General features: G+C 42.4%; 2 protein-coding genes across 6 annotated transcripts in view; one reads left to right on the plus strand and one right to left on the minus strand.

The window, feature by feature from the left end:
* The first annotated feature begins 27,079 nt into the window (after nt 1-27,079).
* Nucleotides 27,080-108,874, plus strand: PIK3R3 (phosphoinositide-3-kinase regulatory subunit 3). Its single transcript, XM_023761890.1, has 10 exons — nt 27,080-27,878; nt 72,711-72,819; nt 74,701-74,799; nt 77,650-77,830; nt 78,476-78,601; nt 86,476-86,618; nt 89,843-90,019; nt 97,532-97,606; nt 98,043-98,213; nt 105,218-108,874. The coding sequence occupies exons 1-10, from the start codon at nt 27,773-27,775 to the stop codon at nt 105,414-105,416; spliced, it is 1,386 nt and encodes a 461-aa protein (XP_023617658.1). The 5' UTR covers nt 27,080-27,772; the 3' UTR covers nt 105,417-108,874.
* Nucleotides 108,875-113,265: 4,391 nt separating this feature from the next.
* Nucleotides 113,266-144,179, minus strand: part of MAST2 (microtubule associated serine/threonine kinase 2) — a 133,386-nt gene continuing 102,472 nt past the window's right edge. For all 5 annotated transcript variants that reach the window (XM_023761883.1, XM_023761882.1, XM_023761880.1 and 2 more), the window contains 23 exons: nt 143,456-143,534; nt 140,299-140,453; nt 138,154-138,229; nt 135,859-136,068; nt 128,841-128,942; nt 126,408-126,540; nt 125,592-125,653; nt 125,258-125,343; nt 124,637-124,845; nt 123,511-123,649; nt 120,967-121,099; nt 119,457-119,622; nt 118,849-118,950; nt 118,461-118,583; nt 118,171-118,280; nt 117,672-117,826; nt 117,184-117,467; nt 116,881-117,075; nt 116,212-116,438; nt 115,939-116,061; nt 115,387-115,523; nt 115,088-115,281; nt 113,266-114,788 (listed from right to left, as the gene is read on the minus strand). In XM_023761883.1, coding sequence (XP_023617651.1) covers nt 113,323-114,788; nt 115,088-115,281; nt 115,387-115,523; nt 115,939-116,061; nt 116,212-116,438; nt 116,881-117,075; nt 117,184-117,467; nt 117,672-117,826; nt 118,171-118,280; nt 118,461-118,583; nt 118,849-118,950; nt 119,457-119,622; nt 120,967-121,099; nt 123,511-123,649; nt 124,637-124,845; nt 125,258-125,343; nt 125,592-125,653; nt 126,408-126,540; nt 128,841-128,942; nt 135,859-136,068; nt 138,154-138,229; nt 140,299-140,453; nt 143,456-143,534 — 4,666 coding nt within the window. In that variant the 3' untranslated portion in view covers nt 113,266-113,322. The remainder of the gene's footprint in view (nt 114,789-115,087; nt 115,282-115,386; nt 115,524-115,938; nt 116,062-116,211; nt 116,439-116,880; nt 117,076-117,183; nt 117,468-117,671; nt 117,827-118,170; nt 118,281-118,460; nt 118,584-118,848; nt 118,951-119,456; nt 119,623-120,966; nt 121,100-123,510; nt 123,650-124,636; nt 124,846-125,257; nt 125,344-125,591; nt 125,654-126,407; nt 126,541-128,840; nt 128,943-135,858; nt 136,069-138,153; nt 138,230-140,298; nt 140,454-143,455; nt 143,535-144,179) is intronic.

A 144,179-nucleotide genomic window follows, 5' to 3' on the forward strand; every position in this document is an offset into this window, starting at 1 on the left:
ATCATGTTATAGGAGCTTGAGGATTGGGTTGTCAGATTGTTCCCAAAGAGAGTCCCAGGAGCCGGGCAGTGCTCTGTGCTGCTGAGATTACTGTCTCCATTGGACAGCTGAGGAAACAGGCTTAGAAATTGAGAGGCAGAGCCATGACGTGAACAAAGGTCTATGTCACAGTACTAACTGCCCCATCATCAAGGCTGACGTTTACTTCAAGAGGGACAGGGAAAGCACCAGGGCCGTGGCTCCTTGGGGGAGATGTGCAATCTGGAGGGGTAGTGGGTTCAGGGAAAGCTTCCTGGAGGTGGTGCCATTTGTGTTGTCATAGAAGCATCATCTTGTTTTCTGTCTCCTCAGCCAACAATCGTTGGCAATTGGCCATTGCCTGCAGCAAGGGTGACCTTGTCATCTGGGGGAGCTCGAGGCAGAATGTGTCCACAGAACCCAGAATGTGGCAGGCTGGAATTCTTTCAGGCATTTCGGTCCTGAAACGAGGGCACTGCTACTTCAGTCTTTGGAATCCATCAGCCTGAGTATCCCTTTGGCATTGGCTCTTCACTGGCAGCTGGAGGCCCAGTGCCTATTCATTTTCATATCAGGGTTCAGCACAAGTTTATGTTCTGTTCCCAGGTTTTGTTTTACTTTTTAAAAAGGAGGTATCGTGTGATAAACTGATGAATTCTTTCTAAGGGAGGACTGGCAATTACAAGAAAAACTGATCTTCCTGTGGATGATTGGGGAAAAGTTATACTACCACAAAATGTAGCAAACCTTTATCGATCACCCACCAGGTGTTTCCCCTCCCAGGTGTTCAAGTGGCTGAGGCAGACTTACATGGTAAAGCAAATTCTTGGGAGCTCAGAAGGGGTAACTTAAAAAAAAAAGTTTGCACCCTAGCTGGTTTGGCTCAGTGGATAGAGCATCAGCCTGCAAACTGAAGGGTCCCGGGTTCGATTCAGGTCAAGGGCACATGCCTGGGTTGTGGGCTCGGTCCCCAGTAGGGGGCAAACAAGAGACGGCCGATCAATGATTCTCTCTCATCATTGATGTTTCTATCTCTCTCCCTCTCCCTTCCTCTCTGAAATAAAAAAAACCCCCAAAAATAGTTTAATTTGCTTACTGTGAAAAATACAAACAAATAAAAATATATATAATACATCTATATATCATATATATAAAGCATCTAAGATAAACACTAACATTTTATATATTTTCTTTTTTTAATATATTTCTTTATTGATTTCAGAGAGGAAGGGAGGAGAGAGAGATAGAAACATCAATGATGAGAGAGAATCATTGATTGGCTGCCTCCTGCACGCCCCCCACTGGGGATCAAGCCTGCAATCCAGGCATGTGCCCTTGGCCGGAATCGAACCTGGGACCCTTCAATCCGCAGGCTGGCGCTCTATTCACTGAGCCAAGCCGGACAGGGCACATTTTATATATTTTCTTTCTTTCTTTTTTTTTTTTAAAGATACCCTCTTGAAGAGCAAGTGCCTTTTATTTATTTATTATTTTTTTAAAATATTTTTTTATTGATGTCAGAGAGGAAGGGAGAGGAGAGAGAGATAGAAACATCAATGACAAGAGAGAATCATTGATTGGCTGTCTCCTGCACACCCCTCACTCAGGATCGAGCCCGCAACCCGGGCATGTGCCCTTGACCGGAATTGAATCTGGGACCTTTCCACTGAGCCAAACTGGCTAGGGCTATATTTTCTTTCTTTCTTTTTAATTTCTGGGCATACATGGTTTTCCTTTACAAGGTTAATATACTGCATAGACAGCTTTGTATATTGCTTTGTAATTCAACAAAATTATAAGAACTAGCCAATATCATTTAAAAGTCTTTAAAATTTTCTTGCCCTGGCGGGGTGGCTCAGTTGATTATAGCGTCATACCAATATACCAAGGCTGTGGGCTCAATCCCCGGTCACGGCACATACAAGATGCAAGCAATAAATGCATAAATAAGTGGAACAACAAATTAATGTTTCTTTTTCTCTGTCTCTGACTCTTTCTCTCTTTTTCCCTTCCCCTCTCTAACAAGCAATCAATAAATAAAATTTTAATGGTTGCATAATTTTCTACTACATGGAGTTACCATATTTTATTTTACCAAATGTTTATCCTTAGACATATAGATTCATTCATTCTTTTCTCTTTTTTTTCTATTTTGAAAATCTTTGTGCATATATATTTTGGATTATTTTCTTACCAATTTTTCTGGAAGTGGAATTACTGGGTCAGAGGATCAAGATATTTTGAAGGATCTTGATATGTATTGCCAAAATGCTTTCCAGAAAGATTGTGCCAATTACATTCCATCACCCTGATAGAAATGTACCTGTCTAATAGCATAGCACTGAGTATTAACATTTAAAAAAATTCTTGCTGCCCTAACCGGTTTGGCTCAGTGGATAGAACGTCAGCCTATGGACTCAAGGGTCCCGGGTTCGATTCCGGCCAAGGGCATGTACCTTGGTTGCGGGCACATACCCGGTCGGGACTGTGCAGGAGGCAGCTGATCGATGTTTCTCTCTCATCGATGTTTCTAACTCTCTATCCCTCCCCCCTTCTCTCTGTAAAAAATCAATAAAATATATTTAAAAAAATTCTTGCTACTTGTATGCATATATGCTTAACCCATGGACACAGACAATAGGTTGGTGAAGGCCTGGGGCAGGGGACAGGAGTGGACTAGAAGGGAGTCAATGCAGGGGGAAGGGGACATATGTAATACTTTCAACAATGAATATTTAACTTAATTCTTACTAATTCAATAAGCAAAAAGTGGAATCTCATTTTTCTGAGGCTGAGAAGTTTTTTGGAGGCCAGAGTGGCATGGGTCTACTAGGTCAATGATTTGGTCTAATCTGACCAAAATCCTCTACTGATCAGATTGTCTCCTTCACTAAATTGGTAGGGTTTGGCCATCATTGTAAACATCTATAGTTTTTACTGCCTAGAATTTTCTCATTTTCTTTGTTACAGTCTCCCAATTATTTGGGGGGGAATATCCCTCCTCCATTTTGGTCCATGTAGTTCCAGTGGGCCTGCCTCATCCCCGAATTCCTGAGATAGGCTTTGGGACACTGGCCTGGTCAATCATCACAGTGATTTAGTGATGGCATTTCACCCAAGTTGGGCAATGGAAGCCTTTTTCTAGAACAACGGGGACAGAGTCCTCTCTCTTATTAGGGGGTTGGGGATAGGAAGAGTAGGCTGTTTTTGCAACTCAGGAAAAGCTCACTGAAAGGGCGAGGGCTAGGCCCTCCACCTTGCCCCAGGGTAAGGGCTAGGCCCTCCACCTTGCCCCAGGGTAAGTGCTCCATCTTACCTTGGCCACGTGCTTGGCAAGGAGCTTCTTCCCGGAAGTCTAAGCCTCTGCTAGCCACACCCAGGAACAAGACACAGACTTGTGCCTGGCCAATCGGCAGAGCACAGTCCTTTCTCCTCCCCTTCCTCCAACTCCCCCTATATAACCTGTCTCCACACAGAGTTATCTCTCTCTCTGCTTCCTGTCGCTGCGTCGGCAAGGTGGGGGAGCCGAGCTAGCTCGAATAAAGACTCTTATGCTTTTGCATCGGACTGGCTGGCTCCCTGATGTGGTTTCTTGGGGATCCTGAAATCTGGGCATAACACTCACCTGTGACAGAATTCAACATTAGTTAAGTAGTGCCAAGAAATGGAAAAGATATATACCTGGAAACTTTGTTTGTGATCCTGGATTCATATGTCTGGCTTTTCATTTACATGTGGTGACAAATTCCCCCTTTAAAAAAAGAAAGAAAGAAAGAAAGAAAGAAAGAAAGAAAGAAAGAAAGAAAGAAAGAAAGAAAGAGCCAGTTTGAAAAAGTCCCATGGTTTCGCATGGTGTTCAGAACAGGCAAATGTGCCTGAATTGTTACAGAATCATAGATCCTGAAGGTTGAAGGATATTCACCACCATCTTCATTCATATTTTATACACAAATCTTCATCTTTTTTATTTAGATATCAGTCTAGCTTCTGCTTGCATAATTCCAAGGGTGAAGCACTCACTGCCTTTAGAGGTAATCTGGCCCATTTTTGAAGAGCCAGCACCTTTCTTTCTCATGAGCTGGAAGAAGACAAAAGAAGGGAAGAATCTAATCTGATGACTCAAATATTTGGCTATATAAAAGGGAGAGGTTAAAGAAGTTGAGTTTAGCATATATGCATAACCCATGGACTCAGAAAACAGTGTGGTGATGGCCAGAGGGAAGGGAGAGCAGGGACTGGGTGGAGGTGTGCAAAGGAAGTGGGGGAATGGGGACATCTGCAATAGTGTCAACAATAAAAAGAGTTATAAGAAAAAAAGAAGTGGAGTTTATAGGGGCAAGATAAAGCTAAATGGTTTGAAGAAGATAAAGGGTTTTTTGTTTGTTTTGCTTGAAGAATTTGGGAGCCAGGAAGAGAGGGCTGTAGAGAAAGAGGAGAAGAGAAAGGAAACTGAAATAATATGGCATAGTAGCAGAAAGGCTTTTAAGAACAAGAATGTCTAAATTTGGGGTGTTTTCTGTGGTTATGCTAAGTCCCTTCTGTGCCATGAATCTTCAGTGAAGTTTGGTAACAAAGCCTTCTGATAAGTGCTAATTTTTGGCATGCATATGGTAGTTATAGAAAAGGTTGAAGACCGGGTACAGGTCAGGGATAACACATGTGAGATGTGAGGCAATCCATAAGCTAAATTCAGATAGTGGAAGCACAGATTCAGGGACAGAGGTGATTAGGACAATGTGATTGTCCTGATTTTTTCAAAAATCTTTGGGAATATTTGGGGGGATCTTTGAAATGAGGGTTTGACCAATCTTATCTGGTTCCTAAGAGACAACGAGAACCCTAGCTAATAACTGGATTGTACTATATTAAGATTAAATCAGCCTCCCTAAAGCTTTCATATGATCCAAAGGTATTTGCCCTTGGGGGACCAAGCCTATTCAGTTTGTCCCACATGGCAATAACATTGTCATCTGGCTTTGGAGTCAAAATCTGGGTTTGAATTTGGAATTTCCCCTGACCAGCTGTATGACCATTTCATAATCTAGTGGGAAGAGACTGAAAATATGCAAATAAAATAAGGAATGTGACAGGTAAGTGCTATGGAGATAAAGTAAGAGGGAGCTGGAGAGCCACGGGGGTCATTTGCCATTTTATATAAGGTAGACAGAAGAGACCTCATTGGTTAGGTGATTTTGAACAGAGACCTACAAGAAGGGAGGAAGCAAGCTCTGCCTATACTTAGGGGAGAAATGTTTCAGGCAGAGGGGAGAACAAGTATAAAGGCTCTGAGGTGGGAGTGTGTGGGATGTGTTCAAAGGCTAACAAGGAGGCCAGCGGCTGTTTGTCATCTAAAAAATGTTGGTGATAATAGTGCTTATGTCATAAAGTGGATGTGATGAGTAAATGTGATAATGTTTAGTGCAATGTCCAGGCCTTGTGAGCTATTGTTAAGATAACAGCTGAGTCTTCGACCTTGTTGACAGTTCTTTTGGATAATGATTTGTGGTTCTCCCTCCATTCCAGCTCTTCCTCTGATTTATGCTCTTGTTAGCCTATAATCTGCAGTTTGTTCATCAGTCACTAATGGTTACCAGCACCTACTATATCTTACACACTAGGTTACAGGGCTTTCGTAAGATGCCTACTGTCCCCTGGGGGAGAATGCAAACAGCCACCATACAAAGCAAAGCACAACCAAGAGACTAATTAGCAAAGTGTTCTGGGAGTTCAGAGGTGAGTTCACCAAAGGCTTCCTGGAGAAGGTGACATTTGGGCTGACCTTTGAGGAGAGGCTTTTCATGTTTGGAGATGAGGTGGAGAAGGCATTCCAGGAGGAAGAAAAAGCTGTGAGCATGGGCACAGAGGCTGGCATGCCCAAGTCACAGGTGAGGAAGGGGAAACGGCCTGGTATGCTACAAACATAGTGCATTAGAGGGTAAGAAATGGGGGGAAGATTTTGAAGGGACTTGATTGTCAAGTTATAGAGTTTGGACTTACTCTGTAAGTAACAGAGCTGTCAAACATTTTAGGCAGGGAGTGATAGGGTCACAATTGTGTTTTCAAATGATCTGTCTGGCTGCAGAGGAGGATAGTTTAGAGTCAGCAGGAACATGAAGGTGGAGTGGAGGGGAGACCCAGCAAGGAGGCTGTAACAACTGTCTTAGTGAGTACTGATGAGGTCTTAGGAATGGAGATGGAAAGAAAAGATGATAGAGATGCAGGGAGAAACAGGATGCTCTAACTCTTCTCTAAGGATCATCAGGGAACATATAGGAATTGCCCAAGTACAGTTACAATGAATTGTGCTGTTAACTCTTCTGAAATTGGGCTATTGAGGTCAGCTATTTTCAGTTCCACTTCACTGAAATACCTTTCAGAAAGAGGAGATGGACAGGAGTTATGAGTCTGCCCTGGGCACCTTCCTGTTTTGGCATTTGATAACTGCATGAAACTTTAGCATCTTGGGGCACCCTAACCATCACTCTGTCTTTTAGAGATCAGCTTTCTGAGCAGGGATTTCTCATGACTCCCAAAGCAGCTTGAATTGAGAGGTGGAGAATTGAGTTTTGGCCCTAGGAATGTCAGGTTTAAAGCTCTGTAAACTTGGAGCAAATAATGCTAGGATTCCCACATCATCTTTTCAAAAGGCCTTTTTTTTTTACTTTCTAAATGGTCTAGCTAGCCAAAGAAAGAAATCAAAGATCATCTAAAATTTGATAATTTGGGAGAATCCTAGATCTGCCATGTTGCCAATTCCTTTAAAAAAGGAAAGTTAGGCCCAGCCGCGATGAACCAGGAGGTTACGGTTTGATTCCCGGTCAGGGCACATGCTTGGGTTTCGCAGGCTCAGTTCCCAGTGTGGGGTGTGTAGGAGGCAACCAATCAATGACTCTCTCTCATCATTGATGTTTCTATCTCTCTCTCTCCCTTACTCTCTGAAATCAATAATATATATATATATATATATATATATATATATATATATATATTTTTTTTTTTTTTTTAAAAGGAAAGTCAATCCAGATTCTGGGCTTCTTGGTTTATGATACTAGTTGGCTGAATCCATAGTATCACTTTCAGGAGGCTGAGGAAGGGGTTTGTCTGACCTTGAATATGGGTGACTACTCAGTCACCTCCTGTGGAGCTTCCCCAGTGACAGACAGCAAAGTGGTGGACTGACTTTGGGGTAGAGGGGGGGGGGGGGGGCGGCAGCTGAGCATTTTTCAACTTCAAGCATTTTTGCCCACGTTAGTTAATTAGCTGACAGTTTGTCCAAGTGGAGCTGAGGGATGGTAGGACTCAGGGAGCTCATGCCAGATCACGTTTCCAGGGTCTGAAAGGGACTGATAATGTGACTGCAGTCCTAGGGCCAGAGTGTTGGAGTGTTTGGAAAGGGGCTAATGGACAGGAGCTAATGGACAGGCTCTAGTGCCAAGTGCATGATGGTCAGCTGGTTTGTCCGAGACAGTGTGATAAATGCCCCATGCAGTCCAGGAGCAGTCATGGTCAGAGAGACCCAGGCAGACCCCGTTACTGATCTGATGACAAGTGCATGGGGTATTAGCTGCTGTACCACAGATGTTGTCTCTGGAGGACTGTCTCTGTATCCAGGAGACTGAATGAGATTCTTCACGGCCAGAGATGTCACACATGATTTGTTTTAAACAGGAAATTTCAAATCAGAACTCAGCCAATGATGAAGTCCTATTCTTCACTATGTGTTTATCTTTAAGAAAAAGCAGAAAGAACATGCCCATTTTCAGAAAATGAGTGTGTTAGCACAGCTCATAGTAGCTCGGTGTAGGCATCCCTAATTTCACCTTTTAAAATTCGCTTTTAAAATTTTACATAAGTAAATGTATTATTTTTGTGTGAACATTTCTATGGGTTTAGACCATAGGTTAGCAAACTAAACTGCAAAGAGCTAGATAGTAAATAGTTTAGGCTTTGTGGATATACAGTCTGTCATAGATACTCAACTTTGTGTTTGGAGCACCAGAACATCCACATATAATACATACATAAATGAATAAGCATGACTTTATTTATGGACACTGAAATTCAAATTTATAATATTTTCACAAAATATCCTTTTGATTTTTCTCTCCAATCATTTAAAAATATAAAAACCATTCTTAGCTTGTAGAAACACAGGTGATGGGCTGAATTTGACTCTTGAGCTGTAGTTTTCTGACCCCTGGTTTAGACCAGGTTTTCTCAGCCTTGGCACTATTGGCATTTAGGGCCAGATAATTCTTTGCTGTGAGGGGTGTCCTGTTGCACTAAATGTTTAGTAGCATCCCTGGCCTCTACCCAACAGCTTCCATTAGCATCACCTCTCCTTTTGAATTGTGACAAATAAAAAAGACTCTAGACATTGCCAAATGTCCCCTAAGGAGCAGAATTACTCCCAGTTGAGAACCACTGGTTTGGACAATCACATATAATCATTTAATCACCACCACAATCAAGATACAGAACAGCTCTATTATTTTTTTTTTAAAAGTCCTTTATATACCTTTGTAGTCAACACCTCCTTCCATCCCAATCCCTGGCAGTCACTGTTTTCTGTTTCTACAATTTTTTCTTTTCTTTAATAACATAAATGGAATCATACAGAATGTAGCCTTTTAAGTTTGACTTCTTTCATTTAGCATAATGCATTTGAAATTCATTCATGTTGCTGAGTGAATCAGTAATCTATTCCTTTTTATTGCTGATTAGTATTTGAATTTATGGCTATATATCACAGTTTATCCATTCACCAGCTAAAAGATATTTGTGTTGCTTATAGTTTTTTGTGATTATGAATGAAGCTGCTTTAAACATTTGTGAGCAGGTTTTTGTGTGAACGTAAGTCTTTATTTTTCTTATATAGTCAATACCTAGGAGTGGAATTTGTGGATCATATGGTAATTATATGTTTAATTTTATAATGAAAGCCAAATTGTTTTTCAAAAGTGGCTGTACCATTTTAAATTTCCACCAGCCATGTATGAGAATTCCATTTGCTTAACTTTTATCTGTTTGTTTGTTTTTGTACCATTCTAATAGGCATGAAGTAGTGTCTCATTGTGGTTTTAATTTGCATTTTCCTAATGATTAATGGTGTTGAGCATCTTTTTATGTGCTATCTCTATATCTTCTTTGGCAAAGTTTTTGCCAATTTTTAATGAGGTGGTTTGTTTTCTTATTACTACATTCTTTATATATTCTGTATACAAGTCCTTTGCTGGATATGTGATTACAAACATTTTCTGGCAGTCCATAGCTTTTCTTTATTCTCTTAAGAGTATCTTTCACAAGCAGAAGTTTTTAATTTTGAGGAAGCCCACTTTACCATTTTTTTTCTTTTATGGATTGTGCTTTTACATCATAGCTAAGAATTCTTTGCCTAACCCAAGGTTACAAAGATTTTCTCTTATGTTTTCTTCTAGAAGTTTTAGATTTTATATTTAGGTCTATGATCCATTTTGACTTAATTTTTGTTTAAGGTGTATGTGTTTTTTGTTTTGTTTTGTTTTGTTTTCAGCACATGGACTTCTACTTTTTTCAGCACCATCTATTGAAAAGACTATTCTTTCTCCATTGAATTGCTTCTGCACTTTTGTCAAAACTCAATTGAGAATGTATGTGTGGGACTGACTATCTCTGGGTTCTGCATTCTGTTCCATTGATCTATTTGTCTACCTTTTGCTAATATTGCACTGGGGCTACCTGGCCAGGGCAATAAAATTCTTAAAGCTGAATTCTTTTGAAACAATTGTGAGTTTTTTAAAAAATATATTTTTATTGATTTCAGAGAGGGAGAGAAATAGAAACATCAATGATGTGAGAGAATTAATGATTGGCTGCCTCCTGCACACTCCCTACTGGAGACAGAGCCCACAACCAGAATTGAACCTGGGACTCTTGGGTCTGCAGGCTGACACTCTATCCACTGAGCCAAACCAGCTGGGCAACAATTACGTACTTAATCAGTGTTCTGGCATGCTTAACACATTTAAGATTGTGAAATATTTAAAATCCAAAACTTAAGTTTTGGTGAAATACTTGGATCAATTGGAGGGTAGCAGAGTTGATGACTCATAGTATAAGGGTGCTGAAAAAACACTGAAACACTTGGGGCTTGGGGCAAATCACATAGCTTTCTAAGTCACAATTAAGAAGAACAAAGGAATTCAACAGTGCATTCAATAAACATTTGTGGAGCAGTGTTTCAGGTATTGGTTTATAAATATAAATCACATATCTGAGTTTATAGAATTTACTTTCCAGTTGGGGATATAGTCAATCAACAACAACAAAAAAGTAAGTAAAATTATTTCAGATTGTGATAAGTGCTAGTAATAAACTAAAATAAGGTACTGGAATAAAGGTTGAGTGGAGGGGGCTACTTTGGCTAGCATTGTCATGGAAGTCCACTTGGAGGAAGTAACAGTTGAGCTGAGACCTGAATGAAGAGAAGGAAGTAGTTATAGTGAAGATTTGTGATAAAGAGCATTATAGATAGAGGGATAGCAGGCAAAAAGGCCCCGAGGCCTATCTGATTCTGACAGATACAAGGCCAAAGCTGATGTGAATGAATGTTGGTGTATGTGGGGATGGGGGCGGTGAGAGGATGAACTGAGAGATAAGGGACCTTTACAATCAACCCTCCACTGTGCTTCTTCCTCATCTGCCACTCTGCTCTGCTCCTCACATGCTACTTTCTAGGCATTCTGAACTTCTCTGTTCTCTAAACAAGCTGTTCTTATTTGTCTTGTGGAGTCTATTCCCTCAAGCTGTAAGCATTCTCTCTTTTCTTTGAGAAAGATAATTTCCCTAAGTTTTAACAGGGCATCTAGATGAAGTCACTTACCCCACCCAGACTACCTGCCTATCTCTGGACTGTTACATGACAGAATAAACTCCTCTCCTTTTTGATATACTAGAGATTGTGTTAGAGAGATTTAGCCTCTACTCTAACTTTTTCTCACCTGCCTGATGAACTCCAACTAACCTATTCTGCAAGACAAAGCATTAAGTACTACTTTTTCCATCCTGTCCAGGGAAAGTTCACTGTTTCTTCCTCAATGGCTTCAGAGTACTTTGCATGTACAGCTATTATTATACCATTCCACTCAGTCAATGAACATTGACTAGGAGCCTAATATAAGTCATGTACTGTGGTAAATAAGGACCATAAGGTCTAGGAATAAAAATAAACACGTGAAGAAATACTTGTGAAGTATTTCACTTGAGAAGTAAGTTGGAGGGGAGCACAGATATCCCTCATTCTTCCTTCCTCCTCAACTTCCACATTCAATTCTAGCAAGCTGTCAAGGAATGAATAAGGCTGTATAATCCAGATCTTAGGAAACTAACAATGGGAAGAAGGGAAGGAGGAAGGCAGGTAGCATCAGAACAGCAATTGTAAGTCACACCAGCCTCAAGGGGCAGATTTCAGCCCCACCAGCAGAGGGAACAGCCAGAACAGAATGCATTGCCCCTCCTGGAGGCCAGAATGGGTGGCTGCCTGTGGTCACTTATTGGAGATGCGGTAAGCTCCTGGGAGTCATCTGTCACAGAAGCTGAAAAGGCATGGTGGCAAGATGACAAGCCTTTGAAGAACTTATTCAAGAGGCCCTAGACTCTAGAGCAGTGGTTCTCAACCTTCCTAATGCCGCGACCCTTTAATACAGTTCCTCATGTTGTGGTGACCCCCAACCATAAAATTATTTTTGTTGCTACTTCATAACTGTAATTTTGCTACTGTTATGAATTGTCATGTAAATATCTGATATGCAGGATGTATTTTCATTGTTACAAATTGAACATAATTAAAGCATAGTGATTAATCACAAAAACAATATGTAATTATATATGTGTTTTCCGCTGGTCTTAGGCGACCCCTGTGAAAGGGTCGTTTGACCCCCAAAGGGGTCGCGACCCACAGGTTGAGAACCGCTGCTATAGAGACTCTCAGACATGGCTGACAGACAATGAGGTAAGGTTAATTCCTATAAGTAGGGAAATGGGTGTTTATGATAGAATGACTTGGGTATAAAAAAAGTTATAAAATAATATAATCTCTTTTGGTACAGGCAAATGAGGATATGTGGGTTTATTTGGGGGGTTCCACCTGTGAATTTTAGGAATCTTACTAAAGTTTATTTCTATACCATGCATTCATCACTATCACTAGAAATAGAGCCAATCAAAATGTTTAGGACAATGATCAATATAACATTAGAAAATGTGCACATGGAAGTAGATGAGACTTCTAGAAGCCTTTTGAATTGCATGATTCGAAAGATAACCTGAAATTGAAAAAGCTATGTAAACTTCTATTAGATCACTGAGCATATATAAAGAGAACCCATCCAAGTCTTCAGGAGGGGAGAGAACACAGCCTTACTTAAGTTTTTTAAAGATGTTAACTAGACTGTAGCCCTAGGGAGATGCCAGCGAATGGAGTTACAGTGTTGGATATGGTTAGAAGTGCTCCTGTATAAAAATAGCCCCAACTTCCACCAGGAACATTGGCCTAGTTACTGGGTATAGATGAAAGAAAAAACCATTCAGTTAGAGACTTATGAGAATCCCAAAGTTGAGGGTATTTGGGGGGAAGGGTATACCTAGCATGAGAAAGTATGTTTTTGGTTGGGCACTCTAATGAGATGCTCTGAGTGGTGGGTACCAGATGTGGAAAAGTGATAGCAGAATCTCTGAGTCTGACAAAGAGTTTTCAAGGCTTCCAAGACCTCAGTGTCACTTGGCTGAGTGTTGAATGCTCTGACCAAGTTGGTAGGAGGGTTTATAATCAAAGGGCTGTTCAGATTTTTCCTCTGCTATATTCGAGGCCACAAGAAAAGGTGCCTACTGTTGAACTGGGGCTCTGTTTCTTATAGAAGGCAGAAGAAACAGAGCCAAAGATTCATACAGTGTGAATCAGGTCACCCATGTAATAGGCAAGGACTAGGGCTGTCCTAGGGTAAGATTTTGGGGAAAGTTCCATTTGTCAGACCAAGAATAGTCTTTTAGACTCTTTCAATTGTTAAAACTAACATGGAAAAAGGAGAGGAGTCAGTTCAAGTCATGAAGTGAAGGAAACTCAACTTGGGTGATTGTGGATACCCAGACTGCAATGACTACTATACTTGAGTACTTTATGGGACAGAGGCAAGCCAACCAACTAAGCCACCAGCCAGAGCAAACAGGATGGATTTTATCTGTCTTGTATAAGCCTATCAATATGAAGAGGTGGGGGTTTCAGGAACCCTTGTTACTTACTGTTCAGAGGTTACTGGAGAAAGTAACTGGTCATTTAAATTTACTTGGAAATATTTACTTATTCATTTATATATAAATACATATAAATTCTCCCAAACCTTGGAAAAGCATAAACAGTGGCTCTTCAAAACAAAACAAAACAAAACAAAACAAAACCACCCACAAAACAAAACAAAACAACAAAAAACAGTGGCTCTTCAAGAGTAGTGAACATATTTTTTATCTGCCCAGATTTTCTTTGAGAAACTGCCCCTTCCCAGTTCTCAATCTATGTAGTTTGGCCACAGCTGACCCCATATTCTGTTTCTAAGGGTGCCACATGACCCTAAGCCTGTCCAATTAGAACGTTTTATTCAACTAGACTCAGTGATTGGTTCAGAAGTGAGCTTGTGGCCCAAGCGAGGCCTATGAGACTCAACCCCTAGAATTTTTCTGCAACTATATGGAGAAACTTGTACTCTGCTAGATGGAGTTGCTAAGCAAGTGGAATGTCGGCCTACAGTTCTTGGAAGCTATCCTGGGGAAATATTGTCACCACCTGGGGAAATATCAGATGGAAGGAGAACTGAGAATTAATCTGGTTCCTGTCAACATTGAGGACCTCTCTACTTAGCAGTGTGTCAAGTGAGGCTGCCCCTTTATTTGGATTAAGCTAGTTTTCTGTTAGTTACAATTATAAAAGCATGCTAATACAATAGTGGTACTAAACCATATGGGAGACATTACAACTTGAGTAATTTTGCTTGACCTCAGTGAAAGGTGATGACATGTAATATCACACAGAGGTAAGTACAGACTGCAGGAAGGGTCTCCATTATTAACAACTAGTCCTACCCCATCAATTATAGAAAATTAGAAACTTTCATAATGTTTATGTTTATGCAAAATTATTCCATGATTTCAAAGGTCTTTTGTGTTCTCAACTTGGCATTATCAGGACAGATCTAGAGCACCAAATTCAGAAGTCAGCTAAACTCCAGGAAGAAGTCAATTCCCTCACACCTTGACCTCTTTTGGGAGTTCAAGGCCTTGGTAACCTTGGTGAGCTACTTAGTTCAGGCTTGTCCTGGAAATTACTGACCTTCACTGATAGCAATTTTGAGGGCATCAGAGTAGGCACTATATTAGAAAAATGAAGAAGAGAGGAAGTCTATCATTTTTGTTATCTCAAGTCTATCTGATAGTGAGGTGCAACACTAACAAAAAAGCAGAATTCCTGGATCAAAAGTGGGAAATCACAGGTAACTTCGGAGAAAGAGCAGATGTGTCAGGTGCTATACACCTCCCTTGCCCATGTGTTTTCCAGCGCTAGGCTGGTTGTGTCTGGTAACTGGCTACTTTAGGTCTGTGAGCATGCTGATGGTTTTTCTTTACTAGCTACACTCACAGGCCACTGAGAATTAGGCTCTGAGACAGGTCTATCAGGAAGCCTTGGACTCCATGTTGTGAAGGTTGAGTTGGAGAGAGGAGTGATGGGCAGGACCCAAGCAAAGTGTATGTGTGTGTGGTTTGTCCTCAAAGAAAACTCTCAAAGCCTCCCAAGGAAGAGGACTAGAGCATATGTCAAGGGAGATAGCTTCAAGACCTGATTAATGGGGTTATACAGAACATTTGACATTTCTGGCTGCCTAGCATCTGAACACCCTTCCCATTTTGGAGGACTCCCAAATCAGATGGGAGGCAGGGCCCGTAAACTCTAATATATTGTTGAGTATGGTGCCAGGAGATGCAAGAATGAACTAAAATGCTATTTTTAGGATTTGGGGCTGTCCATTGAGCTCAAAATAGATAATTAGAGGTAAGATATACATATAACCTGAGAATGGGAAAGGAAAAGTCACAATGATTGACCAAAATAATTTACCACTGAAGAGGAACCCATAAAAAAAGCTGCCTCTCTGCTTCTAGCCCACTTGGTAGGCATTAGGGTTCATGGGGAAGTCCTTTGCTAGGCACTACTGCAGGCAGGCCTTTTGGGGAACAGAGAGAAAATTGGAAAGTGGTTCAGAGAGTAAAAGCAGAGGCCTCAGTTAGGATTCTTGGGTTGCAAGTAACAGAATTTAGTAGGAGCCTGTTTAAATGAACAGGAAATTCATATAAGCACTTCTATTAGACTGGGAAAGAGTGGCCCAGGACACTTTTAGGATGAGAAATAAGTAAAGCTAAGGGAATTTATCCACCCAGATCCCTTGCTTCCCTCTTCTAACCCATGCTCTTGGAATTCTTTGCCCAAATGGCCCCAAACTTGTTTCCAGGACCTACATTAGGTCTTTTCCCTGGATCTGTTTTCCTAATGACCAATAAATTTGTCAATCTTAGTACCTTTAGCCCAAAGGGGTGGTTGAGGGTCAGGTGTTTGTAGGGGGATGGATAGAAGAGGCTTGGACATGTGCACAAGGACTGCCCTCACAATGCAGGGTGAAGCCAGGAGTGGGAAGAGATGGGGGTCAGCTCTCCCCTTACCACCCTGGTCTGTCAGAACTCAGGATCCATGAATTCTAAATTTGAACCTCATCTTCCAAGGTTTGCATGAAGGTTTATTTGGTGAGATAGAAGGATTAAATGGTCAAGGATACATACCTCTGTTGTGGGCTTGATCCCGGGCCCCGGTTGGAGTATGTGTGGGAGGCAACCAATCCATGTGTCTCTCTCTCACATCAATGTTTCTCTATGTCTTTCTCCCTCCCTTCTACTCTCTCTAAAAATCAGTGGAAAATATCCTCTAGTGAGGATTAACAAAAGCAAACAAACAAAAAAGATAGAAGGATTAAATAGATTTTATTTAATGATTTGTTATTTTGATTTATAATTTTTAAATATTTTGACATATGGTAAGTGAGCTTCCATTTTTATTCTTACTCTGGGCCCTGCAAATGTTAGGGGTGGACCTAACCTTAGAACAGGGACAAAGGAAGGTGTTAGGAGGCTGTAGAGTCAAGAAATTGACTACCGCTCGTGTCCTTTCCATTTCCTACTCCTTCTCCTTTCAGAGCATTTCCTTCATCTTTCTTCAGCTTTCTGAACACTGGCTTCATTTGAAGCTCAGCTCTCAAGGTGGACAGTGGCTACAGCCAGCTCTAGAAATTCCATGCTACAGGTCTAAACCCCGGGAGAGACCAGTTCTTGTTTGAGGTAGTATTTTCAAATATTTGTGAAAGAAATTTTGTCTCAGCCTGTGTCTCATCAACTATGGTCAGGGAGAAGGTCATGAACAAATTAAGAAGAGAACTGTCATGGTGAACTGGGTGGAGGTATTAAAAGGTGTCTACTCCCATGGGATAATTGACCAACCAGCCTGAGTTGTCAAGCCACTCACACTCTCAGGCCTTAACCCATAAGCAGTGCTCTTGGGACTGGTTGATCCACCCAGTGAGGTCCTGGAAGTGAGTGAATCATCTGGAGAAAAAATGAATCTTAGAGAATGACAAGTACTAAAGATTTTCAACCAGAAAGGCTGTAACCTCATTTTGCAGTAAGCCATTAATAGGTAGGGATGTTGAGTACCTAATCAGTCATCAAGTGCGGCCTTATCTACCTCCAAAACATCTCTTAAATCTACACAAGGCTCTCCATCTTTTGCCTACATTGTTTCAACAATTTTTTTTGGTTTGTTAATTCTCAACTGAGGATATTTTTCCATTGATCTTTTAGACAGTGGAAGAGAGAAAAACATCAATGTGAGAGAAACACATCGATTGGTTGTCTCCTGCACAAGCCCTGACCAGGGCCTGGGCCCAGGAGGAGCCAGCAACCAAGGTACATGTCCTTGACCAGAATTGAACCCGGGACCCTTTGGTCCACAGGCTGACACTTTACCCACTGAGTCAAACCGGCTAGGGCTCAACAATTTTAAAAAATATGTATATTTTTTATTGATTTCAGAAAGGAAAGGAGAGGGAGAGAGAGAGAGAAACATCAATGATGAAAGAGAACCATTGATCAGCTGCCTCCTGCATGCCCCTCACTGGGGATGGAGCCCACCACCAGGGCATGTGCCCTGACCAGGAATTGAACTGTGATCTCTTGGTTCATAGGTCGTGCTCAACCACTGAGCCACGTTGGCCAGGCTCAACAATGTTTTCTTTGTCTTCAAATGTCTTCAGAGTTTGCCCCTTCCATTCACTCTTGCGATCTGTGATGATTCTCAAATACAAATCTGATCATGCCACTCCTTTGCTGAAAACTCTTGAATCCATCCCCCCATTGCTTTTAGTATAAAGTACACATTTCTTATCTTGGCTTACAAGATGCTTTATGCTTACTCTGTAGCTTATTCTCTCACTGTCCTCTACTTCCTTCAATATTAGAACAGCCTGCACAATTTTCAATGCCTCTAAGAAACACATGCTTTCCTCTGGGCCTTTGCACGTGTTATTCTCCTTGTCAGCCTATATTTCCACCTGGCCTGTCATCTAGAAAAGGAACTAACTTAGATGTGTTGTTTTTGAGGTCTTCCAGGAGGCATGTAGATAGATAGGAGATGGGTTAGGATTGGTGCTTTAGGAGGTTGAAGAGGGAGGCATCCTGAGGTCAAAATGGGTGATTAGCTTTCTACTGGAAGAAAGACATGATTCCTCAGAGAGGAAGGCAAGGAAGCAAGGATGGGTACAAGTTTATAGGCTCTGGAGGGGTTATAAGGAGAGGGGGCATTATGTCTGTTGGTCTCTGTGAATTAAAAGCGTAGGTCATATTTACTCATCTGAGGATGGAAGGTAGTCTGAGATGAGTGGTGAAATTTGGAATGTCACAGGAAACAGATTCAGGATAAGCAAAAGGAATACTGATTATGACCAGAGACCAGCCCAGAGAGAAGTTGGCAAATGTTTTTACTAGTATTTACCTAAGCCCAACTGTCTGAGTATAAGAGCAGAAGGAGGACTCTGGTATTGGTCTGGGGTTTGGCTTTGGCAGGGTGACTTTTTTGGAAGGATAGGAGAGAGACACAGTTGAAGGTATTGGGAGAAAATGATTTAAAAGATTCACTTTGGGGTTAGGCCTGTGGTTCCTAATACTAGAGCTGGTCTATGACAGAGTTTTGTCAGTTTGAGCACCATGCTTAGTTTAAAGTGACTTAGAGTCACTTCTTGGGAAAGGTGGTCCTTTATTTTGAAATTATATTCTCTCTACATCTTGATACTAAAATGTCTTTTAAAAATTAAATTATGGTTTGTATATGAGTTTCCTAGGGCTGTCATAACAAATGATCATAAACTGTATGGCTTAAAACAACAGAAATTTATTCTCTCCCAGCTTTGGAGTCTGAAATCAAGATGTTGGTAGGATTGTTTCTTTCTGGTGGCTTTCGGGGAGAATCTGTTCCATGATTCTCTCCCAGCTTTTGGTGGTTGTAGGCAGTTCTTGGTGTTTCTTGACTTGTAGGTGTATCATTCTAATCTCTGCCTCTGTTTCAAATTGCTTTCCCCTCTGTGTCTGTGTCTCAAATCTCCTGCCTTCCTCTATAAAGACACCTGTCATTGGATCTAGGGCCACCCTAAATGCCCTTTTTAAAAAAAAAAATTTTTTTATTGGTTTCAGAGAGGAAGGGAAAGAGAGAGATAGAAACATCAATGATGAGAATCATTGATTGGCTGCCTCCTGTACACCCCCTACTAGGGATTGAGCCCACAACCGAGGCATGTGCTCTGACAGGGAATTGAACTGGTGACCTCTTGATTCATGGGTTGATGCTCAACCACTGAGCACCCTGGCTGGGCCCTTTTTCCAAATAATGTCACATTCAGAGCTTTTGAGGGGTTTAGACTTGGACATATCTTTTTTGGGGGGCCACTATTCAAATCACTTGGCCAAAAATAAAAAAAGTGGGGGAAGGTCAGAGAGTGTCATCTATTAAAGTTGAGATTCCAGAGAGGGAGCAATTCCTGGGAATTTATTGTCTGGTTCTTGTTTGCAGGGTACTGGGAGAACTTAGAAAAAACACACCAACCAACAAGGTCCTATGTCAGGATAGGGTACTGGGCTAATTTCCTTCATTATCCTGAAAAAGAAGACAAGGGACAAATTAGAGTTGTGGTTAGGAAATGCAGCCAGAAATCAATGCTGCAAGAACAGAATCTGGAGGAGTATGAAGTTAAGAGTCAGCAGTCAAGGTTAGGAAAAGGTTAAGAAACAGAATAAAGCTATTGGAGGAAAGATGGGTAAATAAAGGGTGCTATATTGCCCTTATCTTATGGCCTCAAGGAGAGTTTAAAAGCCCAGAGGGCAGCTAAACTGTTATTGTTTGTTCACATGAGTCTCTCCTACTAGATGGTTGGCTCATCAAAGACAGAAATAGTGTTTTAATGAACATTCAGCATAAGATCTAGCCTGTGGAAGGGGTTCATTGAATTGAACTGAAAGAGCCTTTTTCATTTTGGACTTCTCTCCCCCTCTACCTTTAACATTTAATATATCTACTTTAAACACAACTATTATATTTCATATTTTATGTATATGATGACCAATTTTCATTTTTGTTTATTATATGAAAACTAGAGGCCCGATGCATGAAATTTGTGCAAGGGGCTCAGCCCTCACAGCCCTGGCTTCGTCTGGAAGGTTGTCTGGAAGGTTGTTCTGCTGTTTGGTCTAATTAGCACATTAGCTCTTTATTATATAGGATATGCTGCTTTTGAACATATATCCCCAGTACCTTGTATGCCTTTACTTAGCCCTAATATTACATAACTTAGAAATTCATTCATTGGTACTAAAAGGGAAGAAATAAAAGTATGGGGAATAATAGTAATCTTCACTGAGCACGTCCTTTGCAAGAAATATAAGATGAGCAGAACACAGGTAGTCTCTACTCTTGAATTAAAAGAATGTTACTGTGGCTATATATCATTTTTCAGTCAAATTCTCAGAGTTAAAGACATAAGTGACCAGGCCTTTACATTCCATGCTTATACCTTTCTTATTCAAATGGTGATCTTTGAGCCCTAAAGGTTTCAACATTTTCCCAGATTTCAAGGATGATGACCCTGCAGAAAGGTATCTGGGGAGGCCTTTGGTTTAATACATAGGTTTTATAAAATATTTATAGAAGATGCTTATAATTATATTGTTCATAGAAGTGAAGAATAATGCTATTGATTTTATTTTTATTTTTAAACCAAATTTTTCCAATATGGGAACTGGACTGATTTTGCCCTCTAGCAATGAAACATGTTAGGCAGTATTTAGATTTGGTATCTGTGGAATTACAGGATGATTACTGTACATTCCAGAAAGGAGGCATGAACTACAAATTGTTCCAAACTGTTGAAATAATGACTACAGGAAGCGAGCATACTTCAAAGCCCTATATGGTGTTACATTTCAGAAATGAGCTGGGCTGGAAAATGAAACCAGCTTCTCTTCTTGCTGGTGAGTTTTCCTGAATTTCCTACAAGCTGCTTGGAATTTTGCAAACAATTCACAGCTGATAAAATAAAAGGGCAGCGGAACTGTCTGTGGTAAAGACCCTAGAGGCAGCCAGTAGGAAAGAAGGGTCACTGTCTGCCCTTCACAGTTCTGTAACTAAAAACTGTATAGTTTTAAAATTTTCTTTTTGTGCTTTTAAATAAATGGGAGTCAGCTGAGGAACTACAGAAGCTATTATCAAGGTAACCTGAACTTTGACTGCCCTAGATCAGTGATGGCGAACCTATGACACGCGTGTCAGAGGTGACACACGAACTCATTTTTCTGGTTGATTTTTCTTTGTTAAATGGCATTTAAGTATGTAAAATAAATATCAAAAATATAAATCTTTGTTTTACTATGGTTGCAAATATCAAAAAATTTCTATATGTGACACGGCACCAGAGTTAAGTTAGGGTTTTTCAAAATGTTGACACACCGAGCTCAAAAGGTTCGCCATCACTGCCCTAGACCGTGGTCGGCAAACCGTGGCTCGAGAGCCACATGCGGCTCTTTGGCCCCTTCAATGTGGCCCTTCCACAAAATACCACGTGTGGGTGCGCACGTACAGTGCGATTGAAACTTCATGGCCCATGCGCAGAAGTTGGTATTTTGTGGAAGAGCCGGTATTTTGTGGAAGAGCCACACTGAAGGGGCCAAAGAGCCGCTTGTGGCTCGCGAGCCGGGCTTTGCCGAGCCACAGTTTGCCGACCACTGCCCTAGAACCTTCTTGGAGAGCTTAGTTTCTTCTTACAACTTTAGTTTATTCACTCAAAGAACACGCACACCCCCACTGTGTGTCAGACCTGGCGCTGGGCACTGGTGATTTGGGTACACAGCTCTCCATCCACGAGGAACTCCAAGAGTGGTGGGGGAGAGACAGACCCAGAAACAGACACTTTGAACATTGTGTGTCAAGGGTTGTGCAGAGGCCAACACAGGGGGCTGCATGAGCACAATCCGGGAGATCAGCTGCACACAAATGCGAGTTTGCCACTTTATTGTGGAGTGTGTTGTATGGAGGAGAGATTTTCTGTTCTGGGAATTGTAGTACTTCAGTATAGGTAGTCTTAGGAGTGACAAAAAGAACTGTGTAAGAAGAGACTGGCGAGATAGGCAGGGGCTAGATCCTCAAAGCCTTGACTGCCAGGCTAGGAGACTTAAACTTATCCTAAAGGCAAAAGGAATTACTGCAGGGTTTGTGCAAGGGAGTGCCATGTTAAGATTTTTAATTTAGAGCAGGGGTGGGCAAACTTTTTGACTCGAGGGCCACAATGGGTTCTTAAACTGGACCGGAGGGCCGGAACAAAAGCATGGATGGAGTGTTTGTGTGAACTAATATAAATTCAAAGTAAACATCATTACATAAAAGGGTACTGTCTTTTTTTTTTTTTTTTAGTTTTATTCATTTCAAACGGGCCATAGTTTGCCCACGGCTGATTTAGAGCCATCGCTCTGTGTAGAGTATGGACTGGAGGAGGGAAGGCACGGAGATGATGAGGAAGAGGTTGTAGTCTGATTAAAGGTGATGAGGAACTCTTTGGAAACCCGATCTTTGGGTCAGCTTTCAATAACAGCTTTTCAGGCTTGGAGCTAATCATATGGATTGGAGAAGAGACCACATATTTAAAGCAGGTGCATACAAGTTTGGGGCAGCCCAAATGTCACCTCCTCTGGGGAGCCTTACTCACCTGCATGTGGGCAGAGAGTATCACTGGTTTGGGGGTTCACACAGCACTTTGTCAGTTTCATTATTATAGCGTTTATCACATGCCTGGGATTATTTATTTCTTTGTTGGCCTCCTCTGAGGGCTCTGAACTCAATGTTAGGCACTCTGTCTTATTCATTTTAGCATCCCCAGTGTTTGGAAGCATTAATAAACATTTGCTAAGTGAATGAAGAGGAGAGGCAAGCTGTGTGATGTAGTGGGAAAGGCACTGAACTGGCTGACTGGAACTGGGACTCTAATCCTGGCTCTGCTACTAAGTGCCTGCGTGACTTTGAACAAGTCTCCTCACTGCTCTGGGTCTCAATGTCCTCATCTGTAAAATGAGAATAAAAATACAACCCCCCTCCTCAGGGTGATGGAGATTAAATGAGGTAACAGAGCTCACCAGCTGCCTGCCCTGTTTGTGCTCTGCCCTTGTGAAACAGCCTGGACTATTGTTCCTGTCATTTGGATCTCATTTGCTTTCTCTCTCCTGGTGAGAGCCAAGCTGAAAGCTGTTGCCTCAATGGAGGGAGAGTTTGCAGCAGTGGCATAGATACCATCCAGGTGACCCCTGTGTTGCTGGAAGGGCAAACACCAAAAATGGGGGGGGGGGCATGTTAGGCTAGAGCAGTGGTTCTCAACCTTCCTAATGCCGCGACCCTTTAATACAGTTCCTCATGTTCTGGTGACCCCCAACCATAAAATTATTTCCGTTGCTACTTCATAACTGTAATTTTGCTACTGTTATGAATCGTCATGTAAATATCTGATATGCAGGATGTATTTTCATTGTTACAAATTGAACATAATTAAAGCATAGTGATTAATCACAAAAACAATATGTAATTATATATGTGTTTTCCGATGGTCTTAGGCGACCCCTGTGAAAGGGTCGTTCGACCCCCAGGTTGAGAACGGCTGGGCTAGAGGGAGAGACTTGCTTTTTTTGTGACCCTTTAAACTTTTAAAGCTAAAGGAGAACCCGAAGAGGAGAGAGCAAGGCAGAGCAGATCTACATCATTTGCTGATGGGTCTGAGGAAGCCCTCAAACAGTGTCCATAAGCCCAGGAATTTAGCAGCATCTGGAGGAATGACACTTCTATGAAGACCACTCATTTATCTCATGTCATAATTTTCCAGTGCCTTGGGCTGATCTGATGAATCTTATTATGGTTTTGCAAGTTCCAAGAAATAAGTAGAGGTGATGTAAAAAAAAAAATATTGCAAATGCCAAGTAAAAGGTATTACCATTCTGGAAAAATGGGAAAATCATGATTTTAGACACTGCTATCTCAAGAGATAACAATCAATTCTCAGGTGAGAGGTCTTTCTTGAAGATCTACCAGCATTGCTCTTTTTACATTCTAAAGGCAAACTTTTCCATCAAAACTTGATATAGCTCTACTTTACAAGACTGGGAAGGTTCTGAAATCTGCAACTGATAATGTGTAGAGTTTTCTTGGAATGTCATTTATTGAGTTTATTTAGCTGCATGGACTTAGTCTTAACACAAGACAAGTGGTCAAGGAAAGAGGATAAGAGGGGGATTGAGGCCAGTGATCTTTCCCCAAAGGTTAAGTCAGTCCTGGGGTTAAAGCTAGTGACCTTAAAAAATAATAAAAGTATGTTTCCATTTTGCAAGGCTTTTAAAAAATATTGTGTGCTCAGATGACACCTTTAATCACGAAGAACTTTTGGCTGAGCTCCAGGCTGATTCTGTTGGCGCAGAGAGCTCTGAGATCATACCCTATATTCAGTTCACAGAAGAAATATTTCATCCATCTCTGAAATAAAGAGGGAGCAATGGATCTTATTGGAACAGTTTCATAGCAAGACCATACCAGGGTGAAAAGTGAAGGACAACCCTATCCATTTGGAGGTATAGAAAGAAACTATTAATTCTAAGTACTTAAGTGGCATTTTCATTCCCTGAGTGTTTCATAATAAACTAAGAAGCTTGCATAAATCTGAAAGCAATATCCTATTTCACCGATATATAAATAAAGACAGACAGATTTAGTGATTTACCAAAGACTACTTTTATTGAAAAAAGAAAGGAGAGAGGCAAAAGGGAAAAAGAAAACAACTCCAAAGTAGCAGGTTGTGATCCAGGAGTTTGAGCTCTTAGAGCTGAATTTAATCCACACCCAGGCCAAATATAATTCTCCAGGATGGAAATGGTCCAGGACACCAGAGCTAATACCTTTGCCAAAGAGCCTGAGGCGATTTGGTGACAAACAGTCAGAACCTCACTTCTATTTCTCAACTGAAAGAAAGGCCAGCATCATGTGACAGGCACTTCCCACCACGGCAGGCAGGGGTTCAAGCCCATTGGAAGGAAGCGAGTGTGCTTCCCCTTGATTCATCATCGCCTCTTGCATCAATGTTATTCTTTGGAGGTTTTTTATTCAAAGGTTTATTTGTTGGACAGTTGGGTCAATACAATTTTAGGTGGCAAGGTCGGATCACAGTTTTATTCCATGTGCCAGTCTTGAGCACCAGGTTATATACTGTGCTGCTTCTTTATTACATCTCCCAAAGCCTTAGCTGTGGGAAAGGCCTGGGTGGTTGCTCTGTGTGTTAGAAATGGAAACCCCGCCACTAAATGATGCTCTAGAAATCTGAAAGCCATTATTTTTTCCACACTTCCTCTCTTCACCTTCATTTTGTTTGGGAATGCACAGGGACACCGGTGAACAAAAATAAACCGACTTGCCCTTGACTGATTGTTCTGCCTTTTGAGTTATCAACTGTGAGTACTTCTGGCTCCCAGATATAGAAGTAAAGAGACTGCTGGGAAGCCAGACCACAAATTAGAGTTGACTTTCCAGCATCTTCTACCTAGAAGAAGGGCTCAGAACATTCACATTAATAACGTGCCCTGTCACAAAGTTGATCTGGCTTCTGAACTACATTTGGATTTTAGAAATGCAAGAAAGCAAGCATATAAGAATCCTAATGTGTTTTTTTTCCAGCTCAACCCCTTCCATTCATTCTAGTGGCTCTTTTTAATCCGTGACTCTATACCCAGGCCACACACATTTTGAGCATCTGCTCCCAGGAACTGTCTCAACTCAGAGCACCTTTTCAGGAAGACAGGACCACTTTAGGAGGTAGAGGTGGAATGTGGCAACTCTTCCACAGGCTTGACTCACGGTAGGAGGTTTTGCTAGGGCTTGAGTCAGGTTGTCAACCCAAACACAATAGGCTTTGTTGCTCCCTCGTAAAGAGGAAATGGAGCAGTTTTTGGCCTCCCAAGACTCTATTGTAGGGTCTGCAGAACGGCAATTCCAGGCACAACCTTCACACAGATACAAATCTGCTCTATTCATTGTTCCCCAGCAAGTGAATCAGATGTTTCTGAAATGCATATACACGTTCAGCATTTTCATACTGAAGTCTAACACAGTTTTAGGCTTGGGGTGGGGTGGAGGAGAGACTGGGTGGATGCGGGAGAGGCTCTGTCCAGAGCCCTTTTGGCTAGGGATACCAACCCCTGTGATTTATCTCAGAAATCACACACACATTTTTTTTTTCTCTTTTCTGGCTTGAGCACTCCTGCGGAGGGGGCCCGCTGTGGCGTCCCACTACTTCAGGTGTGGGAGTTACCTTTGGGTTCAAAAGTCCTTAGGTGGGAAGCGCAGAGAAACTAAGAAATGCCTCCGGAAGAAATGCTCAACTGCCCGGGGAGAAGCCGGGACTGGGCTCAGGTAGCTGCGGGGGAGGTGGCCGGGGGCCACGGCACATCCTCTTACTGAGCGGTAACGGTCCTGCAAGGGGGTTTGGGGGCCTTTGCTGTATTCGACAACTTGGCCCAGGGGGTGAGGTCTGCGAGGAGGGGCTCTGCCCGGGACCTCCTACGGACAGGAAGCGCGCGCGTCCCACCAAGTGACAGCAAGCGCCCCATCGGCCCGCTCCCCTCCCCCGCGGCCAGTCCCGGTCCTCCCCCCCCCCTCTCCACTCGCCCGGGTGGACCGAGCCTCAGCGGGAGCCTCGCCTGTCTCCGGGCAGCCTGAGCCCCGAGCGCTCGCCTAGCCTGTCAGTAACCGCCGTTTGCGCTTTCTTTTTCTTTTTTTCCCCCATCCTCGCCTTTTCTTCCCCCCTTCTGCCTTTGTCCCGCTTAGTAACTGAGCTCGGACCAATCGCTGCCTCACCGGCCGGCACCGGCTGGCCCCTGATTGGTCCGCTCGGGGCGCGCAGCCGTCTCCCGCTCCTCCGCTGGAGCAAGGCAGACAAAAGACGCAGGCTCTGGGCTCGAGCAACCGCGACCAGCCAATCCCGGGCCGCTCCAGCCGCTCTTCCCCCCTCGCTCCTCCCCCCGCCCGCTCGCGTGCTCGGGGCACCGGCTCCTGGCGTGCGGCCAGCGCCCGGGCCGTACCATTCTGACCGAGGCCGGGGGGAGCGTGGGTGGGTGACGAAGGAGCGGAGGCCCCGAGAGCACGGGGGAGAGTTGAAAGCGGAGATGGAGGATAGTTTCAGAGGGTTCACTCAGGCGCCTCACAGAATGCCCCGTCTATCCAGGCTGGGTGGAGTGGGAGGGGCAGTGGCAGTGCTGGCCGTCCCCTGCCTGGAGCGGTTGGGTGGCGCCTCAGCGGGGGAGCTTGGAGGCGGGGAAGGGTGTCCCCCTCCGCGCCGTTAAAATGAAACTAGTGACTGGAGTCCAGAGCAGAGCGTGAGGGCAGCGGGCGCTGGCTGGCCTCCTGGCAGCCGGCGGGAGCCCCGGGCCGGACCGAGCTAACTGAACTCTCCAACCAACGGGCCCCACGCCCGAGGCTGCAGCAGCTTGGGTCGGAGCCCGAACCAGCGGAGCCCGAGTCCGGCCCCTGAGGGGATCGCGCTCTGCAGACCAGTGGGGACCCCGAAACTTGAATGCACTCCCCAGCCCCCTTTTTATGCCTTCCTTTGTCACTTCTCCACCTTGCTCCCAGCGCGTCCTTTTTTTTTTTCCCTTCTTTTCTTTCGTCTTCATTTACCGAAGGACACAAAAGTGGCTTCTTCCGCGGGAAGATTTGGAGGCGGTGGGAGCTCTCCTCTTGGAAGAGCGACTGTGTAGAAGGGATTTTTGGGGGAGCCGCTTGTGAACACCTTTGCCTTCCGGCCCCCCTCCGCCCAGCCTCTTTGCACCTCCCGGGGAGCAGAGCCCGTCGATTGAAAGTTCGGGGGCATTTTGCTGGGTTCGGCAGAGGAGAGAGGTGGAGGACCTCGTCCTCGTACCGGTAGTTGCCTGGACTTAATACCGGCCATTGGAAACCCTGAAGTACATTTCCGGGTGGGACTTTTACAAATATATATATATTTTGAAGTATCAGATTATAAAAAAAATATGCTTTCTATATATTTCTTGACGACCTGCTCCTGACAGCGCGATGTACAATACGGTGTGGAGTATGGACCGCGATGACGCAGACTGGAGGGAGGTGATGATGCCCTATTCGACAGAACTGATATTTTATATTGAAATGGATCCTCCAGGTACTTGGGAGAAACAAAGAATTTTGTGATGGGTCTGATGTGTGTTTCACAAGATCTCGGTGGTGTGTGCAGGGCAGGATGATTGCTGGGTGCGCTAGCTTTGGGATGCGGGGCAGGTTTTGCAGTTTGAGCTGCAGTAAAACTGCTGCTGGTTTACACGGTCAAAGTTTGCAGTTAGGACCCTGATCCTATTGTCCTGCGAGGGTGGGGGTGGGGGTCGGAGTGGGGGTGGGAGGGGAGACCGGCCTTTTTTGTTTTTTTTTTTAATTTTTCTTTTTTTTACTTTTTTTGCCTTTGCGTGTCGTTCTGGTTTTTGTCCCCCCCGCCCCCACCCCGACCCTGCTCCCCCCGCCTCTTTCTTTTTCAATTAAAGATTCTTCTACTTGCAAAGGATGCATTATATCCCAGTCTTGAAGCCAGTCCTTTTGGGGGGATTCTTTAAAGCTTGTCATTTCTTACGTTTGTCTCATTTGGTTCGTTGTTTTACCTTCGTTAACTTCTGAAACTGGCTTGCCAGTGTGTGATTATTCATTTTAAGACCCCTCCCCCCTTTTCTCTTAAAGAAACCAGTGATTTTCTCTTAGTGATTTTCAGGGATTGGGCGTTTTTTTATTCAGTCATGGCCTTAGTCTGAGGTTTTTCTTCTTCGGATATAGTCGCTCAGAGAGATCTACGTGCAATATCTTATTACTCTTTAATTTGTGGTGATTTAACTTAATTTATGGGATAGGGTTTGATGTAACCTCAATTCTTACATTAAAAAAGGAAGAACCTTTCTTGTGTGAATATATGTGATGTGTACATATATGTGATAGGTTCGGAGACATATAAAGTATACATATACTGTATTTCTTTCTACTTTAGAGCTTTGTCTGAGACCCTTACAGACATCTTGTGTATCAGGTAGGAAAGGAAAAGGAAGGGAAAATGGAAAAGTTGGGTAATTTTTTTCCTTTAAAATCTACCCCATTTTATAATTATTAGCTGTCAGATTTTCAAACCGGGTGTGCAATTATGGACAGTGCTTTATGTAATGATTTTGAATAAGTAGAGGGCCTTTGTGACTCCCAGTTTTTGTTGAGCATGAATTCGTTATGTCTTTTAGAAATGTGTTATAGTTATACCTACAGAATAATTTGTGTCATTGGGGAACCTCAATTATTATAAGCCTATGTATTTTTGGAAACGTTTGAAAGGATTTCCGACCATGCAAGTGTAATGAAGTATAACTGCCTTATAGAATGTATGCAGAAATTATTTCCTGTGTCCTTGTGAACAGTGAATTATCCTCTTTGTTTTTCCTCCCAATTAGTCACAGAGTGTTAAATTATGCTATATTAAAAATTTACTAATATTGAATCAACCTTTTTCACTCTTAATGATCGCTTGGAATTTTTTCCTTTTCCCTTCAATTTGGAGCCTTCATTATTTGCTTTTATAATTGTGACTGCAATCCAGATGCAGCCTTTCAGTGTTTCATAAAGTTTGTAAAATTTGCCACCCATCTATTGTGTGTATTTCCCCCTTTGTTCCCCCCTAATGATAACGCATCATTTCTATTAGTTGCATTTGTCATTCATCTGAATGGAAATTAAGTACATCATTGGTTCCTCTCTTGTAAAAAGTAAGATTACTAATTTTAGATTTCTGTTGTTATAAGAATTATATATTCAAACTGCCTTAGAATCATACTGTGTCTTGTCTTACAGACATACAAAGGGATTTTGTTGGGTGGAGAAGTGAGTGGGGAGGAGGGGAGAAAATGAAGAAGGCACTAATGTTTGAAAAATATGGGCCTAGTAGAAGAATATTGGCCAAGTTTAGTTGAGTTGTCAAAAAAATGATTTTAAGAATAGTTGGACTATTATAATTATGTAGTGATGTGGGTCTTATGGGGTTATATAGAAAATTCTGATCCAAACTTTGTGTATTCCATGGCAGTAAACTTTGGAGTTATATGCATATGTTGTTCTTTATTACTTTTTTTGTTCTGATCAAGACAAATTTCTTAATGTAGAATATTGTTAGTTATTTCTAACAGCTTTTTAAAAAGGAAGCACACTTGAATATGCTGAATTGCCTATGAAGTGAATGGTTTTTACTGGAAGTAATGTGAACATCAACCTTGTTTTGTGTAATAAATTAAATTTTGAAACGTTTAAACTAAGTAAATTATTAGTGAAGAGGTTGTAGCATGTCCTGTATCTGACTTTTTCCTAGCTCCTCCCCCAGATCAAGCTCTTACTATTTCCTGCCTGGATTGGTGTGATAGTGTACTAATTGTTGTGCCCTGTTTCTATTCTGTCCAGTCCACAGTATCATTAAAGTATCATCTGATAATTTACCTTCCAATGGTAAATCTTCCAATGACTTTAAAGAGTTACCAAAGGGCTTCCTTTTGCCGACTGACTAAAGCTTGAGATTGCTTATCCTGTCATAGAAGTCCCTCTATTTTTGCTTCCAACCTAATTTTCCTGTCTATTCTCCTACTGGAGTCCATCATAAGTTCCATGGAAGCTATTTTGTATTTGCTGTTCTTGAATGTATGTTTTTTTTCCTTTTTCTGGGATGCCTTTCATTCCCAATGGTTACTGGTTGAAATTTTATAAATGCTTGGGGCCCAGGTTAGATGCCTTCTTTACCAGGATGTATGTTCCCTGACCCCTTCTGTTCGAAGACATCACTCTCTCTTCTACCCTTTTCATGTCCAAAGCTTGTAGATAGTGGTCTATTAGCTAGTACTTTAGTTTTGACATTGTTACTGTTTTTATTTTGGGAAGATGTAATCAATGATTTCTTTTTTAAATTAGTGGATACAATTTTTTTTAAGGTTGTCTGTGGACCTATTTTTGTTCTGATCAAGACAAATTTCTGAAATTATCTTTAGGGAAGCAACATCTCTTCAGTAGTAATTAGAAAATTAAATGCTTTAATTGTTTGGCAAAGCATAAATATAGAAAGGGCTATAAAGTGGTTCTCAATTTTTTTGGTCTCAGTACTTAAAAATTTTTTTTAATTGATTTCAGAGAGGAAGGGAGAGGGAGAGAGAGATAGAAACATCAATGATGAGAGAGAATCATTGATCGGATGCCTCCTGCACACCCCTCACTGGGGATCGAGCCTGCAACCCAGGCATGTGCCCTTGACTAGAATCGAACCCGGGACCCTTCAGTCCACAGGCTGATACTCTACTGAGCCAAACCGGCTACTTGTTTTATACTCTTAAAAATTATTGAGAGCAATAAAAATATATTAAAAAAATTATTGAGGATCCCAAAGACCTTCTATTTGAGTTATATCTATTGAAATTTACTGAATTAGAATAAAAATGAGGAATTAAAAATATTTAATTCATTCATAAATAGTAAAGTATTACATGTTAACATGTAACATAACTTTTTCAATAAAAAACTATATTTTCTTTTAAAAAATATTTTTATTGATTTTAGAGAGAAAGGGAGAGGGAGAGAGAGAGGAACATCAATGATGAGAGAGAATCATTGATCGGTTGCCTCCTGCATGTCCCCTGCTGGGGATCCAGGTCCCAACCCAGGCATGTGCCCTGACCAGGAATCTAACTGTGATCTCCTGGTTCATAGGTCGATGCTTAACTGTTGAGCCACGCTGGCCAGGCAAAAACTATATTTTTGAAAAAAGTGATGAGTGGCATTGTTTTATTTTTTTTTTACAAGTAACTTTAATGTCTGGCATAATAGAGGACATCAAAATTTCCATGTCTGCTCCTGTATTCAGTCTGTTAAGATATCACAGTTCATAGCCTCTGGAAAGCTCCACTGTACAGTTGTGAAAGAATAAGAGTGCAAAAGACAAATCATGACTTAGTAATACTATGAAAGTATTTTTGACCTCTTGGACCCTCAGAAAGGGTTTAGAACTACTAGTCCAGAAGTTACCTGACTACACAATTTGATGGCCAACCTAGTAAAGTGTCTTCTGACTTTTTTGAAATCAGATGAAAAGATTGTTTCAGGAAATTAACTTACTCTAGCATACTTGGTATTTTCATCCTAGTAAAATTTAGATTAACATTCTGATGGAGAAACTGGTACACTGTTCCTGTGGTTGGGGAAAAGATCTGCGGAGAAACACATTGAAGAAATAGGTCACCTGCCACCCTATGGTCCTTATTGTTAACAGGTTGGGCATTCTATTTCTGTGGTTGAATTATTCTTTATAACTCTGAACATTGGATGGGTTTCATCTTATATAAATGCTTCTCCTATGTGTGGTAAGATATTTCTTTTATAAGCTAGGTGTCAGTTTTATTTTATTTTTTTTTCTCAATCCTCACCCGAGGATATTTTTTTCTATTGATTTCTAGAGAGAGTGGAAGGGAGTAAGGAGGGGGTGAGAAAGAGAAAGATTGATTGGTTGCCTCCCTCATGCGCCCCTACGGGGTGGGGAACCTGCAACCCTTGACTGGGAATCAAACCTGATACGCTTTGGTCTGAGGGCAGACACTCTAACCACTAAGCAAACCAGCCAGGGCAGGTGTCAGTTTTGTTTTTTTAAAAATATATATTTTATTGATTTTTTACAGAGAGGAAGGGAGAAGGATAGAGAGTTAGAAACATCAATGAGAGAGAAACATCAATGAGCTGCCTACTGCACACCCCCTACTGGGGATGTGCTCGCAACCAAGGTACATGCCCTCGACCGGAATCAAACCCGGGACCTTTCAGTCCGCAGGCTGACGCTCAATCCACTGAGCCAAACCGGTTAGAGCAGGTGTCAGTTTTTAATGATATTGTAGTATGGACAAATCTAGTGTCCCCTTGGGAGTTCGACCAGGAGAACAGGAGTTCGATCTCTTGCCATGACGTGCGCTGATCACCAGGAGGCGGTGCACAACATGGTGGGTGTCCAACGGCAGCTGCGAGGTGCTGAGGGAGCGAGGGAAGGAGGAGGCGGGGAAGCCAGGGGAACCAGGTGGTGGTGGTGTGTGGGTGGCGAGGGGAAAAGGGAGTGGAGGTGGAGGGGAGGCAGAACCATGCCGTGGTGGAACCGTGTGGTGGGCTGTGGGCGGTGAGGGAAGGAGGAGGTGGGGAGGTGGGGAACCTGATCAGCCCTGATCGCTGGCCAGGCCTAGGGACCCTACTCATGCACGAATTTCGTGCACCGGGCCTCTAGTGTTAATATAATCAAATGATGTAAAAGCGATGCCATTTTGCATTTTACTGAGAAAGATTAGTGCTTTTATTGAATATATTACAGTTTATAGTATAACCAACTATGTTTCATGAAGGTATGGTGATTCTCCATTGCATAATGCTTTTAAAATTTATTTTCATTATTGTTTTTATGCTGAATGCCTTTATATTTTTCTTATAATGTAGAAGAGATTGGACATGTTATGGTCACCATATTTAATGAGGTAGGTAGAAAAATAATTACAAATATGTCTGTGATATCATAATTTTTATTGATATTAAAGGGGGATTCAGATTGAGTGTTAATAGAAAGAACACAAGCTTTGGAAACAGGTGATATGGATTTCAAATCTGGCTTTGCTTCTTACCCTGCCCAAGGTTATATGGCTAGTACTTAGCCTCTCTGAGCATCTATTTTCTCTTTTGTAAAATTGAGCTAATACCTACCTTTCAGAATTGTTCTGGGGATTAGATGTACTATATCTAGCATGGTGTTTGGTACATGGTATGTACGCAATTCATTGTAGCTTATGTTTTTTTTAAAAAAATATATTTCTTTAGAGAAAGGGAGAGGGGGAGAGAGAGAAAAAAAACATAATAAGAATCATTGATCGGCTTCCTCCAGCAGGTCCCCTACTGGGGATCGAGCCCGCAACCCAGGCATTTGCCCTTGGCCGGAATTGAACCTGGGACCCTTCTGTCCGCAGGCCAACGCTCTATCCACTGAGCCAAACCAGCTAGGGCGTAGCTTGTGTTTTAAAAGCATATTGATATCATGTAATTATTCCACATCTGTCTCTTTGGATACTTTTGTAGACAAATCTTTTGAGCTATCTAGTCTCATTCTTTTCTTTATCCCTGACATTTAAACTGCGACCATTTTGCTTTTAGAAGAGTTTTTTGGGGCCTTTTCTAGTTAAAACATCTCACGAATCTATGGAAATGTCATTCCAAGTCATCCTTTCTTTTTAGTTTCTGATGCCCTTGCCCAGTTCCGCAGCACCAGATCCATAGCACCTCACATTTGAAATAATTTGTAATGATGGTAATAGCTGCTAACACTTGTTGAATATTTTTATAGACCAAGCAGTATAGTAAATGCTTTTATATGTACTATTTCTTTTAGCCACATAACAACCTTATGAAGTAGGCATTATTATTATCCTACTTTACAGACAGGAAACAGACTTAGATATGTTTAGTAACTTATTCAATGCTTCACAGCTAGCAAGTAGCAGAGCAGGTCTTTCTGACTGCTAATGCCCAGGTTCTTAACCAGTACCTCCTAACTGGTTGCTCTGTTTCTAATTTCTTTTTCCCCTCCCCCGTAAGTTTATCCTGAATTCTTCAGTCAGATTAATTATACTGAAATGTTATTTTCATTGTCTTACCACTCACTTAGAAATAATCAGCAGCTCTCTATTTTTTATACATCTTTTAAGAGATTGTCTTCTTTTTAAAAAAAATATATTTTCTTGATTTTTTACAGACAGGAAGGGAGAGGGACAGAGAGTTAGAAAAATCAATGAGAGAGAAACATCAATCAGCTGCCTCCTGCACACCCCCTACTGGGGATGTGCCTGCAACCAAGGTACATGCCCTTGACCAGAATCGAACCTGGGACCCTTCAGTCCGCAGGCCGATGCTTTATCCACTGAGCCAAACTGGTCAGGGCAAGAGATCATATTCTTAAACTTGGCATATGTGACCTTTAGTAATATGGCACCAACTTACATTTCCAACTTAATTACTTATCCTCTCTTCTCATTTCTCTTGTAGCCCAACTCCTTGCTATCCTCTGAATATACCTTGCTTAGTCACAACTCCAACCTTTTGCTTATGCTGCTGCTTATATTTAGACCAGTGGCCCGGTGCACGAATTTGTGCACATCGAAAGGAAATTAATTAGAAGAAATATTTTAATATAGCTATTCACCCTTTCTCTATAATAGAAGTGTCAACCAAATTCATGATTGACAATGACAGATAGAAACACACACGTGCGATTGGTGTCAGTGAGAGCTTTATATGTATTGCGCATGCACGAGTCAACTTAGCCTTTTATACATATAGAATGAACTTGCTTAATTAGACCTGCTTTCTGATTTAGCTAAACTTTTTCCAGCCTAGTGAAGCATCCCAACTTCTCTTTCAGGTAATGTTAGCAACACAGCAGTAAATATCAACACGAAGCAGATTATTATTGTAGATCACGCAGGGAGAACAAAGGGTAAAATATCTAACTGCAGCAGTGTTTTACTATATTCTGCAGTGAGAAAACCTGAAGTCATTTTCAAGGTCCACCATTTTTTACTTCTTTTCAGTCGGGTCAAGTCTCTAAGCTTTCTAAATCTCTATTTTCCGGCTAATGAAAAGAAAAGAGGATTCCACCAAGTCTTCTATCTACCTACTCCAGGACTTCTGTGAGGATCAAATGAGATGAGGCAGGTGAAAACGCTTCACAGACATTTGGTTAAAGTGTAAAATGTTTCCGCCTGTGTTCCTGGGCTGAAGAAACTGCAGGGAGGCTAGTCGCTAGGGAGAGGAAGCTGGGCGTTGCTACGTGATGTCATTACCTGGAGCCCACGGCAACCATTTCCAGGCTAGGCTGGAGGCCGCATTTTGTGTCATGGGGTCTTGGCAGCAGTGGCTGTGATTTGGTGGGATGTCGCTCAGGGGTGGTGGTGGGGCCTGTATCCCACTTGGGAGAAGCCGAGTGTTAGTTTGTCAGCGCCAGGTCCATGGTGCTGGCCAGTGTGTGTCATGGCAGCTCCTGCATTGAACGTCTGCCCCCTGGTGGTCAGTGCGCGTCATAGCGACCGGTTGGACGGTAGGAGGGACACTTAGCATATTAGCCTTTATATATATAGATACTATACTGTACTATAATTTACTTTCAAAAGTAACTTTGAAAAAGAAATTATCTTAAAGTTCTTAGTTTCCATGGTGGGCTATGAAGGGGAGAAGAAATTAAAGCGAAGGAAGCCATGGCATGCATACATGTTTCATTTTACTTTATGTGTTATAGTTGTTAGTATTTTATTTTTTAATTTTTTAAATGTATAAACGTTTTTTTTTGTGGGTTTTTAAAAATATTTTTATTGATTTCAGAGAGGGAGAGGGAGATAGAGATAGAAACATCAATGATGAGAATCATTGATCAGCTGCCTCCTGCGTGCCCTCTGCTGGGGATCGAGTCTGCAACCCTGGGCAAGTGCCTTTGACCAGAATCGAACCCGGGACCCTTTAGTCCACAGGCCGACACTCTTATCTACTGAGCCAAACCAGCTAGGGCAAAGTTGTTGGTATTTTAGAGTAATTAAATTATGATTATGTGTTTTTGCTTAATAGTGTAATGCTTAAGTGCTTGAGGATAGACAATACTATAAAATAGGGAAGTGTTGCTCACTGTTAGACTCAGGTTACTTGGATTTAGCCCTGTATACTTCTAGCTTTGACCTTGGACAGTTTCCTTATCTGTGTAGCAGGGGGAAGAATATTAATCCCATCGTAGGGTTATTGTGAAAATTATGAGTTAGTACGTGTAAGATACTTAGAGCAGGTATCTGTTGTTACTATTATTTTCATTACTATTAAGCTAGGATGCTTTGTGACATATCTCTAGTCTTCCATTCAGAGTAAGAACCAGCCTAAAATTTAAATTAAATTGAAAAGCAATTTAAATCTTTATTCCAGCCTTCAAAAATGCTAAAGGGTATTAACATTCATCCCATATTGCAATACTACTTAAAATCTGATTTCTCCATTTTTTTGTTTTGTTAATCCTCACCTGAGGATATTTTTCCATTGATTTTTATTTATTTATTTTTAAAAAATATATTTTATTGATTTTTCAGAGAGGAAGGGAGAGGGACAGAGAGTTAGAAACATCGATGAGAGAGAAACATCGATGAGCCGCCTCCTGCACACCCCCCACTGGAGATGTGCCCACAACTAAGGTACATGCCCCTGACCGGAATCAAACCCAGGACCCTTCAGTCCGAAGCTGACACTCTATCCACTGAGCCAAACCGGTCAGGGCTCCATTGATTTTTAGAGAGAGTGGAAGGGTGGGGGAGAAAGACAGAGAGAGAGAAACATCGATGTGAGAGAGACACATCAATTGGTTGCCTCCCACACTAGCCCCAACCAGGACCCGGCATTGAGCCTGCAACTGAGGTATATGCCCTTGACCAGACTTGAACCCGACACCCTTCAGTCAACAGGCTGACACTCTATCCACTGAGCCAAACAGGCTAGGGCTGATTTCTCCATTTTTGATCAGTATCTTTGCATGGTTAAATTCAAAATTATATCTCTCACAAACTCTCTCACAATAACCTATACAGTTTCATTCTTTGTTTCTTTCCTTTCTTTTCAAACTTACTAGTTTCTCTTCCAGGAGTACCCGTTTCCCTTTCAGTGGTTCTCAACCTTCCTAATGCTGCGACCCTTTAATACAGTTCCTCATGTTGTGGTGACCCCCAACCATAAAATTATTTTCGTTGCTACTTCCTAACTGTAATTTTGCTACTGTTATGAATCGTAATGTAAATATCTGATATGCAGGATGTATTTTCAGGGGTCGCGACTCACAGGTTGAGAACCGCTGCTTTAGATGCTCTCCTTTGCTGGTTTAATTACTCTGATCTGTATGATAAGGACCAGGAAAAAAGGAGTAAAGAAAATAAGCTGAGAATACTCATATAGCAGCATTTTTTATTTTGTCATACTTAGCTGCCATAGAGGGTATAACATGTTTTGACTTTTAGAAATAAGTCTGCTTAGTTTTAAAAGGGCAGTCAGGTGGTTCAGACCCTGTTTGCAGGACATTCGTTCAGCACTTTGGGTTTAATCTTTCTCCTAGTAGTCATGAACTATAAGAGCAGCTATCATATCTATGTGACTGAGACTACCTGGGCCTCTCCTTTGATTCCTAGGGATCAACCATGAGCATTTAGAGTAGAGTTGCTAGATAGAATACATGTAATATGTCGCATACAACATTTGGGACATATTTATACTAAAAAATTATTTGTTTATCTGATATTCAAATTTAACTGAATATGCCAACCCTAATTTAGAGAGATGCTAGGCAGTTGACTAAACAGTATTTTTTAGTATTCCCTATGGTGACAGCCTGGGTAAATGCAGAATTGTTGAAGTACCTTAGTATATTTTGGGAACTGTAAGTAATTCAGTTTTGTTGAAACAATGTGTGTGATAGGAAGTGGTGGTACATGAGTCTGGAGAGATAGGTGAGGGCCAAATCATGAAAGGCCCTGAATGCTACACCTACAGGCTGGATTTTATCCTGTGGATAGTTGGGAAGCCACTGACTGATTGGTTTCAAGTAGGTAAAGATTTGTTGGTTCCAAAGTGAAAAATAGATTGGAGGAGAAGAAGATTAAAGAAGGGAAACTGCTGGTTAGGAGGCTATTTCAGTAGAGATGAAAAATGTTATAAAAGCCTAAGGTTAAAAAAAAATATGGGTGGGCGGACCCCATGCACAAAATTCAGGTGGACTCATGGAGATTTCCACTGTAATTTTAATTTTGTTTTAGCAACAGAGACAATGTATTAGCCAATCTTAACTACTGATCCATAGTTCGGCATTCATATGTACTTAATATTTATAACCAGAGGTTTTATTTTTGCTTAATCTTCTAATCATTTTTAAAAAAGTAAATGGAAATATAAAACCTCTTCCCCCTCCCTAAAAAAGCCCAAATTAAGGTAGTAGCAGTGAGAATGAATAGGAGAATTGTTTAAAAAGTAGAATTGATGGAACTTAGAGATGATCCTGAAAAAAATGAAGGAGAAAGAATCTAGAATAAGTTTTAGTTCTGGCTTGGGAGATGGTGGTATTATAAGCCAAGAGATGAAATTTAAGGAGGAAGGACAGATTTGGATCATATAGTCTGTAAAATCAAAATGAGGCAGAGGTGAAATGGCTCAGGCTTTCTCCTTTTGGAGGGGTTCTTTTTCTCTTAGGCTTTACTAGGAGAGGAAAAGTGACTGGCTTTTACTGCTTCCAGTTTTGAAATCTACAGCAGATGGTAGTAAATCAGGTACTGAGTTCCTCAAGGTGTGGGAGAGATTGCAGTGGGACCCTGACTGTTCCCAAGGTATTAGTTACTAAGGTCATATTAAGTTTCTAGATGTGTAAGCTGCCTCATCCCTTTTGCAAGCCAGTGGACATAAATTATAAAAAAATTAACTCTTAAGATTCATGAGTTATGCCCGGCTGGTGTGGCTCAGTTGTTGAGTGTCGACCCAGGAACAAAGAGGTCTCTGGTTCTATTCCAGGTCAGGGCTGATTGATGATGTTCCTCTCTCAACGATGTTTCTATCACTCTATCCCTCTCCCTTGCTCTCTCTCTCAAAAAAAAAAATCAATAAAAACATTTAAAAAAAATAGATTCATCAGTTAGGTTTTGAATAGTGGAAATGTGAATTGCTACAGCCATTTCGGAAAGTTTTGCAATACTATATAGTAAAGGTCCTCCTCTGGAAATCTGTTCTGTAGAAATAAAAGTATCAACATGTAAAAACATATATATGCAATATTGTTTTGTTTATTTTTTAATCCTCACACGAGGATATGTTCTTACTGATTTGAGAGAGAGAAAGATAAACATCGATGTGAGAGAGAAACATCAACCGGTTGCCTCCCATGTGCACCCTGACCCGGTATGTGCTCTGAACGGGATCACATGTGCAACCTTTCAGTACAGAATGATGCTCCAACCAACTGGCCAGGGCTACCTTGTTTTTCTTTAGTTGTATTCCTAAATGATATATTTTAGTTTTGCCTGGTTTTGGATTTCATATATATGGAATTATAACATATATATTCTTTTATTATGGTTTTATTCAGCATTATGTTGAGTCATCTATACTGTTTTCACATAGTTGTAGGTTCTTTTTTTTGTTAGTATATGGTATTTCATTGTATATCACAGTTAATTTCTACTATTTTTTAAATTTAAATTCTTTATTGTTGAAAAATTGCACGTGTCTCCCTTTTCCCCTGTTGATCTCTCTCCACCCGCTCCCACCCCCCAGCATAATTTCTACTATTGATAGATATTTGAGTAGTTTCTGTTTTGGCTATTACGGACAGTGCTGCTATGAACATTTATCACATGTCCCCTGTTTTCACATCAATGCTTTTCTGTAGGGTATATTTAGGATTCAGAATTCCGTGTATTTAGGTTCTAGAATATGTGTATCCCAGCCTTTCTAGAGAATGCCAAACTACTTGCCACCATAATAGTATACTAGTATGAGTTATTCTACATCTGCAATAACCCTAGGTATTGTCAGACATTTACATTTTTTCAAATCTCATAAGTGTGTAATGATCTCATTGTAGTTTAAGTTCATTTGCATTTCCTTATTCCTAATAATATTTGATCATCTTTCCTTTTTGAAAAAAATATTTTTATTGATTTTAGAGAAGAAGGGAAAGGGAGAGAGAGATGGAAATATCAATGATGAAAGAGAATAATTGATCAGCTGTCTTATTTTTTCATGTGTTGGCCATTTGGTTATCTTCTTTTATGAAATGCCTTTTCATGTCTTTTGTCCGTTTTCAGCTGGATTGTCTGTTGTTTTTTCTTATGGTTTTTTAGGAGCTACGGGTTCTGGATATCAGTCCTTGTCTGTAACATATATTGCAAATATCTTCTCTTAAGGTGACATTTTGAGTAGAAATGTAGTGAAGGGTGTGGGGATAGTTGAATGAAGGGTATTATAGATAGAGTGAACAGCAATTACAAAGACCTCAGGGCAAGAGGGGTTTTGAAATGTTGCAGGAGCAGCAAAGGGTGCTTACCTGAAGTTGGGAAGGAGAGGGGTGAGAAGATCTCAGAAAAAAATGAAGCAAAATGAAAAAAAGACTCATGGAATGTAACTAGTAAAAATCTAATCTAATAAAAGAGAAACATGCAAATTAACCGTATCTCTGCTACACCCACCAGCCACACCCACCAGCCAATCAGGAACAAATATGCAAATTAACCCAACTAAGATGGCATACTAGGCACCAGTGGCCTGGGTCCGGGAAACATCATAGGGCACCCAGGTCACTCTGAGGTAGGCCCCGTGTGGGCCCTGAGCATCCTAGGAAGGGCCTGAGCCAGGGTGCTCCTGGGCAGGGCCTGAGCCTGCAATCAGAGCCGAGGGGGCTCCTGCCCAGGCTTAAGGCTGGGCTAGAGGCTTGAGGCCTGGGCAGGTGCGGAGCCGCCGATCGGAGCGGACTGAGGGTCCCCTGCCCAGGCCTAACACCCTTCTGGCCTGGGCAGGGGCGGAGCCTGCGATTGGAGCGGGCTGGGGGTCCCCTGCCCCGGCCTAACGCCCAGCCAGAAGCCTTAGGCCTGGGTAGGCGATCAGAGCGGGCTGGGGGTCTCCTGTCCAGGCCTAACTTTAGGCCAGAGGCCTTAGGCCTGGGCAGGGGCCGAGCTGGGGATCGGTGTGAACTACAGAGAAAACACCTTTTCTGACCGCTCATTGGCTAAGCTCCCTGTATGCCACTGGTAATATTCTTTAGTAACTTGAGTAATAAGAATCCAAGAAGGTGATGTAGGGTTTTTCCACCTCGCTCCTGGAGAAAAAAATCGAAGGTCTGCTGCCGGAGGGCCTAAGGAAATGTCATATCCTGGCCCTAGCCGGTTTGGCTTCAGTGGAAAGAAGCCTCGGCCTGCCCAACCGCAGGGTCCGGGGTGGATTCTGATTAATGGGCCATGTACCTAGGTGGCAGGCTCCTGCGCTGGCCCAGGGCCCAGGTCAAGGGCTCATGCAGGAGGCAACCCAATCAAAGGTGTGCCTCTCACTATGAGGTTTCTCTCTTTCCCTTCTCTCTTCCACATTCTCTAAAAATCCACTGGAAACTATATCCTCAGGGTGAGGATAAAAGACATTAATCATGAAAATGTCACGTCGTGTGAAAGACACATCTTGATAAATGCCTATAGAAAGTTGTCTTTTTTTCATGGTAAAGGAACTGGAATCCGTGTTAAAGAACATACCTTGGTGGCTGTGGTACATCACAGTGGCTCCAGCATGGGGGTCATGGGGCTGCCCCTTCCCCTGATCAGCGTGGTCACTTCCCACAAAGGGAGGCCAGGACTGCAGCTTAGGCCTGCTCCCCAAGGGGAGCAGGGAGCGGCCTTAAACCCTCAGTAGGACATCCCCGGAGGGCTCCCAGTATGTGAGAGGGGGCAGGCTGGGCTGAGGGACCCCCCCCCCCCCCAGTGCACGAATTTCGTGCACCGGGCCCCTAGTGTAGGTTATAAAATCCATTCCTTGATATCACTACAAATATATAAAAACTAGAGGCGTGGTGCACGAATTCATGCACCAGTGGGGTCCCTCTGCCTGGCCTGTGGCATCAGGCCAAAACTGGCTCTCTGATATCCCCTGAGGGGTCCTGGATTGAGAGAGGGCACAGGCCAGGCCGAGGGACCCTACTGGTGCACAACTGGGGCAGGGGAGAGACAGGAGGTTGGCCAGCTGGGGAGGGACCGAGGGAGGGCTCCAGGGCATGTCCGGCCCGTCTCACTCAGTCTCGCTCAGTCCCGATAGGCCGGACCCTACCAGCAAGCTAACCTACTGGTTGGAACATCTGCCCCTTGTTGGTCAGTGCATTTCATAGCCACTGGTCAGCTGGTCAACTCTCTGCCCCCTGGTGGTGAGTGCACATCATAGTGAGCAGTTCAGTGGCCTTAGCATGTCATTAGCATATTACACTTTGATTGGTTGAATGGCCAACTGGTCAACCAGACACTTAGCATATTAGGCTTTTATTATATAGGATAGAATATGGTAAAGGAAAAAATTCGGAATATGATCAAATGAAAACATTGATTTGATGATGGGATTATGGGCAATTTCCCCCCTAGATTTGTTATTAAATAGTAAAAGCAGTGTTAAAAAAAAGTACATATGAAAAGATTTATGAGTATATACTAAAGTTTGAAAAAAATTAATCTTAAGAAAGATAAACTTGGAGCTGCCTCTTTCAGGCATTGATAAGTAGAAACTCTGTATTAGTTTCTTATTGCTGCCATAACCAATTACCATAAACTTGGTGGCTTAAAACAACACAAATTTATTTTTTGCAGTTGGATGTCAAAAGGTTGGCAAGCTGTATTCCTTTTGGATGCTCTAAAAGAGAAATCTGTTTTCTTGCCCTTTCCTCCTAGAAGCTGCCTGCATTCCTTGGCTTCTGAGCCCTCAGTCCATTTCACAGCCAGTAGTGGTGCATCCTAAATCAATCAATCAATCTCTCTCTCTTTCTCTCTCTCTCTCTCTCTCTCTCTGCCTCTGCCATTTCTTCTCTGCTTCTGTTGTGCTATTTCCTTTTTAGCCTCTGAAATTTCTGCCTCCTCCTTATAAAGATCTTGTGATTTCTTTGGCTCCCTTGGATAATTCAAGATAATCTTCTCATCTTAATATTCTTAACTTAATTACATCTGCAAAGTTTCTTTTGCCATGTTATGTAACATTCACAGGTTCCAGGGATTGGGATGTGGACATTTTTGGAGGGTCATTAATTTACCACAGATTCTATACATTTGAGAATAAGTTCACTAACTCTCTTGTGATTTGATGCGAGGAATTGGAAGTACAGATAAAAGAGAGAGGATCCTTATTAGCAGAGAATGAGCTTGATGAAGGTTGTATCTTAATTTTGAATATTCTACAACATCTGCCATAGAGGGCTACCTTATAGTTAGCCTTACATGACGTGAGGGGTCTCTGAAGGACTGGAAACTTTTAAGTCATACCTTCATATAGTTGCTGCTTCGAGAGGAAAGAGGATTGTACTTTTTGTTAGAAGACTGGTTTAAATTTGGCCTGCTTAACAACTGTGTGACATTGAATAGTTCTCATCTATAAAATGGGAGTAGTAATACCTTTAACAAAAAATATTTTTTTCACCCGAGGACATGTTTAGAGAGAGACAGACAGACAGACAGACAGACAGACAGACATGGATTAGTTGCTTTCTGTATGTGCAACTAGGGATTGAACCCACAACCCAGTATGTGCCCTGACCAGGAATCAAACCAGCAACCTTTCGATGCACAGGATGAAGCTACTCTGGCCAGGGCTCTTTTTTTAATTAAAATTCTTTAAGTTGATTTTTAGAGAGGAAGAGACAGAGACAGACAGACAGACAAACAGAGAAACATCAATTTGTTATTCCACTTATTGATGCATTCATTCATTGGTTGGTTCTTGTATGTGCCCCGACCAGAGATGGAACCTGCAACCTTGGCGTATTCAGACTATGCTCTAACCAACTGAGCTACCCAGCCAGGGTGGGAGTAGTAATACTCAATTCACAAAGACTTTTATAAGAATTTAAAAATGTAATATACACACACACATTTGCAAATAAACATTTATGTAAGGAAATAATACTTAGCTTAGTATCTGGCATATAGCAGGCACTCTCTTTTCTTGAAGGTCAGTGTTTTTGTGATACAGTAATAGGGAAATGTTAGAGAAGTTAGGGTGTGGGGCATGTGCGAGGTTTCGCTAGAGGTAGCTGCACATCTCACTTACCAGAAGCTACCTGACTAGTATGTTTGACTCTAAGATCAGAATGGGTAAGATTTTGGGATAAGAAAAGTATGGGTTAATATTTGTAGCTAATATGGTTGCTTATCATTCTTTTTCTATGACTCATTTTACTTTTTCTATGAGAAATTTCAAAAATTTGTTTCTGTCTCCAGGCTGACTTCTTTTTTTTTTTTTTTTCTGCCTTCAGTAAAATTCCACTGCTGTTATTTCAGCATAATTATTATTGGATTTTCAGTTCCTCTCTATGGTAAGCCTAAATGCTGATGATTTCATGCATTAATTCAACAAATATTTATTGAGTGCCTTCTATCTGTGAGACAGTCAGCACTAGAGCTACAAAGATAAGAAAATGTGTGTCCTCGAGGAGCTCACAGTTTTAGTACAAAGACAGATCAACAGCTAAACTATAATGAAAAAGCTTTATATCAGAAGATTGAGAAAAACTCTGGAATTAAAGAGGAGGTAGTGCTTAATTAGGCCTAAAGATGTGAGGGAAGGAAAAAACTATACACAATCTGAGTAGCTAGATAATGAGGGGTTGGGGGAGAGGGAGGAATGGGCTTTCTGTGAGGTACAGGGAACCATATGTACAAAGGCATGAGAAAGTTTGTATGTTGGGATGAGCTGCAGGTGATTTGGTGTGGATAGGGTGAAAGGAAATGAGCATAGAAGAATAAGAAGGAACCAGACCATGAATGGTCTTATATGCCATGCTTAAGTGTTTGAACTTTATGCTATAGGTAGTGGGGAACTCTCTTTTTTAAAAATATGTTTTTATTGCTTTCAGAGAGGAAGTGAGAGGGAGAGAGAGATAGAAACATTAATAATGAGAGAGAATCATTGATAGGGTGCCTCCTGCATGCTCCTACTATGGATTGAGCCTGCAATACGGGCATGTGCCCTGACCAGGAATGGAACCACAACTTCTTGGTTCATGGGTTGACGCTCAATCACTGAGCAACACCACCCATTAGTGGGGAACTCTTGAAACATAATATGCTACACCAGTATGATTATATTTACAACTCAAAAACCGCAGGGAAGGTAGGAAAAGGACAAGAAGATTGGTCTTTGGAAAGCCCAGGGAGATACTTTTAAGGAGAAAAAAATGGCTAACATTCTAAAACTTAAAGTGATTATGTAAAATAAAGATAGAAAAGTTTCTGCTGGATTTTGTTATTGAGAAGACATTAACAAGACATATATTTAATAAATGGGGTAGAAATCAAATTATAATAGATTGAAGCGTGAATGGGAGATGAGAAAATAGTCTACGAGTATTGACCAGTGTTAGAAAACTTACTGTGAAGCATACGTGAGAGGTAGATGGAGAGAGGCGTAGATCTAAGAAACAAATTTTTGTTGTTGTTGTTATGATAAAAGAATTGAACATGTTTTGTTTTGGTGGAGATGATAAAGTAGAGATAAAGTTGAATATATATATGGGTGTGTATGATTTGATGAAACAGGAAGGTGATGAGTTTGGAGGTCAGGAGGGATTATTACCCAGGGAAGAAGGAGAGATACCTTTGTCTAACTTATAGGAAGAAGATGGGTTTGAAGAGAATGTAGGTTGGAAAATTGGGTGAGGTCAGATTTCTTTTTTCTGGTGTAGGGCAGTTGTGAGAGAAGAGGTATATAGAGTGTTTGGCTTGAGGTATGGAGTAGCTAGCCACTGGTCACTGGGCGGGATGGAAAAGGTCACTGATCAAAGGCATGTAGATGAATTACTAATAGGATAGTTAATCTCAGTTAAGATGAAGGATTTATAAATTTGTAGTTGCATAAATTCCCATTTTGTTGTGATTTCTTCAGCAGAACTCAGCAAATGTGGTATGGGAACAGAGGAAGCAGGTGGTTAGATTGATTCCTCATGGTTGAGAGATTTACGGGCTGGTGTGGCAAAAGAACAACAAGGAACTGGGTGGAGATATTGACAAGAGAGGGAATAGTTAAGTATATTACGACACATTTATATCAAAAGCTATTTTGAAGCTCTTAAGTTTTATATTTATAAAGAGTTTATAAAAGCTTATTTTATAATGTTAAGGTAATAAAAGTGCTATGTTATACAAAAGTTTATTAGTAACGATCAACTGTAATACTCTAGGCATAATGATGAAACAATGCTCTCAAAACCAAAGAATATTGGCGACTCCTATTTGCACATAGATAATACTTTGACAGGAATTATTATCTTCACTTTATAGGAGAAGAAAATGAAATTTAGCAAAGGTGACTTATTGAGAGTCATATTTTGGTAAATGGCAGAGAGATAACTATTATAATATTTACTGATTATTATTTTATATATACAGTCTTTCTTAATATTTTTCTTAAACATTGCTCTAATTTTCATTTTTCAGTTAAGAAAACAGACTTAGAGGTGAATAATAATATGAGCAATAGATAACTAAAGTATCAAAAGAGTGATACTGCCCATGGCTCAGTGGTTGAGTGTTGACCTATAAACCGGAGGTCACGGTTGGATTTCCATAGGGGTTGTGGGCTCATCCCACCCACTCCCTCCACCCCCCGCCCCATCCCCCCAAACAGGGGCAAGAGGTGGGAGTGGGTGGCTGATCAATGGTTCTTTCTCATCATTTATGTTTCTCTCTCTCCCTCTCCATTCCTCTATAAAATCAATAAAAAAATATTTTTAAAAAACAGAGCTAGAAGGAACTATTATGATGTAATCAAACATTTTATAGGTAGGCATACAAGGCCGTTTAAGAGGCTTGTCCAAACTTACATTGCTAGGTTATGGCCAAGCTGTATTTTATTTTAGACCAGTAGCTTTCATTCACCATTGATTAGTAATCTGTGAAAACGATAGGTCTAAAATATTGTTTCGCTTTCATATATGTGTTTGTGAACAATGCTAAGAAGCAGTATTCTTTTATGGGAATGGAATATGCCTAAAACTTATCATGCAGTAATCATCCTATTTTCCAACTAGAGAAGTCCTTGAAAATATAATGAATTCATTGCTATCAGGAGGAAATTATTATTATTATTAGCATTTTTTGGAATCTTTAAAGCAGTTAATTTTAACTGAAGAAATTGCTGTTTACCTATATTATATCAAGTGAGTAGGCAAAAAAAGACTGTCAAAAGGAATTGAAATCTGAAGGAACTTAGTCTCTAGCTTAGGGAAAGATAAAGGGGGAGGGAAAAATCACATTAGTCTTTCAACCTAAATGTTTTAAACTTTTAATTAATTATTTAAATGTCATTTCTCCTAATTGTTGAAATCATTGTTTGTTTTGGTTGTGAGCAATATTTTAGAAAAACATTTTTAAAGAAAACCAGCAATATAATTTAAAGAAAATATCATGTATGTCTCTGAAGATAAGATCATACTTCAATTTTGCTGAGCCAAGAAGCTCAACTAAAACTATCTGTTAGAAACTGCAGTTTTCTGTGTTCTGATTGGCTGTTGTACTGTTTTCATTCAGAGTTTAGTTTTGTTAACAACATCTGATTTGGTATTGGGATTTAGCTCACAAAGCAGGTTGGTTGTTGAGACATAGGAAAGAGTTAGTGTTAGTAGCGAGCATGCTATAGATAATTAATTTCAGTGGGGAAAAATAGTATTTGTCCATGCATGAGCAAATTGTTCTGCATTTCAATGCTGCATGCCAAATACTTGGTGAACTCTGTATTTGAATGTGGCAGCTCACTGATGCAGGAGGGAAATTTTGTTTAATCATTGTCTTTTAAAAAGAAGTTAGTTAAAGCTATCTATTGCAGTGGTTCTCAACCTGTGGGTCGCAACCTCTTTGGGGGGCGAATGACCCTTTCACAGGGGTTGCCTAAGACCATCGGAAAACACATATATAATTACATTTTTTTTGTGTAATCACTATGCTTTAATTATGTTCAATTTGTAACAATGAAAATACATCCTGCATATCAGATATTTACATTACAATTCATAACAGTAGCAAAATTACAGTTATGAATTAGCAACGAAAATAATTTTATGGTTGGGGGTCACCACAACATGAGGAACTGTATTAAAGGGTCGCGGCATTAGGAAGGCTGAGAACCACTGGTCTATTGTTTCCCTTTTAGAAGGATGAAATATTTTTGTTTATTTCCCTATTCCTGTTTCCATAATTTTGTTTTTAGGGTTTTAAAAAGCTGAAGATTTAATTTAAATAGATTTTTTTGTTTCCCCTAAAGACACTAGTCATTTTTTTCTAAGCATTTTTCTAGATCTAAGGTTATTATATTTAACATCCAGCATAGTTCTAATTCTTTTTATTTTATTCCTCTAAAATAAAATATATTTGTGAGTTTAGGAGATATATTTTAATAAAATTATTTAGTTTTATTATTTCTGTATTTAAAACCTTGCATAATTTCTGGTTATTCACAGATATATGTACTGGGAATTTTTTTTTTGTTGTTCCCTGGTTCCTTAGCAGTGGTTAATTAAAGCTGGTTTAATGTTTCCAGAAATTCAGAATACCTTTCTACTATTGTGGTGAGAGTACCATGGCTAAAATTTTCTATTCAGATAGTCAGAATTTATCATCAGATGAAATATTTTAGGTTTTTTTAAAAAGAAATATTTTAGGTTTGTAATGTGTCTTTGAGAAATCATTTGCATTTGACAACATTTAACAGGGTAATCTTTGTATGTACTTAGTACACAATACCCTCAATACCATATAACAATGGTTTATATGAATGAAACACTTCTTAAACTGAGAATTTTTATGTCAAGGGTATTTGTAGAAGATAAGATTTACTGTTTTGAGGGTGAATCCTAAGAAGTTGAGAAAGACAGGGAGATGTTAAAAGAGCATTGCAATTTCCTTTATTTCTTTTCAGTTGATTGAGCAGAACCAGTAAGTAAATGTAGTTTAATGAGTTAACTGCAAATAGAAAACAGGAATTAGTAGTTTATTTCTTCCATTTATTTATGAAATTAAATACAATTTCTCACCTACTATTTTACCATCTCTAGTTATATAAAACTATCAGTAAACTTCCAGTAATTAGGCCAAAAGTGGGAGGGACTTTTTTCTTAATACAGCGATGACTGTTTTATGCTTGTCATTTTGGTTCTGTATGTGTTACCTAGGTCTGGTTTAGTGATAACTGAAAGATCCTGAATGGCTAATACATATTTTTGGTGCTTACTATGTCACCTTTGCTGAGTGTAGGGGAGAAAAAAAACTTTTACTTTATAGGTTCAGTTACTGGAGCCTGTAAATTAAACTGACATACACCAGCTTAACTGGAAAAAGAGTTTGTCACTTATACACACAGGAGTTTCACAGAAAAACAGTGAAAACCCAAAGAAGCAGTTAGGTGGGGGTAAGGAGGCAATCAAAGATAGATCCCTGATGATACCCCAAATGGCCTGGGGAAAGGAGCCTATAACAGATTTAGAAAGAATGGCCAGAGAGGTAGAAGTACAGGAGAGTGTAGGGTCTCAGATACTGAGTAAAGAGGGTGTTTCAAAATGAAGAGAATTATTAACAGTATCAAATGCTACAGATAAGGGCTGTGAAGTGTCTACTAAATTTAGCAACAGGGTCACTGACCTTGGCAAGAATGGTTTTAGTGGAGTTGTGAGGTTGAGAGGCAGGATTGTAATATATTGAGGAGGCAATTTAAATGGAGAGGCATTGTACAGCTCTTTGAAAAACTTGGGTATAAAGGAGAAAAGAGGCCCTAGCCGGTTTGGCTGAGTGGATAGAGTATCAGCCTGTGGGTTCGATTCCAGGCTAGGGCACATGCCCAGGTTTTGGGCTCAATCCCCAGTAGGGGGCATGCAGGAGGCAGCCAGTCAATGATTCTCTCTCATCATTGATGTTTCTCTCTCTCTCTACCTCTCCTTTCCTTGCTGAGAGTAATAAAAATATATTTTTTTTAAAAAAAGAAAGAAAAGAGGACATAGGTTATAGGGTATGGGTTCTTAATCTGGGATTTATGGACCCCTCTTTCTCAAAATTATGTGCAAACTGTGTGTGTATGTACATTTTGTTGAGAGAGAAGTCTTGAAGCTTTTATCATCTCTTCAAAAGAGTTTAAAACCCAAAAGAACCACTTCTATCAGGAGGCCTGTAGTTGAGTTATTTGGGTATATTTATAAACTTGTAGGAAAGGAGCGAGGAAAGTACGAGAGGCTGAGTGTAGGAATAGGGTACAGGAGGACTGTAGTCTCTCTGGTGGTAAAGGAGATGAGATCCCAGAGCATTTGGTAGAGGTACTAATTTAGAAAAGAAAGGAGAAATGGGTGTAGATGCACATAAATTAATAGGTGAACAGCAGAAAACTGAAGTATTTAGAAAATAAACAATCTTTATTTTCTCTGTTATGTGGGAGGTGAAATAGAGTCTACCAAAAATGAGTGAAGAGAGGTAGAATATGATGTTTGAGGAAAAGGTTTGAAATAGCCATAGAGAGCAGTTAGAGAGAGGGAAATATAGGGAAAGATTTTTGGATCTTGTTGAGGTACTGTGATTGGAGATCATTATTAGTGAAACCAAACTGAAGATGATGTAGTTCTTAGTACACCACCCCCTTTAACGCCCCCCCCCCCAAAAGCCTAAGGCAGGGGTGGGCAACCTTTTTGTGAGTGTGTGCCAAAACCAGCAAAATCTCTGACTCAAAATTCTTCTGCGTGCCAACCCTAATTTTTTGAGAACATGTTACGCCTACTTGATATCTCTTAAGGTGTACGTATGTGAAGAACCTTGAAGAAATACTAAAATTCATTCGAGCGACAAAAACTTAGTATATGATGATGAAAAATACATTTATTTTTTAATGTATACATTACACTGATAGTCTGACAGAAAACTTTATGACAAAGTTTGATATTATCAATGGGACTTTTGCTGCTGCATCACTGATGACAGAGATTTTACATCAGGTTTATATTTCGTGACCTTCAGAGATATGCACGAGCTACAACTTTCATCCGCCAGGCTACTCCTATTACGAGACTTAACAAAATTCATCACTGAGAACAAAGATTCACAAGCGTATGTGGATGAAACCAAAACACTGGTGGGATCTAGGAAGGCAGGGAGAGTTAAGGCAGAGGCATAGAAATTGCTCTTCCCCTCTCTCGTCAATCCATGTCTGTGGTCTTTAAGATAACTTGTTATGTAAAATTATTTATTTATCTAAGATGCACCTACACTGAGTTTATCTGAAAAATAAAAAAGTCGATATTAAGAAAAAAAAATTGTAAATGGAAGATTATAAGAGAGGGTTTCGCGTGCCAGCAAAAGTTACTGGCGTGCCATGTTTGGCACGTGTGCCAGGGGTTGCCCACCCCTGGCCTAAGGAGAGAGCAGAGAAGGCATGAAAATGGATTGAGCTATGGTTGTCATCTTCACAGACAGTTATAGTTGGGAGGATAAGAGACAAAAAAGATAAAGTTGAGAAAGAGAGGGAGTAAAGACCAGCATTGTGTAGAAAGTATGAGTTTTTCCCTAGCTGGTTTGGCTCAGGACATAGAGCGTTGGCCTGCGGACTGAAGGGTGCCCGGTTTGATTCCAGTCAAGGGCACATGCTGGGTTGTAGGCTCGATCCCTAGTAGGGAGCGTGCAGTAGGCAGCCAATCAATGATTCATCAATGATGTTTCTATCTCTTTCTCCCTCTCCCTTCCCCTCTGAAATCAATAAAAACATATTTTTAAAAAAGTAATGAGTTTGAGGAATTGGACTCTCATAGAATAAAAGAACAGGGAGAGTACTGGAGTAAGCGGGAAAGCTGTACAGATAGAAGTCAGAGCACATTTGTGGGATTATGCACAGGATTGTCATCCTAAATTTTTGTTTATTTTTTATTTATTTTTTCTTTCTTTATTGATTAAGGTATTACATATGTGTCCTTATCCCCCCATTATCCCCCCAACCCCCCACTCATGCCCTCACCCCCCCTGTTGTCTGTGTCCATTGGTTAGGCTTATATGTATGCTTACAAGTCCTTTGGTTGATCTCTCCCCCTTACCCCCACCCTCCCCTACCTTCCCTCTGAGGTTTGACGGTCTGATCGGTGCTTTTCTGTCTCTGGATCTGTTTTTGTTCATCAGTTTATGTTGTTCATTATATTCCATAAATGAGTGAGATCATGTGGTATTTATCTTTCTCTGACTGGCTTATTTCACTTAGCATAATGCTCCCCAATTCCATCCATTCTGTTGCAAATGGTAAGAATTCCTTCTTTTGTACCGCAGTGTAGTATTCCATTGTGTAGATGTACCACATTTTTTAATCCACTCATCTGCTGATGGGCACTTAGGCTGTTTCCAAATCTTAGCTATGGTGAATTGTGATGTTATAAACATAGGGGTGTGTTTGTTTATTTTTTAAATCAAATTTACCAGTTGTGTTTTTTTAAAAAAAAATCCACAGATGCCCTAGTATCATTCTGTATCAACTGAATCAGAATCTCTAGGTATTTGGACAAATGAATCTTTATTTTAAAAGTTCCACATGTTGCTGAAACCGGTTTGGCTCAGTGGATAGAGCGTCGGCCTGCGGACTGAAAGGTCCCAGGTTCGATTCCGGTCAAGGGCATGTACCTGGGTTGCGGGCACATCCCCAGTGGGAGATGTGCAGGAGGCAGCTGATCGATGTTTCTCTCTCATCGATGTTTCTCTCTATCTCTCTCCCTTCCTCTCTGTAAAAAATCAATAAAATATATATATATAAAAAAAAAGTTCCACATGTAATTTACAGAAAAAATTTAAAAATTACATATAGTAAAATTTATTCTCTTTGTTGTACAGGTCAATATGAGTTTCGACAAATGCATAGTGATGCCCTTTAGTAGGATAGAGCAGATAGGAGAAACAGGTTTGATGAGGAAGATGTATTTGTTTTTGAACACCATCTAATTTCTTCTAATATTTTCCCCATCTCTTAAGTGTAGATCAGGTGGATACACTCTTTCTGTAAAGAGTCAGTTATTAATTAGGCTTTGTGGGCCATGTGGTCTCTGTTGCATATTCCTTTTGTGTGTGTGTGTTTCCAACCATTAAAAAAATATAAAAACAATTCTTTGCACTGTATAAAAACAGGCAGAGGGCCATAGTTTGCTGACCCCTGGTAGGTAATCGATACAGCAATAAATCAAGCTCTGATTTGTAGGGTTTGCTGATTTTTGAAGTGTAAATAATCCTACCATGGCTGACTTTAAGCTACCAATGTGATTTACTGAATGCAACATTTGAAAGAGATGTGCAGGCTCTGGCTGGGTGGCTAAGTTGGTTAGAGCATCGTCCCTGACAGAACTACAGAACTCATCTCAGTATAAACATCAGATAATCTGTTTTTCTTTCAACATCCCCCCTAAGTCTCCCTTCATTCTTTTGCTAGAATCCCACTGTTGTTTTCAACTGTCATCCTGGTGCTTCCGATCACCGTTATCCTGGGGATCGTCTTTGCCTTCATTGTTGGCCTCCATTTTCCTGTATCCTACACCATCTTCTTTCCTAGGTTTATTTTTTCATTTTGGTAGAAGCATCCTTCAGGAGCTTCCTAAGAAAGTGTGTCAAGAGTTAATTGTTGCCTAGCCTGCATGGATCAGTGGCTGAGTGTCAACCTATGAACCAGGAGGTCAAGGTTTGATTCCCGGTCAGGGCATATGCCCTGGTTGCGGCAGGCTCGATCCCCAGTGTGGGGTGTGCAGGAGGCAGCCTATCAATGATTCTCTCGCATCATTGGTGTTTTTATCTCTCTCTCCCTCTCCTTTCCTCTCTGAAATCAATTAAAAATATTTTTTTAAAAAAGAGAAGTTGTTCGAGACCTTGTATGACTGAAAATGTCAATTCTACCCTCATAGGTACATAATTGATCATTTCAGAGGGTATTTAATTTTAGGTTGAAATATCATTTTCCCTCAGAATTTGAAGGTTTTTTCCAGTATCATTAATTTCTAGTGTTGCTGTTGAGGAATCTAAAGATATTGTAGGCCTTAGTCCTTTGTGACCTGTTTCCCCTCACCCCCCTACCTTATGATAGATGAATTTTAGGACCTTCTCTTTATCCCCGATGTGAAATTCCACATAGCTGTTCCTTGATGTGGGTCTTTTTAAATTGTGTGCATACTTTGAATGCATGTGTGACACTTTCATTCTGGAAATGTATGTCCTTCGTTTCTGAAAAAATTTTTTTACTTATTTTTAATGTTTTTTTTTTCTGCTTTCTGGAACTTCTGTTAGTTCAGTGTTGGATCTTCTGGGTTTATCCTCAAAATCTCTTTTCTTCTATTTTTCAATACTTTCTCTTTTGTTCCACTTTGTTCAAATTTATCTGCCAGTTTGTCAATTGATTTTTTTTAAAAAAACTTCTATTATAATTTTAATGTATAATAAGGGCTCTTGTTCTTTTTTTATTTCTATTCTTTTGTTGTTAATCCTCACCCACTGATTTTTAGAGAAAGTTGAAGGAAGGGGGAGAGACACAGAGAGAGAAATATCGATGTGAGAGAGACATATCAATCGGTTGCCTCCCCTATGCTTCCGATCAGGGCGAGGACCCAGCCTGCAAGCGAGGTATGTGCCCTTGATGGGAATTGAACCCAGGACCCTTCAGTCCAAGTGCCAATGCTCTATCTACTGAACCAAACCGGCTAGGGCTCTTTTTCTTTATTGATTTTTAGAGAGAGTGGAATGGGGGGAGAGAGAGAGATAGAGAGAGAAACATTGGTGGGTTGCCTCCCATATGCACCCACAACCTAGGTATGTACCCTGACTGGGAATAGAACCTGCAACCAACTTAGCCACTGGCCAGGGCAGGGCTCTTGTTCTTTAATGTTATTTTATTATAGATCTAGTTTGTGTTTCATATCCTTTTATATTTCTAAGGATATTATACTGTGAAGTTTTCCTTGAATTCTTTGTTTATTCCTGTTTCCTTTCTCTGTTTGTTTTGGTCGTGATCTGTAATGTTTTTTAAAACTTTTAAATAATTATTTAAAATTCATAGTTGACATACAATATTATATTAGTTTCAGGTGTACAACATAGTGGTTAGACATTAATTAATAATAATTTTAATATCTGATACATATTGAAATTATCCAAATTGCCTCCATAATTAATTTATAACTGTGTTTCTGAATAAAAAGCCCAGTAAAATTGACATTGAATGTTGCTTTTGTCTGTTTTCTATAATAGTCTCTAGTCACTTTTTAAAATGTATTGACAATTTTTAAAAATGATATTGACTGCACAGCTGGTGTGGCTCAGTGGTTGAGCGTTGACTTATAACCAGGAGGTCAAGGTTTGATTCCTGGTCATGGCTTATGTCTGGGTTGCGGGCTTGATTCCCAGTGTGGGGCGTGCAGGAGGCAGCCTATCAGTGATTCTCTCTCATCATTGATGTTTCTATTTCTCCCTCTCCCTTCCTCTCTGAAATAAAAAAAAATATATTTAAAAAAGTAAAAAATAAAATGATATTGATTTTAGAAGAGTCCAAATCACTTGGCTTATTGAATGCCCTAAATTCTTGATTTACCTGAGTATTTCCTCATGATGTCATTTGACTTGTTATTCTGTTCCTGTTTTTTTTATGTATATTGATACTCATGTCTGAAGTGATGGCTTTCTTCAAATGTCTTACAGTTTTGTTTTATATTTTGTGGTAAATATACATAAGATAAAATTTATCATTTTGACCATTTTTAAGCATATGGTTTTGAGACATTAAGTACATTTACATTGTTGTGCAACCATCACTATCATCCATCTCCAGAACTTTTTATGTTACCTAATTGAAATTCTGTACTCATTAAACAGTAACTCCCCATTCCCCTCCTCCTCCCGCCCCCCAGCCCATGGAAGCCACCATTCATTCTCTATGAATTTGACTACTTTAGGAACCTCATATAAGAGAAACCATATATTTATCCTTTTGTGCCTGGCTTGTTTCTTCAAGGCTCTTAATGTCTTCATGAAGACATATCAAAGTTTATCCATGTAGCATGTGTTAGAATTTCTTTCCTTTTAAAAGGTTTTTTTCTTATTCAAGAATGAGATATTAAAAAGCTAATTGGAGCCCTGGCCAGGTAGCTCGGTTAGAAAGCATCGTCCTCGATACACCAAAATTTCGGGTTCGATCCCCTTTTAGGAAACATACAAGAATCAGTCAATGAATGTGTAATTGGAACAATAAAATCTCTCTCTCTCTCATCAATAAAAAAAAAAAGCTAATTGGAAGGCCCATGTAAGTGGGCAGGATGTGTTAACTAGAGGCCTTCATTGAAAGGTGATAAGATAATGAATCTTTTTTTCATTGGTAACCACAAAATATCTGTATTTTTAGGTCTTTTGCAGGGGGTCTTATCAGTTTCTTCAGAGGAAAATCTCCCTAAATCAGTGATGGCGAACCTATGACACGCGTGTCAGAGGTGACACGCGAACTCATTTTTCTGGTTGATTTTTCTTTGTTAAATGGCATTTAAATATATAAAATATCAAAAATATAAGTCTTTGTTTTACTATGGTTGCAGATATCAAAAAATTTCTGTATGTGACACGGCACCAGAGTTAAGTTAGGGTTTTTCAAAATGCTGACACTCCGAGCTCAAAAGGTTCGCCATCACTGCCCTAAATTCTGCCTGAGGGAATAAGCTTGGAGGCTCACTGTTGAGAGAGCTGAGATCAGGGAGGGGGTTGGAGGACATTTACCTGTCTAGTGGACTTCTCCTTTATTCTGTTTTCAATTAGGGACTTACCTTAGCCCCAGCTGTGCTTAGTGTTCAGGATTTCTTTAATTGTTTCTCTAGACTGATGAGTTGACAGGCAGCCTTTGTCAAGGGTGGGGGAGGGGTATTGTGTGTGTGTGTGTGTGTGTGTGTGTGTGTGTGTGTGTGTGGCGTGGGGAGGAGAACTGCTCTTTTTATAGACTTTCAGCCAATCCTATTTTCAGCTCCATCTCTCAATCCTCCCTTCAGAGATGCATTGTGCCTCCAATTCTTTTTTTACAGGACTTTTTCTCTCTTCAGGCTTAAGTTTCAATTTTTGCACTTCACCAAGTCAGATTCATCTGGTTGCTTTACCTGTATTAAAGTTTTGTTGCTATCCTCTGCTGTTGCTTCCTCCTCTGATCTCTTTGCTATTGTGTGTTCATACCTTTAAAAATAGATTATATTACCATTTGAAGTGATTTATAGAGGGAGTGAAGAATCACATGTATTTAATCTACTGTATTTTAGCTATTGTACTTTACTTGCATTTTTTTTTTTACCCCATCAAAGCTTTTCCAGTAGAGACATCTCTGAGCTCCTTGCTAACTCAGTTTGGACCAGCAGCATTGGCGTCACCTGGAAGCTTGTTCTAAATGCAGAATTCCAGGCCCAAGCCATACCTAGCAAACCATGTTCTACATTTTACAGGATCCCTGAGTGATTTATAACCACATTAAAGTATAACCACATTAATTCGCTGTGCCTGCTACAGTGCTTGACACATATTAAGTGTCTTCTGTTGGACAATCAAATTTAGAAAAGTCCCTGTAGTTAGAAATATTGTTTTGGGAGCAGAGTGTAGGTATTATTTAAAGTTATGGGAGTAGATGAGAGGACAGAATAAAAAGAAGGCCAGGGAAATAAAAGTTTTAAGGTGTGGATGAAGGAAAAGAGGTCCTAGGAAAACTCAGAGCTAAGGAAGAACAGAGGCCCAGAGGCCATGAGGAAAATGAGCAACCTTTCAAGAGAGAAGGCTGCAAGGTTAGTAATGTCCTCCATGGAGAGCCAGATTTCAGAGAAGGCTGGGAAGTGGGGAAAAAATATTTTCTGGGAAGATATTGAAGTGATAAAATTGTTTAATTAGAATGTGGGGAGAATGATCAGGGAAGAAGCTCCAGAGGACATAATGGAATGATTAACAATAAGACGATGGTTTGCTGGGGAGGCAGCTCAGAGCAATATTGGGATGATTACACAGGAGATGACAGCTAAAATGAACTTGCACTTTTCCCTACCTCACACTCCCCATGTGCCAGGCATTTCTTTTAATTCTCTCTTGGACTTACTTTATTTCCTTATTTCTTTTCTTCATTCCTTCTTCTTCTTTTTTTTCATCTTCTCTTTCTTCTCTTTCCCGCCTCTGCCCTCCTCTTTTCTCTTCAACTCTCCTCTCCCTCCCTCTGCTACTCTTCCCTCTCTCTCCCTCCTTCCTCCTCTGTTTTAACCCCTAGAGTGCTGGGGAGCGTGATCGCGCTCCTCCTGTCTTTCGCCAAAAGTGCCGGGAAGTGCTATCGCGCTCCTCCTGCAGTGTCCAGTTCTAAGTCTGCTTTTATTAGTGATGATGATATTGCTAAATATGTCAATTCTTGCTGTGAAGATGACGATTTTGTGGAAGATATTGAATATGTAACTTCATTTACTTGCGATTCATAATTTTTTTCCTAAACTGCTGTAAAATCAGCAAAAATGCCTTGGCAATTTTAGCATAGTTCCTAGGATATTGGTTGGCACTCAAAGGGTTAAATACATGTTGTTCCTTTAGTCTGGGACACTATATGTCTTGTCTTCCTTGACTCTCTCTAGATTTAGTGCCCTTATTTTGTGCTCCATGGCACCCTATTCTTTGTCTTTCTCTTAAAAAAAAAAAAAGATATAAGCGTTTACCATAACATTCACCTTTTAAAATATACTTTGAAAATACTTTCTCTTTAATAAGTCAGACAAAGAAAGACAAATACCACATGATTTCACTTATATGTGGAATCTAAAGAGCAGAATAAATGAACATACAAAATAGAAACATACTCAAAGATACAGAGAGCAGACTAATGGTTTCCAGAGGGGAGGGGGGTTGGAGGACTGGGAGAAAAGGTGAAGGGATTAAGAAGTACAGATTGGGAAGTGTGAGTGGGGAGGGGGTGAAAAAAAAAAGAAGTACAGATTGGTATTCACAAAATAGTCATGAGGATGTAAAGTACAGCATAGAGAATATAGTCAATAATATTGTAATTATGTATTGTGCCAGGGATACTTGAAATATTGGGGGAGACCACTTTGTAAAGTGTATGATTATCTAACCACTAAGTTGTATACCTGAAACTAAGGCAAAATAATATTGATTGTAAACTGTAATTAAAAAAGAAAAAAATTATCTTTTACCGTGTTTAACCACAGTATAGTATTATATGTTTTGCTTATTTGAATTGCCTACTGGACTGTCTTGTTACTATCCTAGGCATGTAGCCTAGCACCTATAGCTGACAGCTAATATTTATTCATTGCTATGTGCATATGCTGTTTTAAGTTTACACATCAACTTATTTAATCCTCATAGGATATACTTTAGCCCCATTTTTATGGATGGAAGATACAAAGACCTAGATTAAGTAGTTGCTAAATCAGTATTTATTGAATGAACATATTTATTGTATATGTACCAGGCACTGTTTAGTTTACAGTAGTAAGATAGTCTTTGGTCAGAGTTTCAGACAAAATGTTGGTTAAAACTTGACATAGCAATAAGAAGGAACAAATGATTGATACATGAAACAACTTGGAATGGATCTCAAGGGAATTATACTGAGTAGAAAAAAAAAGTCAAGTCCAAAAGGTCACATACTATACTATTCCATTTATATAGCATTCTTGAAATAAAATGATAGAAATGGAAGAAAAACAAAACTTTTCCCTAAAATGGGGGAAAGATAGCTGGCTCCTGGTTTTGTATTTGGAATCAAAAGGCTTGAAGGCCTCTGCAACTTTCCTTATGTCACTAGATGTGCCTCATCTCCCCCCAGCACACACCAGAGAACATTCAAATGTTCTTTTAGCTTTTCTTTTATTTCATTTTTGATTTAAAGCCATCCTTCATAAAGTCAAATTACAGCATAGGCTTTGAGGGCTGAGATCTGTCATTGCTTCCTGGTTTTAATAAGTACCTAACTTTTATTCTTAATTTTAAAAATTAAATATTTTTTTTGGAAATAATTTCAAATTTACAGAAAAGATGCAAAAATAAGAATATGAAGAACACACAATATGTCCTTTGTTCACCTGTTAACATGTTATTCCATTTGCTTGATCATTCATGCTCTCTCCTTATATAAAACTAGTGCCCCAGTGCATGGATTCATGCACATTGAAAGGAAATTAATTAGAAGGTGGCTGGCTGGGTGGGATTAGGTGAGACGGGCCAGACACGCTCTGGAGCCAACCTCCCATAGTCCCTCCCTGGCTGGCTGCACCTGGGGCAGTGCCGCAGCTCGAAGGGAGTCTGCGGAGTGAACGGGGTCCCTCTGGCAGGTGGGGTCCGTTGGCTTGGCCTGCGGGGATCGGTCCAAAATTGGCTCTCCGATATCCCCCAAGGGGTCCCGAATTGCAAGAGGGCAGTTCTCAGGTGATGCACCCCGGAATCGAGCTCCCTCCTCTCTGGTTCCAGGGTGTATCACCCAAGAACTGCCGCTACCAAGTCACTGCAGCTCAGCAGTTCCTGCATTGAGTGTCTGCCCCCTAGTGGTCAGTGTGTGTCATAGCTACTGGTTGGATGGTTGAACGGTCCCTTAGCCTTTTATATATATACTAGAGGCCCGATGCACAAAAATTTGTGCACTCAGGGGGCAGGGGGGGTCCCTCAACCCGGCCTGTGCCCTCTTGCAGTCTGGGACCCCTCAGGGGATGACCACCTGCTGGCTTAGGCCCGCTCCCCGGGGGATTGGGCCTAAGATGGCGATCAGACATCCCTCTGGTAGCCCGGCAGCCCTCGGGGGATGTCCACTTGCCAGCAGGGAGCAGGCCTAAACTTCAGTCGGACATCCTTAGTGCTGCTGAGGAGGCAGGAGAGGCTGCCACCACCACCGCTGTACTGGCAGCCATTAGCCTGGCTTGTGGCTGAGCAGAGCTCCTCCCATGTGAGAGCGCCCTGACCACCAGAGGGCAGCTCCTGCATTGAGCGTCTGCACCCTGTTGGTCAGTGTGTGTCATAGTGACCAGTCATTCCCAGTCCTTCTGCTGTTAGGGTCATTTTGCATATTACCCTGTTACTATATAGGATAGAGTCCTGGTGCACGGGTGGGGGCCGGCTGGTTTGCCCTGAAGGGTGTCCCGGTTCAGGGTGGGGGTCCTGCTTGGGTGCCTGGCCAGCCTGGATGAGGGGCTGATGGCTGTTTGCAGCTGGTCACACCCCCTTCAGGGTGGGGGTCCCCACTGGGGTGCCTGGCCAGTCTGGGTGAGGGGCTGAGGGCTGTTTTCAGGCTGGCAAGCACTGCTACGGCAAAGCGAGCCTCTTCCAATTGGGACTGATTGGACGTGAGCCCACGATATATATAAAGCTCTTGGTGCCAATTGCATGCATGTTTTAATTTTATAATATCATATATACTATTTTGACATGTAATTTTTAAAAAAATAAGTCTTTATTGTTCAGATTATTACAGTTGTTCCTCTTTTTTCTCCCCATAGCTCCCCCAGTTGTTTCTCTTTTTTCTCCCCATAGCTCCCCTTCACCCGGTTCCCACCCCACCCCATACGCTTACCCTCCCCCCATTGTCCTCATCCATAGGTGTTCGATTTTTGTCCAGTCTCTTCCCGTACCCCCCACACCCCCTTCCCCCCGAGAATTGTCAGTCCACTTCCTTTCTATGCCCCTGATTCTATTCTATTCACCAGTTTATTCTGTTCATCAGATTTTTTATTCACTTGATTTTTAGATTCACTTGTTAATAAATATGTATTTGTTGTCACTTTGTTGTTCATAATTTTTGTCTTTACCTTTTTCTTCTTCCTCTTCTTAAAGAATACCCTTCAGCATTTCATATAATACTGGTTTGGCGGTGATGAACTCCTTTTGCTTGTTCTTATCTGTGAAGCTCTTTATCTGACCTTCAATTCTAAATGATAGCTTTGCTGGATAGAGTAATCTTGGTTGTTGGTTCTTGCTATTCATCACTTTGAATATTTTTTGCCACTCTCTTCTGGCCTGCATAGTTTCTGTTGAGAAATCAGCTGACAGTCGTATGGGTACTCCCTTGTAGGTAACTAACTTTTTTTTCTCTTGCTGCTTTTAAGATTCTCTCTTTGTCTTTTGCCCTTGGCATTTTAATTATGATGTGTCTTGGTGTGGTCCTCTTTGGATTCCTCTTGTTTGGGGTTCTCTGTGCTTCCTGGACTTGTAAGTCTATTTCTTTCACCAGGTAGGGGAAGTTTTCTGTCATTATTTCTTCAAATAGGTTTTCAATATCTTGCTCTCTCTCTTCTTCTGGCACCCCTATAATTTGGATGTTGGTACGCTTGAAGTTGTCCCAGAGGCTCCTTGCACTATCTTCACATTTTTGGATTCCTTTTTCCTTTTGCTTTTCTGGTTGTTTTGCTTCTTCGTATTTCAAATCTTTGACTTGATTTTTGGGATCCTCTAGTCTGCTGTTGGATCTCTGTATATTATTCTTTATTTCAGTCAGTGTATGCTTAATTTCTGCTTGGTCCTTTTTCATATCCTTGAGGGTCTCACTAAATTTCTCGGAGGTTTCTAGAAGATTCTTGAGTAACCTTATAACCGTGGTTTTGAACTCTATATCCAGTAGTTTGCTTTCCTCCATTTCTTTCATTTGTGACCTGTTTCTTTGTCTCTGCATTTTGGCTGCTTCCCTGTGTTGATAGGGTGGCTTTCTGTGCTAGGTGTCCTATAGGGCCCAGTGAGTCAGCCTCCCCAGGCACCTGACGTGGACGCTCTTGGTGCACCCCTTTGTGGGATTTGTGCACAGTCTTGTTGTAGTTAAGCCTTGATTGCTGTTGGTATCACTGGGAGGAATTGACCTCCAGACCAATTGGCTGTGAGGACCAGTTGTGTCTACAATGGGGGAACTTCTGTGCTGGAAACACCCTTATGGGGCAGGACTTGCTTCAGTGGGGCTTTGGCGCTCACTGAGTGTGCCCCCTGAGTGTGTCTCTTATGGATGTAAAGAGTTGTAATCTGGATGGTCTCACTCTGACCACTGGGTAGACTGGCTCTTGGATCTCCATGGGGGTGCAAAGTCACCACTGCCTGAGGCCACCCAGCAGGAGCTACAGAGAGATCTGCAGATTCCTTCTCTTTGTTTGGGGTTTGGAGGTGCCCAGATGAGGCGCAGCTGTGAAGTAATGCAGGCTGCTGATGAGCCTTAGGCCATCTTTTGGAAGCTCTGAGGTTCTTTGACCCAGCTGCAGTTTGTTAGGTTTTAGATTGCAAAAGGCCAGGCCATTAGTATGCAAAAGCCTCTGCACACAGCATGCGAGTGGGGTTGTAAATTGGGTGGGGCGTGGTCTCAGGGAATCATGGGGCGGTGCAAACATCAATGGTTGCCCATCAGCCCTGCCCCAGAGAGGTCCCTGGTTCTCCGTGTCCCGCGGCCCCATGCAAGAACAACGAACGCTGTGAGCACCTCTGAGAGAAAGCCGCTCTTGCATTCCGGCCCGATGCCAGACAGTCCAGTTTCTTCCTGTATGAGTCTGGGTCCCCAGAGTCTCACCCGGAACTGGATTTCAGAGCAGTTGGGAGTTTGTATCTCCCTCTGTAAAAGATCACAGCGTACCCAGTTGCCAGCCCGTTTGCGCGCCTCTGTACCTCCGCACTTCCGCACCTCTGCACCTCCTACCAGTCTAGATGCGCTTTTCTCTTTCCCTCTAGTTGTCTGACTTCCACTCAGCCAGCCTTCCCATGGTTCTGGATGATATCCGTTTTGTCTTTTAGTTATAGTTTTGATGTGGTTGTGCAAGGCAGCAAGTTCAGGTGTTTACCTATGCCGCCATCTTGGTTCCTCCTGACATGTAATTTTTTGCAGTAACGTAATTACTTCACAAATCTTTCTTCTAATTAATTTCCTTTCAATATACACGAATCCGTGCACCAGGCCACTAGTTTAAAAGTAAAAGAAATTGCTTGTGACTCTATGCTTAACCTTTTGAGAAACTGCTAGATCTTTTCTAAGCAGTTGTATTGTTTTATATTGCTATTAGCAATGTATGAGTTACAGTTTCTTCATATCCCTACCCACACAGTGATTACCTGCCTTTTTTTATTAGAGTCACACCTAGTGGGTGTGAAGTGGTATCTCATTGTGGTTTTGATTTTCATTTCTGTGATGGCTGATGAGATTGAATCTCTTTTCATCTTGTTGGACATTTGTATGTCTTCTTTGGAGAAATGTCTATTCAGATCCTTTGCCCCTTTTTAAATGAGTCATTTGTCTTTTTATTATTAAATTGCAAGAGTTTTTAATATATTCTAAATACAATAAAAAAGAAATCCTCACCTGAGGATATTTTTCCATTGTTTTTTTTTTAGAGAAAGTGGAAGGGAGGGGGAGAAACAGAGAGAAACGTCAATGAGATAGACACATTTGATTTGTTGCCTCCTGCATGTGCCCCAACCAGGGCCGGGATTTAGCCTGCACCAAGGTACATGCCCTTGACTGGTATTGAATCTGGGACCCTTCAGTCTGCAGGCCAACGCTCTCTCCACTGAGCCAAACTGGCCAGATTTAAATACAAATTTTTAAAATCACATATATGATTTATTCTCATTCTGTGGTTATCTTTTCACTTTTTTGTTGGTGTCCTTTAGAAAATAAAATTTTTTTTGCCCTAGCTGGTTTGGCTCAGTGGATAGAGCGTCGGCCTGTGGACTGAATGGTCCCGGGTTCGATTCTGGTCAAGGGCACATTCTTGGATTGCAGGCTTGGTCCCCAGTGTGGGGCATGCAGGAGGCAGCCGATCAATGATTCTCTATCATCATTGATGTTTCTATCTCTTTCTCCTTCTCCTTTCCCCTCTGAAATCAATAAAAATATATTAAATAATTTTTTTTTAATTTGAAGAGATCCAGTTTATATTTTTCTTTAGTTGTTTGCACTTTTGGTGTCATATCCAAGAAACCATTGCCTAATCCATGGTCATTAAGGTTTAAGCCTGTTTTCTTCTAAAAGTTTTATAATTTTAGCTCTTACATTTAGGACTGATGCATTTTGAGTTAATTTTTGCATAAAATGTAAGATAGGCGTCAAGCTGCATTTTTTTTTTTTGCATGTGGCTATTTAGTTGTGCCACATCCATTTGTTAAAAAGGCTACTTTTGTACAATTGAATTGTCTTGACACCTTTGTTTAAAATTATCTGACAATAAAGAGATTCTGTTTTGAAGAACATATTCACATTGTTTCCCTTTCCCCTCAATATTGTCGCTTTTTTGTTAATATTTTTTGCAACAGTCTAGCTTATAGAAAAGTTTCAAGTACAGTAAAAATAATTTGATTTTCTTGACAGTAAGTTGCCAACATAATGACTATGTTTGTGTTTCATAAACAAGAACATTCTCCTACATAACCACAATACAACCATCAAAATCAGAAAATTAACATTGATTCATTACTATCATTTCATTTTTGGATTCAGGTTTTGTCCATTGTACCAATAAGGTTTTTTATAATAAGAATTCAGTCTAGAGTCACCCCTTGCATTTAATTGTCATGATTCTCTAGTCCTCTTCAATCTGGAAGGAACCTTTCTTGTCTTCATGACCTTGACATTTTAAAAGATTACAGGCCAGTTATTTTGTAGAATGTCTCTCAGTTGTGGTTTGTTTGATGTTTCCTCATGATTAGATTCAGTTTGTGCATATTTGGTAGGAATATCACGGGAGTGATGATGTGTTCTTCTCAGTATATCCTATTGAGGGCCCATGAGTTCATCATTACTAGTGGTATTAACCTTGATTACTTTATTAAGATGGTGTTTGCCAGGCTTCTCTGCTATTATATTAGTCTTTTTAAATTTTTTGATTGCTAAGCATTTTGTGAGAAGGTCCTCTGAGATTATATAATTACTCATTAATCTTTTAGTTTTTCATTTATTTCTGCATGGGCACATAGATTCCTTTTTTACATGGCTTATATTCCTTATTATTATTTGTATTGATGTTCCAGATTTGGTAGTGGGAACCCTTCAAGCTGGAGTCTTTATTCTTTGGTCATGACCCCTCATTCTTTGAGCAGTTGCTTCCTTTTTGGCATGATTTCCAGGTTTATTTAGTACTTGCTGTACTCTAGCCTTGGAATTAGCCATTTCTCCAAAGAGCCCTGGCTCCTTTTAGTAGGGAATAGCATTAGAAAACAAGAACTGAATGCTAGGTGTAGATATTGGGGTGTTGCCGATCCCCGAACTTCTCAAGGGACAGAGCTATGGAATAGTTGTATTCCCTACAAATATAGACATTTACATCTATCTATCTAGTTCTCTGAATTTATATCAATATATGCAATCCCAGTCCAAACCAGAGAGTTTATTCTATTTTTTTTTTACCTTTCTATATTTGTAACTTTCATTTTAGACTATGAGAAACCTGGCTTCTATTATCTTTTTTTAAAAAAATATGTTTTTATTGATTTCAGAGAGGAAGAGAGAGGGAGATAGGAACATCAATGATTAGAGGGAATCATTGATTGGCTACCTCTTGTACATCCCCTACTGTGACCGAGCCCAAAACCCAGGCACATGCCCTGACCGGGAATCAAACAGTGACTTCCTTGTTTATAGGTTGATGCTCAACCACACTGGCCAGGCTCAATTATCTTTAATGGTTTTACTTATTTTATCTATTTCTCTGTATGTACCCAATCTGTTATAGCTATTCTTGCACTAGAGGCCCAGTGCATGAAAATTCATGCACACGGGGGATCCCTCAGCCCAGCCTGCACCCTCTCACAGTCTGAGACCCTTGGGGGATGCCCACCTGCTGGCTTAGGCCTGCTCCCCGAGAACAGATGATCTAAAAGAAATAATCATATCCTTGGGTAAGGATTTTTTAAAAAGGTAATGGTCGCATGAAAATTCACTGCTGGCGGGGCTGAGAGGACTGGAGGACTCCAGCAGCAGCCGCTCTGCGGGCCTGCTGCCCCCTAGAAGGGTTGAGGGGACTGGGCACCGCCATCTTGTGGCTGTGGGCACTGCCATCTTGTGATGTTCAATTAGCATTTTACCTCTTTATTATATAGGGTTCCCCCTGCCACCTCCCATCCCCCACCCAAATAGAAATTTTTTTCACCCTTCTCTGGCTTTGCCCCTCTGCATTTGGGATGCTTACTTCCGAGGACTATGTCTCTAGTACTGTGCCATCTGGGCCCCATGCTACTGCCCTTCCATCACCCATCCCAGGCTGTCCCCATGAGGACCCCTTCCTCACCTGCTCAAGCTCTGAGATCCTGTGCTATGTTTCTGCCCTTCTATATGGACATAGCCCTCTCTCAGCTGCTTCCATGTCTGACATCAACTCTTGGCCATTATGCCCAGCCCCACTTAATGGCGTTTGGACTGAATTATTTGCGAAGGAGAGCCACATCATCTTTTGAGAGACAATTAAGTTTTTTTTGACATCTGTCCAAAATTAAAAGTTAGTGCTTTATAAGAAGGGAAAAGAAGTTTTGGTCAAGTTGGTAGCATAGATAAATGTAGTACTCACATCTTCCCACAACCACATCAAAATTACAACTAAATTACAGAATAGTCATCACTCAGAGTACCTGAAATCTGGCTGAACAGAAGTCCTATAACTGAGGATATAAAGAAGAAGCCACATTGGAACTGGTAGAAGGTGCGGAGGCATGGAACAGACTGGTCCCATACCCACATGTGGTGGTTAAAAATCAGTAAGGTATCTTGGCTGTGGAGATCCCCCCTAAGTGGTCCCAGGCCCCTCAGTCCAGGGTTCCACTGCCAGGAGAGAAGTTGCCATAATTTCTGGCTGTAAAAATCAGCAGGGATTGTGTTTGATAGAGATGGAGGGCTCCTGGATTTCCAGGCATTCTTGAAGGGCCCACACATGGACTTACTCAGACTTGCTCAGAGCTCCAGCACTGGGGCAGCAGCTCAAAAGTCACAGGAACATATGGGGAGGAACTGAATTGTCTGGTTTTAGGACTAGGGCTAGAGAGGCAGCTTTCTCTCAGACAGAAGTGCTAGTAGAGGACATTGTTCCACAGAGCCATCAGGATGGCACCATATCTGAGTCTCCATCAACCTGGATAATAATGTTAGGCACCCGCTGACCCCCCAGCCACCTTAGTGATTCCCTCAAACTTGGGCTCACCCAAGCCATTCTAGTGGCCTTTTTATACAAAGGGCCTTTCTTAGCTCATGCTTCATACTTTTGTGAAGTCTCTCAAACAGGTAGCATTTGGTATGCAGTACCTCTTGCTAAGTGACCCCAGACCTGGCATTAGTGGCAGCCAGCCTTGGTTTGCAGCTTGACCTCTCCCTGGGCACCTCCAAGCCCAGCACAAGTAGCAGCCATCTGCAGATCACTCTGTAGCTCATGCCAGGTGGCCCTGGGCAGGGAACAGGCAGTGGCTGACCTTGCACCACCTGGGAGGTCCCAGAACCAGTGCACCTGGTGGACAGTTTCAGAACACCCTGATTATAACCCAGCCACCTGCACCAGTGACATACTCAAGGGGCAGACTCAGCAGCCACCAAAGCCCCACTGAAGTGAGTCCTGCTTCATGAGGTCAGCCCCTGAACAGCAGCTCCTCCACTGTAGTTGCAGCAGGCCCTCACAGTGATGTGCCAACAGAAATCAAGGCTCAACTACAGTAGGAAAGTGCACACAGTTCACCTGGGGTACACCTGGGGCTCCCAGCTCAGGTGACTGGGGAGGCTGTGCCACTGGGCCCTACAGGATACCTACTACATAAGGTCTCTCTACCAAGTCCAGGGAATGTAGTAGCTTTATCTAATACATAGAAACAAACACAGGAAGCAGCCAAAATGAGGTGACAAATGGGTTCTAAGTGAAAGAACAGGAAAATCTCCAGAAAAAAGAACTAAATGAAATGGAGGCAAACAATTACCAGATACAGAGTTCAAAACAATGGTTATAAGGATGCTCAAGGAACTTAGTGGGAACTTCAGCAGCATAAGTAAGGACATGGAAACCATAAAAAAGAACCAGTCAGAAATGAAGATTATGTGAACTGAAATGAATAATTTATAGGGAATCAACAGTGGAGTAGATGAGGCAGAGAATCAATCAGTGATTTGGAATATAAGGAGCCAGAAAACAACCAATCAGAACAGCAAAAAGAAAAAAGAATTTAAAAAATGAGGATAGCGTAAGAAGCTTCTGGGACAACTTCAAGTTTACCAACATTCTCATCATGGGGTGCCAGAAAGAGAAGTCAGAGAGCAAGAAATTAAAAAAATAATGATTGAAAACTTTCCTAATATGACGAAGGAAATCCTATCTAATAAAGAGGGAATATGCAAATTGACTGTCATGACCTTACAAAGATGGCAGTGCCCATAGCCACAAGATGGCGGCGCCCAGTCCCCTCGGCCCCGCCAGAGTCCCCCAGTCCTTTCAGTTCTGCCAGGGGGGTGGCAGGCACACAGTGTGGCTGGACCTGCCCTCAGCCCCACAGCCGCCCAGGGCCTGCCCAAAGCACAGGCAAGCCTCAGATGGCAGCTGCCCAGCTGATGCCTGAGGCACAGGCAAGCCTCGGATGTTAGCCTCCCAGCCACCCAGGCCGGGCCTGAGGTGTAGGCAAGCCTTGGATGGTGGCTGCCCAGCCACCCAGGGCCACCCAAGGCTCAAGTAACCAGGGCCAGCCGAAGCTTATGCTGCCAGCAGTGGCAGCAGCAGAAGTGTGATGGGGGCATCGCCTTCCCCTGATCATCAGGTCGCCTCCCGCCCCTGAGGGCTCCCAGACTGAGAGAGGGGGCAGGCCGGGCTGAGGGACCCCCCCTCCAGTGCATGAATTTTCATGCACTGGGCCTCTAGTAGATATATAAGCCCTGAAAGTACAGAGAGTCCCAAACAAAATTAACCCAAAGAGGCCCATATGAAGACACATCATAAATAAAATGCCAAAGGTTAAAAACAAAGAGAGAACTTTAAAAGCATCAAGAGAAAAGCAGTCTTCTACAAGGGTGTGTCCTTAAGTCTGTCAGCTGATTTCTCAACTGAAACTTTGCAAGACAGGTGGGATTGGCACAAAATATTCAGTGATGAAAACTAAAGACCTACAATCAGATTACTGTAACCAGTAAAGCTATTATTTAGAATTGAAGGACAGCCTTCAGTTGGCTGGTGTGGCTCATTTGCTTGTCCTCCCACACACCTTGAGGTTGCTGTTCTATTTCCCCATCAGGGCACATGCCCAGGTTATAGGCTTGAACCCCAGTATGGGGCATGCAGGAGGCAGCTGATTGATCTTTCTCTCCCTTTCTATTTAAAATCAATTCTATATAATAAAAGGCTAACATGCAAATCGACTGGTGAAACGACCAGTCGCTATGATGTGCACTGACCACCAGGGGGCAGATGCTCAATGCAGGAGCTGCCCCCTGGTGGTCAGTGTGCTCCCACAGGAGGAGTGCCGCTCAGCCAGAAGCCCTGAGCTGGGCTCATGGCTGGCGAGCGCAGCGGTGATGGTGGGAGCCTCTCCCGCCTCTGTGTCAGTCAGACGTCCCCTGAGGGCTCCCGGACGGTGAGAGGGCACAGGCCGGGCTGACCCCCCCCCCCCCCGCCCCAGTGCACGAAATTCGTGCACTGGGCCTCTAGTAAAAACATACTTTAAAAAAAGAATTGAAGGACAGATAAAGAGCTTCCCAGACAAGAAAACGCTAAGGGAGTTCATCACCACCAAATTAGTATTACAAGAAATGTTAAAGGTCCTTCTTTAAAAAGATAAAAAATATGAAAAATAAGATGGCAATAACTACATATCTATCAACAATTACTTTAAATGCAAATGGATTAAATGCTCCAATCAAAAGACATGCACAGTGGCAGAATGGATAACAAAACAAGACCTTTTCATATGCTGTCTACAAGAGACTCACTTCAGATCAAAAGACACATAAAGACTGAAAATAAAGGTGTAGAAAAAGATATTTAATAAAAATGGAAACAAAACAAAACATGAAAGCTTGGGTAGCAGTTGTTAAACCAGGCAAAATCGACTTTACATAGACAAAGTCTACAACAGGAGACAAAGAAGGACCCAGCAACTCCACTTCTGGGTATTTATCCAAAGAAACCCAAAACACTAAATCAAAAGGTCATGTACATCCATATATTCATTGCAACATTATTTACAATAGCCAAGATATGGAAGCAACCTAAGTGTCCACCGGCAGATGAATGGATAAAGTAGTGGTGCATATATTCAATGGAATATGACTCAGCCATAAAAAAGAATGAAATCTTAGCTTCTGCAACAACATGGTTGGACCTAGTGGGTGTTGTGCTGAGTGAAATAAGTCAGAGAAAGACAAATGCCAGATTATTTCACTTACATGTGGAATCTAAAAAACAAACAAGCAGAACAGAAACAGATTTACAGATAAAAGAGAATATTTTGACAGTTGCCAGCTGGGAGAAGGGTTAGAGGATGGGTAAAAAAGGTGAAGGGATTTAGAAGTACAAATTGGTAGTTACAGAATAGTCATGGGGATATAATGTACAGCATAGGGAACATAGTCAATAATATTGTAATAACTGTATGGTGTCGTATGGGTACTAGATTTATCTGGGTTATCATTTTGTAAGTTATATTAATGCCTAATCCTGGGGTTGTACACATGAAACTAATATAATATTCTATGCCAATGTATTTAAAAATAAATTAAAAAATATAGGAAGAGTAAAAACCTCAAATAGCTTGAAAATTATACTTTTCAGGCAATTGTTGTTATAGTTCTAAAACGATTTTTTTGACTAATGTTTAAGATTTAACATAAGCCCTGGCCAGGTTGGTTGAGCATCGTCCCATGCATCAAAGGGTTGCCGGTTCCAATCCCAGTTAGGGTGCGTGTGGGAGTCAAATCCCCAGTTAGGGGGCGTGTGGGGAGGCGACCGAATCAGGTTTCTTCTCTTAAATCCGGAAATCTCCTGTCTCTTCTTAACGGTCTTCTTTTCTTCCCGCCTTCACTCCCTCCCTCTCACTCTAAAATCAGTAAAAACATTTTAGAAAAAAAATGCTATTTGATTTATAATTATTTTAATCTCAGTGTACATTGGTTAATGAGTGGTTCCTGACTGAGGAAATAAAACAAATTATAATTTACATCTACAAAATAATATTCATTTTTCTTCTAGCTCTTCCACCAAAGCCACCTAAACCAATGACTTCAGCTGTTACAAATGGAATGAAGGACAATTCTGTTTCTCTTCAGGATGCAGAATGGTACTGGGGGGATATTTCAAGGTAACTAGAATGCAGCTATTATTGAATGTATTTTTAAAAAAAATCACTTTTTAGAATTAGTAGTTAAAATACTTTAATGTCCCATTAATTGTCATTTAAAGATGACCATTTAAGAGATTGTGTGGTAACATTTCAAAAGTTTCTAAATGCTTTTCTTCCCGCACACACACACACAAAATGACAAGAAAATCTTTAAATTATGGGTATGATTTTACTTTTAATACTATATTGGGGATATATTTCTGAATAAGTAATACATACTCTTAAGATAGTTACACATATCTTAGGGTGAAAGATACTTATAGGTACTTAATTTTCCTTACCTTTTGTCTCTAAGGCAGTAGTAGTACCACAATCTGTACATGTGCAAGAATCAATTGGGTGGGGCTTAGGAATCTGCATTTAACAACCTCCCCAAGTGATTTTGATGCCTCTTCACACACCTCATTTTGGGAAACAGGACTCTTGGACAAATTTCTCTTTGAGTAAAATGTGGTTTTGGAAATATTTGAATCTAGAGAAGGAATACACACACACACACACTATATATATATATATATATATATATATTTAAAATTTGAATATTACATTTCCTTGTTTTTAAAAAACACTACACATTTCAGCCAACTCAGGTTTCAGGTTGATGCTATATTCCTCAATATGATTGTCTCCCTCTTTCTTTTGTCTCTTCTCTCCCATTACCAAAATGGCACTCATTCCTTCTTTTCCTTACCCTTTTAACCATCTTTAAATGTACAATTCAGTGGTATAAAGTACATTTACATTGTTGTTCAACTGTCACTACCATCCATCTCTGGAACTATTTCATCCTCCCAAAGTGAGATTCTATACCCATTCATAGTACACTAACTCCCCTTTCCTCCTATTTCCCCAGCCCCTCCCTGGCAATCACCATCCTACTTTCTGTTTCTATGAATTTGACTACTCTAGATATCTCATATAAGTGGAATTATATAACATTTATGCCTCCAAAGTTCATCCATGTCATAGCATGTGTCAGAATTTACTTTTTAAAGCTGAACAATATTTCACTTAATATATATCTACTTATTTATCTGGACATTTGGCTTTGATGAACATTTGGATTGTTTCCAGCTTTTGTCTAGTGAGTAATGTTGCTATAAACATTGTGTGTAAATGTTTAAGTCCATGCTTTCATTTGTTTTGGGTATATACCCAGAAGTGGAATTTTTAGGTTACATGGTAATTCTATGTTTACTTTTTTAAGGAAGACAATATATATTTATATTAAAATTATCAGAAAAAAATTATTTTAGCATTATACAATAAAAGAATCTATTATATTTAAATATCGTTTAAATTTATATTTTAAGACCCTGTGGTTCTATAATTCAGGGGTCTTTTATACCCTGCCATTTCCTTTGAGTGTTCCAGTATTGTTCCTTAAAGTCCCAACCAGCTCTGAAGAGAAATTTATTATCAATATACGTTCATATTGGAGGATATTATATTGAAAAATTGTGAATTTAGTGAATTTCTTCCCCTCTGATCAGACAGCTGCCAGTGTTGCTTAAATATAACCTTCTTTCTAAACAGCTGCTGGTTTTTCCTGAAACTCTGCAAGTTCAGAGCTGCCTAAGGAATCCCTAAAGGCTTAATGGAAACACTATCTCTTATAGATAGTTAAAATCTGGAAAAGTTTAAGAAGTAAATAGCCCTTCCTTAAATTGCATAACACCGAAAATCAAAACAGAATGAACATACCTAGAGGGAGGAACTAAATGACCTCTGAAGGCCCTATGATTCTATAACTATACCACTTCCCAACTAGCCTTAGTAATAATATATGAAGAGCACAAATGACACTTGTGTTTTTTCATTTTTACTATAATTCTTCAGGGAGGAGGTAAATGACAAATTACGGGACATGCCAGATGGTACCTTCTTGGTCAGAGATGCCTCAACAAAAATGCAGGGAGATTATACTTTGACTTTGCGGTGAGTATTTTTCAGCATTTTCATTAGCATTATTTATTTCTGGTATACAAAGATTTCTGTATTTTGTTTAAATCTTTATATACACATTTTTCATATTTTAATTTAATATAGATACATCATTTTTGTTTGGCTAACTATCCTTTTTTATACATTAAACATTTAAATGTTTTATAAAAATGACAATTTTTATTTTTTGGTAGCAATAAAGTGAAAAAGCTTTAATGTAAGGAAATAAGATGTATACTGTTGACCTTATGAGTGTAGAAGAAGTGATGTGCACAGCTTAAGGTTGTTCATGATATGTTGGGAATCCACCCCTCTAATAACCCTATTATTTTCCTTAATGCAGACTTCAGCGTTAAAACTCAACCTTATTTAGGATGATGAAGATATGTAGAAGATAAAGCAATTCTTAGTCTGTATCATGCCATCCACGTGGGCATATTAGAATCTCATAAGTGGTGGTTGTATCCCTTTTATATTTACAAAAGTGGGACATATATTTTTTAAAAATTAGGAAAACTGCTTTAGATATTCCCACATTTAATTTTAACCATTAAAATAGCCTAATTACAATAAAGTCTTATGATTTTTAAAAAAATAAAGTGACTAAAGAAAAGAATAATAACAATAGCAACAATAACAACTTTCTTGTACTAAGCATTTTACACGTAATAACTTATTTATTTCTCACACAACCTTATGACACGTAGGTATTAATATTTCCATTTTATAGATGAGGCAACTAAAACTTAAACTGATTAAGAAAGTTGCCTCAAGACACATACTAGTAGCTAGTAAGTGGCAAAGGATAGGTTCAAATCCAGATTAATCTGGCTCTTTGCTGCCTTTCCATCCTAGTATCTTTAAGAAAAAGAATCCCATATTTTATGCTAGAAATTCGGAGTCACTATATTAGTTTCTGGTAATGACATTGAAAGAAATTAATGCCATAGGACTTCAGTTGTGCTGAGGAATAATCAATGTTCTCTGTTGATTCAATACAATTTTTTCTCATTCTAGTCAGGCTTCTGTCTTATCACTCTACAGCAGTGGTTCTCAACCTTCCTAATGCCGCGACCCTTTAATATAGTTCCTCATGTTGTGGTGACCCCCAACCATAAAATTATTTCCGTTGCTACTTCATAACTGTAATTTTGCTACTGTTATGAATTGTAATGTAAATATCTGATATGCAGGATGTATTTTCATTGTTACAAATTGAACATAATTAAAGCATAGTGATTAATCACAAAAACAATATGTAATTATATATGTGTTTTCCGATGGTCGTAGGTGACCCCTGTGAAAGGGTCGTTTGACCCCCAAAGGGGTCGCGACCCACAGGTTGAGAACTGCTGCTCTACAGGGACTGCTAAACCAATGACCACTTCTCTTTCTTACTTTGCTTGACCTCTTAGCAGCATTAGTCATAGACACTTCTTCCTAGAAACAGTTTATTATCTTGGCTGTTGTGATATCACATTCTTCTGATTTTCTTCCTAATTCTAGGCCACTCCTTTGCTCAATATCGAGATGTTAAGTGTTTCTGGGTTCAGACTTGGCCTTCTCTTCTCTGTATTCATTTTCCCACAGTGAAGCTTGTCCTGTCCCTTGGCTTTAATATACAGTTATGCAGTGAGATTCATAAACCTTATCTCCAGCTCTGACCTTCAGAACTCCAGATGCATATATCCAGTTGCCTGCTTGCTTTTGCCGCTAGATAACTAGGGGAGATGCTAATTTTAACATGGTCAGTGCAGAATTTTTTATTTCAATCCCAACTCCCCTACCCAAACTGTTTATCTTCAAGTCTTCACTCTTTTTAAGCAATAGAACCACCATCTCTACAGTTACTCAAGCCACAAGTCTTTTCCCCTCTCTTTCTCTCACTCTCATATCCAAGTCATCATTAAATAAATCCTACCAACTCTACCTTCAAATCTATATTAGTAATTTCTTCACATTTCTCTCCCATCTAAATCTAAGCCACCATCATCTTGCTTGATCTTTTGCAGTCACCTCCTGACAGGCCTCCCAGCATCTTACAATTTCTAATCTTCCCCATCCCTGTCGACTCATTTTCCGCACAGCAGCCAGAATGATCATTTACAACAATATTCTTCAAGACAGTTGTCTGTAGGCATGTCTTTCCCTCTCCTTTCATTGTCTTTAATCCATTCCAGTCAGGCTTCCATCCTTACCATTCAACTGAAACAATTTTATCAAGATCACTTAGTGATCTCTACTTTGTCAAGCCTCAGTTGATTATTTCCTCTTTGTTGAAATGCTTTTTAAAACATTGTTTTTTAGAAAAAAATAAAAAATTAGATAGTTTTTAAGATAAACACTTAGTTCTCCATTCACTTTATTAATTGCTTTCTCTTGGTTTCCTTTGCTGGTTCTTCCTCATACCCTGACCACTAAACATTGGTGTACCCTTGGGCCCAAACCTTGAACCTCTTTTGTTGTTGAGCTGTGCTTATCTAAAGTTCAGGACAAGGTCTGGGCTAGAAGTGTAATTCATTCAGGAAAGAAAAAAAGATACATAGATTATTTCTCTTAAGTGATTATTTTTGCCAAATTTATTGATACTGACTGCTGTTTAGGTATATTAACTTTTAATAAGCAAGATATTTATAGATAAAAGAAATAGTTGTAAAAATAATATGATATTACATATACTTTTGCACACATACTTATATATGCCTTTTCACCTGTTCTAGCCTCAGCATAATAAAACTTGTTTATTATGTGACATCAAGCTTTCACATCTTCATATGAAAGTAGTAGTACTTCAGTAGAATTTTTTTTTGGCAAAATCTACAGTTGTTATCTTGTTGTTTACAGGAAAGGAGGCAATAATAAGTTAATAAAAATCTACCACCGAGATGGGAAATATGGCTTTTCTGATCCTCTGACATTTAATTCTGTGGTGGAACTCATTCACCACTATCATCATGAATCTCTTGCTCAGTACAATCCCAAACTTGATGTAAAGCTGATGTATCCAGTGTCCAAATACCAGCAGGTATGATTACACAAGTTCTTGATAGCTATTCCTCAAGTAATTATTTAACAGGATTATTTGATTCTGACTTACCAGTTAAAAAAAGAAATCTAGTTGTTTAAAATTTTCTACTGAAGATTTAAGAATTTTAGAACTTATTTTGTGGCAACTATGAATAGCTTGTTGCATGTATTTATTAACTTTATATAAAATACTTTTGTTGCCTGGCTGGTGTGCTCAGATGGTTGAGCATCAAACTATTAATCAGGAGGTCACAGTTCAATTTCAGTTAGGGCATCTGCCCAGGTTGCAGGCTTGATCCCCAGTAGGGAGCATGCAGGAAGCAGCTGATCAATGATACTCCCTTATCATTGATGTTTATATTTCTCCCTCTTCCTTCCTCTCTGAAATAAATAAAAATATATTAAAAAAATACTTTTGTTTATGTTTTCTATTTATACTTTTTTTCTTAATTTTTAAAGTATTAACTATTTTGTTGTGATATAAGACTGATCTTCGTGTTAACAAAAGGATTTAGTGCTTTTGTATGCTTGATATTAATCCAGTGGTTTAAACTTACAGTAGAAATGCAATTTAAAAATAAATAGATGTAGAAATTAATGTAGAATTGTTGACATTCTTTACTTCTTTTGTTTACCTGCACAGGATCAGTTGGTAAAAGAAGATAACATTGATGCAGTAGGTAAAAAACTGCAGGAGTATCACTCTCAGTATCAGGAAAAGAGTAAAGAGTATGACAGGCTATATGAAGAATATACCAGAACATCCCAGGTTAGTATGTTTTTGTTATTTAGGCCAGTAAGTATGCAACATTATAGTTACATCAAATTTTCTTTAATTCACCTGACAATCTTTAGAGGTCTTAATATCTTAAATAGCCTTTTTGGGACTTTGATGATATAAATTCCTCGCCTATTCATAAATCACTTTTTTATTGGTTAAGGATATATTTTATGTCAGTTAGTGTTAACTAGAATAAGGTTTGACTGCTAGTGACAAAAAAATAAAATAATAAAGGCTTCAGATAGAAATTTAGTTTTCTTTTATGTATAGGCATTTTATGGCAACTCCACAGTAATTGGGGCCTAGGTTTCTTCTGTCTTGATGCCTTGCTCTCTGTGGAAGTTGGCTTATTCCAATATCAACGATAACAACCATATTCTAGCAATCAGGAAGGAAAAATAGGAACGAGAATAAAAGGAATGTTTCCTATTTTTAAAACTACTTGCTAGAAACACACACTGCTTCCACACTCTGCCCACTGGTTAGATGTAGCTGCAGATCACAACTAGCTGCAGGGGAGGTCTTCTATAACCATTAGAGAGAATGTGGGAGGTTTGTATTGGTTTGGAGTGATTTCTAAGATATACTAAGTAAAAAATGCAAGCTATAGAAAAATATATGTGGCATACTGTCATTTATGGTTTAAAAATTGTGTAGAGGGTGCTATATGTGTACATGTTAATATGTACTCTGATCAGAAACTGATACTGTATATCCTCTGGGTAAGATAATTAAGACAGTGAGAGTCCTAAAGTAGAAAACTTACTCTTTACTATATATCCTTTTATGTTGTTTGACATATTTTTTCCTGTTTGCATGTATTACCTTCTTAAAATATATAAAATGAACTGAATTAGAATTCAGGAGATTTATTTTCTAATCCTGGTTATGCTAAAAATTGCTTGTGTCCCTTGAGAGATTATGTGTTTCAGATCCCATCTGTAAGATGGGATAATGGCAATCCCAACTATATTTGAGTGAGTGTGTGTGGGAGAGAGAGATAGGTAATCTGGTTACAAAGGTCAGTATAACCATCCAAAAACACTTATTGGACACCTCGTCTAGGCATGGTACTGTGCTTGACTCCAGAAACACAGAGGGAGAGAGATGAGGCCCTATTCTTCAAAAGTTTGAAGTACTCTGACAATATTTGTTAAACACAATCTGCATTAGTCCAAATGTCAAATTTTAATTCCTTTCCTCTGCATTAAACAAAGCAGTGATGGATTTTACTATATTTGTGTGTGTATACAAGTATACACACAACACACAACACTATGTTTAATCTCACAAAGAATATTGAGTAAAAGATGCAAAAGAATACATATAATACACATCTATTCATATAATGGACAAAACCAGACAGATGTTAACTTTTTTATTTTGGATGGGAACATAAAGTGGTAAAATCATGAAGAATCACAAAGAATCATCATAAAGGATAGTATTATCACCAAGGAAGGGGAGATGGACTTGGAAGAAGAGAGTTGTGATTGGAAAGGATGCACGGAATTTCTGGGGGTGCTGGTAGTGGATGTTTATCCTTTATAATAAAAGCCCAGGTGGCGTCACGTGTGACGTCATCACAAGATGGCCAACATAACATTGCCACGACAAGATGACTGGCAGGGGAGGGCAGTTGTGGGTGATCAGGCCATCAGGGGGAGGGCAGTTGGGGCCAACCAGACTGGCAGGGGAGGGCAGTTGGGGACGACCAGGTTGGCTGGGGGGAGGGCAGTTAGGCGTCAGTCAGGCCAGCATGGAGTGGTTAGGGGGCGATCAGGCTGGCAGGCAGAAGCGGTTAGGGGCAATCAGGCAGGAAGGCAGGTGAGTGGTTAGGAGCCAGCAGTCCCAGATTGTGAGAGGGATGTCCGACTGCCAGTTTAGGCCAGATCCCACAAAGATCGGGCTTAAATCGGCAGTTGGACATCCTCTAAGGGGTCCCAGATTGGAGAGGGTGCAGGCTAGCCTGAGGGACACCCTCCTATGCACGAATTTTGTGCACCAGGCCTCTAGTTTTATAATAATTTGTTAAGCTGTGCATTTGTTTTATGCACTTACATTATATCTCCCACTAAAAATGATAAACATTAAAAACAAATGGCTGGTCTGGCTGGTATTGCTCAGTGGTTGAGCATTGTCCTATGAACCAGCAGGTCACAGTTCGATTCCCAGTCAGGGCACATACCCAAATTTCAGGCTCAATCCCAGTGCGGATGTGCAGGAGGCAGCTGATCCATGATTCTCTCTCATCATTGATGTTTCTATCTCTCTTCCTCTCTTTTCCTCTATGAAATCAATCAATATATATATATTTTAAAAGGCACATGGCTGCCCTAGCCAGTTTGGCTCAGTGTGTAGAGCATCGGCCTGTGGACCAAAGGGTCCTGGGTTCGATTCCGGTCAAGGGCACGTACCTTGGTTGCAGGCTCCTCCCTGGCCTGGGCCCTGGTTGGGGCTCATGCAATCGATGTGTTTCTCTCACATCAATGTTTCTCTCTGTCTTTCCCTCTCTCTTCCACTCTCCCTAAAAATCAAATGAAAAAAATATCTTTCGTGTGAGGCTTAACAAAAAAAATAATAATAAAAAATAAAAAGGCACATAGCTGTATACAAAACCAATATGAATATTTTTATAGATCAGAGGTGGAACAGGCATCCATAATAATAACCATAAATGGAACTTTCAGATTTGGAAATAAGTAGAGGTCACTGAGATTTGGACCTCCCTGGTTTTTTCCTTCTCAGTCTTTGCTGATTTCTTTGCTGATTTCTCCTCTTTGACCTTGGTCGTCTGCTCTCACTGGCTTGGGCGCTCACTTGCTCTCTCTCTCACTCGCTCTCCTTTCCTCCCTCTCACTCTCTCGCTCTCTCCCTCCACCTCTCCAGATTTATTCCAACTTTTTTTTTTTGAGAGAGAGAGAGAGACAGACAGACAGATAGACATTGATTTGTTGTTCCATTTATTTATGCATTCATTGGTTGTTTCTTGTATGTGCCCTGATCTGGGATCGAACCTGCACCCTTGGCTTGTCGAGACAGTTCTCTAACCAACTGAGCTACCGGGCCAGGTCGTCTTCTCTTTTCTAGTTACTTATTTACTCTCTGGTAATTTCAAACCATCTCATGGTTTTACACACCATTATATGCTAGTAACTCCCAAACGTCTTTCCAACCTTCCTTTTCCACTCTGCTTTTCTTTTTTCCATAATGCTTCTTACCTTCTAACATACTATGTACTTTACTTACTTACCGTATCTGTTATTTATTGTCTGTATAATCCCCTAAACTATAAGTTCCAGGAAAGCAGAAATCTTTAAGCTTGTTTACTTATGTATCCTAAACACTTCTAAATTCTCTTAGCTCTAGACTCATTCATCCAGCTGCCTAATGAACAGCTTCACTTGGATGTTTAGTAGATATCTCAGATTTGACATGTCCAAAATTGAACCCTGATATTTCACCTCAATACTGTTCTACCCTTTGCCTTTCCCATTTCAGTTGAGAGCAATCATATCCTCAAGATCTTTCAGGCCAAGATCCTTGAAGTCATTCTAGTAGACTCTTTCTATTATACCTTGTATCCAATCGATCAGGAAGTCCTGTTGACTTTACCTTTAGAATAGACCCAGAATTCAACCCCTTCTCACCACATTCATTGCTAATACCTTGATCTAAGCCACTATCATTTCTTGCTTTGATTTAGCACAGAAACCTCCTGTCCTGTCCTAATCCATGTTCCCCTTCCCCTAATCAATTCTCGACATAGCAGTTAGGTGATACTTGTAAAACGTAGGTAAGATCACAGCACTCCTTTGTTTAAGACCCAGCTCTGGTTCCACATTTTACACAGACTGAAAGCCAGAGTTGTTATTGTAATGGCCATTATGATCTGTGCCCCTTTTCCTCCTGGACCTCATTTCTTAAACTCTCTTCGCTGTGCCCCAGCCACACTAGCCTCCTTGCTGTTCCTTGAATATACTAGACCTGCTTCCCACCTTTGTGTTTTGCACTGGCTATTTCCTTGCCTGCAAGACATCCCCTGGCCCCAGATAGTCACCTGGCTAACCCCCTCACCTCGTTCAAGTCTTTGCTCAAATGTTGTTATCAAATAAGGCCTACCTGACAACTTTATTTAAAATTGCAACTTTCCAACCTTCCTTTTCCACTCTGCTTTTCTTTTTCCCATAATGCTTCTTACCTTCTAACAAACTATGTACTTTACTTACTTACCATATCTGTTATTTATTGTCTGTATAATCCCCTACACTATAAATTCCAGGAAAGCAGAAATCTTTAAGCTTGTTCACTTATGTATCCCAAACACTTCAAATAATGCCTGGCATATAGTTATTGTTTTATTTGTTGAATGAGTCTATGCAAAATAATGAACCCAAAGCCTCCACATTTGGTCAGGGCATGGAGTCAGACTAATGGTGTGAAGTGGAGTTTAGTGGAGGGCTAAGCCCCCTGTGAATAGAGACTAGAAAAAATGGCCATGTTGCATGCGGCTTTGGCTTGTATAGAGCTTCACTTCTCCTTTTTTTTCTTTTTTTTTTCCTTTTTTTTTAAAAAATATATTTTATTGATTTTTTACAGAGAGGAAGGGAGAGAGATAGAGAGTTAGAAACATCGATGAGAGAGAAACATCGACCAGCTGTCTCCTGCACATCTCCCACTGGGGATGTGCCCGCAACCCAGGTACATGCCCTTGACCGGAATCGAACCTGGGACCTTTCAGTCCGCAGGCCGACGCTCTATCCACTGAGCCAAACCGGTTTCGGCTTCTTTTTTTAAAAAATACAATTTTATTGATTTCAGAGAGAGGAAGGGAGAGGGAGAGAGAGATAGAAGCATCCATGATGAGAGAGAATCATGGATTGGCTGCCCGCTGCACCTCTCCTTTCTGACATGGCTGGAGAAAGCTCCACATGCTGTGAACATGCTTTGTAATATTGGGGATTTCACAGCATATTATGAGTTCGAAGCAACTGATATGAGACCAGGTTCTGAACTTGGAATCCCTGGTTGGAGAGCTGGGTTTGGGGGGCAGATGGAGGCAACCAAATGCCACTAGTAGGTCGAAACTAGAAGAGGGCTAAATTTCTCTACGTGAGAATTCAGAGCAGGACTTGAGATGGGGCTTAAAGCCTTGGGAGGTGAGTGAAGAGAGCGAGGATCCAGTGATTAGTGGTACAGGAGATGGGCTGGGACAATAAGTGTTAAACAGAGATTAAATAATTGACCTCCTCTGTTTATAAGTGTTGTAGTGTTCATAAGTATTGTAGAACTCCTTGTGTTGTGTGTTTATAAGTTTTATAGACTTCCTCTATATTTCTATGAAATCTTAGATAAAATCTAGATTGTTGTGATATAAGTGAATTCTTCCCGAGAATGGGAAAGAGATGGTGTTGGTTGGCACAGGGTGAGAATTGACTACAGGTGAGGCTATTTAACATCTGGATTACATATAATTAGGAGGAAAAGTGATTGGACTTAGTGATAGATTGGGATAAGGGACAGGAATTTGGCAATGAGATCATTGGTGACCTTGGAAGAGCAGTCTCTGTGGAATGGTGAGTACAGAAGCCAAAATAGAGTGAGTTGGAGTGTGAATGAGAGATGAAGAAAGAGAGACAGCCATATAGACAACTCTTTCAAGAAGTTTAACTGACTGGGTGAGGATTTAGGTTAGGGATTTTATTTTTCCAGAGTGGTGTCACTAGAACTCGTTTATGTTGATGAGAAGGAACCATTAGATGGGGAGAGTTAATGATGTAAGAGGGGCTGGCTGATTTAATGGATGGAAGTACCTGAGAACAGAAGAGAAGGTGAGCCCCAGAGCACAGGTAGATAAAGGGAGGAGGAAGAAGGAAGGGGTGTAGATCCAGGTAGGTTTATAGTTTTGGTAGTACGTATAGTGACATTGTTTACAGGGGAGCTGCTGCTTGGACAGTGATGTCAAATACTTTTCCGTTTGCTGCCCTATTTACCAACACATATACCAGTGTTAGTAAAGTCTATATTATTGGTGTTTTCTTTGAAGATACAGGGCCAGAGCTTTGTAAGTATTTTCTAACTTTGCAAGGGTGCAAGTACCCTTTACTATAATTTCAGAGTGCAGAATTTGTAGCTAAATATTTAGATGTGGGCATTTCAATAAGTTTGCAGTACTATTTGAGATATGTATAATATTACCTCAATTATATGGGACATCATAAAGGTTTGAGCTTCCCTCATCAACCTTTGTTCCAACCCTACTGAGCAGTTGCTTATCCCTGAACATCTCCTAATATTTCATGTACATGCCATGCCATCTGTGTGCGATGCTGCATTTCCCCCACCCCAGTTCTTTAAGAACTAGCTCAAATGCTGTCTTCTTCATGAAGCCTCTGTAAAGCAATAAGTAACTAATTTATCCCACTTGATTTCCCTACCACGACATGAAACAGAACCTATTAGAGTTCAGAAATCTATTTCACCTGTATAGTTCAAATCCTGAAAGGTAGGCTCCATGTTTTATGAATCTCTTTATCACCAGATGATACTTCCTGTATAGTGGATTTTCAATAATCATTTGTTGAAATAAATCAATGCTGGATAGTTGAGGAATTATCTTGTAAGCACCAAACCTTTAAAAATTATAAACATTCAGGATAGTAATCTTTCTAGACCTTTATACATATTTCTTGACTTTCTAAAGTAAATAGAATAAAGTCTAATCCTCTTTGAAGGTTTTAGGGGAATCATGAGTCAGATGCTAAAGCTACAAATACCTTCAGACTTCTTACCCTAGTGCTGAATGGGCTTTTGTTTTATGGAGTTTTCATTTTACATCTTAGTCTGCATCTGATTTTTGCAGCTATTCTCCCCTTTTTCATTTTCTGCTTTAATCAGATGAATTTACTGATGATTCTGTTTTGAAAACTACATGCTTTAGAAACTAAAGCAAGAATAAATAGACTCTGGCCCTAGCTGGTTAGGCTCAGTGGATAGAGCGTCGGCCTGCCGACTGAAGAGTCCTGGGTTTGATTCCGGTCAAAGGCACATGCCCAGGGTTGAGGGCTCGATCCCCAGGAGGGGGTGTGCAGAAGCTAGCCAATCAATGATCCTCTCTCATCGTTGATGTTTCTATCTCTCTTTCCCTCTTCCTTCCTTTCTGAAATCAATAAAATATATATATATATTTTTAAAAATCTTTAAAGAAAGAATAAATAGACTCTGTAGGGCTCTTCTGGGGATAAGTCTTTGCATGTTGTTGCATGGACTCCTCTGCTCTATCCATGCACCCCTTTAGCACCTTTTGGGGATCAGCACTACAACAGGTGCAAAGGCAGGTCTTTATCCTTGTCTTCAATGTGTCAAGGGGTTGATCTCTCTTAGCAACTTAGGTCTTTCTGTGGTTCTCAGCTATACTTTTTCTTTGATTTTAGGGTTTGAATGATTCATTTTGCATATAAATAATAAGGGTAGGAGTTAAATAAAGGGTCTTATTTTAGCCAGGCGATTTTCAACTGTTGTCCCACAAGAATTTTTAAAACATGCAATACGTGACTATTTAGTCAGGGGTACTGACCTCTTTTCCCTTAGTTTGTCAAATAAAAAAATGACACTAGCCAATATAACAATAGCCGTCGGATGTGAATGAATCAAAATTATACCTGTTTTTTGGTCAGATTGGCAAAGAATATATTTTTTGGTGTGCTGCAGAATTTTAGTAATCAGTTTATGTGTGCCATGAGATGAAAAACGTAGAAAATTGCTGGTTTAGCTTTCTGAATTCAGTCTTACATGGAACTGTAAAAAAGTTACAAAAAAATAAAGATAATAAAGTATATAGCTTTTCTTTTTTTCTCCTATAGGAAATACAGATGAAGCGGACGGCAATTGAAGCTTTTAATGAAACAATTAAAATTTTTGAAGAGCAGTGTCACACACAAGAACAGTATCGCAAAGAATATATTGAGCGATTTCGCAGAGAGGGGAATGAAAAGGAAATTGAACGGTAACTCTACCTAATTACCTCCAAGTACATCAGTGAGACAAGATGTCTTTTCTTCCCCAATAATCTCTGTTGTGTTTGCTTTTACCCCTCAAACTTCACAGTCCTTTCATATGGAAGTACTTGCTGTTCCCACCAGTGACACCAAACTGAACCTCCTCTCTTCTGCATTCTTTCTCCTCCTCCTAAATATTAGCTCACCCTTTAGGACTCAGCTTAGACATGATTTTTTCTAGAAAATTTTCTCTGATTCCCTAGACTGGTTTGGGGTCTTTTTGTCCCTATACCTATAGTATCTGCTCCCGACCCCTACTGTAACATTTACTGAATGTCCCACTTACGAAACTGCAAGCTTGTTGAAAGTAGGGATGTTGGCTTATTTTCCTGATAGTTACAGCACCTGTTATGGTGCGGAGAGTACATAGTGGTACTCACTGAGTATTTGTTGAACTGAACATCAATAGCAGCAGTCTGAGAATAAATTGGAGGTGGAACAGACCGTGGGCAGGATGAGCAGCTGGCTGACTGTTGCAGGTGGCTGTAGTCTTATGTCATCAGGTTAAGGTGGTGAGGGCCTGAACCAGAGCAATGGCAGGAAAGGAGTGGAGTTAATGGACATGTTGAGGACTTGAGGCCTGACCAGGAATGATAGGTGTGGGATAAGTCAAAGTTTACTCCTACTGACTAAGGGATGGTGTTATCCACAAAATACAGACAGTCCTCGGGTTACATCGGACTCCACGTACATCGTTTTGTGGTTACGTCGCCATCTACCATTTACTTATAAAAAAAAATGTTCCGTCATTTCGACGTATGTACATATGTGCTTTATGTTTTTTATTATTTACTACAAGTAAAGGTCAGGAATTGTTATCTTTCTTTTAATTTTTTTTTACTGTTTCACTTCATTACTGCTGTGTATGTGCTCCATGTAAGTGACGTAGGTGCTTATGTAGGTGGGTTCCGACTTATGGCAAAAATCGCATTACGTCGCGCCATAGGAACGGATCTCCGATGTAACCCGAGGACCTACTGTAGAGAGTATGAGGAGAGTTTGGGGTTAGAACCAATGAGTTTGAGGTTCCTTTGAGAACCCAATGGAGTTGTCTGAAAGGCTGTTGGATTTGGAACTCAGGGTACAGGAAGGATTTGGGAGGCATAAGTGTGTAGGTGATGGTAGATGGTAAGAATGAGATTACACAGGGAGAATGAGCAGTATGAGAACTATTGGATCTGGCAACCAAAGGATATTGTAAGCTTTTATCAAAGCAAATTTAGTGGAATATTGGAAGACTGAGCCAGAAAACAGTGGGTTGAGGAGTGAAGAAGTGGATAATAAATAAAAATGAATCCTATTCGTTGAGTACCACTATGTACTCTCCGCACCGTAACAGGTGCTGTAACAATCAGAAAAATAAGCCAAGAAAAAAGCAAAATTATTTCTCATGTTAGCACCAAAGTGTTAGTGAACTTATTTGTGCAAAAGAATAGGGCTAAGTGGTGTGAGGCAGTGTAGCCTAATGTTAAAACCATGGGCTTGGATTCTGTGTTGAATATTTACTAGCTATGTGATTTTGGGTGAGTTACTTAATTCTTAGGGCCTGTTTCCTCCTCCATAAACTGTGGATAATATCTTGTTGAAATTCCATGAGAATTAAGACACACACACACACACACACACACACACATGCATTAATGATGCAGAAAGGCATGTCTGTGTGTGTGAGTGTATCTTGGCATTTGCAGTCAATAGCAATTATTAATAAAAAGAAATAGAAAAGATTTTTTAGTTCAGTGCAATGAAAGGTAAAGTAACATGATGACATTTTAATAGTAATATAAAACCACATATTGAATGATGAGTAGTGTGGACAATTGTGCCTTAAAAGGATTCAGAGCACAACAGAACTTTGTGTGCTGGAAAAGCTTATAGCCACCACCTACTGAGTATTTACCAAGATGTGCTAGGCATTGTTAAGTCCTTTTACATGTATTATCACATTTAATTTACACAGTAACCCAATGAAGTAGTACTATTTAAGTACCCATTTTAAACAGAAGAGGAAATAAAGGCTCAGAGAATTTAAATAACTTGCCCATAGCCACACAGTAAGTGATAGGCCAGAGACTCATACTTAGGCAGGCTGACTGCAAAGTCATTGCTCTTAACTGCTATTTTGTGTTATCTCTTTATATCATCCGTATAGCTTTTCCGGTATTTGTTCAATCATGGCTCAATCCAAAGCCAAACAAGGGCTTTCATACTCTGTCTTTTGTTGATTTTTTTATTTTTATTTTTAGAGAGAAGAAGGGAAAGGGAGAGAGAGATAGAAACATTGATGAGAGAGAACATCGATTGATTGGCTGCCTCCTGCAAGCCCCTCACTGTGGCTGGAGCCCACAACCCAGGCATGTGCCCTGACTGGGAATCGAACTGGCAACTTCTTGGTACATGGGTCTATGTTCAATTACTGAGCCACACAGACTGGGCCATACTCTGTCTTTTAGTTCCATTTTTCTTTGTGTTGGCTTCATCCTCAGGCAGTAGGATGACCTTTCCCTATGAGATGGCACTATAGCAGCGGGAGTCCCTAGAATCAAATACATACTCATAATTTAGCAATCCAGGTGGAAAGAAAATCTCTATTTACAAGAGTAGCAAAGTCCTGGAATTGACTCTCATTGAGTCAGTTTGGGTATTACTCCTATTCCTGAGCCAGTCACTGGCCTGAGGGTGTGGATAAGATGGAATGGGATACTTTTATTGGTCATGCTGGGTTGTGTGGATGTTCACCCATGAATCTAAGATGAGGGCAGGGAACCCATACTACAGGGACCATCAAGGTGCTATTACTAGAAGAGTGGGAATGGATATGGTCCAGGAAAAAACAGCAGATGTTGACCACACTTAAGATATTAGGCTCTGCCGAAACCGGTTTGGCTCAGTGGATAGAGCGTCGGCCTGCGGACTGAAAGGTCCCAGGTTCGATTCCGGTCAAGGGCATGTACCTGGGTTGTGGGCACATCCCCAGTAGGAGATGTGCAGGAGGCAGCTGGTCGATGTTTCTCTCTCATCGATGTTTCTAACTCTCTATCTCTCTCTCCCTTCCTCTCTGTAAAAAATCAATAAAATATATTTTAAAATAAAGATATTAGGCTCTGCTCCCACTATAGAATGCTTCTGCTTGATTCCTATTTTAGCCTTAATATGTCAAATACTTTCACAGAATTATGATGAATTATGACAAATTGAAATCCCGTCTGGGTGAGATTCATGATAGCAAAATGCGTCTAGAACAAGATTTGAAGAAACAAGCTTTGGACAACCGGGAAATAGATAAAAAAATGAACAGTATCAAACCTGACTTGATCCAACTGCGCAAGATCCGAGATCAACACCTTGTGTGAGTAGTGTGGGAGGGGTGGAGGGCAGAGGGTACCTCGAGCACCAGATTTCTGCTGGCACTAGAAACGTTAGATTTAGAAGAACAGATTTGTAATTGAGAAATGGCCAGTAAGAATGTAGGAAAGTATTCCTATTAGTAGTAGGGTTACCAGAGTTGACCTGCAGTCAATGTGTGGGAGCAACATAGGACTCCAATCTGTACAGATGCCTTGGAAATCTCAGAGGGTGGCTGTGGCATGAGCAAAGTGATGTAGCTTAGAAAGTACAGAGTAATGTTTGCCTAAAACACAAAAACCAGAATATTTGGTTACATATTAGAACCACAGAGATGGAAATTGTCCTTCATGGGCACAGGCAAGGACACTAATAGTGCGGGCCTGTAGATAAGTATACAGAACAACCTATTAAAGGGTTTTTATATCTAAGAAATGAAATTCTGTATTTAAGTAATAGAAACGTGTTGATAGCAAGCATGAAAGATAATTTGATCTGAAGAGTGAAACCTAATTTTTTAATATTATGGAAAATGATACGATTTAGCTAGATATAGGAATATTATTTAAATATAGATTGAAAGATATATTATCAGAACAAATTGTGTGGATTAGATTTATAGGACAAATGACTACTTCAAAGAGAAAAGCTGTGAGAAAAGAGAATATATTAAGTTTAGTTTTAGGAAATGAATGGACTGTTATGAAATATGTTTATGGGTTTCATGCATGTAAAACAACAACTCAATTCAAATTCCTGGCAGAAGGCATCTGTGTGTTTTCCATAGGTATCAGGCTTTTTTTGTGTGAGAAAGGGAGAAGGGATAAAATACAAGCTTAGAAGCTGGAACAGTGCTGTTGAGTTTCAGTAGAGGAAAATTTTATTTATTTATTTATTTTATTTAAAAATATATTTTTTTTCAATCTTTATTGTTGAAAGTATTACATATGTCTCCCTTTTTCTCCCATTGACCCCTTCTAGTCCACCCCCGCCCCAGGCCTTCACCACCCTATTGTCTGTGTCCATGGGTTATGCATATAAGCATACAAGTTTTTTGGTTGATCTCTTCCCACCTACCCGTCCACCATGGCCTGCCCTCTGAGATGCGAAAGACTGTTTCATACATCTATGTGTCTGGATTTAGTAGAGAAAAATTTAAGGTGATTGTTTTAGGGGCAAACAATTACAAGTACACTATGCCGAGTAGCTTTTAATAACACTCCTCTCTAGAGATCATTTCAGTTTGCTATTGTGACTCCCCAAAAGTCAAGCACATATACAGAGCATACAGAAGAGCTTTGGAAACAAGGCAAGAAGATGCCCTTATCTAAAGTCAGGGTGTGTCTGCTCTTGGAATACTTACATGGTTCTGGTCACATAATGAAGCTGAAAAAATGCTCAGGAAGTTGTTGCCATGAACCAAAGGAATGAGTGGGAGCACTTCTTTGGCCTGGAAAGCAATGAGATACTAAGAAATACACCATCCAAATGGGCACGAATAAGTGAGGCAACTGGACCTTAAAAGTTCCTTTAATGGGATAAATAGACCAAATATAAAAGAGAGTTTAGACAACATCATGGATGATAAGCCATGACCTGCTAGTAAAGATAGGATGTTTAGGGAGACACAGACAACCCTTATCTCTCTTGGAAGGATTGCTTCAGGTAGGATAGTCCAGTGTTGCACAGTCCATACTTTGATGTTTCTAGCAAAGACAATACTAGGTGTGGTGGACTGGATGTGTTCCAGGGCTGAAATTGTGTAGTCAGTGCTGAAGAGGAGACTTGTAAAAGGAATTTGGTTGTTTAATTGTAATTCGTTTTCATGAGGAACTAGTTTTCATGATTACCATTTACTTTTCTTGGTATTCATAAACCTAAATTCATAAATTCAAAATAAAGACTAACTTACCATAACAATACAGGTGCATTAATGATGAGTTTTGAGTAATATGTACTAGGGGAGTTTACAGCTAAAGAGTTCTGTGGAGGGGTGGTATGTTTTGTTATATTTTAAAACAATTTTATTGAGATATAGTTTACATCCCATACAATTCACCCATTTCAAAATATATAATGCAATATTTCTATCATATTCATAGATAAGTGCAAGCATCACCATAATCAATTTTAGAACATACTCATTATGCCAGAAAGAAACCATGTATCCTTAACCTTTCATCCCCTACCACCCTATTCCCTCCAGCCCTAAACAACCACTAATCCATTTTCATGGCAGAGAATGTCATCATGAAGTACTGCCAGGAAATGAGTGGAGCAAAAGTCCCTAGTCCCCCATCACTGCCAAATTGGGTGCTTCCTCTGGTTAAATACTGCTGTTCCAGAAAATTCAGAGGTGCTCTTCACAGTGCTCTCCTTATTGGCCACCAACAGACTCTGCATCTTACAACCTCCTGCCCATCATCCAGGGTGCCTTGTACATGGGGCACCCTTTTCTTTTGCCCATCTCATAATATAGCCAGGCTCTAGGGAAGCATGAATTCCCCTCCAGGACTTCTGCTTCAGCTTCAAAGTATTTTTTTGGTATTACCCTCTCTTAGGGACTGCCTAGTTTAGTCCTCTTCCTTGGACTGAAACACAAGCACTTTTTCTATTAGGGGGTGGTAGTTGGGTTGTAAGGCTAATTAGGCCTTTAGAAAGGATACTATATATACACTAGTGGCCCAGTGCACGGATTCGTGCACATTGGAAGAAAATTAATTAGAATTCCTGGGGAAGTGCCGCTTGAAGGGCCTCTGGGGAGTGAATGGGAAAAAAAGAAAAAGAAAGAAAACGCATGCTCGGGTCTTCTGGCTTGCTGCACTGGCTCTGGTGCAGGGACTAATGCAGGTGGTCCTGGGTGGAGGCCAGCAGCGGGGGTGGGGGAGGTTGGTTAAGATGGGGCATGTCTGGCCAGACATGCCCTGGAGCCAACCTCCCATGGTCCCTCTCCAGCGGGCTGCACCTGCCACAGCTCAGGGCGGCTGTGGAGTAAGCAGGGTCCCTCTGGCAGGTGGAGTCCCTGAGCCTGACCTGCAGGAATTGGGCTGAAACCAGCTCTCTGACATCCCCTGAGGGGTCCTGGAATGCAAGAGGGAACTCTGCAAAGTTGCTGTCGTACATGGTGTGGAACGCAAATCAAGTGTGCAGTAAACCAGATTCAGGGCTGACAGTGCCCCAGGAACAACATAACCTATGGCTGAAGGTGGAAGCGCTGAAGGTAGAAGCGTGTGCTGGCCCTGCGAGGAATCGGGCTCCCTCCTCTCTGGTTGCAGGGTGCGGCACCCAAGAACCGCCGCTGCCAAGTCACCAGAGCTCGGCAGCTCCTGCGTTGAGTGTCTGCCCCCTGGTGTTCAGTGCACGTCATAGGTGTTGGCTGTTCAAACAGTTGGACGGTCACTTAGCCTTTTATATATATAGATATATAGAGAGATTTTTTTCCCTACTTGCTGGGTTAAGGACTAGGTAAGGATAACTAGCACCAGCTATTTTTTCTCTTGTTTTTCTTAAGATAAGTGTAAATTGACTACAGGAGTAGTTTTTTTCCTGTTTTTTAGAAGAGAATACTGAAGCATAAGTAGAGGCTGATTAAAACCACACAATTAGTGGGATGAGAACTGGATGTTGATGTTGGTGGAAATGGGGTCCTGCCACAGAGTTGTGAGGAAAGCATTTTGGGGACCATGCAGGGGAGGATGAGGTGTAATGGTAAGGTTTTTTGAAGCTGAAACACAAAGGACTGTCCCCAAGTGCCCGGAGTCAGTGTCTCAGCCATGGGCAGGTGGTTCAGCTTCGTCCTGCTGTGGAAGAAGTTCAGCCTTGTCTTCATTAAGCCCAGAAGAAGGGCCAGGGTTCAGAAATTCTGTACATTAGTTTAGTCCATGCTAAAGCTTAGTCCGGTTTAGTTTCTGTCCCCGTTTGGCTAGCTTAGTCTCTGTTCTCCTCTGCGCTGGGCTGCTGTATCCAGGCCCGTGCTTTCCGAGCCACACTTGGAGCCTGCACAGCCAGGCGGGCGCTCGGGCTCCCTGTGGCTGCCAGGAATGCATGGCTGCTAGGGAGGGAGAACCCAAGTGTACAGTGCAGGACCAAATGGGCGAACAAATGTGTGCTACCTAGTGAGGCCTTTGTTAAGCTTTGATATTAGCACTTCGGGCTTCAAACTGACCAGTCTCTTTCCCAGGGCTTTGTGGGCTTGTCCTTCCCCTAACCAATCAGGTCTTTTCCCCAGATTAGACACTGTCCCTTTATGGTTGCCATCCTGGCTTCTACTGGGCATTCACTTAACAGAAGAATTTCCCCTTTATTGTTTATTCTCCCCACCCCCATAGTCCCTGCAAGGGGACCGGTGGTACCCAGGGAGATTGGAGAGTAGGTCCTTCCTCCCCATGCAGGGAGGAAGGGAGGAGTGTTAATCCTCTTGGCAGAACCATATGGCTATCTCCTGGAGTGTGTGAAGCTGTAGCTTCCGACCTAATTAAGCTTAGCCAGTTTTGCTCCCTTCTCTTTATTAATATCTAGGTACCTATGCTAACAACATTAGATCTTTTTATTTCTTGGCCTCAGCTTTTTCCTCTAGAATGTACTCTTCAGGAGTGATCTAGGCATTACTCAATCATAAGATAAATATGAATTGCCATACTAAAGTCATTTGAGCTTTTTCAAAATCATTTAAAAATATATATATTTTATTAATTTTTTTACAGAGAGGAAGGGAGAGAGAGGGATAGAGAGATAGAAACATCGATGAGAGAGAAATATTGATCAGCTGCCTCCTGCACACTCCCCACTGGGTATGTGCCCACAACCAAGGTACATGCCCTTGACCAGAATCGAACCTCATGGTCAACCCCAAGTACACTATATAACTTGGCATCACACTAATTTAAAGTTCTTTTAGATAGGTTTCACAGCCTTTCTCAATAAGACATGTCTTTCAGTTAACCTGAGTTCCATTTCATATGCTTAGTGAAGCTAGAAAACAACTAGTATGATCTTGATAGAATTTATTTAGTAACAAACCCTCTCCTATACCACCCTTGAGTCCGCAGGCCGGCGCTCTATCCACTGAGCCAAACCGGTTAGGGCCAATTTTTATTTTGTTGTTGTTAATCCTCACCCGAGGATATTTTTCCATTGATTTTTAGAGAGAGTGGAAGGGACGGGGGGTAGATAGAAACATCAATGTGAGAGAGACACATTGGTTGGTTGCCTTTTGCACATGGCCAGGGATCGAGCCTGCCACTCAAGGTACATGTCCTTAACTGGAATCGAACCCAAGACCCTTCAGTCTGCAAGCCGACGTTCTATCCACTGAGCCAAAACAACTAGGGCAAAGATAAAAATTTTTAAAGACAGAAAGGTTTGGATGATAAGAGTACTTAGAGGAGGGTATCTGGATATTTTGCTAATAAAAGTGGTGGTATAGGAGGGGGTTTGTTACTAAATAAATTCTATCAAGATCATACTAGTTGTTTTCTAGCTTCACTAAGCATATGAAATGGAACCCAGGTTAACTGAAAGACATGTCTTATTGAGAAAGGCTGTGAAACCTATCTAAAAGAACTTTAAATTAGTGTGATGCCAAGTTATATAGTGTACTTGGGGTTGACCATGAGATTTATTAAAAACAGCCCACCAGCAAATATTTATGACTATTTATTGAATTTCTACTATGTACTGGCACTTTTCAGCATTGGGATTAGCCATGAGCAAGACAATCCCCTTTCTTTAAAGCAGCTTACATTTTATTTTATTTTTTATTAAAAAATATGTTTTTATTGATTTCAGAGAGAGGAAGAGAGAGGGAGAGAGAGTTAGAAACATAAATGGTGAGAGAGAATCATTGATCAGCTACCTCCTGCATGCACCCTACTGGGGATTGAGCCCACAACCTGAGCGTGTGCCCTGACTGGGAATTGAACCTTGACCTCCTGGTTCATGGGTCAGCACTCCACCACTGGGCCATACCAGCCAGGCACAGCAGCTTACATTTTAGTGGAGGAGACTGTCAAGAGAAGAAATGCCCAAACCTGTAAGAATTTTTATGAGTTTATTTGAGCCAAACTGATGACAGTTGCCAAAAAGACAAAATCTAAGGGACTGGGAAAATGCTGCAAAGAATGGTGATTCATTGGTGATAGATTAGGAAGGGCAGAAGAAAGCAAGGGTGTGTGTGTGGGGGGGCATTGGGGCGGGGAATCTCTGGAATTAGATGAAAAGTAAAACAAATAGACACACTTTACATAGGTGGTATAGGAGGATAGTTAACAGTTAACACGATAACAAAGAGGCGATTTGTGGTCTCTGCTCTGGTGTGGTAGTTGTGCTTTGAGGGGTGGGAATGGGGGGGGGGAGGAAATTACTTTGATATTCCAAAGGTATGTTATCAGGTATGTTATTATAGATGCACAAAAAAGACAATATGCAGGCTCAGTTAAGGTGAAGATTGACCTTTGTTATGGAAAATTACTGGCCATGAACTGTTTTTAGTTAAAAAGTTTTACTTTCAGACCATCCTATGTAGTTACTTTAGGTCTCTGAGTTTGTAAGACCACCATGTAGGCCTCCCCTGAACTTGTCAGGTTTAGTATGTGGCCCCTTTTCAGCCACAAGACAAACATTAACAAGTGAAAATACAAAACAATTTCAGGCAAGGGCTAAGATGATAAAATACAGAGAGTGACCGGGGGATTGCTTTAGTTGGGACAATGAAGGTAATCTTCCCTTGAGGGAGGTATTTAGCATGAGATCTGAATGAACAGGGGCCTGGTTGGGGGACAGCAATGAAAGAGTTTTTATATTCCACTGGTTTTAGACCACCAGCCACCTCAGTGGTTTATATCATTTTACATCTAAAATGTTGTATTTTCCTGGCTGGGTGGCTCAGTTGGTTTGAGTGTAATCCTGGTACGCCAAGGTTGTGGGTTCGATCCCCGGTCAGAGGACATAGGAGAATCAATCAATGAACGCATAAATAAGTGGGACAACAAACCGATGTTTCTCTCTCCTTTCCTCTCTCCAAAATAATTTTTTAAAATGTTGCTGTATTGTAAAATACTATGATTTGCCTGGTGATGAAGTAAATTCTGTGGTTTGCTTAGGTGCAAGTATAGACCTTAAAATTTTGTTTTAGAATTTTAAACTCAATATAGAGACCACATAGGAATTGATTCCTCTGGCTAAGTGGAAATCACAAATATGTGACACCATACTGATCTGACTAATGATTTCAGCAACGTGTGTCTCCCACTGTGTTTGAGTGTAAGTGTGTGTGTGCTTATGGTAGTAAAACCTTCTAGAAAAAGAAAGTGCAAAGTGAGAAGTCTCATTTCAAGTTAGCTCTTTGTGTTTCTGCCTTTTTGTAGAAAGTTGAAGGGAAAGTAATGGAGAAACTAGTTTAGGGAAATTTCTGGCCACTCTGTGGGATTGGGAAAAGTCAGAGGTTCCTGGACTCGAAATTTGGTTGGCTTGGACGCAGTTTGCATAGATACTGACACTGCTATCTTCCCTCTGGCAGATGGCTCAATCACAAAGGAGTGAGACAGAAACGTCTAAATGCCTGGCTGGGAATCAAGAATGAGGATGCTGATGAGTAAGTTCTCTCTGTACCTTTCTGTCAGAGGGCTTTGTTCCCAAACTAAGACCTGGGCCTTCTTAATACATGTTAAATATTGGTTTTTATTGTCATTTGAGGACATTGAATTAAGAACTTTGCTCTTCTTTTGAATTGAATTTTCTAGAATACCCTATAGGCATTTGAGTTCAGAGACCTGCCTAACTATATGAAACAAAAGCATTGGTCTGAAGGTCATTCAGACATCCACGTGTCAGCTTGTTGGATGAGACATGTGAATTCTGTGCTTTCTGTACCATAGCAAGTAATGAAGTTGTTGAAAAGTATCCAACTAATTAGAATTTAATTTTATCATTTTATGGATAAAGATTTAGAAGAGAGTTTTATTTGTGAATTTGCTTTCAGATATAAGTAACCTGATTGATAGAATAATATTTTAACATTTAATTTTTAGGACCTATTTTATCAATGAGGAAGATGAAAACCTGCCCCATTATGATGAGAAAACCTGGTTTGTTGAGGATATCAATCGAGTACAAGCAGAGGACTTGCTTTATGGGAAGCCTGATGGTGCATTCTTAATTCGTGAGAGTAGCAAGAAAGGATGTTATGCTTGCTCTGTGGTGTAAGTCTTCCTGGGAGTACGACCTTTTGAAAACTTCTGCATTGATTAAAAGAAAATCAGTCTCTCATAAAATTCAGTAAAATTAGTTCAGGTGCAGTAATGAGGGCCCAGGGCTTATACCATTAATATTTTACTTTTAATTTTTATTATATGTGTATGTTTATATATATAAAATACCAGCTCTTCCACAAAATACTGACTTCTGCGCATGGGCCACGAAGTTCAATCGCACTGTACGTGCGTGCCCGCACGTGGTATTTTGTGGAAGAGCCACACTCAAGGGGCCAAAGAGCCGCATGTGGCTCGCGAGCCGTGGTTTGCCGACCACGGTCTTAGACCATTAGTATTTTATAAAGAAATCAGTTTCTTTAGGAGAAATGATATCTGAAATCATTTTGGGGATTTTAATTTATATGGTAAGTAGCTTAGGCCTTGCAGTATTGCTATTGGATTTTAGGTATTTGTGAAAAGTAATGTGAGATCTTCCATTGAAAAGATAACAATTCCTTTTTTTAAATGTATTTTTATCGATTTTAGAGGGGAACGGAGAGGGAGAAAGAGAGAAAAACATCAATGATGAGAGAGAATCATGGATGGCTGCCTCCTGCACGCCCCCTACTGCGGGAACCGGGACCTTCTGGTTCATAGGTCCACACTCTACCGCCAAGCCACACATGCTGGGCATCACTTAATTCTTTAGTAGTCTTCTGCATGCCTTACTTGGTCTTCATTATCAGATTTAGGAAGGCTTGATTAAATAGAAACGTTTTTACTTCAGCAGAAAAACTCTTTCTAAATTTTGTACTTAAATAGTATTCTGTTGGGTAGTGATAGGTAATGTTGGGTGTTTTCCATAAGATCATCTTATGAATTTGTTTGGAAAAGCCTATTTAACTTTTAATGGAAAGTGAAATTCTGGGGGCAACTAACCATATGTTGGTCAGATTTTTGCCTAAGTGTTATGGATATTCCTTAGAAAGGCAAATTTCTTCATTGACAAAGACCATACTTAGATTAGAGGCTTAGTATGATGATTATGAGATCAAGCTTTGGTGCCAGATGTACTGGATTCAAATCCTGACTCTGCTCCTTACTAGATGTATGATCTAGGGTAAGTTACTTAACTTTTCTTTGCCCAGTTTCATTATCTATAAAATAAGGATAATAATAATACCTACTTAAAGTTTTTTTCAAGTATTTAGTGAATTAATATATGTAATGTAACGTGTGTTGATCAGTGCTAGCTCACAGTAAGTAACCTTACTATATTATTGTGATAGTGATGCTACTGATGGACATGGCAGAAGGCAAGCAAAGATGACCAAGTGTTTTTCCCCTCAAAGCGGGCAGTGTGGTGAGGATGAACAAAAGGTGCTCATTAACAGAGTGCTCAGTGCTTTACATGATCATCTCGTCTTTAGTGGTCTGCCTCTGTCATGGAGTCAGAGTTTGAGTCCAAGTTTACCTGGTTTCAAAGCCCACATTTTTCTATTGCAACGCACTTCATTTCACAATTAAATATCGAAGATAAATAGAATCACTGTGAAATGGTATAATTAGTTGCCTGTGCACATGAAGAACTGTTAATTCTGGTGGAGAAAAAGAGGATTGGGAGGTTTTGCGGAAGAGGTGGCATTTGAGCTGAACTTTGAAAGGATGAACAATGGGATACCTATGGGCAGGACATGGGAGGAATTGAAAAGTACATTGGATTACTGTTTTCCAGAGACAGGGCTACTTGAAAAGCATTTCATTTCTCTGAAACACGGACTGCTCAGTTATATGAGTGGAAATGGCAGGAGAGGATGGTTCTTGTAGGATTTGAGATCTTTTAAGAATAAAAAGAAGGAAGGTGATAATCCCAGTGCATTGGTTCCTCACCCTCACCCCAGGTCACTGGGTCGCAGGCTCACATAAGTCCAGGGAGACCAAGGAGCAGCTTGAATATCTTAGGGAGCTGTGTATTTTTTTTCTCCTTTAAAAAAAAAATTTATTGATTTCAGAGAGGAAGGTAGAGGGGAGATAGAGATAGAAACATCAATGATAAGAGGGAATCATTGATCGGCTGCCTCCTGCATGCCCCCCACTGGGGATTGAGCCCACAACCCGAGCATGTGCCCTGACCAGGAATCGAACCATGACCTCCAGGTTCATAGGTTGACATTCAGCCACTGAGCCATGCCAGCCGGGCTTTTTCTCCTTTCTTTAGCCACAGACTTGGCCAGACTCAGGTCCACAGCAGTGTGGATTTCCCTTGCCTATTAAATCCAACTACAGTCATATATCAAATTGGAGTTCACATTGAAGAATTTCAGAAGCAAAAGAGTCTGGCATCACAAAAACTTCCACTTGTTTGGTAGCCACTCTGGCTACAGGAAGCCTGCTTACAGTGATCTCCAATATACTTAAGACATTTGCTAAAGGAGGGACATGAATAAGTTCAGTTTTTTAGGAGACACTCATACCAAAATTAAAATGATCATGTAGTGGGAAGCGAAGGCATGGAACACCTTTGTTTTTCCATTTTAATTTTTGTTAATGACATCATAAAAAACTTCAGAATTATCTAACTTTATAGCCTTCTGAGAATAAAGACCTACAGCCAGCAGTGCATATATTCCTCTAGATTAGGGAGTCAGGTAGTGAGCACTTGTGATCTTGTTGTTGCCATTTGGGATTCAGAATTTGATTAGGGATAGAACAACTAGATAGATAAAGAAGGAAACAGAAGACTTGAACAGACTATAAAACAGCTCGACCTAACAGACATGTTTAGAATATTCCACCTACCAATAGAGGACACATTCTTCTCAAGTGCACATGAAACATTATTCAGGATAGACCACAGGTTAGACCACAAGTCTCAATAAATTTAAAAGGATCGAAATAATACAAAATATGTATTCTAACCACAATGGAAATAAATCAGAAACAAAAACAGAAGGAAATTTGGGAAATTTCACAAATGTGGACAGTAAACACATTCCTAAATAACTGGTAGACCAAAAAAGAAAATAAGAAAAGGAAATTAGAAAATACTTTGAAATGAGTAAAAACAAAAAAAACATAAAAACTTATGGAATGCAGTGAAAGCAGTGCTGAGAGGGAAATTTATAACTATAAACATTTATATTAAAAAGATCTCAATAGCCTACCGTCTTCTACCTTAAGAAACTACCCCCCCCAAAAAAGAAGAGCAAATTAAGCCCACACAAACAGAAGGAAAGGAATAATAAAGATTACAATGGAAGTAAATGAAATAGAGAATTAAAAACAATTGAAAGTCAGTGAAACCAAAAGTTGGGACCAACAAAATTGACAACCTCTAAATCGACACACACACACACACACACACACACACACACACACACGACACAAATTACTAAAATCAGGATGAAAGAGGAGACATTACTTGTAGTCCTTATAGAAATTTAAAATGATGATGAGGGAATACTATAAAACAATTATACGCCAGCAAATTAAATAATCTAGATGAAATGTACAAATTCCAAGAAACACACAAATATCAAAACTGACTTAAGAGGAAATAGAAAATCTGAAGAAAACTGTAGCAAGTAAAGAAGTTGAAGTATTAATTAAAAAAATAAAACTACCCACAAAGAAAAGCCCAGGCCCAGTTGGCTTTACTGGTGAAGTCTATCAAATATATTTTAAAGAATTAACACAAGTCCCTCACAAACCCTTACAAAAAATAGAAGAGGAGAGAACACTTCTCAACTCATTTTATAAGGGTAATATTACACTGATAGCAAAACCCAAAGTTTTTTTTTGTGTGTGTGTGTTTTTTAATATCTTTATTGATTTTAGAGAAGGGAGAAGGAGAAAGAGAAACATCAATGATGAGAGAGAATCATTGATCAGCTGCCTCCTGCACTGGGGATCAAGCCTGCAATCCAGGCATGTACCCTGACCGGGAATCAAACGGTGACCTCCTGATTCAGAGATCGATGCTCAACCACTGAGCCATGCTGGCTGGGCCCATACAAAGTTATCACAAGAAAAGAAAACTATAGATAATTGTAGTAGGAATTATCCCAGGAATGCAAGTGTGGATCAGTATAAATCAATCAACACAATAACCCATGTTAATAAAATAAAGGACAAAAATTACACGATTATTTCAGTAGATGCAAAAAGCTTTGATAAAATCCAACAACTCTTTTTTTTTGCAAGGCAAATATCTTTACTTCTACCTACATTTTTTTGTTGTTGTTGTTAATCCTCGACCGAGGATATTTTCCCATTGATTTTTAGGGAGAGTGGAAAAGAGAAGGAAAGACAGAGAAACACTGATGTGAGAGAAACACATTAATTGGCTGCCTCCTGCATGAGCCCCAACCAGGGCCCGGGCCGGGGAGGAGCCTGCAACCGAGGTATGTACCCTTGACCCGAATCAAACGACCCTTTTGGTCTGCAGGCTGACACTCTATCCACTGAGACAAATCAGCTAGGGCAATCCAACAACTCCTTTATTTTAAAAAACACTGAACAAACTAGGAGTGGGAGGCTACTTCCTCAACCTGATAAAGAGTTATCTATGAAAACCCACAGCTAATGTCATACTTAATGGTTAAAGACTGAATGGTTTTCCCTAAGATAGGAAAAAGACAAGGATGTCCACTCTTACCACTTCTAAGTATTGCACAGAAGGTTCTGCTAGGGAAGTTAAGCAAGAAAAAGAACTAAAAGGCATCCAGATTGGAAAAGAGTAAAATAAATGAGTTCATCAGGGTTGTAAGTTAAAAGATTAGGATACAAAAATCAGTTGTATTTCTATATACTAGACATGAGTAATCTGAAATGAAATGAAGAAGACAAGCTATTTATAATAACATCAAAAATGATTAAATACCTAGGATTAAAACAAAAGCAGTATAAGAGCTGTGCAATGAAAACTATAAAACAATGGAAGAACTTAAAGAAGATCTAAATAAGTGGAAAGACATCCAGTGTGTTAAGATGGCAGTGCTTCCCAAATTGGTCTACATGTTCAAGTAATCCCTTTCAAAAATCCCAGCTGGATTGTTGCAAAAATTGACAATGATCCTAAAATTTATGTGACAATGCAAGGGATCCAGAACAGCTAAAATAATCTTGAAAGAATAGAAAAAAGTTGAAATACACCTCCTGATTTCAAAATTTACAACAAAGCTATATAATAAAAACTGTGAGGCACTGACAATAGGATAAACATGTAGATCAGTGAACAGAATTGAGAGTCAAGAAATTCTTACACTTACGGTCAATTGGTGTTCAACAAGGGTCTCAAGACTATTCAGTGGGGAAAAAATAGTCATTTCAACACATGATGCTATGACAACTGGTGAGCCACATGCAAAAGAAGAAAGTTGGACCCCTACCTCACACTATATACAAAAATTAACTAAGAATGAATTATAGATCTAAATGTAAAAGCTACAAGTATAAAACACTTAGGAGAAAACATAGGCATAAATCTTTGTGACTTTGGGTTAGGCAGTGGTTTCTTACATATCCAAAGTACAAACACCAAAAGAAAAAATAGATAAATTGGTCTTCAACATAGTTAAAAACTTTTTTTCATCAAAGGAAACTGTCAAAAAAGTGAAAAGACAACCTACAGAATAGGATAAAATATTTAGAAATCATATATCTGTTAAGCAACTAGTGTCTAATACATAAAGAACTCTTAATAAAAAGACAAATGTCCCAATTTAAAAACGGGCAAAAGATTTAAATATACATTTTTCTTAAGATATATAAATGGTCAATAAGCATATGAAAAGTTGCTCAATATCAGTAGCCATTAGAAAACTGCAAATCAAAACCACAATGAGAGCCGAAACCGGTTTGGCTCAGTGGATAGAGTGTCGGCCTGCGGACTGAAAGGTCCCAGGTTCGATTCCGGTCAAGGGCATGTATCTGGGTTGCGGGCACATCCCCAGTAGGAGATGTGCAGGAGGCAGCTGATCGATGTTTCTCTCTCATCGATGTTTCTAACTCTCTATCTCTGTCCCTTCCTCTCTGTAAAAAACCAATAAAATATATTAAAAAAAACCCAAAAAACAAAAAAACCACAATGAGACACCACTAGGATGACTATAAAATAAAAAAGATGGACAATAAGAAGTGTTGGAAAGAATGTGGAGAAATTGAATCCTCTTACACTGCTGGCAGGAGTATAGAAAGGTACAACCATTTGGGAAACCAGTTTGGCAGTTCCTCACAAAGCTAACCATGTGACTCAGCAGTTCCACTCTTAGATATACATCCAAGAGAACTGAAAATATATGTCCATACAAAAACTCACACACCAATGTTCAGAGCATCATTCATAATAGCCAAAGAAGTGGAAACAACCCAAATGGCCATCCATTGATGAATGAATAAACAAAATGTGGAATATCCACACAATAAAATATTTATTCAGCTGTAAGAAAAAATGAAGTGCTAATACATGCTACAACATGGGAGACTGAAAATAGTGTGCTAAGTGAAAGCCAGGTACAAAAAGTTGTGTGATGTTATATGATCCCATTTATATGAAATGTCCAGAAGAGGCAAATCCAGAGAGACAGAAAATAGGCTAGTTGCCACGGCCTGGGGGAGGGAGGAATACAGAGTAATTGCTACATGGTTTCTTTTTAGGGTGATGAAAATATTCTAGAATTAGATAGTGGTGATTGTTGCACAACCTTGTGAATATTCTAAAAAATACTGATTTATACACTAAAAAAATGTTTTTTGGTTTGTTCTGCCCCTCTTAGTATTCTTGCCTAAGTTGAGTGACTACATGGAGCCATCCATTTTAGCTTTACCCGGTCTTGGTGGGAGGCGGCAGGTCTGTAAGGGAGTGATGGAGACACACGTGGATGTGACATTTTACAAACTTGGTTGACAAACATTTCTGCTCCTCCTCTACAAAATAGTTGCTTTCAGGCTTCTGGGATCCCTTTATTACTTCCTGCCTTCATTCCGTGGTGTTTGCGTGTTGTATCTTGCAGTGCCGACGGGGAGGTGAAGCACTGTGTGATCTACAGCACTGCCCGGGGCTACGGCTTTGCAGAGCCCTACAACCTGTACAGCTCGCTGAAGGAGTTGGTGCTCCACTACCAGCAGACATCCCTCGTTCAGCACAACGACTCCCTCAACGTCAGGCTTGCCTACCCTGTCCACGCACAGATGCCCTCGTTCTGCAGATAAAGTGGGAGTGGGAAGAGCGGTGGCTCTCTAGCATTTTTTTCTACAGTTTTATTAGACTATGAGGGCATTCTTTCTACGTAGACTGCTTGTTTTGCACAAGAAGTGATTCTGTGAATGTGAAGTGGAGAGGCCGAGCAGCAGCGGTCAGGAGGGGGTGTAAGGGGCCTCTGGATCTTGGGGACCCAGCTGTGCTGCTGCACGAGCATAGGAAGCTGGAAGCAGATGTGGTTTTTTGGGAAGTCTGTTTCACTGGGGTTTTTGTTTTTCTTTTTTAGACAGGCACCCTCAACAGAACACATTAGGCTTGAGGGGGTGGGGGGTTATATCTGGAAGCTTCTGCAGAGTCCATGTCCTCTTTGGGTCTTCAACTCTGAGAATGCGGTGGGTGTGGCTCTGTGGGGAGTTCTGTTTTGATCTGGCAATCTCTCTTAACTTCCTCCCAAAGAGAAGGTTGTTTGGTTCTGTGGTAGAATGGCATTCAGTGAAGAAGACAACCAAAGGAGAAGGCGGGGGGGAGGCTTGGGATTTCATCTACGGACTCTCAGTCAAGGGGGTAAAAACCCTCCAACTGAAGGTCTTGTGTTTCTTAATCGACATAACGTAGACATCCGCGTCTCATAGCTCCTCTCTCTGAAAAACATTGTTTAGAAACCAAATTGATCCCAGAAAAACAATGTTTGTTACAGGACTAAGGTCTGATGGAAGAAGGCAGCACTCGTGTCTGAATGCACACTTCTGTACCGAAACTTGAAAATAAAAGGAAAGCTAGAATTTTAGTTTTAGCAAACACTAAAATTGGTCAGTGTCACCCCTCTGCCCTGCCCTTGTTTCTCTGAGGTGAGGAATAGTGTTTTTTTTGTAGGCATGGTAAGCTTTGAATCATAAAATGAAGTTGGTGCTTGTGTGGTGTTTCCTTAGCCTAAAGAATGATCTGTTGTTTGAAACCTTTGTAACTTGTTTGTATGAGTAAAGAAAAGGTGCAATCCAGTGCTTTTAGATGGCTTGATATACCAAATAATGATATAGAACAACATTCTTATATGTGCTTCCCAAGTTTAAAGGCCCTGCAGAAACAGTGATCATGTTAATGACTCACCCCTGTCCTTTGCTGGGTAGGGCTTCAGGGCATTCATGGGTTGCTAAGGCTGTAGCAGGAAGGGACCAGATTGGGGGCAGGGACCTCAGTATATCACAGACCCAGAGGCTCCGGTGTCCAGGGCAAGGGTTATACCACATTACCCATGTGCTTCCATACTTTTGTCAGGAAAGGATCAGATGGTTTGGAGTTCAGACTGTTAGTAAAAACCATCTGGAGGCTCTTCTCTGCCTCTTCTGTGATCCTGCCATTAAGATGATGTGCACAGACTGTCCTGATTTTAGGCCAGGATCTTCTGCTCCATGTGGTTTAAGCCTTCCAGCTGAGTGGAGCTAGGCGAATGGAGTTGGCGGCAGGCATCTCCTCCTACCTCCATTATGCCCTCCCCCAGCAGTTGACACTCATTGGACAAATAGAATTCAGCTGCCTCTGAGCCAGTCCTGGAACCAGAATAGGCTCAGAGTGAGTCAGCTGTTTGAGCCCAAAGCTGTGCAGTCAGGCGTCCTGGCTGAGCTATGCAAGAAGCCAATATCTGGGTCTTGGTACTTAGGCTTATAGCTAGGAAAGCTCTCGTTTTGGGGATGAAAGAAACATATTGCTTTTCCTGAGCATTTATCTTGGTTTCAGGGTCTAAAATGAACTATGACATAGAAATTAGACATAGATGAGGATAGGAAGGAAAGGGCATATCTCTGGCTTTTCCTTGGTTACGTTGCAGTTTCAAAATTGGATGAGGCAGACAAATGAAGCCCCTTCAGCGTCACTGTTCTGACTTAAGCCCTTAACTGAGTGAACTGCACATCCCTTCCCCAAACTGCCAGATTGAAATCTTGCTGGAAGTTTTAGAGTAATGGCAGGCTGATTGCTGCTAGACACACCTGGGTAGCCTTGCACCTGGTGTTGAACCTGCTTACACGGTTAGTTGCTCAAGATTGGGTGCAAGGAATCCCTCCTTTCTGGTACTAAAATTTAGTGTTCTGAATGTCTTACATGAAAATGGGGATAAGGATACACAACTGTAATGTTGAACTGTGTGTTGCTCCTTGTCAGGCAGATGTTAAGGGTGTGCAGGGAGAGAGCTAACGTCATCTATGATCTCACTTGGGATGCTGGCTTGTGGAGAAGGGCTGCTCTTTTTTAGTCCTACATTCCTTCACTTTTTGTTTCCTGTTTTTCATTCTCCAATTTGTTGCTTTGTGGGGACTAAGACCTAGGGATCATTTGAGAAATTGAAAAGTGTCTTTGCCAGGATTTGCTTGATCCTGATGAGTCAGTGGAAGTGGCATAGGGACCAGTCTTCTAACCATGTGGAGCAGTACTATGCTGCTTCTTTACTCTGTGGTCTAGGCAGCAAGCCTTGGCCTCCATCTGAGTCTAGTTCTGTGTCCTGGGATGCTTTTTTATGGCATCTTAACTGCATCCTCACTGAGGCAGAGGGTAAAGAGACAGAACAAGACCAGAGTGGCCCATTGCTTTCCTGGCTAGAGAAGCCAGCTACCAACATGAAAGCAGCTTGGGGCAGGCTGGACATAGCTCCTAGGCCCATCTATTCCAGATGGAGCTTCCATCACTGAACAATGTTCTGTCACACCAGGCCATAGGTGCTAAACCTTGGCCATGGCTCAGGCCTCTCCAGGGTAGCTGTGTCCTTATTGCTGATTTAGTCAAGGTTGAGGAATCCTAATAACTCTCCTACCCCATTTCATTTCCAAGCCCTGATGGCACCTCCCAGTTATTTTGGGCCTCATGTGCTCTGGGAACGCTTTTTTGAGAGCCAGTATGGTGTCTTCCATGGGTTTCTTCTTGCTGCAAGGAACCAGCATCCTGGGTCCTCTTGGGCCAAGAATTGCATTTGGGCAATTCCTAGTTTTCAAGGTTAAGACTCCAGAGTAGTCCTCTATGAGGCTTTAGTGGCCTCAGAGCAGAGGGTCCAGATGGGGGTCTGTCTGGGCCCTTTGCTGCCAACTGCTCAGCCTTGCTCCAGCTCCAGCCACTTGTGACAACCTTGTTTCCTTACAGATTCCAGCATGTGACTTTGGTGCCCTGTTGTTACTTGTGAAAAACCTATTCTGTTGTCTTTGATGTAGTCAAAAAAATTCATGTAGTTTACGTAAAAATACCTGATTCACAAGGAAGCCAACTATATGTCTTGTGTTGGGACAGTTCATAATGTAGTTCCTAGACCACTTTTGCAAATTGTTCTTGTCACCAGATGTGTTCAGACATTGCTGTGCAGTTGTAGGGGAGGGTGGGGGGAAGATGGGGAAGATACTTTTTGGTCTTTTTGTTTTGGATCTTCCCCAAGAGGGGACAGTTTGGCCAACTTGCTCCAGTAATGCAATAAAGACATTTCAATAAAGTACCTTTTTTGTCCTCGTGCTATAGAGGGAGGTGGTTTGGGGTTAGGAGCAAGGGGAAGAGGTCTGGGGTGTTGAAAAGCCCTGAAACTTCCAAACCTTCTCTCCCATGAGCATCAGGAGATTGGTCCTGCAGCTGAACTGGGGCCACCAGAGGCACTTCTATCCCTGAAGAGAGGACGTCGACCCAAACAGGTATGAAGCCAGAATCCTGCCTGCCTGACACAGACACATGGAGACTCAGAAACTAATCTGAGAAAGTTAAATCTGAGAGCCATTTCCTCCTCTCCCCATTCCTGACTATTAGAAAGCCCGGTTTATTGATTCTCATCACATCTTTCTGCCTGGAAATAAAGGTATTTCCACATTCTATTTTGGAGGCAGGGGAAATGGGCTCAGGCTTGTCTTCTTGTTGCCCCAGGCCCTTGTCACCATTCTGCCGGGCACTTTGTTGAGGTTCCTATGCGTTGGGAACATAGTCAACAAACAAGTGATGACCTCTGCTTGCACAGAACATTGCAGTTCTCACCCATGTCTCAGGCCCCATGGGTGTGCACTGACATACAAATCAGATCAGATAAGGGGGAATAGTTTCCTTGTTCTAAATGACCTTGCCTATGACCTCCCTCACTACATTTTAGCTACATGGCACCCCCAAGGCCACTGCTAGGAATTATGGATTATTTCCCCAATCCCAAGAGTTGCTTCCACTCTACATAAGACCTCAAATTCCTATCTTCAGTCCAGTCCTCTCTTCTGTACTCCATCTGCTGGCTGGATATCTCTACTAGGAACTTCAGCATCCCACAGATACTGCTAACTTATTTACAGAGAAAACATGCTTGGTTATGAATTCCCTTATCTTCTTACCACCAAATTTACAAACCTATCTGTATTCACAAAACTCCTCTCCTGCTCACCTATGAAATTACACAAGGTAGCCCTTGGATCCTGTTTTCTCTCACCTTCTCAGGAACCTCCCATGATCAGTTAGCAATTCTTTCAACATTGTTTCCTCTCAGTTGAATCATCCACTGACATTTGAACATGGCCTTTATTGCCTAATGTAATTGGAAAATCTGATTACGGGCCTCAAATATCCTAAGCACCATGTCTCTCCATCTCTGCTATGCCAGCTCATGCTTGGCTTCACTTTGTGTCTAGGCTCTCCAGGTGGACACAGGGCCTCCAACAGTCCAGACTCATAGCCTGTGACAACTCCACCTAGGAGAGGTGGTCTTTTCAGGTCCTGACTGCTTGCTTGTTTTATATATCCATGGTGACTACGGCACAGTATCCATGAGAAGAGGGCCTTGTTAGGCTCAGCCTAAACTATTTTTGAAAAAATTGTCTAAATTTGTCTTTATTGCCTCACCTCCTTAAGCATTTCAGTACAGTTTCCACCAATACCTGAAACTGCTCTCCTTCATGTCTTCAATAACCATCACTGTTGACTATTCTCCAGGAAAAACTCTACCATTGGCTCCATGACAACTCATTCATCTAGACTTCCTCCTGTGTCTGTTCATTTTAATTATCCTGGACTCCTGCTCCTTTCTCAGGTATGCCTTTCCCCTGGCAGTTCTATCCATATCCATGAATTCTCCTACCATCTCTAGACTAAGTATGTCCATCTGTTTCTCCTGCTCAGACCTCATATTCAGTTTACTGTCTGCATAATGTCACCACATTGTCCGCTTTCTCTTCCATTATCTCAGTGAATGGGAATAAGTAACTCATCTGCTTATGTAAGTCTGAAATGTAGATGTTATTCTTGATACCTTCTCTGTTTCATGTCTAAATAAAACCCACCATCAATCCATACACAAATCCAACTTTGTAAGAATCGAAGGTATCACTTCTCAATCCACTGCTTCACTATCATCTCTAACTTCCATACCAGAAGGCCTCCCTTCTTCCATTCTTGACCTCCTCAAACCTATTGTCGTTATAGCAACTGGAGTCGTCTTTTCAAAGTACAAATCTGAAACTGTGTAAAACCATTAAATAACTTTGAATCACTGTTAGGGTAAATTATAAAATTCTTAAAATGGTAAGGCTTCTCCCATGTTCAGGATCTCAGTCCCCACTTCAATTACTCTTCACTGGCCCCCTCCCTCTGGGTTATTCCTAATGTCTTGGGCCTTTTCCCTTTTATACATATTCTCTGTACAGTCCCCCATGTACTCCTATGCCTTTAATTACCAGCTATTTGCTGATGGCGGCCAAATCTGTGTCCAACTCCCTATACCTTTCCTCTAAGACAGTGGTTCTCAACCTTCCTAATGCTGCGACCCTTTAATACAGTTCCTCATGTTGTGGTGACCCCCAATTTCATTGTTACAAATTGAACATAATTAAAGCATAGTGATTAATCACAAAAACAATATGTAATTATATGTTTTCTGATGGTCTTAGGCAACCCCTGTGAAAGGGTCATTCGACCCCCAAAGGGGCCTCGACCCACAGGTTGAGAACCGCTGCTCTAAGAAAACTCCTGTTGTCCCAGGTTAGACCACCATAATGGGTCACTGCATTATTTTCTTTCTGGTCTGCTTATTCTACTTGAGCCTCTCTATACGGCAGCCAGTGATCTTCCTAAAACATAATCTGCTCATACCACTTCCTGTGGTTTCCTCCCAGAAACTCCTCACTGCCCTCAGGCTTATCAGGCAGTTTCTCAGCTGCCCCACTAGCACTTACCCCGTGCATTACAGGATGCTTAGCGTCTCTGTGCCTACTCCTCCCAACCCTCCTCTCCTGCCTGCCATTCCAACCCCTTAGGGGGGCAGGCAGTCTCTCCCCCATGAACTACTGTAAGTTGTGCATGCCCCAGCCCCTTCGCCCCATGGTGTGGTCCTTCCAACCAGATCCTGATGTACATGGGGGGTGGACTCCCTCAGGCAACCAGTTACCTTTATTCCTAGTGTCCAGTGCAGGGGTCGACTATTAATGAATGACTGAAGGAATAAGTGAGTTCACGAGGGAACTGGAAAGGCTGAGGGGCCAAATGTCCCACTTGTGGGCTTTGCCTTGTGGGCAGAGCACGCCCTCTGGCGGCCACAGCCTTCCCCATGCAGGGTGACCAAGGGCTGCAGGGTGCTTGAAACACCCAGCCAGTGACCCAGATACGTTTTCCAGTTTCCAGGCCTCTTGTTACCTCTCCTTTGGCCCTAGGCATTGGATTATGGGACAATAGTGCAAGACAGCAGTTTCATAAAGCCCTTCGTCATCTGGAGGCACTCTTCTAGCCGTGGCACTCCACCTCAGCCCTGCTCCTGCGAGGCCATGACTCCTCCGACAGAATGGTCCCACAGATGTCCCCCCTCCCTCGAATACCACCCACCCACCCAGTGCAGTTCTCCTCATTGGGGGGCTGCCCAGGTCAGCAATGTCCATCTCCAGTGCAGAAGCCTGACAATAGCCCAGGAAGGGCTCACTGACGACAAACATTCATGACTTGTTACTAAACACAGAAGGTGGTTCTCTATTTTCATCTCACCTGGCCTCCCAGCATTTTACCAAGTAACTCCACCCGTTTTAAAACTTCTCTTGGATTTTATTGTGCCCTTCTGGCTGCTGCTTCTGAGTCTTTCTTTGCCTTAAATGCGTGTGCTCCTCAGTACATCATTATTTTTTTATTTTATATATTTTTTGCTGTTTTATTTTTTTCAGCTTGATATTCTTTTTTAAATAATTCTTTATTGTTGAAAGAATTACACGTCACCTTATTGATACATTAATGGCTCTCAGTTTTCTATCATCAGTCTAGATCTCTATTGCGTTCAAGACCCATACATCTAGTTACCCTGCGGATGTCCCCCAAGTACCAAGTTCAACTCTTCACCTCCCTCCACCTTTCCTCTTCATTTTCCGGCTAAGAGGCATTCTAACTTGGGGTAGATATGTGGGTTCTAGAGTCGAGAGATATCTAGGTTCTAATCCTAGCTCTGCCCAAGCTATATGATTTTGTTAGTATCTGAAAACCCGAGTTCCTTATCTATAAAGCAGGAATATTAGTCGCTATGTGACCTTCTTGGGTTCTTCATCACCTACAGAAAGTCTAAATTCCTGTAAGACCATCAGTATGACCCTTGCCTAACTCACTACACCCATTTCCACTTTTGGTTCCTTGAATATACCAGGCATATGGTTAAGCGCTATACTCTCTGCCTAGACAGCCTTACACTAATTCCTACTCTTCTAACCCAGCAAATTACTACCTATTACCTATCCTTCAGGTTTGAGCTCAGACGTCATCATCTCTGGGAAGCCAAGGTGGGTTAGAGACCCCTCTCCTGACAGTAGAAACTGTTTTAGTCACTCTATTATCAGCAATAACATAAGACTTTGAGTTACATTTGTGTTGACTGAGGAAAGAAGCAAAAGACATAAAGATGGTTTCTAAGAGCATGTATTATACAGAGCTGAGTTAAGAAATGGCAGACAACTGCTATGTTTGCTTTAAAAGCTCATTGGTTGCCACTGCCAAGTCCTGATGCTTGTGAGGGGCCCCTGGGTCTCGGCCCCTTTGGAGCAGGTTGGGCCCAGGCTCCTGGGTGAGGGGGCAGCTTCTGCATGGAAGGTTCTGCCTCCTGTCACCTGAGGCCTCAGGCACTGTGGTGATGCCCAGGGCTGGCTCCTCCTTCTCTATCTGCGCACTCTCAGGCTCCCAGCGCCAGCTTTGGCTGGAAAGCTGACAAGGGTGGGCCAGCCCAGGGGCGTTGGGTGGCCATGACTTCCCCTCCTGCCTAGGAGACAGGTTCTCAGGATGGGCTGGAGTTGTGGCTTCCAAATCCTGGGAGCTGACCAACCCACCTTCCGTTGTTGCCTTTCTGCTTATGGATGCCCGCTCTGGGCCCTCAAGAAGGAATTTCCAGGACCATGGGCCTGGCCCTCCAGGGGTGGAGGAGGCAGGGGGGCCACTGGTGGGGATGAGTCCTGGGGAACTGGGACAAAGTGCTGTTAGTGCCTGGGTGTGGAGGAGCGGGGCCTTCAAGCAGCCTTCAGGGGGGATGGGGTCTGTGGGTCCAGCCCCACCCAGGCTGGGAGTTGGTGACAAGGAGCTGGCAGCCTCCTCAAAGACTTGCAGGATCCCAAGCTTCCTCTGGGGGTCACCAGGGCCTTCCATTCGGGGGTCCCTGGGCAAGAAGGCGTCTTCTTCCTCCCCCTCTCCTGCTCCTCTGAGGGGCGGATCCTGGCCCACTTCTGGGTTAGGTACCAAGCTTGGCTCCTGCACACCTTGGCTGTTCTCAGGCCCCTCATCAGCGTCATCCTCTGAAGAGTCAACCTCACGGATGGCTTCCTGCTTCTGCAGTGACTCTCGCCGCTCGGCCCGGTCCTGTCGGAGGGTGCCTAGAGCTCGTGAGGGAGCAGGCTGCAGCACTCCTTTCCCTGGCAGCACCCCCTTCCCAGACAGCACACTCCTGGTCCCAGCTACCTCCAGAGGACTGACTTCCCTGGGTGGCAGTTCCTTCTTGAGCTCAGGGTGGGGCAGGTCAAGGCTATGCTTTCGAGAAGTGGCTAGCTTCTTCTCAGAAGCAGCAAGTGCAGCCGCCAGTTTCTCAGCTGACTGCACCCTCTTAAGTAGTGGTGAGCGGGGAGGCTCTGCACTCTTGGGCCGGGAGAGTTGCCTGCCTAGGGGAGGCGACACGTGAAGCTTGGCAGGGAGGGCCTGGGTTCCATGGCCAGACAGGGGTGATGGGGAGCGCTGGGGTGAAGCTGCTGGTGGTGGAGAAGGGGTGTGGGCCAGTGGTGACAGTGGGATGCTGCCTGCTGACTTGCGCCGTGGAGAGCGATACTGCCGTTGGAGCTTGGGTGCCAGACCGTGCAGGGAGCTGGGCCGTGTATGCCCAGAGCCGGCTGGAGAGCTGGGCACACTGGAGCTGGGGGAGCTGCTCTGTGACGAATTCCCTCCCACTTTGCACAAACAGACAGAAGCAGAGAGAGCAATGTTAGCTGTTAGAAATGACTGAGGGGCAAGGCAATGCTTAGCTCTGGAATGTCCCAGGAGTATCAAGGTTACCCCATCGGTGAACCAGAGCCCAGGCCATAGAGATGAAGTCACCCTCCACCCCTGTCACCTCCTCTCCAAGTCAGCTGGATCTTTCAGGGGGTGGGTTATATGACAGTTTCAGAGTGGGACCCATGAGAACCAGAGGGCAGGCGCTTTCCTACCTCCCAGGGGCTGTCTGCGATCTGCAGAGAGCCTTTCCTACCTGAATGCACAGCATCAGGAGTCACCCGGTAGCCCTGAGTGGGAGATCGGGGGGAAAGGCTGTGGCCGTGTGTGGGAGAGCCCGGCCCGCTCTCTCCTGATGACAAGGAGCGGTTAAGGGAAGAGAGGCTGCGGCTGGTGTGCAGCAGGGACGCCTGTTTAGTGATCTTCCGGAACAGGGAGCTCCTTTTTCTGCTGCAGAGACAAGAGTCAAAGCTGTCTGACTTGGTGCACAGGGCACAGCACACACAAGCACCACACACTGGCCCAGAGCAGACCCGAGGGCCAAGTCGGGCTCACCTTTCTTGCCCATCTTTGCCCCGGCTCCGCTTGCTTCTTCGGGCCATCTTGGCCTTGTAGCTGCCCCTCCGTGCCGGCCCCACTTTAATGGATGTGTTCTCCAGGGGAGTTGTTGAAATAGACAACTTGTTTCCACTCTGGGGACCAGAACATGAACCCAGGCTAAGGTGGTGGCCATAGTTTTGATCCAACTCCTACCCCTGGGCATGGCTAGACCACAGCTCTAGCCTCTGTCTGAACCACAGACCTGTCTTCTCTTTACAGGTTAGCAAATGGCTCTGACTGGAGCCCAAGTAGTTTGGGTTGAGAAGGTAGAGAAGAGGCTTACCTATCCTGCTCTCCAATCCCACCCAAGGCCCAGTGAGGGTGGTGCCTTCTAGCGAAAACGCATCGCTAAGGCCGTACCCAAATTGTGTATGTGCGTACCCAAATTGTGTATGTGCATCTGTACTCAGTGCCAGGTGTACGTGTACTCAACTCCTTCTCCCCTATGGCCAGTCACAGACTCCAAGGCTGGGGTCGACCACAGCAGGCAGCACACCCAGCACTAACCTTCAGGATCAGCTCCACCACCTCAGTGTGCACCAGCCCATGCACAGGCTCCCCGTTGACATGAGTGATGAGGTCGCCCTGACGAAGACCCGCCTCACTGGCTGGACCTCCATCCTCCACGTGCTGCCCCAGGGAGAGAACAGTTATCAGCCTGGAGCCGGAGCCTGAGCCTGAGCCTGAGGGCAGTGTGGGCAGGGACAGGCAGGCCCTAGTAAGGGGAAAGTAGAGGAGTGATGAAGCTGGGAGACAGCGGGTCTGGATGCCCGGACATACCCACACCATGTGGTGCACAGTGTAGACGTCCAAGTCACCCATGTAGACACGGATCGCCCGCAGGGTGAAGCCATACTTCTTGCCAGCTCGGTGAATGATGATGGGGGTCCTCGAGTTGCTGAGGGCTGGCAAGAAGTCCCTGCTTGGAGAAGAGTCCCTGGATGATGGGTTGGATGACTGGGAATGTGGGGACATGGGGCTGGCCAAGGGAGAGCAGGTGTGGTGTTCTGGAGAATGAGAAACCAGGACTTAGTGGGTCAGGGGACCCTGGCCTGGCAAAGATCCCAGACCAGCCCCCCGCCTAGGCTGTTGATCACACACAGCCCTAGCCAGAGACAGAGCCTTAGCCCAGGTATGTCCTCCCCACAGCCTCTGAGCAGCAAAGCCCCTCCTGTACCCGAGCCCTCTCAGACCCCAGCAGGTGATGAAACGGCAGCTGGCATTTTCTGAGTGCTTGCTTATGTGGATCAGGGACCATATAAACCCTTCATACATATTTAAACTAGAGACTTCTAGTTTCATAACAAAGGGACAACAGTGACAGGGTCTCTCAGGTACCTGCTCAACATACAGTGCACAGACACACCTGCCCTGTGCAGACTCCTCACAGGCCCACGGAGATTCCAGGGCCCTTCCTGTGAGTTTTATCCTAGTCCCCCAAGGCCTCACCTGTAGGAATGAGGAGGGACAGGGCTGTGGCTGAGGCGGACTTGATCACTTTGCTGATGGGGCGAGTGGTGCGCTTTTCTATAGAGTCCCCTGAGAGCAGCCGGTGGCGGGCCCTGCGCACTGCCAGGTCACTGATGGCCTTGGCTGTGGCTCCCTCAGCCAGCTGTGGGGTCCCACGGCCTCGAGTCTCCATGGCTGTGGGCCCAAATGAGCAATGAGACCTGCGATGCAGCCGAGCTGCCCCTCCCTGCCTCCCTGCATTATGGTCCAGCCTGGGCCCTTTGGCCACCTGCTGGGCCACACCTGGACTAGAACCACTGCTCTGGCTAGCAGGCTCCTCATCCAGCTTCAGCTGCTGCTCCACTGGCCGTTCAGGGATAGGCTCAGACATCCCTTCTGCAGATGTGGGTGTCAGAAGCCATATGCCCTCCTGCTGCTGCCTCCTGGGGGTGCTGGTAGCCTCCTCAGGGCCCTCCGGGAAGCGAGGCACGTCCAGGAGGCCTGAGCAGTGACGCCGCACGGTCAGTGGAGGGCTTGAGTCACTTTCCGTGTGGGAGGACTCAGACACCGACAGCCGCTTCCGCAATCTGCAAGACACAAGGCCTGCGGTGAGATGGCCCTGGGGTCTCCCTCCTCCAGCCCAGGCTTCCTCAGACGTTCCGGAGGAGCCGCTCTTGTGGACGCCCCCTCACTGCCACCAGCACTCCTCCCCGGGATCTGAATCCCGCCCATAATCTGTGACAACTGAAGGATGGCTGTGCTCCCACTCTGGGCGAGCTCTGGGTGCTCACATCTCAGGGGAGCCAATCACCCAGCTCCGGTCTCGACCCTTCAGCCCCGCCAGGCCATCTGAGCGGTCTTCCTTCTCCTCACTCAGGCTGCGCTTGGTGGGGGGTGGTGTCCGGCGCTCCTCGAGCAGCGACAGCCGCTCCATGCTACTGTACACCTGTGGGCACAGAAGACGTGCTGGGGACAGGCTCCAACAGACAACTAAGGAGCAAAAGTGTCCCTGCACCCAATCCCCAGGAATCTGAATCAGTGCTTCCCTTCCTTCCCCTGTACATACCCTTGAATGTTCAAGGAAACGGCGATTCCGCTGGGCTGACCTGGCCTCACCCCTGGAGTGGTTCTAGAAGTGTCTGTCATATGCAGGCCCTGCCTTTCCTCCTCTTTTTCCTGAGGAAGCCCCTTCACCTCTTCCCCAGCCTGCCCCAGGCATGACCCTTGACAGGTCCTCCTCTTCCAATCCTCCAGCCTGCCCTAGCCAGTCTGGGCCTGCCTCAGTGGTACCTTGCTGAATCTGGGAGAGCAGGAAGAGAACTGGCGGATCTCAAGACAGCCATCTTCACTCACTTCCTCCTCATCTTCTGAGTCCACGTGGTGATACCGATCTGAGCGGGCTGGGTCAGACAAACAGAGGACAGTCCCCTTCAGAGGCCACTGGTGGTGGCCTCTTTTGACCCTAACAAACCTCGGGAGGGCCTGGGGAAGTTGCTCTCCCCATGCCAAGTTCAGAGTGCATGGGTATTTCTGAAAAAGCAGGGAAGAGCCCTAATCCTCCTGACCCATCGTGGCCTTACTGTCAAAGTAGCTGGTATCATCTTCCGATTCCAGCTGAGGAATGAATTCAGCCTTCTGGCGAAGAAGTCCTGTCCAGTCCAGACCAGTGAAGAATGGGTGCTGCTTCACCTCACAAGCACTGCCTATGGACAGGGAGGGCGTGGGCCAGGGGGCGGGTGAGCAGGTGGAGCCCAGGTCAGCAAGTCCAGGGAGAACCCAGACCTCAAGAAGCTAGGCCTGGAGCCTCAGGCTCAGCACCTTCCCAGATGATCTGCCCAGAGGAGCAGGGCGAGTTTCAGGACCCACAGGCACTAACCACACTTGAAGCCTGACCCTCCCGGTGGCATGGACTCAGCCTCCCTCTTCCCTCTTCCATGTGATGAAAAAGTTTAGTGGGGCCTGTCCTACCTGTACCCAGTCTCTCCAGAGGGTTCTGGTGGAGCAGTTTGGAGGTGAGGTCCTGGGCATCTGGCGGCAATGCATCATCCCCCTCAGGCCACACAATCTCATCTGAAGGGTCGTGGGGGGTGAGGAGAAAGGGAGTGGGTGAGAGAAGGGCCCAGAAGTTGTAGGCAGAGTGGGAGATGGAGAAGATGGTCCTCGGATAGAATCAGGGTAGGGAGGCATAAAGGGCTCAGCCCAGAATCCCTGAAAGCTTGCCTGGGACCTCAATTCCTTAGGTTCCTATCCTAGAATGCACGGCCCAGAGCATGGCTGGCTTTCTGGTCCAGGGTGGGCACTGCAAAGCCATGACTTCCCTGAAGCTCCAACTCCTCCTGCCTTCACAGTCCAGACACACGGACACGCCCACACCAAACTCACACTCACAGGATACGCACTCAGACCACACAGGTACACAACCAGAACAAGCCCCGGTGACACACAGTGTGGCTGTGCGCACACACAACTAAGGCAAGCATACACGACGAGAACCCTAAGCCTCATGGGTGCATGCGTCAATCATTATCTGTGGATCCAGACTCTGCCTCCCCGTGGGCCAGGGTGATGGTACCTACCACTGATCACTTGCCCAAAGAGCTCCTCCGGAGTGTCTCCAAAGAAAGGGACGCAACCCACCAGGAACTCATACAGGATTATGCCCATGGCCCACCAGTCCACTGGCTTCCCATAGCCCTGACGCAGAATCACCTCAGGCGCAATGTACTCCGGAGTCCCGCATACCTGGGCACAGAGAAATCAGGCTGACTCAGCTTCCTGAGGCAGTTCCCTGGCATGACAGCTGGAGGGGTGGATTCCCACCTTTGGGGGAAAAAAGTCTGAGAATAAAGACTCAGCTAACTTTGGTTAATGAGCAAAAGCAACCAGGGTACCAGAGTTGGAACTGTTGGTGGGGTGAGTTTATGGATCTCCTAATTACCCAAGGATAGCAGCTCCAGGGGAGCCTTGCTCTTGACTGAGCCAGGAGGTTCAGAATGGACCTCACACCAGTCTGAGTGTCAATGGTAATATGACCCATTTTCTCCAAACTCTGAGTAAGATTTTGGATTTTATATCTATACTAGAGGCCTGGTGCACAAATTTGTACACGGGTGGGGTCTCTCAGCCTGGCCTTTGGGAATCGGGCTGAAACCGGCTCTCCGACATCCCCCAAGGGGTCCCGGATAGTGAGAGGGCACAGGCCAGGCTGAGGGACCCCACTGGTGCCAGGGAGAGAACGTGGGAGGGATCTAGGGCGTGTCTGGCCTGTCTTGTCCAGTCCTGATTGGCCAGACCCCAGCAACAAGCTAACCTACCAGTTGGAGCGTCTGCCCCCTGGTGGTCAGTGCACGTCATAGCGACGGCTCGAACGGTTGGACACTTAGCATATCAGGCTTTTATTATATAGGAGTAGAGGCTGGGTACATGACATTAGTGCACTGGAGGGGGGGTGTGGTCCCTCAGCCGGGCCTGCATCCTCTTGCAGTCTGGGACCCCTCGGCAGACATCCCCCGAGAAGTCCTTAGTGCTGCTGTGGAGGCAGGAAAGGCTCCTGCCACCGCCCCTGCGCCAGCTGTGAGCCCGGCTTCTGGCTGAGCACACTGACCACCAGGGAGCAGCTCCTACGTTGAGCATCTGCCCCCTGGTGGTCAGTTCTCATCATAGCGACTGGTTGGACATCTAGCGTTGCTGCGTAGGTGAGAGGCTCCCACCACTGGTGCTGTGCTCACCATCTGTGAGCCTGGCTCAGGGCTTCTGGCTGAGCAGTGCTCCCCCTGTGGGAGTGCACTGACCACCAGGAGGCAGCTCCAGCATTGAGCGTCTGCCCCCTGGTGGTCAGTGCGCATCATAACTACCGGTCGTTCCACTGTTCAGTTGATTTGCATATTAGCCTTTCATTGTATAGGATAATTCTCTGGTCCACCCTACTTTCTAAATGTGTGACCTATCTTAATGCTTCCCTGGAATCAAAAGATGAAAAAGATAGGAGTTCCCAGTCTTAACATATACCTACAGGGTAAGCATACCCCCTGTCTTTATTCTGAGGCCTGGAATTCAACCCCCAAAGTCTCAACCATCCTTCCTTACCTGCTTGTCCAGGAACTCCCGGGCATCCTTTTCAATGTGGCCCTCGTACAAGTTTGTTGTCAGACTCATGAGGCCAATTTTAGAAAGGCCAAAATCAGTGAGCTTGATATGCCCCATGGATGTAATCAGGAGGCTGGGAAACCAGAGAGACAGAGGATGGAGTTATTTCCTCGTTTTCTAAAAGTGCTAACCTTACTATGTGCCAAATTTCCCCACTCAGGCTTCTGAGGGGCTCCTGTGGGGCAGCAGGGTAGCTTCAGTGAGAAGACAGGGACTTGGAAGGAATAGCTCTGGCTTTGTGAGCACTGCATTTTGCACAAGCAACCTGCTCTCTGCCCATTCCCCAACCCACTTCTGTTTGCTGCCTTCACTATTCTTCCCTGGGGGCAGGGGTCAGCCAGCCGAGGAAAACTTTCTTCCACAGAGCGGTCAGCCTCATCCTTAGGCTGCAGCTATTCCCAGTCCTCTCTCCTCACCTGGTGGCTCTCAACACCCCTGACTCAGAGGCACATACTCTTGTTCCATGTCCAGGGTGGGTCTTAGAAAGAGGGTTGATTGGGAGAAACTAGAAATCAGATCTCACAAAGAACTGTCTTTTTCCTCTCCTTTCACATACTCCACCTGAGCCATTTCATTTTGTTTGAAGGCTGCTCCCGGCCATGCCTTTATTCTATGATTCCCAAATCAGTATCTCTGGTCCTGACTTCTGAACTCCATGTCCATCGACTACCCATATGTTTTACAGGCACCACACACTCAACCTGTCCAAACTAGTCATCTTTCCAACTGGCCCTCTTCTTGGTGAAAAGCATAGTTTCTGTTACCTACTGAGCTCTGTGGTAAGTGCTTTATTGATTATTCATAAAAATACTAGTATTCTGGCTCCTGGAAGGTCTTACAGAATAACACAACAAATGTCATTATTCCCATTTTAAAGAGGAGGAACAGAGGCTCAGAGAGGTTTAATTCAGAATCGAGCTCACGGCGTTAACGAGTGGTTATCTGAACACGGGCCTGTCTCCTGTCAAAGCCACTTTCCACTTCGGGGCGTATCTCCATCACAGGCCCAGGCTAGAACTCCGGACGACATCCCAGGCTCCTGCTCTCTTGCTTCTTTCTGCACCCCCACCCCAACCTTGTCATTTCCCTTCTCCTCCCCAACTTTATGCCCTCTTATCCATCCTGACTGTTTAGGTGCAGGCATTGTTGTTTTGGCCTCACTACTGCAGTGGTCTCACTATCTCTTTCCGCTGGCAGAGTGATTTTCCTAAACTAAACCCAAAGTCGGAATGTGTCATTTTATCACATCTTTGGTTCATAGGCCCTTCAAAGACCTCTAGGATCCTTTAAATAAAACCCAAACTTAACAAAAAGGCCCTTGAGGATCTAATTCCTGCCTATCTCTCTGGTCTTATCTCTTACTACTGACCAACCATACTGTACAACAAGCATGTCAAACTCAAAGGCTAACACGGGCCAAATAAATAAGGTTTAAGTTTATGTGGGCCGCAAAAAAACAAAAGCTTCAATTTTCATAGAAACATAAGTTTACTTTGATAGAGACATGCTGAATACAAAGGGCTGAAATAAATGAGCAATCGTTAACATAAAATAATAGGGCATTTTAATAAAAATTAATATTTTTTCTTGAACATTAACTTACCAGACACTGAATAACTGCACATATTAAGCATAACGCAAATCAACCTATTTTTCTTGTTCTCTGAAAGCAAAATATTTCCTGTTGTGCATACCAACCAAGTCAATACAAGACTAATAACGTGGCAAATATTTGCTGCTAGTATTAGTGGAGAAATGGTGCGCCTGCGCATAAGGGAAATGAGTGCAACATGGTTATAGTAATCAGTCATGAGTGAATGTTGTAGTTCGTTATTAGTAATTATGTATAACAGGATATTGTAAAAATTAAGTTACGAAATTTTCATTAAAACGTTTCTTACATACCGTATATTGGCTGGGCTGCAAAAATATTCATTGTGGTTTGCATGTGGCCCTCGGGCCGCAAGTTTGACATGCTTGCTGTACAACTTGTAGTTCCTGAATGGGTCACACCTCTGTGCCTTTGCAAATCCCACTCCCCAGCTTTAGAAAGCTCTTCCCACCTTTTTCCAGTTGACTAATGCCTTCCGAGAAACCGCCTGTACACGGATATTTCTGTCTTCCACTCTAGACCAGGGACCATTTTATAGCCCATAATATCATGCTGGCACAGAGCAGATGTCAGCCAATGTCAGAACACTTGTGCAGCATCTATCATATATGCTGATCCTTTTGTTCCTGCCTGGTTTTTTAAGTGGCACTCCTCAGTAACTCTCACATGTCACCAGAGCCTTACAATGCCCCTGCCAGACCCTGCTGGCGATGGTCTCTTATTGGAGTGGTCAGGGATAATGTACTGGGCATAGATGGATACCCTCACGAGCAACCATTCTGGTATAGATTCAAACATGCTCTGTCGACCTCCATTTATCTAGAGACCCAAGATGGAGAACTTGGAACTAGGGACCCAGAGAGTGGGCGTACTTGTCAGGCTTGAGGTCACGGTGCACGATGCCGTAGTTGTGTAAGTACTCCAGGGCCAGCACGGTTTCCGCAAAGTACAGACGCACCATGTCCACGGGCAGAGCCCCGATGTTCTTCAGCAGAGTGGCACAGTCTCCTCCTGCAACAAGGCGGCCGCTGTGAGGGAAGGACCCAGCTCCCTGCTCTCCGCAGTCTCAGGCTTACAGTCTCTAAGGCCCCAGGGCAGACAAACTCATGGGAGACCCTGGTGCCAGAGACTGTGACTCTAGCCTCTCTGCTGCTGGCATGGGTGGGAGACAGTGTGAAGGGAAGCAGGAGGGAAGGTGAATGGCCGTTTAGGCCATTGCCAGGCCAGAGAGAGAAGGAACCCAGGCCTCTATGCCTGTAAGTTGATTTGTAGAGATAGGACTACATTATTTTAGGATGAGAATCCTGTATATTGCAAACGCATCTGGCCGAGAATTCAGCATTGTTCATTTCCTTCCTGATGGCTGTCCTTTAATTTTTGAGTGAAATAACAGTGTAAACTCCCAGCATGCATCTACTAATTAAAAGGGGAGTTTTGTTCAGCGTCAACTTCAAGACTTAGGCAAAATATCTTTGGAAGCTGTACACAGCAGTAAAAAGGGGAGAAGGAAGGCCACTGGCCATGAAGTTCTCCTGCTCCATCCTGAAAACATTTTGTGTGGCCTTAGGGGGTGTCCCTTTCACAAGCCATCAGCCAGGGCAATGGCTTTCCTGTCTTCTGAGGGTCCAGCTTCCAACCCTGGGCTTTGGCCGCCTCTTTTGCTCCTGCCTGGTCTAGCAGTAGAGGCTGTGCAGGCTTTGGGATGCAAGATTCTAGAGCCGCCAGGCGGACACATCCTGTCCCAGAGTGCCTCTCATGCACCTGCCAGGGGCAGCCTCATGGTAGCTCCTGCTGCAGAAGCCTCTTCCTGTGAGGGGCAGGGAGGGGTGTGCCCACCAACGCCAAATGGGCTGAGATCCTAAGGCAGAAACCAATGTCACAGAGAGACTGAGAAGCCGGGCCATGAAACTTTACCCCCAAGTAATCGATTGGTCCCAGCTCAGGGATGTCTCAGATTGTGCCTTTGGCCTCCATGCCAGGCCACCTTTTCCCAAGTACCTTCAACATACTCCATCACCATGCAGAGGTGGCGCTTGGTCTCAAAGGAGCAGAACATGCTGACCACAAAGGGGTTCTCGGCAAAAGTCAGTATGTCACGCTCCACGAAGGCCTGCTGGATCTGGTTGCGTAGGATCAGGTTCTGCTTATTGATCTTCTTCATGGCAAAGCGCTGCCGGGTGGACTTGTGCCGCACCAGGAACACGGCCCTGGGAAACACAGCCCATTCAGTCCCCTCATGGACCCTCAGCGCCTGAGCTGTGCTCTCCACCACCCAGAGTTGGGGTGGCCAAACTGCCTGCTCTCACACCTTATAAATGCCCAGAACAAAAGGGCAGGGCTGAGAAGGAACTGGGCACCCTGTCCATAGAGCTCTTCAATTTCCCAATTTCTAAGTCCTGGGGACACAGCTCAACCCTTCCCCAGAGCTCAGTGAGAGGAGTGGGAATCGCCTGGGGGAGGAACAGTGCTCAGATGTCAGAGGAAAGGGAACTCTTGCCCCTCCGGGAGGCTTTCCGGAGAGGGTCCACCCCGAGGTATCTGGGCAGCATACACTTATAGAAGGAAAAGCCCAAGGGCTGACTTAGCTGCAGCCCCCGCCACACCGACCCCTGCCTTTACCCATAGGCGCCATTGCTGATGAGCTTAATGGTTTCGAAGTCCTCTTCACAGGGTGCCTTTTTAGATGTCAAAGATGCTCCACGGCCCTGGAAGACAAGGGAAAAGTCAACAGGCAGGCATGCTTCTCAGGGGCTCTATGTTTAGGGAAGCTTGGCTCCAGCATTGGCTTAGCTCTTAGCCCTGCTGCGGCCTCCTGCCTCTAGGAGCTGAATGACATCTTGGGCTGTGCACACAACCCTCACCCCCTCCTCCAGATGTTCTAGTAATGAGAACTCATGGCCCTTTGCTTCACAGGGCCCGATCCAGGACTGGGGTAGGAGCACAGCATCTTTACCTCAACTGAATCATCGGTCTCCGGAGTATCAGGACTGTCATAGCTGCTCAACTGGGCCATTTCTAGAAACAAAGCAAGTGTGCATGGCACTGTTGTATCTTGGCAGTCCACACATCACATGGCAGGTACACGTAGGGAGGCACTTATGCTTTCAGCATCAGTCTACGATGCAAACCTGGTCCTGCATCTCTCCTGGGTGTAGTCACAGCTTTTGAACTGGTTTGCCAGTAATACTGCCACTCCTATTTCTAGAAGTCCAGTGCCATTTATAAGGCCTGGCAAATTCTAGAAAGCCTCAAACTTGGGACAATTGCTGGAAAACAGGACCCAAAGCTGGGCTCAGTCGGGTGGGGCTAGGAAGCAAGGAAGGCAGGACACCAGACCAGAACATGGCAGCCCAGTTCAGCAGGAGCGCAGTGGGAAGCCCTGAAGAATGGATATCAGCTTCTAACAACCTGAGCTGGGACCACCCCAAAGATACAGAAGGATTGATAAGGTGGCAGCAAGAGAGGTCAGCATGCAGAGGAGGCGAGCGTTTTTGAAAATGTGACTGTGTTCCTTTTGTTGTTCTCTTTTGACCTTGGGCTCTAAATCCAAGCCAGCTAAGCCCAAGGCAGTCCAGGTTGGCTCTATCAGGCAGATGTGAACAATTCTGAAGGAACCCTATGGCAGAGGACATAGGGTTCCTCCTACAGCCCTGAGTCCCCTGGTGCTGTGCCAGGTCCATGTCCAATCTAAGCCTCTTCTCCAGGTGGTTTCCCTGCTCTTATAGCTGGTTGGCTGTGGCCTCTCTGCAGCCACCAGCAGCATGCTTACCCTCCAGGGGATCCCGCGTGAGGCCCAGCTGGCTAACAATGTAGCGGGGAATGTCACATTTAATCCCTTGTCCCTCTTTGGCATGGCCCTCAGCTGCTTCCAACAGGTGGTAGAACTCTTCAGGGTCAAACTCCTGTACCAGGGGAGAGAGGTAGTCAGTGGTGAGAGCCACAAGTGGAGGCTGTTGGCCTCTCAGATTTTACAGCCTACAACCAGCACAGAATGCACAAGACCTTCCCTTGGTGATGGGGCACCCCGACCCCTGAATACCCAGAAACATCATGACTCAGGGATCAGGAGAATGAGGACAACACTGTCTTACAGGGCACTTCAAGATTAGATACTCTAAGCATAAGCTGTCTCTCCAGCAATAAGAACCAGAGCTATTGCTTTCAAAAGAGCTCAGCCTCCTATTCACTTGGTCCAAAGCCTTCCACCAGCCAGATGGCACTATCAGGTGTGTACATGCACCCAGTCCACAGGAACAGTCCTGGCACACTCTGTTATGGCTCACAGCCCTGGCGGTGCATGCGTGCCTTTAGCTCAAGCATGTCAAACTCGGGGCTGGCGGGCCACATGCCTCGTTTATTTATTTCTGAGTAATATTCCATAGATTTACTCCTAAGAAAGATTTATTTAAATGAGGCATATGGCCTGCGGGCTGCGAGTTTGACATGCTTGCCTTTAACTATTTACGGAGCACCTCCTATGTGCTAGGAGCCAGAGAACCATGTGGATCAGAGCGCAGCAGTCCTTGTCTGCATGGAGCATGTAATAAGGGGGGTCCTATTTACTAAATGCCTAGCTAAACTCTCATAACACTTCTGTGACCTCGGTGAGGAAATGCAGGCTCACAGAGATGCACTGACTTGTTCATGGTCACAGAGGTAGGAAGGAACACAATACCAGCATTCAAACTGAGGCCTGACTCCGACCTGTTTACCCATGGACTCCATGTTCTCGAGGGAGAGGCCTCTGCTTCACCACAGCCCCAGCCTCCACTGCTTTTACTTATGGTCTCATTATTTTAGAGAACTATAGTATTATCTATCTAGATATAATGTGAGCCAGACCTCGAAGTCCTTTAAATTTTATAATCTTCCTCAGTCCCTGTAGTCAGAATGTGTCCCTCATAAATCCCCTCCTCTGTTCTCCTGTCACTGTCCTAGTTCAGGCCACTCCTGTCTCTCACATGAATTGCTTTAAGTGACTGCAGTCTCTGGCTCATTCTGCCCTCTCTTCTAATTCACTATTCATGTTGCAGCCAGAGTAATCTTTCTTAGGAGTAAATCTATGGAATAGTACTCAGAAGTAAACAGGAACAAATTATTGACACATGCAACCACATGTATGAATCTCAAAAAAATTATGCTGAGTGAAAGAAGTCAGAACATACTCTATAATTTCATTTATATGAAACTATACAAAAGGCAAACTTATCCACAGCGAAGGAGAGCAGATAAGTGGTTGCCTGGGAGGGGGGAAGGGACTGACTGCAAAGGGGCAGGAGGAACTTGCTGAGGTGAAAGAAATGCTCTTGATCTCACCTGTGGCAGTGACTATCCAGGCTAAACCTCACTGAACTGTATACTCAAAAGGGATATGTTCTAGTATATATAACTTATACCTCTATAGACGTGGTTTAAAAAGTAAATCTGACTGTCACATTCTTACTAAAACTTTCTGATGGTTTCAAGTGGCAAACTCCTGAGCCGAGAACTCATCACTCTACGTGATCGTGTATGGACTCCTTCCAGGTTAATCCCTAACCAATTCTTCAAACACACAGGGTGCCCATGCCCCTTACCTGGCCAGCGCCATCCTATTCAAGTTGCTGAATAAGCTTCATGCCGCCCAGGGAGCTTCCACTGACTGCCCATCCCCAGGAGGACGGGAGCACCTCTTCCCCATGTTCCTGCTGTGCCCCTTGCTCACCTCAGCTGCAACATTTCTTGTGGTACCATAATCATTACTTACATGTCTCCAGGCCTTACCCTAAGGCACTAAAAGACTAAGTCTAACTGCACTCCAGAGGAAGCCTCTCAGGGTCAGGGACTCTGCTGGATTTATATCTGTACCTCCAGTTTCTAGCATGAAGGTGCTCAGTAAAGCATCAAATGATTAAATGCAGGACTCAACTTGTGCAAACAAAACTGGTCTGTGCTCCTCAGCCCTCAGGCCCCCACTTACTCAGGGCCTGTCCAGTGTGGGGATGGGCCAGACTAGTACCTCTCCCGGCCACACCCCTCAGGACCATCTAGTTATTCTCACAAGAACTCGTTTGGCCCCCCACTGCTTGCATATCATGTTTAAATAAGGACTTCAGCAGCAGAAATGGCAGTGGGTGCCACTAGTTTTGCTGATAGCAGAATATTCCTCCATAGCCTCACTCCCACCTCTCCAATCCCCACTAACCTTTCCCAGTCCACTCACCAGGCATTCCAGGAGGCGAGCTGGGCGGGCAATGACAATCATCAGCTTTTTCACCAGCTGCATCACAAAAGCCACTTCTGAACTCTCTGAGCGCTCATGAGCCTATAGAGAAGACAAAGGTTGCTTAAGCAAGCCACTGGCCCAGTGTGGTTGAGCTAAGCAGGACCGGGCTGGGCAGAGCTATATACAGGGAGAAACAATATGGTGGTATGGAGAGCTCTGCAAAGTGAAGAACCAGTGAAGGCATGTGGGCTGGGAGAGGGAACAGGCTGCTAATTGGAACCACGTGAGCTTTAGAATCCTAGTGAATCCTACGTCACACAGACACACTGCTTTACCTGCTCCTCTACCAACAAGCTTCACTTACCCTCCAGACGCCAGTTTAACCCTCTGAGTGCCAACCAATATCCTAGGAACTATGCTAAAATTGCCAAGGCATTTTTGCTGATTTTACAGCAGTTTAGGAAAAAAATTATGAATCACAAGTAAATGAAGTTATATATTCAAAAACTTAAGGAAACCTTTACTACATTTGTTTTCATCTTTGACATATATTGTTTGCTGATTGTATTATAAAATACTAAAAAAAATTTGAACAAAACATATAATGTGAAAATAAAATTAATGTTGACTTTGAATACATGAATGAACTACTAGCATCTAATAGTGACACTGCAGGAGGAGCGCGATAGCGCTCCCAGCACTTTTGGCGAAAGACAGGAGGAGCGCGATCACGCTCCCCGGCACTCTAGAGGTTAAGGGGCTACTCTCAATGGAGCCTTCACTAATGTTCACTTCCCACCCCAGACTGTCAGGAATAGAGAGACTTCCAAGCAGGAGACTGATGGGACCAGATAGGTGTTTTATTTATTTTTTAATTATAATTTGGATATTTTTCCCCACTGATTTTTAGAGTGGAAGGGAGGGAGGTGGGGGGAGAGAATCACCCATATGAGAAAAACACATTGATTGGCTGTCTCCCGCATGCACCCTGACCGGGCCAGGGATCGAACCTGGAACCCAGGTATGTGTCCTTGACTGGAAATTGAACCTGTGACTCTTTGATGCATGGGCCAACACTCTAGCCACACCAGCCAGGGCCAGATAGGTGTTTTATTATTTTTTAAAAATATATTTTTTTATTGATTTCAGAGAGGAAGGGAGAGGGAGAGAGAGACAGAAACATTAATGATGAGAGAGATTCACTGATTAGCTGCCTCCTGCACACCCCACACTGGGGATCGAGCCTGCAACCTGGGCATGTGCCCTGACCGGGAATCAAACTGTGATCTCTGGGTTCATAGGTCGACACTCAACCACTGAGCCACACTGCCTGGGCCAGATAGATATTTTAGAAAGGCCATTCTGCCTAGATTGTGAATGACGCACTAAAGTGGGAAAACTTGAAAGCAGGAAAATGCATTAACAAACTAATAATGCAGATGAGAAAGGCATAAATCCAGGCAGTAAAAATGGAGAGAAATGGACAGGTTGGGGCCATTTCATCTATCATTTTAGAGGTAGATGACTGAGTAGACTTGAGAGTGGATGAGCAGGAACAGACAGTAACTGAAATTACAATTTTAGAGAAATTTTAGTGAACTCATCAATGAAATACAAAATATAAGAAGATAAGCAGTTTGGTGAGGATAGGTAGAGAATATATTAATGACATTTGGTTTTAGAGAAGCAGCAGGCAGGTGAAAAATTAAGTTCTGTTTTGGACTCGCAGAGTTTGCACTGCCTCTAACAGGTACTTTCTTGGATTTTTGCTCAGCCCAGGAGCCTTTCTCTTTCTTATGGAAACTTTTCTGCCTTCTAAAAGCCACATTTGTATTATGTGGTTTCACCTCCCCCTCCACATCCAATAGCTGGCCAACGTAGATTAGTTTCCTAGGAATTTAAAAATGGAAAGACAACTGTTACTATTAGTGTGGCAGAACTATGCAATCTACTCTTGGGTGAAAAGGGTAGGCCATGTCTACCAAAGAGAAGAGAATAGACACACAGAGAAAACCAGAGATGAGAGAGGAGGGATGCTTCCTGGGAGTTCAGAGGTTCTGGTTTGTAGTTCTGTCCCTTCCTAAGGCCTAGCTGCATTTCAGTCTTCAATTCTCCAAGACCCACCCCTTTTATAATTAGTTTCCCTTTCCTGCTTCAAATACTGAATTGGCTTTCTGTTACTTGCAACTGAATACTAACCAACCTGGAAAGTCAAAGTGGAGGAATCCCGTAGTCAGTGGGGACACTGATCTGGAGCTCAGGAGAAGAGGGAGGGAAGCGGCCTCAGGTGGGAGTCCTCGGCATGTGGGTGACAACAGAAGACATGGAGTGGGAGAGTGAGAAGAAGAAAGGAGAAGGAGGAGAATGGATGCTCAGGATAGTGCCCTGTGGAACATCAGCATTTAAGAGATAGGCAGAAAAGGAACTTGTGAAGTGGCAGCAAGACTGGAGAGAACAGAGTCATGGCAACCAGGAGGAAAAGATTAAGGAGAGGTAGTCACAGCATAAAGTTCTGTAGAGAGGCGAAGAAAGATGAGGCCTGAAGAGGTCATAGGATTTGGCAATTGGCCAATTAGTTCCTTGGTAACTTTTGCTTGAGACAGTTTTAGTGGAATGGTGGGAAAGGCAAGTAGAAGGTAGAAGATTTAGCAGTTAATGGGTTGTAAGGAAGAAAAATGAGGACTATTTGAAAAATATTGGTTGTGCAATGAAAAGAGAGGCCTAGCACTTGGTGAAATCTTGTTTATTCTTTGAAGAGTTAGCCCAAATGTCAACTCTATGAAGCTTCTTCCAAGTCCCCTGTCCTGCCAATCCCCTTCCCAGCACAAAAAAACAGAAGTAACTGCTTTCTTTTCTATGTTCTCCCAGCTGTTTGCTCATACCACATGGTACTATCATGTTATCTATAATTAATGTGTCTCTACAGCAAGCATGTCAAATTCAAAGGCTAACACGGGCCAAATAAACAAGGTTTAAGTTTATGTGGGCCGCAAAAAAACAAAAGCTTCAATTTTCATAGAAATGTAGGTTCATTTCGATAGAGACATGCTGAATAAAAAGGGCTGAAATAAATGAGTAATCGTTAACATAAAATAGAACATTTTAGTAAAAATTAATACTTTTTCTTGAACATTAATTTACCAGACACTGAATAACTACACAAATTAATAAGCGTAACACAAATAAACCTATTTTTCTTGTTCTCCAAAAGCGAAATATTTCCTTTTGCGCATACCAAACAAGTCAATACAAGACTAATGATGTGGCAATTGGCTGCTAAAATATTCGCTGCTAGTATTAGTGGATAGAAATGGTGCGCCTGCACATAAGGGAAATGACTGCAACACAATTACAGTAATCAGTCATGAGTGAACGTTGTAGTTCGTTATTAGTAACTAGAGGCCCAGTACACAAAAATTTGTGCACTTGGGGGGGTCCCTCAGCCCGGCCTGTGCCCTCTCGCAGTCTGGGACCCCTCGGGGGATGTCCACCTGCTGGCTTAGGCCCGCTCCCTAGGGGATTGGGCCTAAGCTGGTAGTCAGACATCCCTCTGGCAGCCTGGGAGCCCTCGGGGGATGTCCACTTGCCAGCAGGGAGCAGGCCTAAGCTGCAGTCGGACATCCTTAGCGCTGCTGAGGAGGTGGGAGAGGCTCTCGCCACCACCGCTGTGCTGGCAGCCGTCAGCCTGGCTTGTGGCTGAGCAGAGCTCCCCTCTGTGGGAGCACACTGACCACCAGGGGGCAGCTCCTGCATTGAGCGTCTGCCCCCTGGTGGTCAGTGTGTGTCATAGTGACCAGTCATTCCCAGTCATTCTGCTGTTAGGGTCAATTTGCATATTACCCTTTTATTATATAGGATTATGTATAACAGGATATTGTAAAAATTAAGTTATGAAAAAATTTTTAAAACTTTTCTTACATACTGTTATATTGGCTGGGCTGCAAAAATATTTGTTGTGGGCCACATGCGGCCCACGGGCCTCAAGTTTGACATGCTTGCTCTACAGCTATACTGTAGGGTCTTATGAATAGAGAGGCTGTCTTTTTTCTTCCCTCAAATGCTAAGCCTACCATAGTGCTTCTTACATAGCAGGTGTTAGTCAATGTTTGTTAACTAAGTGTATGAAAATCTATGACCTTAAGCTCTGGAATATTACAAACCTGGGTTTGTGGTCTAGCTCTGCTACTTAACCCCTTAAAGCTTTAGTTTCCTCATCTGTAGATTTAGAGAATAATAATAGTCCTCTCCTTACAGTACTGTTGTGAAGATTAAGTTGAATAATGGAGATAATGTAGTGTCCAGCATGTATTAAGTGTTCTATAAATGATAATTTTTATTATTTTAAATCTAAATCTTATCATGTCACTTTTCAATTTAAAACCAGTGATTCCCCATTGCCTTTATGTTAAACTCTAAGCTCCTCACAAGGCTGCCGCCTTGCTACCCCAGGTCTAACTTTTCAAATTCTTCCACAACTCTGCCCTGCAGGTACCCTTCACTTTAGTCATGCCAGACTACTTTATCTGCAGTTCCTGGAATGTACCAAGTTCCTTTACACCTCTGAGAGGTTGTTTATAATGAACTCCTACTTAATCGTCAAGATTCAACTCTTCCTGAACTCTCCATGTAGCGTCACTACAACCTCCTCTGTGCTCAGAACTGACCTTTATTTATTTATTTATTTATTTATTTTTTTAAATATATTTTATTGATTTTCTACAGAGAGGAAGGGAGAGAGATAGAGAGCTAGAAACATCGATGAGAGAGAAACATTGATCAGCTGCCTCCTGCACATCTCCCACGGGGGATGTGCCCGCAACCCAGGTACATGCCCTTGACCGGAATCGAACCTGGGACCTTTCAGTCCGCAGGCCGACGCTCTATCCACTGAGCCAAACCGGTTTTGGCATTTATTTATTTATTTATTTATTTATTTATCTTTATTGATTTCAGAGAGGAAGGGAGGAGAGAGAGATAGAAACATCAATGATGAGAGAGAATCATTGATTGGCTGCCCTCCTGCACACCCCCCCACTGGGGATGGAGCCCACAACCCAGGCATGTGCCCCCAGCCGGAATCGAACCCGGGACCCCTCAGTCCGCAGGCTGACGCTCTATCCACTGAGCCAAGCCGGCCAGGGCAGAACTGACCTTTATTTAGTGTTCACCAATCACACTTATTACCATAAACACAAGTGAGATAATTCCATGGAACACTCAATGTAGCGGCTGGCACACAGTACATTCAATAAATTATAGCTGTTATTTTTACTGTAAGTACGTGTTGATGGGTCTATAACCCCTGTCACCAGCAAATTCCTTCTAGAACCTGCACAAAACTTTTTCTGCATTCTCAGGGTCCAGCACATTAGGGAACAGATGATGCACTAGCTCCAGTTTTAGGGCTCTTCCTACTGCACAAAAAAACCAACGCCCCAGGGCAATGAGTCTGAGAAAATGCCCGAAGGTTTTGGGCAGGGCTCTGACTGTAGCATGTCAGATCAACCATAGATGTACAAGCAACCTTGGAAGTCACGCTAAGTTGATCCTTTACCTGATGCCTCAAATCCCTGACTCCTATCTACTACTGGAGAACTGTTAGAAAGTTATTCTTGAACATAAACAAATAGCTGCCAATGGTTTTCTAAGGTCATATTTATACAATCTTAAATTTAAGTATTCTTTTGAAATCAGGAAAAAATATTTTTGTAGAAGGAAGTACTTCCTCATCTATTAAATCAGAACCTTTCTCACTATAACTCTTGCTCACTGGGCTAGTACATCTTATTTTTTTTTTAAAAAAATATTTTTATTGATTTTAGAGAGGAAGGGAGAAGGAGAGATAGAAACATCAATGATGAGAGAGAATCATTGATCAGCTGCCTCTTGCACGCCCCCTGCTGGGGATCGAGCCCGCAACCTAGGCATGTGCCCCTGGTCAGAATCGAGCCTGGGACCCTTCAGTCTGCAGGCCGACACTCTATCCACTGAACCAAACCAGCTAGGGCTGGGCTAGTATGTCTTTAGGGGACAGAGAATAATGTGCTACCTCTTATATGTGAGAAATCTTCCAATATTTGACAGCAATAATCATGATCATTTTTAGTCATCCTTTCTCTAGATTCAACTGTTTCCTACATTTAAAAAAATTCCCTGCTCCTAATTTCTAGACTAATACACTGAAGTCCTGTTTGATCTTTATTCCTGGGTTCTTAGCTCAGTTGGTACTACACCAGAGCAAGGTCATGGGGTCTAGACTGGGAAATACTGTACTGACATGAAGAGCCCAGAGGACACAGGCACATCTCTCGCTGAAACTGTACGAATGGTGTAATATGGGGCAACTGTGAACTGGGTGGGAAGGCACCTGCCCACCTTATTGAGAGGCGATAGGAAAGCAAACATAGAGCAGTGGTTAAGAACTCAGTGTCTCCTCTGGTCTTGACCACCTCTGAATTACTTTAGGTCCCCCCCTCCCACCCCCCCGACTTCACACTAGAGAAGATCAGGTCTCTAAACACTTAAGTCTCCACTAAAGAACTTCTCACCAGGCAAGCAGAATGTCAGCAAATAGATACACCAACAGTGTGAGCCTTGGGCCTGCTTTCCCTTGGCTAAGGAGAAAGTCTGAAGGCTCTACTTACACCAGTATTTCTACTAGAAGAGAGCTGCCTATAGCCATCTGGGCTGCTTTTTGTCTTTGAGTTACAAAATCTCCTAGTCAAATACTTATGAAAACTACCAATGTTGGAGTCTTGGGCAGAGTAATGGGAATTAGAAAAAGAAAGGACACTGAGATCTTCTGATACCAAAAGGCTTCCTCAGTAATGCAGGGGACAGAGGAGGAACCTGAGTCCATCAGCACCACACTTGGAGGTGGGCCCTGCACACTAGCAAGGAGGTGGCAAGCAGGCTGAGAAGACTGAGAACCCATTCAGGCCTTAACCTTCGCTTGGGACGCCTAATCCACTACCACATGGACGGTTCACCAGAGTTCCAGCACAAGGACACTCACATCTTGCAGAAGTTTCTCTAAATTCTCTTGAAGTTCGTAGAAGTACTGTGATGTAATGAGGCCACTCCGAGATTTATCCAGGCAGTCTCGGGCCATCTCAATCACTTGGTGATGAATAAAGCTCAAGGCTCCATCTGCTAAGGGCAACACGCTGTCTGGAGTGTTGGAGGAAATGAACTCTGCTAGGCGCTCTTCCATCTGTGCAGTGGCCTGGGAATAAAAATAGGAAAAGTGACACTTCTCTTCTAATTCTAGCTCAGCTGGAGTTAAGCCTGAAGGACCCCGTAATAGTCTATGTGATCCTGGTTTCCTGATGTTGTATTTGGGGCACCTGATGACTGGAGGAACGTCACCTTCAAGTCAAGTCAAAACATTATGATCAAGTTCTTCTCTCACCTGACCTTGTCCATCTCCCCCCACTCCTTGGTGGGCATGCTCTTTTGTTCTAAGGACACTGCATTGCTTACTGTCCTCTTCCTTTATTTTGCTGTTTCATGCCTCTGTCTGCTTATGCTGTTCCCTGTGTGTAGCTTTTTCACCCTGCCTGGCAAACTGCTATTACTCCTTCTAATCTCATTGCAAGCATCATCTCTCCTCTGGGAAGTTTCTTATTCCTTCAGGCAAACTAAGGTTTCCTTTCCTTTGTGCTTCCACAGGACCTCTCAACTATATAAATTTAGTGACTGGACTTTGATGGTTTCTAAACCTTCTTCTGAATTGGGAACTCCTTCAAGTCAGAGAAAGTTTGATTTATCACTTGATCTTAGGACCCAGCTGAGCCAAGCAGATGTTCAGAGAATTTACTGAATGAGTGAGCCTGCTCACAGACAGATTCCCAGCAGAACAGAATGGGATTCTGGCTCAGAAGCCTCTTGGGGACCTTGCACAGTCATGTCAAAATGACAAATACACATCAGTTAACAAGCTTCTAGCTGCCTATCTAGGACTTGGCCTTTGTTCCTTTGCCACCAGATGGCAATTTCTGATTTCCAGTGTGTGTTTAGGGGTGTGTGTGTAAACACATATATAAGTATATATACACATATAATATATATATGTAGTTATGTGTGTGGAGAGAAAGTAAAAAGAAGTGGGGAGGGAGGGGAGGGAGGAGGGGAGAAAAAAATGGGAAGGAATTTTAACACATTTTCTCTAACAAAACAGTTCATCTTACATGACTGACTCGGAGACATGCACATGAAACACAAACATGCAACGCTAGAATGACAACACAACACCGAAATATATGAGGAGGAAACATGAGAAGCATTTCTAACACTACACACTCCCAAACTTCTTTAGAAAGGACCAAGCATAGCAAAACGATTTCCTACCTGTTCATTTTGCCCCTCTTCTTTGCTCTTATTCTCCAAAGCTAGACAACATAGACTATAGGGCACAGAGCAGCAGAGAAGCAATAGCTAACACTTACTGGGTGCTCAATATGTCCTGGGCACAGATGGGAAAGAATGTTCATTAATTTTCATAAACTCCCTATGAGTGCTCCCTGTGTACGTCAAGAGGGAAAGCACAGGGGCTTCACGCCTTTTCCCTAGGCCACCATGTGTGTCCAGGAGATTGTACCCGAGTCTAGAAAAGGACACTTTCTAGAGGAGCGGGGAACCACACACTGCAGACCCTAGATACAGACAAACAGGTAGACCCAGGAAGGTCTAAAAAGAGGATGAAGGAGGCTGAGGACACCCGCTCCCCACCGTCATGGCCCAGGAGCCTACATCAGTGCCCTGGTCTCATTAGAAGAGGTCTCCTCATTAGAAGGCCAGGTCAGAGTGTATAGGCATGTGGTGTTCAAAAAGAAATGCAAATGGGAAGCAACGTTCTAGTTCCACATACAGGGAGGTTTATGGCCAATGCAGAGTTGTGAAGACCATTTCTCAACTATCTCAGGATAATAACCAACTTTCCTCCCTTAACATTTTTCTACTTGAAAATACAAGTGCAAATCTGAGTAAGCAACTCTGAGATCTCCCACATTCCTGCTCCCTCTGGCCAACTTCCCCCTTCCAGCACACCTGTCTGTGCACTCTCTGGTGCCCGGCAATGAGGGGCTGCTATGAAATCTGCATGAACAAAGGTGTTTCCTAAGCTCATAGACCTCTGTGCCTTCCTCTTCCCGAGCAGTCTGGTATCCTACTCCTCCTGGTGCCTTTCTGCTCTTCTTCTCAATACCTCTGGAGACAGCACTCCATCCCTCACCATCATCTTTCCATTGGGGCTGGCTGTAGGCAGCCATCCTCAGAGGCATCACCAGTCTCCTTTAAAATGGATCCTTACCTTGGGGAATCTTTCTTTGTATACATGATTCATCATTATTATTTCACTGTCAAAGGAAACTGGGGACCGTCCAGGACTAAATAAGAAAGAAACAATTGTGTTACTTTAGTGTCATGGAACTTTTGAGAAAAAAGATGGTCATCCCCAGAACCCTGCCCTCCCACTATCCCCAATACCCACACACTCCCACCTTAATGATTGCCGAGTTCTAGAGCCTTCCTTAATCCTGAAGTTGCTAGTACACCTTGTTCAGCTAAAAATGATACCATCTGGAGCTAGACTACCTTCCTGTAAGAAGACTGGCTTTTACAAGACCTCTGCCAGGGCCTGAAAAGCCCTGCAAAGGAGGAGACCAATCCTGAGTCTACTGGTGGCTTTCCTAGGGTGGCCTCCCCCAGAACAGGACTCTCTGGGTCTTCTTCACTTTGGCCAGTGAAATCAGGTATACCCAGCATGTTCTAGGAATCAAATAAAACCACACCACCACCAAAACAACCAGAGGAAGACAGCGTATACCTATATCTTCTTCCAAACAAGCTGCAGCCAATAGGGCTAACAATGGCTCTGACCTGGGGGATGAATGAGGACAATCCAGTCTACAGCAAATTACAGGCCTGGGTCACCTAAATCTTCCCCTTTGGCCCATGTGTGGTTACATCCCCTTAAAGGATTTCAAAGGTAGAGGCACACAATTGAATGGATATTTGGGTAGTGCCCAGTTTGGTGCCCCTGGCATGTGATCCAAGCTGCGCTAGGTTCAACATTGTTCCTTTATGCCTTTTTTCCCTGAAGTGGGCCATGGTCTGCCTGCTGTATTGGTGCACATAACCAAGTATTTTAACCAGTTACTGCCACGATATTTTGAATTTAATTTAAAAAGGTCCGCTGCTTGCATCTATGGACACTTATGGCGTACAAATGGTTAAGAGTAACACAGCAGGTATTTCCCTGAGACGCTATAGTCCTCTCAATCTCAAATGGCCTAAAAGGTACCCTTTATTCTGTGTGGATTGTGGAGAGCACCAAGTTTCTGGTGTTTCTCTGTGTGAGATAAAGAAAGGCACTGGGATCTACACGCCACATTCACTAATTTCTATTTTTGATCTTTTGCACTACAGTCCTAGCCAACCGCACCAATCCCTGAACTTGAACCAGTCTGTGGTCTGGCTCAGCTCACTCACTAATGCTCAAGTGCCACTATTACCTGCTCGGACTCTTCCTGGGAGGCACTGCTCCTCTGGGCCCCACCCTGAACACGTTAGCCAATCTGTTATTTCCCAGAGACCTTGGGAAGCTGAGCTCAGTCATTAAAGTCATGTTTATTTTCACACAATACAATATACAGATGATGTATTATAGAATTGTATACTTAAAACCTACATAATTTCATTAACTGTCACCACAATAAATTTAATAGAAATTTTTGAAAAGCCATGCTCATTTTAATTTACACCTTTTCCTTAACCTGGAATTTTGAGAAGAGCCAATTAATCCAAGGAATTCACAGAGAAGTCAGCTGTTAAGGTTTAGTTTGATGAGCTTAGGTCATCCAGGGAAATGAGATAGAGTCAGACGAACATTTAACTCTGCTTCTGAAGTGGGCTTCTTCCCTGAGTCAGCCACAGTGTCTTCAGCACAGTGTTTTCTCAGCTGGCTTAGCTCATAAACCATGATCTCTGGGATCTACATCCAGGTTACCATCAGAATGGACATCACTCTCCTTTTACTGAATGGACTCTAAAGTATATTTCTACTGCTACTTTTAAAGGGAGTAAAAGGTGGACCACTTGGTAGCATCATCAGGTACCTCATGGGGTGGTGAATTGAGCTGTAGCCAAAGCCAAAAAAGCTTGAGCTTCACTTCACACTGGTCTGTGAATGTGCTAAACCAGGGGTTGACAAACTCTGGTCCAAAGACCAATTCTGGCCCACTGCCTGTTTTTGTAAACAAAGTTTTCATAATGTCCGAGGATAAGTTCATACTACGAAAGCAGATTTAAATAGCTGCCATACAGATTGTCTGGCCTGCAAAGCCTAAATGATTTACTCTCTTGCCCTTCATAGAATAAGGTTGCTGGCTCCTATGCTGGGCAAACTAGCTGAGCTCCACAGATTCTGGGACTCAGTGAGTAGAGCACCCCTCACCTGAGGCTGCGAGAACGGGGCCGCATGGCTGGGGACTGCCTTCCCTCCTCATCTGGTACACTCTCCGTGCTGAAATGCTTCGTCAAAAAATGTAGCTCATCGGCTGTAGGCTGGAAAGGCAACTGGTGCAGCTTTTCCTGCGAGGAGCATGATGACTAGAGGGGAAGATTAAAAAACAGCATTAAAGACATGTCAAGGGCAGTCCAGGAACGAAGAAGAACTGAAAAAGGTCAGGGACTTCCCAGTCAATGTAAACCCAAAGTCAATCCAAAGTAAGCCTTCTTTCATTGCTCCCTTCAGCTCTACTGTTCATGATCCCAATCATCTCAACCCCTTCAGGTCCTCAGTCCTGAGAAAGCTAAGACATTAGGGTGCTTCCCAAGCCTTGCAGATTTGAACCTAGATGATCATGTGACATGCACTGTAACTACCTAGAGGGCCTCTTTAGGTGGCAAAAGCAGATTCTTCTGTCCTGGCCAGTGTGGCTTGTTGATTGCACCAAAAGGCTGCTGGTTGGACATAAATTGATGTTTCTCTCTCTGTCTCTCCCTTCTCTCTCTAAAAATCAATTTTAAAAATATCTTAGGTAGACGGGAAGAGATTAACCAAAGAACTTATTACATATATGCCTCACTAGTGGACACAGACAATAGTGTGGTGAAGGCATGGGGTGGGGCAGGGACTGGGAGGAGAGGGGCTAAGTGGGGAGAAATTGGGGGACATCTGTAATACTGTCAATAATAAAAAATAAAATTAGAAAGGCAGAACGAAACTTTTTTTTTTAAAGCAGATTATTCTGCATGGAACCTTTGCCCTCAATGAAGCTTTTGGCTAGTTGGAATGGCAAGTAAAATAATAAATCATGTCTTTCTGGCTTAGGAAATTTGTATGTCCAGGCTAAAAATGATATCCCCTTAAGTTTTCTTCCCACAACCTTGGGAGAGCCCTTGGAATGGTTCAGCAATGTTATCCAGAGGACAATTGGCTTTGCTGAGGCTGTGAAGGCTGTGCCCAGACTCTAGGGCAGCGATGGCGAACCTTTTGAGCTCGGCGTGTCAGCATTTTGAAAAACCCTAACTTAACTCTGGTGCCGTGTCACATATAGAAATTTTTTGATATTTGTAACCATAGTAAAACAAAGACTTATATTTTTGATATTTATTTTATATATTTAAATGCCACTTAACAAAGAAAAATCAACCAAAAAAATGAGTTTGCGTGTCACCTCTTGACACGCGTGTCATAGGTTCGCCATCACTGCTCTAGGGATACCAGTAGGCAAAAAATATCCATCAGGGGAGAAAATGACTTTTAGGTCTAGGTTACTTTTAGATTTCTAAAAGATTAGACTTGACCTGAAAACAAGTAAGAATTCTAAACACTGGCCCTGGTCAGTGTGGCTGGAGCATTGTCCTGTACACCAAAAGGTGGCAGGTTTGATTCCCATCAGGGCGCATTTGGGAGGCAACCAGCCAATCAATGTTTCTCTCTCCTCTCTCTTCCTCCCTCCCTCCCTTTCTCTAAAAAAAATAAAAATAAAAAAATTCTAAACATTGCCCAATGACTGAGACTGCAAACAAGAGCCCATTGTCAATGACAATAGACCACTGAGAGAGGGAGCTGCTACCCTAAGCATTCTACAGATGGAGCCATTGCACTTTAGTCCCAGGATCAGTGAACTCCCCCTTTAACTGACAAGACTGGCTAAGAGACCAGGCAAGTCTAACACCACTGGCTCAATTTCTGTTCTCCAACTGATAGAGGATCTTGGGTTGAAATATCTAAATCCATTTAGAGTAAAAACCACAGAGAACTCTGCAAACCTCAATACCAAGTGAGAAATCAGATTTTTTGGGGTGCACTGTGAGAACGGGGCCACATGACTAGGGACTGCCTTCCCTCCTCATCTGGTACTCTCTCTGATAAAATGCCTCCTCAAAAAGGGCAGCTTTTGACAGTGAACACTTCTCTCATGGAATGCTGTAATACATGAAGTTGTGAACAGCCAGTTAAAGGTCTCCACGGGGTTCTGTCTTGGCCAGATTTTTATAAATTATTTGGATAGAAATTGCAAAGAGTATCCTCACCCAACTGCAGCTAACATGAAGCAAAATTGGTAAAGTATCCCAATAAAATAAGCTAGAGCAATGTGTTTAGTTTATTAAAATTTAGTGAACAGAATATATACATATTTAATATATATGACTCTTAACTTGGGTCTAAAAAACACCTGTTTGAGTAAAAGATTATGGGGGAAAGGGTATTTAATAAGGAAAGATCTGAAGCTTAACAGCTGCCAAGAGACCAATGAGATCTTTGGATTAATTTAAGAATAATATTGACATCAAGGGAGGAAATGATACTCCTTTTACCTACTTGGGATTCATGAATATAGACAAACTGAGAAGACCTGAAGAATGGTGGAAGACATGGGGAAAGGGTCATCCAGTCTGTGGCCTAAAATAATTACTATTTGGCCCTTTACAAAAAAAAGTCTGCCAACCCTGCCATCCTGGCTTCAATTAAGAGTTGCTTAATGAGAAAGACTCATTTTAGGATCAATTGTGCATAGTAGCAATTAGGACATTTGTTGTGTTTTAGGTTAAAACCGTCTCTAAAAGAAATATAATTAGAAATGTTAGAGAAGGACCCAGCTTTTTGTTGAAACACATCAAATTTAAATATCAAGTAACAATTATCCTTTCCTTCTTTTTTGAAAGGAAAAGGTGAAAAAGGAGGAGGGTCTACCAGGCCTTGGGACCACTAAGGGGTTACCTGCTCTTAGTTGCAGACCTAGAAATAAAGTGGGGAGGACAGGGGAACTGTGCTTAGGAGCCCCACTGCCTAGCCTCATTAGCAAAGCAAAACTCCATCCTCAAGCCCTTCTCTGATTCCACCAGGAATAACTGATGCCCAGAGAGCATGCTGGCTAATTCTTTCCAAATGCATTTTTATTTTTAAATGGATCTGGCTATGGCTATAAAGGGCCAGTGGCCCTCTGCCCCACTCAGCCTCATCCCTGAGCAGCTTCTTTGTGTCTGGCTTTGGAGGAAAAGTTGAGAACTGCTTTGCAACGCTGTAGGGACAGACAGCCATAACCAGTAGGGAAGTATTACCTAAGGGTGAAGGAGGTACGGCCACAAATTTGGCTACTTACTGAGACAGTAGAACTAGGAGTGTTGGTTCCATAGCCTGAAGAAGGTAAAGAGGCCAAAGACCAGCGCCGTCCATCAGTCCTATGTAAGAAAATACTATTAGGCAGTTTCTACAGGACCCTACGCTGAGCCTAGGACTTGACTGTCTTTCCATCAGCATTGTCTTCGGCAGTCGGTCCACTTCCCTTGTCTCAAAACAGCACTGCTTAGTCCAGTATATGCTTTCATGTCTCTCTCTTACGTGGGCCAATTGTGTGTTTTCCACTGCAAAGACGGACATCTCTACTAAAAAGAGTTAATGTCTTTGATTAATCTGATAACAGATGAGAACATCTGTTATGCAATACTGTCATTTTGGAACAAAAATCCTTAAACTCTCAACTTATTCACTTTTAGAGAAGCAATGACAGGACACCAGCTAAAGGCATCATCACAAGGAGAGAAATGCCACTGAAATGCAGTTATTTTCTCTTTTGAAGGCTCCATGTGAAGGCCTCTTTGGTCTTCCCCAGGCCACTGGGTTGACAACCAGAAAGAAGTGGACTACTATCTGGGTCTCAGTATGAATCAGTCAATGGCTAAGTGTCAAAGGCTACCTAGGATCAGCGGGACTCGCAAAACCAGTCTTTGAGAATGTTTGCCAAAGAGTGACAGTAACTTATGAATCAGGAGTGAGGTGGCATAGCCTTGGCTATACATGTGATTTTGGGGGCAGGCTTCCTGCTG

Source organism: Myotis lucifugus, unplaced genomic scaffold (genome assembly GCF_000147115.1).
Source record: "Myotis lucifugus unplaced genomic scaffold, Myoluc2.0 scaffold_222, whole genome shotgun sequence".
Lineage (NCBI taxonomy): Eukaryota > Metazoa > Chordata > Mammalia > Chiroptera > Vespertilionidae > Myotis > Myotis lucifugus.

Coding starts and splice junctions, on each gene's coding strand:
- PIK3R3 (XM_023761890.1), top strand. CDS start 27,773: ATGTACAATACGGTGTGGAGTATGGACCGCGATGACGCAGACTGGAGG. Junction 77,831..78,475: donor CAGTGTCCAAATACCAGCAG/GTATGATTACAC, acceptor TTACCTGCACAG/GATCAGTTGGTAAAAGAAGA. Junction 78,602..86,475: donor AATATACCAGAACATCCCAG/GTTAGTATGTTT, acceptor TTTCTCCTATAG/GAAATACAGATGAAGCGGAC.